Here is a 144179-nt window from a genome sequence, read left to right as displayed (position 1 = left end):
TTTCAGGGTCACTGTTTGGTCTACCATGCTAGATGCATTACATCTTAATAAAGTTGTCGTTTCTCCTTGAAGCAGGAGAGGTATTCAAAATTAGGATGCGAACAGGGTCGGCATTGTGGCATAGCAGGTAAAGCCGCTGCCTGTGACACCGGCATCCCAAAGGGGTGCCAGTTCGAGTCCCAGCTGCTCCACTTCCAAATCAGCTTCCTGATAATGGCCTGGGAAAAGCAGCAGAAGATGGCCCAAGTGTTCAGGCCCCTGCCACCCACATGGGAGACCTGGAAGAAGCTCCTGGCTTTGGCCTGGCCTAGCTCTGGCTGTTGAAGTCATCTAGGGAGTTTATGTAACTCTTTCAAATGATTCTTTTTATAAAAAAAAGAAAACAGATGTGAACAATGAGAAGGCCAAAGAGGGGAGATCAGATCTGTGAAAAGTTCGATGGGAAGTCAATAAAGTGCTCTAAGCAAAAGAGAGATGTACTCTCTGCTCTTTGGTGAACCCCCTGGCACTACAAATCATCACCATCTCCACACGAGGCTGTGTGTTCCTGGGCCTGGGATTGCCTGGTCTCAGCTCAGGCCTGGCCCAGGACAGGTGCCAAGCGACTGGCTGAATGAACAAACCCTCTTGCCCTTCGTGTGTTTTTGGCCCGGGTAACCCAATTCGAGCTTCCCTCTTCCCTGGCTTCTGCCCATCGGCAGCCTGGCACCTTGACCACAAAGAACCAGATGGATCCCAGTGTCGACAGCTGCACTCCCAGGATGTCTAAGCCTTTACATCTGTGTGATTGATGGTTGAGCCACATCTAGATGAGGCTGGACTTCAAGAATCCAGGACTTCAGGGCCAGCACCGTGGCTCACTTGGTTAATCCTCCGCCTGCGGTGCCGGCATCCCATATAGGCGCCGGGTTCTAGTCCCGGTTGCTCCTCTTCCAGGCCAGCTCTCTGCTGTGGCCCGGGAGGGCAGTGGAGGATGGCCCAAGTGCTTGGACCCTGCACCACATGGGAGACCAGGAGAAGCACCTGGCTCCTGGCTTCGGAAAGGTGTAGCTCAGGCCATGGTGGTTATTTTGGGGAGTGAACCAGTGGAAGGAAGACCTTTCTCTCTGTCTCTCTCTCTCACTGTCTATCTTTAAAAAAAAAAAAAAAAAAAAAGAATCCAGGACTCTGGACCCAAGTGCGGGGCATAACTTATGGGCTGGCAGGAACATGGCCTTCAAACTAACATACCAACTATGTGACCCAGTTCCCTGGCCCCCCTGAACCTCGGTTTTCAGCTTAGTCTGTACCCAAGCTACAGTGGTCTGATTTTCTCTCTCATACAACATCTAGCACTAAAAGGGAGCTAGGATGTTCGGTCAATCCAACAAAGACTATTCTACAAAGAAGGCAAATGGGTTTCCTCAGCTCTATACTGAATGAAGAAATTCAGTTGCCATTTTTTTTTTAAGAAATGTTTATTTATTTAAAAGAGTTACAGAAAGAGAGGGAGGGAGGGAGGAAGGGAAGAAAGAAGGGAAGGAGGGAGAGAGAGAGAGAGAGACAGACTCTCCAGATGGCTGCAACAGCCAGGGATAGGACAGGTCAAAGCCAGCAGTCATGAATTTCATCCAGGCCCCACACATGGGTAGCAGGGGTCCAAACACGTGGGCCATCTTCCACTGCCTTTCCTAGGCCATTAGCAGGTAGGGTTGGGAGTGGAGCAGCCGGGACCCAAACCAGTGCCCATATGGATCGCCAGCACAGATGACAGTAGCTTTACTTGCTATGCCACGATACTGGCCCTGGAAGTATTTCATTTGTATTCACTTATTTTCATTTTATTTGAGAGAGAGAGAGAGAGATCCTCCAGTACTGGCTCATTCCCACAATAGCCGGGCCAGGGTCAGTCCCTAACCAGGAGCCTGCAACTCAATCTGGGCCTCGCACGTGGGTAGCAGGGGCCAAAGTACCTGAGCCATTATCTGCTGCCTCCTGGGGTGCCTGTGAGCAAGGAGCTGGATCTGAAGCAGGGTGACCAGGACTCAAACCAGGCACTGCCAAATGCAATGCAGGTGTCCCAACGGTGACTTAACTGCTGCACCAAATGCCTGTCCCAGGGCTGGGAGGGGCTGTTCTGCACACAGATATGATAATGACACCTACAGAACAAGAGTAGCTGCTATCCACTGGACAGTCACCATATGCCAGGAATTTTATATGTGTCAACTCAGCCCTCCTCTAAGGTCATACTGCTGTTATGCACATTTTTAAAATAAGCAAAGCCATGGGAGTGAAGTAATTTGGCCAAATTACCCAGAACAACAACAACAAAAAAGTCTGAACCCAGATGAGGCATCTTTGTCACTCAGCCACACTACCAGCCAATGCCGATCCAAACTGAAATCACCCAGACCCTGGCACCCCGCCCCCCCCCATCCTTTCAACCCCATCTAGTCTCACTGCCACCTGACCAGTGCCTTTACCTCCAGGACACCGCCACCCCCAGGCCTTTCTCCACACTGGAGTGGTTCTTTCTGCCGCCTGTCCCACCTTCACACTCAGCACACCCAAGACCTTCGGTGATCCCACCTTCCCAAAACCCCGTTTCCCACAGCCTGGGCTCACAGGGCCTTGCCCACATCCTCCTCCTCTTTCTGTCACTGCTGTCTGCTTGGTCACACACGCATCCCCATCTGGGGCCCAAGCTGCAAGCAAAAAGCTGACCCTGTCTTTCTCCTCTGACCCCGCCGCACCCAGCGCCTGGCGGGGGAGTCTCTCTGTTTTGGAGAAGGATGAAGGCGGTGAGGAGGCTGGGGCACGGGTGCCAGTCTCTGCAGCCGGCCCCTGAGCACTCCTGAGGGGCTGCCTGCCTCGATCATGCACAGGAGGGTCTTAGCAGCAGCTCCCGCACGCCAGGTGCTGTGCTCCACACATCCTTCCACTGGTTCCGTTCTCCTCACGACCACGGAGAAGAGGATTCATGACCCAGTCTCTGTGGGTTCACATAAATCGCTGGTGGGGGATGGGAGTCCGGTTCTGCCCAAGTAAGCTATTTCCACTGCACCAGGGCCAGGGACCACGGCAACACCTTACCTGCATTCAGGTGTGCCTGAGGTGCAGCACACACTGCATACAGTCTCCCTTCCTGAAGACAGGGCTCACCGTGTAATGCTTTCCATGGCAGACATTTCACAGCTCTCTTTATGATTAAGTCTTAGGGAGTTGTCTTGGTGCGTTGTCTGTTGTAACAACTGAAGACACAGACTGGGCATCTCATAAAGAATCAGGGTGCATGCAGCTCCTGGTTCTGGGCACTGAGCTGTCCAAGGTCAAGAGGCTGCATGTGGCAATGGTTTTCTAGCTAGGGAGGATTCTGCAGAGCCCCCGAGGCAGTCCTGCCTTCAAAAGGAGAATGGAGGGGCCAGCGCTGTAGCATGGCAGGTGACTGCTGTCTGCAGTGCTGGCATCCCATGCAGGCACCAGTCCAGCTCCCTGCTCGTATGCCTGGGAGAGTGACAGAGGATGGCCCTAGTGCTTGGCCCCCTGCACCCACATGGGAGACCCAGAGGAAGCTCCTGGCTCCTGGTTTCAGATTGGCCCAACTCCGGCCATTGTGGCCATTTGGAGAGTGAATCAGCAGATGAAAGATTTTCTCTCGGGGCCGGCGCCATGGCTCATTTCGTTAATCCTTCGCCTGCGGCGCAGGCATCCCATATGGGCGCCTGGTTCTAGTCCCGGTTGCTCCTCTTCCAGTCCAGCTCTCTGCTGTGGCCCAGGAGGGCAGTTGAGGATGGGCCAAGTGCTTGGGCCCTGCACCCGCATGGGAGACCAGGAGGAAGCACCTGGCTCCTGGCTTCGGATCGGCGCAGCACTGGCCGTAGCGGCCATTGGAGGGGTGAACAAATGGAAAAGAAGACCTTTCTCTCTGTCTCTCTCTCACTGTCTATAACTCTACCTATCAAATTTTTAAAAAAAAATTTCTCTCTCTCTCAACACAGAAGAGCTCAAGGGTACATCCACTCCACTCCCGTCACTTTACACTGAACCCACCCACACATCACATCACACCCCGACCAGTTCTTACTGCACGTGCATACACACACGCACACACACACACATTCCCCTGAGACACACACACACCCCCCCCCCCCGGGGCGGGCCCCTCCCTGCTTCCCCTCTGATACTCTTCAGTCCCCTGATTTAGTCTGCTTTGATCTTACCCTCTGGCCAGGACTCCTGCTCCAGCCTCCCAATCCCCCATCACAGGCCCTCTGCCAGGACTCCATCTGCACAGAACCATCCCCCTACAGGTTCCCATGGGGGATCAAGCCAAGGGCACACACCCATCACACAAACTGAGCATCTGGTTTGACAAACAAGTTTGTCTTGCCCTGGATCACAGGCCACAAAGACACTGGGGTATCAGTAAAACACCAGAAGCAACAACAGAGGCACGGGTTCCACCAGACACCCCTATTCCTGGGTGTCACCGTCTCCACTGCTTCTCAGCAGAGCCTTGGGGCACCAGCACGGCCTCAGCTCCACCTGGCTGACCCGTATCTGGAGGAGGAGCTGTGTGATATGCCCGGACGAAACAATAATTGATCAGAAATGAAACCAAAGATATCAGAGAACGGACTGAACGGAGTCTGAGTCACCGCACGTCACTCCCTAGCAGAGCAACTTCAAAACCCATGTTTACTGCTCCCTCGGGCTGAACATTCAGCCATCTGTCTTAAATCCCTTCCCTTCCTGACCCTCTCCACTGATCTCTGATGTATCTTAGCAGTAGCAAGGCCAGCAAATTCCACCACACAACAGAGGATAAGGTAATCTGCTGTCATACCCACAACCCAGAGCCCTCCTACTGCCAGGGAACTTCCAGGGATGCTCGACTCTCTGGAGCCACAAAGGCTTCAGACAGACCGTAAACTCCTACCCAGACTGGTGAGAGACACTGACAAAAGCAGAGGGGTGAAATCGCAGGAGCTCCTAATGCTACAGCAGCCAGTCAGCCTGCTGTAACTTCATGCCACCAATCTCAAAGGCGGGGACATCCTGGCCCTCAGGCTGGGGAAATGGAAAGGCAGAGAAAAACATCCTGCAGCTGGAGCCCATGGTCAGGCAGCCACTAAATACGTGAGATGCTCACCAGCTCCGAGAGAGCAGACTGAGCTACGCCAGCACAGGCCTGTGCCAGGGCCTCCTCCCAGGAGGGCCTCTCAGCGTCACGGTTCTGCTTCCTGGTACACCTGCGTTAGGTCAGCAAAGGCCACGGTGCCCGCAGAGGCCTGCTCTTGGGGTGCCAAATCATGCTACAGGCAGGGACTCACACACTTCTGATGGAGCTTCCTGCCGAACTGCCTGAGAAAGACCCAGGAATCTGGGCTCCTGCTACCCGCTGGGGGACCTGAATGGAGTTCCTGGCTCCTCCTTCAGCCCCGTCCAGTTCTGGCCATTGCAGCCAGCAGGGGAGTCAGTCAGCAGATGGAAGACCTCTCTCTCTCTGTCTCTCTCTCATAAAATAAAAATAAATCTTTAAAAATAATTTGCTGAAATTAAAAGATGCTTTTAGTTCAGTTCATTTTTAAGTAGTTTTTAACAGTATCAATGTGACTTGTAGATAAAATTCTAAGAACATAATGATATTCCCTTTCTCTTTCTCTCCCTCCTCTACCTCTCTCTCTCCCTCCTGCCTTCCTTCCCTCTCTTCCTCTTTCTGTCCCTTAATACTTCACCAAATAAGATGTTTAACAAGTAAAAAAAAAAAAAAAAAGAAAAGAAAAACCAAAAAGAAGGGCCAGCACTCTTGGCGCAGCAGGTTAAGGACCCAGCCTGCGGGGCCAGCATCCCAGATGGGCACCGGTTCAAGTCTCAGCTGTTCCATTTCCAATCCAGCTCCCTACTATGGTCTGGGAAAGCAGTGGAGGATGGCCCAAGTCCTTGGGTCCCCGCACCCACATGGGAGACCTGGAGGAAGCTCCTGGCTCCTGGCTTCGGATCAGCACAGCTCTGGCCGTAGAAGCCATCTGGGGAGTGAACCAGCAGATGGAAGACCTCTTTCTCTCTCTCTGCCTCTGCCTCTCTGTAACTCTGCCTTTCAAATAAATATATAAATCTTTAAAAAAGCAAAAAGACCCTAGTTTAGTGGGAATATGGGCGGTGGCAATAAATAATAATTGAATGGGAAAATGACTGTTTCATCCACATACAGTAAATTTTAAAGTAATCACAGATCATTAAAACTAGGGTAGTGTAACACTTGTAACCACTGGTTAGACATAGGTATGAAACCAAGTTTTACAAAACTGTATTTGCAGCAATACTGATATACATGTATACACATGCATTTTTTCTTCTTCTTCTTCTTTTTCTTTTTTTGTTCCTGTTTCTTAAACTTTAGCTTCCATATATAAGGGAGAATGTGTGGTATTTGTCTTTCTGGGTGCAGCTTATTTCATTCAACATGATCCAGAAAGACAAATATCACACATTCTCCTTTATATGTGGAAACTAAACAATGGAATATTATTCAGCTATTAAAAATGAAATTCTACCATTTGCAACAAAATGGACACAATATTCCATTGTGAACATATATCACATTTGCTTTATCCATTCATCTGATGATGGACACCTTGGTTGATTCCAAATTCTGGCTATTGTAAACCGTGCTGCTCTAAACATGGTGGTGCAGGTATCTCTTTGATAGATTGTGTTCCTATCTTTGGGGTATATACCCAGTAGTGGGATTGCTAGATCAGATGGCAAGCTACTTCCAGTTTTTTAAGAAATCTCCACACTGTTCTCCACAGTGGCTGCACTAACGTACATTCCCACCAGCAGCGTGTGAGTGCTCCCTTTCTCCACATCCTAGCCAGCATTTGTAACTTGCTGCGTTTTGGATTTTAGCCATTCTGACAGGAATGAGGTGATATATCACTGTTCGTTTTGATTTGTTTGATTGTTTCCTTTGCTGTGTGAAGTTCCTGAGTTTAAGGTGGTCCCATATGTTTGGTTTTGCTTTTATTACCTGTGCTTTGGGGGTCTCGTCCAAGAAGTTGTCCCCTAAACCAATGCCTTGGGGTGTTTCCCTGTGTTTACTTCCAGCAACTTTGATGAAATAAATTTGGAAGCCTATGCATAGTTTTTCATAATACATACTTCCATCAGCTTTTTAAAAAATATTTATTTATTTATTTGAAAGGCAGAGTTACAGAGAGGCAGAGGCAGCGGGGGGAGGGGGGTCCTTCCATCCACTGGCTCACTCCTCAGATGGCCACAACAGCCAGGGCTGTGCCAATCTGAAGCCAGGAGCCAGGAGCTTCTTCTGGGTCTCCCACACAGCTGCAGGGGCCCAAGGATTTTGGCCATCTTCTATTGCTTTCTTGGGCCACAGCAGAGAGCTGGATCAGAAGTGGAGCAGCCGGGTCTCAAACTGGCCCCCATATGGGATGCCAGCTCTGCAGGCGGTGGCTTTACCTGCTACGCCACAGTATAGGGCCCCTTCCATGAACTTTTGAAGACCCTTTAAATGCATGAATTTCAAAAAAGTTTGCACCAAAATAAGCTTATCTTTAAATCCATTTTTCATTAACTTTTTTGAAGTACCTCCTATGTTCTCAATTATGATGAAATGAAATTAGAAATCAATAGAGAAGAAAATGTAGGATTAACAAATACGTGAAAACTGAACATCACATTCATTCAAAAATCAATGACTCAAAGAAAGAATTGAATCAAACAACTAATATTAGAAAAGTATTTTATATAAATGAAAATGAAAGCACAACATACCCAAATCAATGAGATGAAGCTAACGCAGTACTGAGAGAAATTTATAGCTATAAATATCTACATTTAAAAAGAAGAAAGATCACAAATCAATAACATAAACTTCCATATTTATATATTAGAAAACAGTAAACTTGGCCGGCGCCATGGCTCACTTAGCTAATCCTCCGCCTGCGGCGCCAGCACCCCAGGTTCTAGTCCCAGTTGGGGTGCCGGGTACTAGTCTCGGTTGCTGCTCTTCCAGTCCAGCTCTCTGCTGTGGCCCAGGAAGGCAGTGGAGGATGGCCCAAGTGCTTGGGTCCCTGCACCCGCATGGGAGACCAGGAAGAAGCACCTGGCTCCTGGCTTCGGATGGGCGCAGCGCTGGCCATGGTGGCCATTAGGGGAGTGAACCAATGGAAGGAAGACCTTTCTCTCTGTCTCTCTCTCACTGTCTATAACTCTACCTGTCAAATAAAAAAAGAAAGAAAGAAATAAAACAGTAAACTAAACTTGAAGCAAACAGAAAAAAAAAAAGAACTAATAACTAGGGCAGAAATAAAGAAAAGAGAACAGAAAAATAATAAAGCAAATTGAGGAGACCACAAGTTTGTAGTTTGAAAAGAACAACAAACCTGACAAGCCTCTACCTAGAATGACCAAGGGAGAAAAAAAAAAAAAAAGAACAATCAAATGAATAAAATTAGGTGTGCAAGAGGATACGTCATCTTACAGAAAAAAAAAATTATAAGGAAATGCCATATATCCAAACAAATTAGTTAACCAAGATGAAATGAATAAATTCCTAGAAAGTTAAAAACTTCCCAAACTGACCCAAGAAGAAGTAGAATATAAACAACCCAAAAATACATTATTGAGGAACAGATAAGCAAAATGTGGTATATCCATATAACAGAATATTATCCAGGCATCAAACGTGTTACACTGGAGCCAGGATAAGGCCGCTGCCTGCAGTGCCAGCATCCCATATGGGCGCCGATTTGAGTCCTGGCTGCTCCACTTCCAATCCAGCTCTCTGCTATGGCCTGGGAAGGCAGTGGAGGATGGCTCAAGTCCTTGGGCTCCTGCACCCATGTGAGAGACCTGAAAGAAGCTCCTGGCTCTTGGCTTTGGCTCGGCACAGCTCCAGCTGTTGTAGCCATCTGGGGAGTGAAGCAGCAGATGGAAGATCTCTCTCTCTCTACCTCTGGCTCTCTGTAGCTCTGCCTTTCAAATAAATAAATAAATCTTAAAAAAAAAAAAAGTATTACACTAAGTAAAAGTGGCCAAACACAAAAGGCTACATATGTTATTCCACTTACACAGAAAGTCCAGAATAGGCAAATCCATAGAAACATCAAGTATTTTAGGGTTGCCAGAAGATGGGGAGAGTCATATATGGGGGGAACGAACACTAAAGGGTACAGAATTTCTTTGGGGGATAATAAAACACTCCAAAATTAGACAGTGGTGATGACTGTACAACTCTGTGAATCTACTGAACAGCATTGAATTATACACATTAAAAAAGATGCATTCTACAGTCTTTCACTTACATTTCAACTTTTTTTAAAAAAAAAAAAGATTTATTTATTTGAAAGGCAGAGTTACAGAGAGAGGAGGGGAGAGACAGAGAGACCACCACCACCACCACCCCCCATTCCTGAATTTTATAAACCTCTGAGATAATAAATGGCCTTTTGAGGTAAAAAAATTGGAAACGGATTTCTCCCACTTACAAATGCAACAATATTGACAAATAGAAATGGAATGCTGCCCTGACATTGTATTTCCATTTTACTTTTATATAACTCTAGAATATTGTTTATACCATTCATATCTTCCCTTAAATAATTTTTTATTTTGAAAAACTTTTAGACTTATTTTAAAAAGTGCATTAACTTTCAAGAATGTAACAAAATTTCTTGGATATCCATTTATTTGAAAGTTAGAGTGACAGAGAGAGAGGGATACACACACATACATATATATATTCCCTGAAAGACTGAGAGAGAGAGATCTTGAACCAGCTGCTGGTTCATTCCCCAAAGGCCCACAACACCCAGCCAGGCCCAAGTCAGGAGCCAGGAATTCTATTCAGGCTTCCCACCTGGTGACAGGAACCCAAGTATTTGGGCCATCATCTGCTGCCTCCCAGGAAGTGACAGGAAGTTGGATCAGAAGTAGAGGAGCAGGGACTTGAACCAGCACTCCAATATGAGATGTGATCATCTCAAGCAGTGATTTAACCTCTGTGCCACAAGGCTTACCCCTTAAAGATCCTTAATCTAGAGTCACCAATTAATATTTTGCAAACTATTAATAGCCCCAATGATTTATTTCACTTTATCTTTGTTGAAGCATGTGAGAACTAGTTATAACCATTATGATCGTTTGCCCCTAAACATTATAGTGTTTTTCTCCTAAAATCAAGAGTATTATCTTATCAGGAAATTTGACACTGATACATTATCTTTTAGTATGCAATTGATATTTAAATTTTTCCAGTTGTCTTAATGACATTTTTAAAATTTGTAATATGGGGCCAGCATATTAGGCATCCCACATGGGCGCTAATTCGAGTCCCGGCAGCTCTACTTCCAATCCAGCTCTCTGCTATGGCCTGGGAAAGCCGTTGAAGATGGCCCAAGTCCTTGGGCCCCTGCGCCTGTGTGGGAGACCTGGAAGAAGCTCCTGGCAGCTGGCTTCAGATCAGCACAGTTCCAGCCGTTGCAGCCAACTGAGGAGTGAACCAGTGGATAGGAGACCTCTCTCTCTCTGTCTTCTCCTCTCTCTGTGTGTAACTCTGATTTTCAAATAAATAAATAAATCTAAAAAAAAAAAAAAAGATGTGAGAGTTTAAATATCTGAGTAACTTTTGAGGAGGCAAGTCCTACTCAACCCATAGCAGCTCCATTCCTTTCCTGTTGCCCACATATCAGTTTTCCCCAAAGACAACAATGCTATCAGTTTTTGGCAACCTTCAAGGAAATTTTTCTAGTATACAGGCACACATACGCAAGCGCACATACAGACAGCAGCACAACACAGATCCTGCTCCACATCTTACTTTTTTCATATAACAATAAATCCTGGAGACTCTAGCACATCATTTCGTGTCGGTCTGCCTTTTTTCCCAATGGATGGACATACAATAAAAACTTCTTTTTCATTTCATTAAACCAGTTCTCGTAACAGACACTTGGAAGTTCACCATCTTATAACTAGCATTTGAATTATTTTTCTCTAATATGATGAAATGGCCCTATTTCCTTCTCTCTGATAATCTTGTAAACTATTCTTACAATCCTTTCGGATTTGGGGTTGCCATGCCCAGAAAAACCTATTCAGTCCTGCAAATGGACTTAACAGTAAATGGATTTCATTATCCATTTGCTTGTCAGAATCATCTCTAATTGTGTTCAAAATACTCTCCTATTTGGCTGAAAATGGAAAGTTGGCCAGTTTCTCTGCTGTTTCTCAATTGATGTGTTCCTGTTCTCACTTCACAGCAGAGACAGGGTGTACCGTCACTTTACATTTGAACTAGCAAGATGCAGGTCTGAAGTCACGTCAGGATTTAAATAGTCATAAAATCTCACAATGTACAGAAAAGAAAACCAATCTAAGTCCTACCTCCCACTTGACAAATCTGTTAATAAACGCACAATTTCAAAACTAGCAGGTCAAGTGAACTGCTTACCCTGTTTATATCACTGCCAAGAAGGGACATTCTTCAGCTGCTCAGAAGCGAATTGCCTTTATGCGCTTTGGAAAATTTCGCCACGTTAACTGTTGGTGGCTGTCGTGTTGCCCGCTTTACATTCACTTGTGGCTGTAATTTAAACTCCTTTGCCGGTCTCATGACAGCTTCCTTTACTTTCTTAGGTATGGTTTAAATCCCAGGGTTGTGAAAGTTGCCCCCAAATGCAAGAGGTGATACAACCTGATGAGGAAGGCATATCACCGTGAGATGCTATGCTGACAGTTGGGCAGGGTGTATTGTGAAGAACAGGGATCACAAAGTGGGTGTTTGGCATGATTAAGACACCACTTGGGACATCCAGACCCATATTTGAGTGCTTGGGTCCCTGCCACCCAGATGGAAGACCCAGATTGTGTTCCAGGCTCCTGGCATCAGCCTGGTCCAGCTCTGGCTGTTACGAGCATTTGGGGAGTAAACCAGCAGATGGGAGACTGATCTCTGCCTGTTTCTCTGTTTTGCAGCCTTTCAAATAATGTTAATAACTCAGTTTCTTAAAAGAATTGTTTAAAAAGAATAACAATCATGCTGACACACTAAAAATTAGAATTCAAACAAAAACGAATATGTGAGTTATTGGCCTGGAAATAGGATAGGATTTGAATTACATGAAATGTGTCCCTCACAAAAAGAAAACTGGCCTTGAAGTCTCTTCAAAGTTCTCATCTCTGCTCTGGGGCTTAAAACATGAGTGATCTCTGCAAGCAATTTAGGCACTCAAAGTCTCAGCTTCCTCACTGGGGAGTGAAAATGATGACAGGGTTTAGCTAACAGGGCCATTGTGAGGATTGAGAGGATACAGGGAAAGGCCCATAGTAACAGTCATGGTAGTTTCTGGTGATGCTCATTTGAGAGCATCAATAGCTTATTGACCCTTATCCAGGTCTGATATAACTGCCTTCCCTGGGGGGCTAAAATTGCCAGGTTTGATAAAAATCAGAATCGTGGTAACCCACTGGGAGAAAAAGGTTGATGACTCAGATTAATGGACCACAAGGGGTCTTCCTAGGCTGACAGAAATCTTATATATCTTTACTGCAGTGCTGGTTTACGTAGGAGTATACATTTGTCAAAACTCGCTGATTGGGGCTGGCATTGTGGCACAGTGGGTTAGACTCCTGCATGGGATGCTGGCATCCTACACAGGCGCCAATCGGAGTCCCGGCTGCTCAGCTTCCAATCCAGCTCCCTGTTAATGTGCCTGGGAAGGCAGCAGAAGACGGCCCAAGAACTTGATCCCCTGCTACCCATATGGGAGACCTGGATGGAGTTTCTGGCTCCTGATTTCAGCCTGGCCCAGACTGGCTGTTGTGGCCATTTGGGAAGTGAATCAGTGGATGGAAGATATTTCTCCCTCTCTCTCCCTCTCTCTCTCTCTCTCTCTCTCTCTCTCTCTCTCGAACACTGACTTACACTGTTAAGATCTATACATTTCATTGCATATAATCTTTAATTCTGTTTGTTTTTTACATAAACCAACACCTTAAGCCACTGGTTGTCTGCTTTAGGAACAAAGACACCAGAAAACAGAAACTGTTTTTCAGAACAAACAAGCAGAGAAAACTGGCTTTTCTTCACGCCCAAGAAGCACCAAGTCTCACTGATGGGAGAAAGGTAGGAGAAGACAAGGAGAAATTATTTGAAGCAGTGCAGTAGCTTCACGCTCCATACCAGATTCTCCGTAGCTAGGCTTACAACAGAGGGCGAAGGCAATAAAAATGTCCCCTTGAAATCTGGGCTCTCCAAGAAAAAGGAGACTTGTGTCCTGCTTGACACTTTGAGCATAGCACTCCCGTCTAAGTCCTTGTACCACAGGCCAGAGGCATGCAGTAATGAAGACAACACATCAAAGAGTCAGGAAGACCACCCAGGTCCCTGGAGGCTCCCCAGTGGAGAGTTGCTGAATGCCCCACATTAGCCAAAAAGGAAACAGGGGCAGTCTTTTGGCCTAGCAGAACCCATATCTCACATCAGAATGCCTGGCTTGGGCTCCTGACTCCAGTTTCCTGCTAGTGGAGATCCTGGGAGCCATGGTCACAGCTCAGGTGGTTGGATCCCTGTCACTCATATCAGACACCTGGTTTGGGTTCCTGGCTTCTGGCCATTATGGGCATTTGGGGAGTAAACCAGTAGATGGGAGTGCACTCTCTAACAAATAAGTGAATTTTTTTTAAAAATAGAGAAATAACAATAACAAAGCATCTGAAGGCCTACTCTGTGCCAAATATGAAAGTACTTCAAAAAACTTGTGGAAAATTAAACTGAACAGTTTATTTTGGTGCAAAAAATTCTGAAATCCATGAATAGTTTTTCTTTTTTTTTTTTTTTTTTAATTTTTTTTTGACAGGCAGAGTGCACAGAGAGAGAGACAGAGAGAAAGGTCTTCCTTTACCATTGGTTCACCCCCCAATGGCCGCTGAGGCCGGCGCGCTGTGGCCAGCACACCGTGCTCAGCGCACCGCGCAGATCCAAAGCCCAGAGCCAGGTGCTTCTCCTGGTCTCCCATGCGGGTGCAGGGCCCAACCACTCGGGCCATCCTCCACTACACTCCCGGGCCACAGCAGAGAGCTGGACTGGAAGAGGGGCAACCGGGACAGAATCCGGCACCCCGACTGGGACTAGAACCCGGTGTGCCAGCACCGCAAGGTGGAGGATTAGCCTAGTGAGCCGCGGCACCGGCCCATGAATAGTTTTTCATAATACACATTTCCATCAACTTTTGAGGATTCCCCATATATAATGATTTTGAAAATTTTTTTGCACCAAAATGGACTTCTCTTTTAATATCCATTTTCTGCAAACTTTTTGAAGTCAGCTAATACATTTCTAAGTGATATAAATGCATTATCTCAGTTAATACTCTCAGAAACCCTGGGTAAATAAATAGTATTTTTATTACCTTTATATAGATCAGGAAACCAAGACCAAGAATGCTAGGACATTCAAACAATAATAAGCTAATAAGCAGTGAAACTAAGCAGTGTGTGTGGAGCTCTTTAACCTCCAGCTCACTCCTGCTCAAAATTATTTTGCTACACTGAGTCATTTTAGGATCAGCTTGTCAGTTTCCACAAAAACAAACATAACCTACTGGGATTAGGATTTTTGCATTGACTCTATAAATCAATTCAAGTTCATGCATGTGGTATATTTATCCATTATATTTAGGTTGCCTTTAATTTCTCTCTCAGAGATGTTTTGCTGTTCTCAGTGTACAGTTCTTCCACATATTTAGTTAGTGCCTGTTAGAATTTCACATCTGTTGATGATATTGTAAGTGTATTTTTAAATTTTCAGTTTCAATTGCTTATAACTAACATATAAATATAATTCATAGGGGCCAGCACTGTGGTGTAGCAGGTAAAGCAGCCGCCTACAATGCTGGCATCCCCATATGGCCACCGGTTTTAGACCTGGCTGCTCCAATTCTTATCCAGCTCTCTGCTATAGGCCTGGAAAGCAGTAGAAGGTGGCCCAAGTCCTTCGGCCCCTGTACCCACAAGATAGACCCAGAAGAAGCTCCTGGCTCCTGGCTTCAGATAGGCTCAGCTCCAGCCATAGTGGACATTTGGGGAATGAACCAGTGGATGGAAAATCTTTCTCTCTGCCTCTGCCTGTCTGTAACTTTGCCTCTCAAATAAAAATAAATATTTTTTTTAAAAAAAGAAGATAACTCATGGCTTCAGATTCATATTAGGTAATTAAAATAATAATAATATAGGGGCCGGTGCCATGGCTCAGTTAATCCTCTGCCTGAGGTGCCGGCATTCCATATGGGCGCGAGGTTCTAGTCCTGGTTGCTCCTCTTCCAGTCCAGCTCTCTGCTGTGGCCCCAGAAGGGCAGTGGAGGATGGCCCAAGTGCTTGGGCCCTGCACCCGCATGGGAGACCGGGAGGAGGCACCTGGCTCCTGGCTCCAGATCAGCACAGCGCTGGCAGTGGCAGCCATTTGGCAAGTGAACCAACAGAGGGAAGACCTTTCTCTCTCTCTCTCTCTCTCTCACTGTCTATAACTCTACCTGTCAAATAAATAAAATAATAATAATAATATAAATATAATTCATGATTATCAAAGATATAAACCATATGTCATAGAATTCACTCCTTTAAATTGTACAACTCAATGATTTTTAGTAACCACCATCCCTCTCTATATCATCTTCATCATCTCAGCTAGAAACCCTGCATAAATTAGCAGCTATTCCCAATCTCCCACTTCCCCTGCCTCTGAAAACCACTAATCTAATTTCTATTTCTATGAATTTGCCTATACAATTAAATTTTTAATGTATTGACCTTATACTGTGATATTCTTCCCAAACTCACCTTTTTTCTAGTGCTTTTTTTTGGTAGATTTTTCTGAATTTTCTACATACATGTCCATGTTGTCTGTGAGACAACATGGACAATGCCCAGAACACATACAACAATAAAAGTCTGACCTACAGGATGAACACTAGATGCCGTGGTTTAAGACACACCTTGGGACACGTGCATCCCGTATCAGTGTATCTGTGTTCAAGTTCTGGCTCCACTCCCTTTCATAAGCTGCTAATACACGTGCTGGAAGACAGCAGGTGATGCTCAAGTAATCAGGTCTCTGACATGCTCATGAGAGACCTCATTAGGTTCCTGGTCCATGGCTTCAGCCTGGCCCAGCCCCAGCTGTTGCAGACATTTTGGGAAACAGCGAGCAGATGAGAAATTTCTCTCTCTCTATCTTTCTGCCTCTATGACTTTGAAATGAATAAAATTACAAAAAAAAAAAAGAAAGAAAAAAGAAACAAAAAAGAACTCTGGTTCACAACCACTATAGTCTAGGATGCCAAACCACAACCTCAGAAGTATTTGATTCTGAGTGGTCAGCTCTTCAGCAGGGACTGCCAGCCTCCTCCCTGATCCCATTTTTTAAATCCCACTTCCAACTCACAACAAACCAGAGAAGCTAAAATAGTCTCCCTAAAACGATTACTGAAGATGCCAGTTCTAGTGAGCCTACCTCCAGCTTCCCTCCACCACTTCTCTCCAACTCATGAAACCGATGTGTTCCCTTTTCTCCTACCACATTCTCATTCCTTCACGCGACTTGGAGTCTGTCAGTCGCAAGTGATAATGGCTGATTCAATGCCAAAGCAAGAGCTGGACAAACAGCCTCTGCTCTCCTTTGGGTGGTCTTCATTTCCACGTGTCCACGACTAAAGACAGTTTCACTTGTTCCTTGCCTGTATGTTTACCTTTTGTTTGCTTTCCTTGTCTTATGACTGTGGCTAGGACCTCAAGTCTGATGCTTGCTAGACATGGCGGAAGCAGACATCCTTCCCTTGCTCCTGCAGGGGTGCAGAGGTCTGACTCTTTTCCTCACAACTCCTAAGAATCATGGCTGACACTCCTAAAACAAACAGTTATCAAAAATAAAAGAATTACAGACTTACAAGGGTATTCAAAAACCTCATGGAAAATGGAACTTTAGAAAGTTTATTTTGGGGCAAAATAATTTTTAAAAATCCAGGCACATGTGAGCTCTTCACAAAGTTCCTGAGAAGTGTCATGAAAACAAATTTCAAACTTTTAAAGAAATGTTTGCATTGAAATTAACTGCTGCTTTGTTTCAGAGTCAGGGACAGAGAAGGACATGAGACAGAGAGAGCTCCCATCTGCTGGTTCACTCCCTAAATGCCCACAATGATTGAAGCCAGAAGCCAGCAACTCAATTCAGGTTTCCCACATGAATAGCAAACGTGCAGTCACTGGAGCCATCACTGCTGCCTCCAGGGTCTGCATTAGCAGGGAGCTGGAGTCAGGAGTGGAGCCTGGCCTTGAACCCAGGCCCTCTGATGTGCAAAGCAGGCATCCTGACTTCTCAACTGGACTAAAGACCCACCTCCAATCTATCTTTTAATTGCCTTTCTCCATGAACCTTTTAAAGTACCTTCAAACTTAAAGTTTGACATGACACTGGAGTTTTCAGAATGATGACAAAAAGGCCATGGGAACTCTGTATTTATACTTCAGTCCAGTGAAGAATGGACAGTTGTGAAGAAATGTGATAAGACACAAAAAAGGTCTGCTCTAGTGCCAAAAGACTGAGGGGAAACCTAGCAAGGGCTGTTCAGATTCTCCCCACCCTCTCTGTTCAGCTTTCCTTCCTCTTGGGTATGCGGCAGGATCCCTTCTGGAAGAAGGGCCTCACCACGCACTGTTAGTCAAAGTAGGTCACAGAACTGCTTCATGACTGACTCTGACCCAGAAGCGGGAGGTGCTTCCTCCTGGTCTCCCATGTGGGTGCAGGGCCCAAGCACTTGGACCATTCTCCACTGCCCTTCTGGGGCCACAGCAGAGAGCTGGACTGGAAGAGGAGCAACCAGGACTAGAACCCGGCACCCATATGGATGCCAGCACTGCAGGTAGAGGATTAACCAAGTGAGCCATGGCGCTGGCCCCAGGAAATTACATTTTGTGCACACCTGAGCTAATCACAAATTTCACCTAACATCAGGACTATAATAATCAGTAATAACTAAAGTATACAAGAGCCTTCTAAGACAGACCCTGTGTTTTTAAAATCTCCTGGACAGGAAAAATTACAAATAAGGAAGAGGCTTTCTTTAGGTGGCACAATTCCTTCTTCCCTGAACATCACCTTACTAGCTGGAACTGAAGAGCCATATTTGCAGTGCTGTAACCAGCCCTGGGAAGGACCAGCAGGTACCCATCTGTCTTGACTTATCTTGAGGTATACAATTGCTACATTCCCAAACAAAAAGTTACCCAAGCGTCAGCAGCAGCTGCCAATGACCAAAACATGGAGGTTCCACAAAGACAGGAGGAGCCCTGACCACAGGCTGAGATCACCCTAGAAGGGAGTCAGAGAGTGAGGAGGGATGATGGGAGGAGTCAAGTCCTGGAAGGCAGCAAAGGCCCACAGGTTGCAGAACAGAGCTCCAAGTGTTAGGTAGAGGATAGAGGTTAGCCTGTGCGTGAGAAAGGGGCCTAAGGAAAACAAACAGCTCCCCTCTCCACACCCCATGGAAAGGAAGGTAGCGGACTCTAGCAGCCTCAGAAGCATGCCTTGGAAGCAGTCCAGTCTTTTACACTACAAGGTCCACCCTCTCCCCCAAATCCCAATAACTTTATAGGCGGCCCCAGCCTTCTCCCTCAATGAAGGCACCCAGAAGAATCCTTTCCACTTGGCACCAAGTGGGCTACTCAGTCTGATAACACAGGGAATAAAACCTTGGAGTTAATTTCACCCATCTGACAGCAAGCAAGCCCTCTGTCCAGGAGAAAAGGGTGGGGACAAGGATAAACAGGTAGGAAGACCTGGACCCCATTCCCTTACAAGCCCTAGTCTGAATACAGACTGCGGGCTCAGCCCTTTCCAAGATGCCCATTTAGCCTGTTGGGTGTATTTCAGCTCTCAGCACGCTCCTCTCTCTCAGCCCTCTCAGTTCTTTGCTGAGAAGCCCACCTGGCCTACCAGGGGTATCCTCTCCATTAAACCATGTAATCTTGCTTACCCCAGTCTGAATGGCTTGGTCACTCCCTCTTAGATTCCACCTGGAGAGGTGTCCATCCATTGTGATGGGTGGCCCTGTCCCATTAAACCTTGCAACCTTGCTTGCCACTGCTCCATCTCACACCTGAATTCTTTATTGCTCAAAGACAAGAACACCTATTCCAGACATCTCTGCTAACATAAGGAAATCCATAGGAAAATACAGAGGGCTTTGTGGATCTAGGGTTTAGGCATCCTTGGATCCAACCAAGCATGGATCGAAAATATTCAGGAAAAAAAAACAATAAATAATGCAATCATAAAAATAATACTAGTTTTTAAAGCAATATAGCGTAATAACTATTTATATAACATTTATAATTATAACATTTATAATATGTTCAGTATTATACTTGATCTAGAGATGATGTAAAGTACACTTGAGGATGTGTGCAAGTTATATGCAAACACCACACCATTTTACATAAGAGACTGGAGCATCCACAGATGTGGATCTCCAAGGGGAGTCCTGAAAGAACCCTGCAGATACTGGGGGTGACTGCAGTTAGGAACAAGGTAAAAGTGTTCATCCTTGATCTTTTCCATCTTACCAAAAGAAGGCATATTCTACAAACTTGAAGTGCTATGCAGAACCCCTAGCCCTCAAGGAGCTGGAGTGGGGTCTGGAACAAGATCCAAGAACGCTGTGTCCAGAGGACCCAGATCCGGAAACTGCTGAAGTACGGGACAGGCGTTGCTGCTCAGTTACAGCCACTGAATCCTGCAGCAGCTCAGGCCTTCCCCAGGTGAGGAGGGTCCTGCACTGTGCATTTCCCACTCTCTGGACAAGCAGCACAAGGGGAACGGGCCACACCTAACTGCCTCTGCACTGGTTTCAGGGAAGGCTAGGAAATTTGACAACACAAATGGTCCTGGAAAATTCTAACAGATGGACTGCAGAGTGAACTAGTAACACCAGCACTAACAACAAAACAACTCAGTAAACAACAATTGGTTATAAATAATGTCAGCAAGACCACAGGATATAAGATCAATATGAAAATCAATAGTTCTATCTACTAGCAGAGAAAATTTTTCCACTCACAACAGTATCAATATAATAGTTAAGAATAACCTTAACAAAAAAAGGAAGAATTGTGTACTAAAAACTACAAAATGTTGCTGAGAGAATTTAAGATTTAAATAAATAAAAAGACATCCATGTTCATGAATTAGAAGACTAAATCTAATGATGGCATTTCTCCCCAGATTGATCTATAAACTCAAAGCAATCCTATCAAAATTCCAGCTGCCTTTTTTTACAGAAATTAACAGGCTGATTCTAAAATTATATAAAAATGCAAAAGGCCTTAGAGTAGGTGAAGCAATCTTGAAAAAGAACAAAGTTGAGGACTTAAGTTCCTGATGCGGAAATATGTTATATATCATAGAAGTCTACTCTTTGCTAGCACAGGGATAGACATAAAAGTCAATGGGACAGAATTGAAAGTTCAAAAATAAACTCCTACATATGGTCAACTGATTTTCAGCAAAGGTGCCAGAACATTTCACTGGAGAACAAATATTTTCAATAAGTGGCTGTGGGACAATAAGATATTCACATGCAAAAAAGGGAAGGGGAGGGGAGGGAATGGAAGGGAAGGGGAGGGGAGAGGAGGGAAGGGGAGGGGAGGGGAGGAAAGCGGAGGGGAGGGGAGGGGAGGGAAGGGAAGAAGAGGGGGGGGGGAAGGAAAGGGGAGGGGAGGGGAGGGAAGGGAAGAAGAGAGGAGGGGGGGAAGGAAAGGGGAGGGGAGGGGAGGGAGGGAAAAGAGCTAAGTAAACTAAACATTTAATGGCATTAGGGGACTGAAGCCAGGAGCCAGGAGTTTCCTCCAGGTCTCCCACATGGGTGCAGGGGCCCAAGCACTTAGGTCTTCTTTCACTGCCTTCCCAGGCACAGTACCAGGGAACTGGATTAGAAGCAGGAGTATCTGAGATTCAAACCAGAGTCCTCATGGGCTGCCAGCATCTCAGGCAGTGGCTTTACCTGCTACATCACAATGCCAGCCTCCAAAATAAACATTTTGAAAAATGAAGATGGGGGTCAGCACTGTGGTAAAAACCTGGTTCGAGTCCCGGCTGCTCCACTTCTGATCCAGCTCTCTGCTATGGCTGGGAAAAGCAGTAGAAGATGGCCCAAGTCCTTGGGCCCTTGCACCCGCATGGAAGACCCAGAAAAAGATCCTGGCTCCTGGCTTCGAATCAGCGCAGCTCTGGCCGTTGCGACCATCTGGGAAGTGAACAAGTGGATGGAAGACCTCTCTCTCTCTCTCTCTCTCTCTCTCTCTCTCTGCTTCAGCCTCTGTAACTCTGCCTTTCAAATAAAATAAAATAAATAAATACGGGCCGGCGCCGCGGCTCAATAGGCTAATCCTCTGCCTTGCGGCGCCGGCACACCAGGTTCTAGTCCCGGTCGGGGCACCGATCCTGTCCCGGTTGCCCCTCTTCCAGGCCAGCTCTCTGCTGTGGCCAGGGAGTGCAGTGGAGGATGGCCCAAGTCCTTGGGCCCTGCACCCCATGGGAGACCAGGAGAAGCCCCTGGCTCCTGCCATCGGATCAGCGCGGTGCGCAGGCCGCAGCGTGCTGGCTGCAGCGGCCATTGGAGGGTGAACCAACGGCAAAAAGGAAGACCTTTCTCTCTGTCTCTCTCACTGTCCACTCTGCCTGTCAAAAAAATTAAAAAATAAATAAATAAATATGGACACCCAACATAAAATGACAAAATATTTGACAAATTACAAAGGAGGTAAGTAACATGTAAGGAAATGGAACTAACAGAGTGAACAGAGGGACACGGTTCTTCTCTTTCCTGTGTGAGGAGAAAGAAACTGGCTGAGAATACCCTACATTTGAGCACAGCTTTGACACACATGAGTCAGGACTTTGCTTCTTTTGAATTCTGGCCCTACTTTGCTAACTTCTCTTGAAAAGAGAAATGATTCAAAGTCTACTCATCTAATGGAGAAAGAGTTACATACTGGATAAAAACATAGAGGCTTAAATATCAAAATATTTGCCCACCACACCAAACAAAGGATTATATTGTATATGTTACAACAGTAATGTAACCAACTGCAGGATGCTTTCAGGATGAAAAGCACTAGATAGGACAAATAGTGACAATTCATATCAGTAAAATAACAATTAACAAAGAAATATTGAATTTTTCTATATCTCACAACAAAGTTTGAAAATATATAAAGCAAGGGCCAGCATCATGGCGTAGCATGTTAAGCTACCACCTGCAGTGCTGGCATCCCAGATGGGCACTGGTTCAGGTCCCAGCTCTTCACTCTCGATCCAGCTCCCTCTTAATGTGTCTGGGAAAGCAGCAAAGGAAGGCCTAAGTGCTTGGGTTACTGCACCCACGTGAGAGACCCAGATGAAGTTCCTGACCCTCAGCTTCACCCTGGCCCAGACCTCAGCCGTTGCAGCCATTGGGAAGTGTAATGGTGGATGGATGACCTCTCTGTCCCTCTGTTTCTCTCTGTAACTCTGCCTTTCAAATAAATATTTTTAAAGAAAATATATAGAACAAAATATCATAGAAATATCAGATTTCTAAGATGATTGGATGAAATTGCATTAGAGAAATTTCTCCCTCAATACTTAATGAAATGAGCAACAAATGATAAACACATACAAACACACACACACACACATTATCAACATCCGCAAACCAGTTTGGCAGCCAAGAAAAGAACCAGAGAGTCTGGAGAAAGTAGAGAGATGCAATGTAGCTCAACAACTACCCCCTCCAAACCTCCCAGGAGCCTTACTGGTGCATTGCTAAAGTTCTGAAAATTCTTGCTAAGGTCATCAGGCCTGATGGGATCCAGCCCGAATGGGAATCTCAACCTTCTGTCTTTCCTAAGAGGTAGCACACATGATTCCTAGAAAACAATGGAAAACATTTTTCAAAATGAAGCTCTCAAAGTGAAACATTGCAGAAGTACCCACTGAAATGGAAAAATGTTCCACCAAAGAGGACAGCCATGGCAACACTGCTGGACAGCCTACTGACCGAGGGCTGCGGGAGCGTACTTTACTGAAGGTGAACGAGGTTTACGTGCTTTGTGCAGCAAGGGCAGAAACTGCCGAGGAGCACAGGTGTCAGCAAGGGGAAGCTAGAAGTGGCTTCTCTTGGAATTCGGCTTGTGCTGACCATTCCAAGAAAGACCTCTTTTCCTTTTCTTTTTTTTTTGTCCATAATTGAGATGTTACTGGTGTTGAGAATCAGCACATAGACATTTTCATTTGTACACAATTCTTAACAAACGTACCAAAAATCTAAAAACTCATGAATTGTCATTATTTTTTTAAGTTATTCCAGTTACTTTCCAGCTTCAAATTTGGAGACCACTCTTCCTTAAGAGGCTATCAAGGGAGCGGCGCTGTGGTGCAGTGGGTTAAAGCCCCAGCCGGCAGTGCCGGCATCCCATATGGGTACCGGTTTGAGTCCCAGCTGCGCCACTTCTGATCCAGCTCTCTGCTATGGCCTGGGAAAGCAGTAGAAGATGGCTCAAGTCCTTGGGCCCCTGCACCCACGAGGGGGACCTAGAAGAAGCTCCTGGCTCCTGGCTTTGGATCGGTGCAGCTCTGGCCATTGCGGTCATCTGGGGAGTGAACCAGTGGATGGAAGATCTCTGTGTCTCTACCTCTCTCTGTAACTCTGTCTTTCAAATAAATAAAATAAAATCTTTTAAAAAAGAGGCTATCAAGTACCAGGATCTTCAAATGTTGCTGTTGCATAAATCCCCTGCATTCACAATTTAATATCACATGTACGACATACTCAAGTTTTCAGTATTTTCACAGCACAGGAACAAAATCGTTAGGAAAATTGGACTCCCACAACCAAAGGTGTTATAGAGTGCACATGTTCCCACACAGCAACAAGGAGAGGTTTTCTGTAGGAAGCAGTTCTACTAAACAGCGCGGGAGAAGTAACTGAAAACATTCAAGACAGATTAAATGCACAACTGAGACTCCAGATTGCCATTTAGCGTGCGTTGTGCTGTAGGACAGAAAAAGCACCCCCACCTATGGAATGTTAAGCTGACACCCAAGACAGTCACAGCCTTCCATAGTTCAATATGCCACTCTTTTCTGGTTGTGCCAAAAAATAAGCAACCAGCAAATGATCTCTCCTCTTAAAATAAATCATTACGGGGCAAGGTGGGCTTCCCTCCTTCCTAAAAATGTTTCTAGAGCTACTAAAAATCTTGCATTTACAAAATAGTTGATGAAAACATTCCTCTGATTGTACAGGAAAGGAGACGGGGCCCTGATAGGACATGGTGTAGGATATCAACCAGACTTGGCTTCTTTCTCTTGCGCTTCAGCAGAGGCTGGCCTCTCCTCCCTTTGAGTTCCTCCGTTTTCTGCAGGCTCATGTTTAGCTTCTTGGGGAGACACCTCGGCCTGTCTTCCCCTTGCTGCTCTCCTCCCCTTGGCGTGCACGTTGTGTCCGATGACTTATCTTTCTTGGGCTTTCGCAGGAGGGCTGCGCCGACCTCCTCCAGGGCTCCTCCTTCACCGCCCCTTCTGCAGAGCTGGAGCCTCCTGGGCACCTTGGCAGTGGGGAGGGCGCGGGCGGCACCAGGAGCCTTCGCAAAGCTGGGCTGAAGGCTATCAATAAATTGGAGGATTCAGCAGATGGACAGTTTAACAATTTTTATCTGGGAGGAGGGCAGATTAAAGCAAGGCTAACGCTATCATCAGTAAAGGAACAGAAATAGCACAGTCAGAGATGGAGGATGTTTTGTCATTTTTATGGTTGCAAAGTGGCTTTATCTCTGTCTTGTTCCAGGAATAGTTTGAGTGGCCTTGTCCACATCTTCTTCATATTAGAAAGTATAGTCTCTGTTCATCCGGGAACATCATGTTCTACCTGCTAGCTGCCTAAAGAAAGCTCTATACTTTCTCAAGATGATCAGGCTCCCTGGCAGAAAGGTAAATGCAAACGATGGCAACAAATACCTTTTGGCACACATCAAACCGACAGAAATTACAAAATGGTAACACCCAGAGTAAAAAGAGCTAGAACACACTAAAGATATAGGGTGAATACAGCTTTTAAAATTATTATTGTGGAGCATTTCAAACACATACAAAAGAAGACAAGTTATATTTGAACTCCCATTCTACCAACGTGGCATCCAACAACTTGTAACCATTTTCATCCATGCTTCTGTCAATTTCTCTTCCTCTAGTACTTTTCTGAAGCAAATTATTTCATCTATAAATATTGCAGTCTGTATCTCTTCCATTCACACACCCAAAAAATAACTTCCTTAATGAAATATCTAGCCAGTTGTTTTACAATGTCACACTTTTTATTCTTTTTTTAAAATATTTATTTATTTGAGACATGGGGTTACTGACAAAGAGAGAAAGAGACAGAGAGAACTTCCATCTGCTGGTTCACTCTCCAAAGGGCTGCAACAGTCAGAGCTGGGCCAATCCGAAGCTGGGAGCCAGGAGCTTCTTCCAGGTCTCCCATGTGGGTGCAGGGGCCCAAGGAATTGGGCCGTCTTCTACTGCTTTCCCAGGCCATAGTAAAGAGCTGGATCAGAAGTGGAGCAGTCGGGACTCAAACCGGCGCCCATGTGGGATGCCGGCACTGCAGACAGAGGATTAACCTGCAGGCGCAGGATTGACCTGCACCACAGTGCTGGCCCCCATTTCGTATTCTTATAATTGGAATCAAATCCAAACAAGGATGTTGATACTGATTGATATGATCTAAAGCTTCTTAAAGTAATTTGACCCACACACTGATAACAAAGAATACTCTTGACCTAGTGACCTCAGCCTCAAGTTGGAGCTGCAGCTATTGATCTGGTGGCTGCCCTGATGAAGTGAGCAAGGAAGGATGCTGTGAGCAACAGTTTATTCTCTCACGTCTGTAAAGGCAAAGGACAAGCTCACAATCTTTTAATTGTTTAAAATTTATGTGTGTGCTTACGTGTGCTTGTATATCTTCGTACATATTTACATGATTTTGGAAAACGTTGTGTGGGTTACATACCTGAGTGACATTTTTTACATGGTGGTTGTCAAGGTAGAACATATAAAGCCAAGAGTATAAAGGGAGATAATAATAAAAACAAATTAGCAGTTTTGCAACAATATTGTGGTCAGTTTTAATTATCTACATTCCAATTTTATTGTATATGATGAATGTTTTTCTATTTGCTAATTTGTTTTTATTATCTCCCTTTATACTCTTGGCTTTGTATGTTCTACCTTGACAACCACCATGTAACAAGTGTGGCCCAGGTATGTAACCCATACAACGTTTTCCAAAATCATATAAATATGTATGAAGATGTACACTGTACCCACGTGGGAAACCCCCAAGAAGCTCCAGGCTCCTGGCTTCAGATCAGCGCAGCTCCGGCCATTGCAGCCATCTGGGGAGCAAACCAGCAGGTGGAAGACCTCTCTCTCTCTGCCTCTACATTTCTGTAACTCTGCCTTTCAAATAAATAAATAAATCTCTAAAAAAAAAGTGAGTAAGTGTGTAGTTATCACAAGAACAAAAGACAATTTGAGAAATAGACTTTTGTCTTGGATATTTTCTTTCACAAAAAAGTAACAATGGAAAAAAGAAAACGATGAAGATTTTATGTATATACGCCTCCATTGTCACCAAATAAATGCATATTAGATTGATAAATGACAACCAGCCAATTTTTTGTCTATTTTGTTTTGTCTGGCAATAAAATAAACAGACAATAGATTATTGTGTTGTAGAAAACTGTGTAAATAATTTTAAATCTATGCTAACTCAAGGCAGACCTCATAATTGATTAAAAATGGCCTCAAGTAATCCTGGATGCAATGTTACCCAATAACTCCTGTAAAACTAAAGTTTGTATTATAGGTATTAATTCACTTTGACTTGAATTGGTGTCCTAATCCAAATACTACTCAAATTAGAAGTTGAAAACTATTTAACCCTCTATTTCCTACTCCACTTACTGCTCATGAACAAGTTGTCAGGTACAAAGACAGGATTTGTGCAATTCATCATCCCCCAAATAATTTCCTCACATTCTTCTGATATAACGGATTGATTTGTGCACAGCTTCCTTTGAACTCTGCTTGACCAGGATTCTGTCCACCCTGTAAGTTAAGTTGACTCAATTCTCCTCCTCCTTCCATCCTCCCACTCCCTCCATTCACTTTAAATTAATGAACTACTAAAGTACCAAATGTTCATTCAAACATTATGTACCAACTCAGACGAATGTAAACAGGAATGGAAAGGTAATGATGAAGCCACATGCCATAAAATGATTCAGAATCTGCTTACAAATATTTTTAAAACTCTTATGGATTTGAAAATTACAAAATTAATTTTTGACCCAAGAATTTGTAGACTCCCAGGAGCACTCAAACAAAGGAGCTTTGGGATTTTAGGAAGCTTGTTAGTGAAAGCAGTTAGGATGATAACATCATCAATTAGCCTTCTAGCTCTAATTTATAGCTGATTGGCCTTGCAATTAGGAACAAGTATGTAGCTCCTTTCTTTGTCTCTCCTACTTCCCCACCTGGACCATTCCTCCATCGCGTAATACTATTTTGAACATTTGGACAAAGAACTCAATTTTCAGTCAATAATTCAACTTCTAGAAATCTAGCTTAAAGAGACATTTGGTCCAGAGTACAAGGATGCTTAAAGCTGCAAGATATTTTAAACACCCAAAGTGCTCATGTTTGGTAACTAGTTGAATCAATTATCCAAGCAATGCAATACTTTACTAAAGAAATGTTAACAACTCATAACAACTCCACCTGTAGCTATTGAAAAAGATGCACAGCCTAGACGGAAAAAAATGCATACACACAGGCCATTTAGAGGGAAAAGTCTGCAAATGGTGAATAAATATTTTTAAAGGATCTCGGTTTCTCACATAGTAAAGTAAATGCAAATCAGAACAAGATATCAATCTTAAATTACTTTATTGGCAACAGATAGTTTGATAAAGGTTACTTGGGGAATTTTGAGAAACATTCTCAAACACTTTTGTTAGAATGTCATTTAGTGCAATCTTTCTGGGTGACAATTTGGTAATTTCTATGAATACAGAAAACACACATACCCCTTAATTCAGTCCCCACTGCATAAGAATTTCCCTGTAGACATGCTGGCAAGACTTGTCAAGATAAGAACAAAGATGTTCTTACAACATTATTGGTAATAGTCATAAAACTACACACACATTAAACAAAGCCCTAGAGACCACCAAAATTATACATCAGAGGGAACTGGTTAAATAAATTGAGGCACGTCCTGACAAAAGACTTTTTCATGCAGTCACTAAAAAGAGAAAGATACAGTTACATTGCAGTGAAGGAATAATCTTGTATTCAGTGGGAAAAAAGCAAATAACTGCACAGTGGCTTTTTTTGTGCTGAAACAAACAGAAATATGTAATAAATAAGTATGTGTAGTGACTTTGTGTTTTGAAAGATTCATAAGAAGCTAACTAGAGAAAGCCCCTAGAGAAAGAACTAAGACGGGGAGGGCAGCCTTCCGCTTTCACTTTTGGTTTTGGAATGTTTTGCAGGTAACATTTTCTAATCTCACAGATGTGTTTCCTTTCCTTTTATAAACTGTTCAATGTGGGCCATCAGCGATGGAAGAATGCGGTCCACTTTGTTGTTTGCTTTGTGTTTCTCTAGGATAAGAAAGCAAATGTTACACTTAAAAATATTGTGAAGTCAATGAAACAGAAGATTTAGACTGTAGATGCATGTTCACCGACACAGAAAGCTGTAAGGACATATTAAGGAAGTCAACTGCAATACAATATGCATAGTATGATTCCGTTTGTGCAAAATGGTGTCTGCACATGTGAGTGTCAACCATCCGGAGACACCCGGGAAGATGTGATCCAAGTGTGATGGGGTCACACAGTCAGCTTTGTAAGCATTTTGAATGGCTTTAACTTTCTCAAATGAAGATGTATCATCTTTGAACAGAGGAAGGAAAACAAAAATTTTATAAAGGCTTGATTGCACATTAGAAGCTGAGCTAGAAGCAGGAGGAAAGGATAAGAAAATGATTGAAATAAAATTATCTAAACTGAGGCGCTGCCTGCTACAGCAATCCAGCAGAAAAGCTAAGTGTCCTGAAACTGGGAGATTAAACGAAGAATCTGGCAGGAGGGACAGAGTGTTCCCCAGGGCAGAAGAGAAACCTGAGCTAGGCAGCTTTAGCATAAACAAAAGCTGCTCTGCAGAGCCATGTAAAGAAAAAAAAGAAAAGAAAAATGAAAGAGAAAGCAGCCTTTTAAAGACGTATGTTCCCCAAACAAATCCCTCTTAATAAGGCAGGAAGCCTATTGCTTAGAACGGTTTTACCACAAATGATGGTTTCAAAGCTCCATACTAAAGCAACTACGCTGTCAAATAAAGCTGAAAGTGTATGTCATTTTAATAAGCTTTTATGAAATCAAGTGAATGCACAGAAAAAAGTTCTAGAGGAATAAACACAGCAGCACTGAAGAAGGGAAACTGAGGATTCAGATGGGCAGGTGGTCAAAGGTGATTTAACTAACCTAGTCTGTAGTGCTTTTAATTTTTTTTAATAAAAGGAAGATATTCATAAATTCTTTTTATTATGGTAAAATACAGAGCAACAGAAAATTTACCATTATAACCACTTCTAAGTGTCCAACCCAATGGAATTAGGACATTCACAATGCTGTAGAGCCATCACCAGACTATCCATCTCCAGAATTTCATCATCCCAAACAGAAGTTCTGAACCCATTAAATAATAACTCCCCTTTCCTCTCTCCTCCAGCCCTGAAAACTTCTTTTTTATGTCGCTATGAATTTGCCTATGCTGGTGGGATCACGCAGTATTTGTTCTTCTGTGTCTGGCATGTTTCACTTAGTATAATATTTTCCAAGTTTAACCGTGTTGTGGCATGTAACAAAATTTTACTCCTTCTTATGGCTGAATCATGCACTGTATGTATATATACAACTTTTTAAAAATCTGTGCATCTGCTGATGGACTTTTGAGTTGTTCTAGCTTAACTATTATAAATAATACTGTAAGGAAGATTAGTGGGTAAGTGGCTATTTGAATCCTTGCTCTCAATTTTTCTGGGCAAACACCAAGGAGTAGAATTGCTGGATCATACGGTAATTCTCTGTCTAACTTTTTGAGGAAGTGCCAAACTATTTTCCACAGCTGCTGCACCATTTTACATTCCCACCAGTAATGCACCAAGGGTTCCAGTTTCTACAGATCCTTGCCAAAACTTGTCTTCTGTCTTAAAAAAAAAAATAATAGCTATCCTAAGGGATGTGAACTAGTATCTCATTGTGGTTTGGATTTGCATTTTCACCTATTTTTTCCACGCATAACTTTTAATAAAAGAATTAACTATTTAGAAAAAGAAATGAAGGGAATAGGATATTTTTTTCTTCATTCACAAACTAGAGATACTTCCTTAAGCTCTGTGAAGCTGTCTTGCACATTGCTTTATCCTCAGCCCCAAACTTGATGCCTGGCACCGAGCAAGCACCCCAAAAATACAGAATTCACCAGGTGCAGAAAAGATTACATGAGTCTGTCAATTAATCATGAGATTAATGTACATTCTGGGATGGTAAGTCTGTGAAGACATGCCATCTTAAGAGATATATACACACAAATTTCTGAAACGAACATCATTATTTTGGAAATCTTGGGGAAGTAGCGTATTTCAGAAGAAATCCAGGATGACATTATTAACAATTTTGAGGAAAGCCATTATTCATCTGATTATTTTCTGGGTTACCAAATAAGGACAGGGTACTTGTCAGGTGTTCTCATATCATACCAGCAGGAACACTGCTTCCTGAGTTTAGGCAGGATGGTTGATGAGAAAGACATATACAATCAGAACACTGTTGGTCTCCTAATGTCATATCACTATTTTTAGGCTTGAATGTCAGTTATTAATGTTAGTCACTTTATTATAAATTTTACCAAAAAATAGGCATTTCAGATTTTTTCCAATGAGTTCATCAATCCATAGGTGTCTGTTATTTATTGTAAATGGCTAGCACCCATTACCTCTCCCCCAGCTAAAGGAGGTGGGGACTATTCAGCTTGTACCCCCATTCCCTTCCTAAAATTTCAAGGTACAATAAACTATTCCTCTCTTTCCTCCTCAAACTGAGAATTTGTTTGAATTCACTGAGGCTTGACCAGGCCTCAGATGCCTTTGGGGGTGAAGAAAGGGAGGAGGCTGTTGGTGCTAGGAAAAGGGGCAAGGATGGAAGCTGCCTGCATTCCCTTCCTCCTTGAATTGACGTGTGTAAGTTCCCCAGATGTGAGTCAAATAGCCCAGGGGCTGGCATCCCCAGGATCCCCCACCAACACAGGGTTGTGTGTTAGATAATAGTCCCCACCCCTGGGACTATTAGGGTGTCTAGAAGAAACAAGTTGAGACTGAAAACTCCTAAGTTAGGGGATGGTCAGGGCGGGCCTCCAGAGAGTGCAGTCCAAGAATGAGAGCTGGCATCCCAACTTCACACAATGGGAGACCTGTTACTGAAGTAGCAACATCCAGCAGAGAGAACACCCAACTCTTCAGATAGTCTTGCAAAAAACGCTTTCTCCCTCCTCCTCAGCCCGGCTCAGGAGAGAGAGCCAAGGGGAGAGAAGAAGAGCTATTAAAGACAGAAGTTCACCTGCACCCGGAGAATGGGAAGACTATGAATTAAATATGAAATTAAAGATTTAGAATAGTCAGGCCCAACTCTTAGCACTTGCAATGAAACTGGATGAATTACAGAAAGTGACTGCAAAGTTGGGTCCAGAGAATCTGGAATCTGCTCTCCAGAAAGGCAGATGGTGGTTACTGGGGGAGAAATAAAAGTGTTTCATGTTCATATCTCGCAAGTTGAAACTTCTGAGACTGGTGATGTGTTTATCATAATTTATAACTGTTTCCTAGTTCACTGTCTTCCCTGTACTCTGTAAGCACTGTGAGATCACAGTCTATCTGGTTCACTTTTGTATCCCTAGAGTATAGTATGGTTGCTCAGCAACAATTTGTGAGTGAAGACTTCTTATTTGAAATGTTTACAGGATAAACGATGTGATGCCTGGGATTTGCTTTGCAATCATTCAGGAAAGCAGGTCTGAGACAGCGAGCGGGGAGGGGGGGACATAAGCAAAACCAGGTTGAAAATTATTGAAGTTGGGTGATGGGCACGTGGGGTTCACACTTCTCTCCCTTTTTCTAACTTTTTAAAAACTGTAGTAAAATATACATAACTGATTTTTAATTGTATATTTTTTTATTACAAAAACATTCAAATATGCCTTAAAAGTTCAAAATGAACATCCATATGAATACCACCCAGATTTGACAATTGTTAAAATGTTGTTCTATTTGTTTTACTCATTGGCTTCTCCATCCATCTTATTTTCGATGCACTTCAAAGTAGCTCGCAGATGTCAGTATACTTTACTTCTTAGTATGTGCATGTCATAAATGACATTTCAAAATTTTGTTCTATTTCTTTTTTTAATATGAAGTTTGCCTTCAGCAAGAGGCACAAACCGCAAGTGCATCATTTGGTGGGCATTGATAAATGTATACACACATATAGCCCAAACCTTATCAAGATATGGAATATTACCATCACTTCAAAAAGTTTCTTCAGGCCACCGCCCCGTCAGTTCCCACCCATCCCTGCGAAGCCCACTGCTGTTCTGACTGCTCTCTCTACTTTTGTACAGGCGTGAGATTTTTCCACTGTAAAAGGACTAAGTTTTTTGCTGAATGGTTGGAAGAGAATTGGGGATGGCAAGAGTATTCAGTGTGAAATGGTGAAAGGAAGTACAGAAATTGGTTTATTTTTCAAAATGAAAGAAAATCGGGTATAGCTAGAGGAAGAAAGGAGTGATTTGTCCCAGCTGAAACTCAGAAACAGGAGAAATAGGAAAATACAGATCATTCAGAGCTTTACTAGATTCATCTTTAAATGTATATATTATATATATACTGTAGATAGTAGATCATACATATATGTTCATTTACACAACCTAGAACAATATATATTAATTCATACTTACCTTTATATTTAAACACTTACACTATGTTATAGGACTGAATGCTTGTGTTCCCCCAAAATTTCTAAGCTGAATTTCTAACCCACAATGCAATTTGGAGATGGGGCCTTGGTGAAGCAACTACGGTGAGACTGGACTAGGTCATGAGGGGGAGGCCTTCATGATAGAATTAGTGAGCTAGTTAAAAAAAAAAAAAAAAGAAGGGGCCAGCACTGTGGTGCAGGTTAATCCTCTGCCTGCGGTGCCGGTATCCCATATGGGCACTGGTTCTAGTCCCAGATGCTCCTCTTCCAATCCAGCTCTCTGCTGTGGCCTGGGAGGGCAGTGGAGGATGGCCCAAGTCCTTGGACCCCTGCACCCACGTGGGAGACCAGAGGAGGCTCCTGGCTCCTGGCTTCGGATCAGTGCAGCTCTGTCCGTGGCAGCCATTTGGGGAATGGACCAGTGGACTGAAGACCTCTCTCTCTGTCTCTCCTTCTGTCTGTAACTCTAACTTTCAAATAAATAAATAAAATCATAATAAAAGAAGAAGAAAGAAAGAAAAAGGGAAATGGAGAAATCTTTCACTCTCTCCCTGCATGCACAAACTGAAGAAAAACACCATAGGACACAGTGATACGTTGGCTATCTACAAACCAAGGAGAGAACAGCTCTGTCCAGGAATTAACTGGCCAGTACCTTCATCTCAGACTTCCTAACCTCCAGAACAATGAGAAAATACATTTCTGTACCTTCAGCCACCCAGTCTGTAGTTCTCATTTTTAACGGCAGCGCAAGCTGAGACATAGAGTTATTAGGAAGCTGCTGAAAGGGATAGGATTACGTACTTTTTTGAGTGTGGAGAAAGGAACAAAAGAGGACAAGAGTAGATTCAGGAAGAATACGCAGGAAGCTACAACAGTAGGCTGTGCTAGTGGTGATTTTAGTCTGGCTAGGCTCCTAACAGCAGAGGCCAAAATAAATGAATGGATGCAAAAAAACATTTAGGAGATAAAATAGATACAGTTTGTTAATGAGAAAAACCAAGCACCATGCTGAAGTTTCTCACTTGAGCCATTGTCAGCTGGTGATACCACTGACTGAGGCAGGGAACATGGTAGGGAAGCAGATTTTTTTTTTTTTTTTTTGAGAGAGAGAAAGAGTTTATATGGTTGTAAGGGGTATAGGCTTGAGTCCGGTTTTAGACATATGCAACTTGGGGCTGGCACTGTGGTATAGTGGGTAAAGCCGCCACCTGCGGTGCCAGCATCCCATATGGGCGCCGGTTTGAGTCTGGGCAGCTCCATGTCCGATCTAGCTCTCTGCTATGGCCTGGGAGGGCAGTAGAAGATGGCCCAAGTCCTTGGGCCCCTGCACCCATGTGGGAGACCCTGAAGAAGCTCCTGGCTCCTGGCTTCGGATCAGCGCAGCTCCAGCTGTTGCGGCCATGTGGGGAGTGAACCAGCGGATGATGGAAGACCTCTCTCTCTGCCTCTGCCTCTCTGTAACACTGCCTTTCAAATAAACAAATCTTAAAAAAAAAAAAAAAAAGACATATGCAACTTGAGAGGCTTCGATAGACACTTGGATAGTCATATACAACTGGAGCTTTAAGGACGGGGCTAGACATAAACTTATGGGTGGCACTGGCATAAATCATTGAAGCTATAGGAGCAGCTGAGATTATGCAGGGAGAAGATACAGGAGACCGCCAAGGAGAGCAAACTCATAGCAACCTAAGAAGAGTGTTTCAAGAAACAGGGAGTTGACTAAATGAAATGTTCAATGGCATTTACTGATGAGAACGTACTGAATTTAAAAATAAATAAATAAATAAATGATGAATTCCTTCAAACCAAGGATGACTTCACCTCCTAGTACTGAACCCACTGGATTAGATTTCACCCATTTTGGACTAGAACATCTGAAATCTGCTGGCCATAAACCCCCTATCAGCCAGAGCAGTGATTCCCAACGTGTGGTCCCCAGACCAGCAACATCAACATCACCCGGACACTTGTTAGAAATGCAAATCTGGGGGTCCCACCCCCCAAAATTCACTTTCTCAATCTGACACTGGTGCATGGCAATCTGCGTTGTTAACAAGCCCCCTGGTGATTCTGATGCTTAGCTAAAGTTCGAGAACCACTGTGGCAGACATTGCAAAGACAGCACTTAGCACTTACGCCAAACACATTTTTGACTCACCGCTAATACATTTTGCAAAGTTGTTGGAGCCTGAGTAAGTTTTGTCCATGCCCCATATTTGTTGTGACAATAGATCTTGATTTTGATATCCCTGCCCTACAACCAGCCAAGTACCTACCATTTCTCCCTCTGTTGGAGACACTGTTTTCATCTTTGTAATTTCTGCTTGTGCACAACATCTACGTGTTCACGGCCTGCACTACGTCGTGGCTTCTCTTTGGGCGCGTTCTCAGCCTCTCCTCCTTGTAGCCACTGGACAACGCTGTAGATGTGAGTGGAAATCCCTGAGACACATACTGCTAGTGAAAAGTGCCAGTCGGGGCAACTTAGGAGGGTAATTTGCCATCGCCCACCCCAGCAACAACAAACACACAGCCTTTGACCCGATGATTCCACTTGTAGGCATTTATCCCAGGGCTACCCTTGCACGTGTGCAGGAAGAAGTGGGGGCTCTGTCCCCTACCCCAGCCTTCTGGAAGACAGGTCATTTCGAGGCCTGCTCACGCTCAGAGGTCGGGTCAACTGGAGGCCCCTCTGCCCCCTCAGGCAAAGGTCGGGGGACCCCTCCCGGTCAGGGGCCCAGCCCGCCCACTTCCCTTCACGCTTCGGTCAGCTGGGAAGCCCCGGCAACACTGGCGTCTGGGATGCCCGCCTCGACACCGGCCCAAACCAGCTGCAACTCGTTTTCCTTCTCTCTCGCCCGCGTCTCTTCTAAGGAAGGGAGGATGGGCGGCCCCGCAGAACACAGGGCCCTCGGCCCTGACCCGGCCGCCGGCTGCGCGCCGCGCGCCACCCGCCGCCGGCCACCGGTGGGCGGGGCGGGGCTGGTGGGCGGGGCTCGGGCGGAAAGGGGCGGGGCCGGCGGGGTGATGGCCCTGGTTGTCGCCGCCGCCGCCGCCGCCGCTGCTGCCGCCGCCCTCTGGGTCGCCGGCCGGCCGCCCGCGTGCTGGCTCGGCTGGGGCCCGCAGCCATGGAGGACTTCATCGTGATCTCGGACGACAGCGGCTCCGAGAGCTACGGGGGAGCCACTTCGGGCCGGACGCGGAGGCTCCGCCGGGCCCTGTCCCGGACCCCCGGCGCGCTGCCGCGCCGGACTGTGGTGAGTGAGCCAGGCGCGGTTCGCCGAGCCCGGCCGCGGGCCCCGAGGGTCGCTTCGGCTCGGACCCTGCCCGGGGCCCGCCGCCTGCCCCCTGGCGCCTCACAGCTGCAGCCGCTTCCCGCCTTGCCGCCTTCCCGGCCTCTCGGGCCTCGAGGAGCGTGGCGGGGCCAGGCCTCCGGAGCTCAGCGCTCAAGCCCCAGCGGCCTGAGGCTGGAGAGTGGCCGGCGGCCGAGCCCCTGGACGGCGTCCTGGTGAGGCGATCGGCCGTCCCCGGCGCGGCGTCGGACGCCCCCGGCGCCTGGACTACGGGGGCTGGGGGCTGGGCCGCTGCCGCTACCCAGACTTCGAGGCGGGGACGGGGTGGGGGGCGCGTAATTGTTTGGCTTGTGGTGGGCACAGATGTGCGCAGCGAGGTAAGAGGAGCCCAGGCCAGGCGGGAGGGAAGCATGGGCCTGGGCCAGATGATGGCTGCGCTCCAGGGCCTGGCTGCTCAGTTAGGGGCCCGGCCTCGGAGTTGTGCAGGAGAGCGATTCATTCCACTTAGCAGGCATGTGCAGGGTGCCAAGCCCGCGGGAATAGAGAAGGCAACATCTTGCTCCATGTCTTTTTCCTTCAAGCCCCTTCGTTTTTGTCAGGTGCATAAAATTGTCTTTGCCTTTCCAGAATCCTTCCCAGACACTTACTGAACCCCTACTAAGAGCCAGATGCTCTAGGGGCTGGGGAACAATGGAGAGAGCACAGCACCCACACACCACAGCACCTATCCAGGAAAGTGATCGATCCTACAAGTGGGTCCTGCGGACAAGCTTCCTCTGAGAAGACCATCAACAGTCTCCCCAGCCACACCCCAGAAATAATTGTCAAGCTGATGCTATGTGTGCAGATCTTCAGTTTAAGGAAAACACGGTGCTTCGTGTACAAATGTCCATCCTATATAAGCGCCCTAGCTTCTGCTCCCTCCCACTCCCTTTCCAGCCAGTTTGCAGCCCCTAAGCCTCCGCTGTGCAGTCAGTCGGTGTCCCAAGTACAGTGCTAAGTGCTAGGTGATCCCCGAGCAGTGAGTGGTAAGCAGAACCTGTTAACGCACGGTGCTGTGTTGCCATGGTCCAAGAGGGATTCTCGCGATATCTCAGTAAAAATTTAATTGAATTGTACCCAATTCATTGTACTTGTCTGATGAGGTGGGCAGTCGAGATTTTCAAGGTGGAAACCACCTGCCTTCATGAATGAATGGATGTATCTAGCGCCACGGCAAGTTATGTGGGCACAGCATCCATAATAAATGTTGGGTGAAAGTACGACTGAAGGAACGGAGGGGGAAGAGAGAGAGAGAGGAGCGCAGCAGATAGATGGTGCCTGGCGCAGGCGATGCTAAACTCCGTTTGGACCTACTGGATTTAAAATGCTAGTGGAAAATATAGGGAGGTGGGTGGGGCCAGCTCAGAGGAGTGGAGCTCTCCAGGAAAGTCAGGACTGGGAGATGTTTGGCAGTCATCCAAACAGGAAAGCGTATTGAAGGCCAAGTACTGACTGAGGTCATCAAGCAACAGTTTACAGAGGGAGAAAGTGGGAGTGACCCAACTGCTCTTTCTCCCGGTTCCTCCTCCCTGTTGCCTCTTGTCTCGGTCCCCCTTTAATTGTCCTTTCTACCTGCTTAAGCAGGTGTTTTTTTTTTCCCCTCATTGATCCAGCTTCCTTCAGTGCACAGAGCTGATCCCTGTCCCGGCTGTTGTGTCCCACACGCGTGCACGCACACACACGGATATGCGTGTATTCTTTCTCTGTCGCCCTCCCAAGGAAGGGCGAATGTTGCCCAAGGAAACATTTTGATCTTGAGCCTTTTGAGTTGAATAGAAATGACGGGCTAGTTCATTTCAGTCTTGCTTCTCTGGATATTGGCGGGTGCTTCAAAAAGCTCATGATAGAAAGAATTAAAAGGCAAATTTATGTTGGTGCAGAAAATTTTGGGAATTTCATTCGTAAAAGTTGTCTTCAAAAAGTTCTTGGAAGAGTGTGCTTGGATTTCAAAGACATTTCATTCCAAATAAACTTATCTTTTAATGCCCTTTTCCCTGAACTTTTTGAAATCCATCTCTATAAAAATGCCAACCTTGTTTCTCCTTTTATTTTTCTTGCAAAATAGATAAAGGTGGTGGCATAACCATGATAAAGATCGAAGACATTGAGAGACTTGCAAGGTTATAAAAGCCTACACAGTCTTTTTTTTTTTTTTTTTTTTTGACAGGCAGAGTGGATAGTGAGAGACAGAAAGAAAGGTCTTCCTTTTTGCCGTTGGTTCACCCTCCAATGGCTGCTGCGGCCGGCGCATCGTGCTGATCCGAAGCCAGGAGCCAGACACTTCTCCAGGTCTCCCATGTGGGTGCAGGGTCCAAGGACTTGGGCCATCCTCCACTGCCTTCCCGGGCCATAGCAGAGAGCTGGCCTGGAAGAGGGGCAACCGGGACAGAATCCGGCGCCCTGACCGGGACTAGAACCCGGTGTGCCGGCGCCGCAAGGCGGAGGATTAGCCTGTTAAGCCATGGCGCCGGCCTATACAGTCTTTTTCTAACTTCTGAAGGCTCTGAGGTCAGCAAGACCTCTGTTAAAATCAAGGTCCCCACAGAGCAGCTGGGTGAGCTTTGGCAGACTCTATCACCTCTCTGTTTTTGAGCTTGAGAATATTAATATCTATCTACCAGGATTTTTAAGAGGCTTTTACATTAATTTTTTAAGATTTTGTATTTATTTGAAATGTAAAATGCTTTACATTTAAAAAAAACTTTTTAATTTATTGGAGAGAGAGAGAAACAGATAGAGCTCCTCTCCTTTGGTTAACACTGCAAGTTTGTCATTAGATTAAAGACTAAGAGGACCTTCCCTTCTTGGAAAGATAATCTTTGAGATTGAAATTGTCACCAGGTGTTGGGGAAACAGGGCCAATCTGGCTGGTGTAGCATGATGCTGGTAATCCCCAGGAATTGTCAATTTACTCAGTAAATATTTATTGAACATTTACTATATTTGTGTACCAGGCCCTTATAGGTGCTGAGAATACATCTGTGAATAAAACCAAGTCCCTACTCTGATGGAAATTTCATTTAACAAGGGGATACACAGTAAACAGCCGCGTAAATGTTCTGTCAGGTGATAACTCAGGGTATTTTTGTTCTTTTCTCTTAAATGACTTGATAGATTCTGTGAGCTGCCGGGGTTTTAATTTTTTTTCTTTGATTATGATGCATTCATTAAATAATACTGATTGAGTACATGCTCTAACTCTGGGGTCCAGAGGTGACAAGATGACAGTGGAACTATTTTCTATTGAGGAAAGATAGGCAGTAAACAGATAAGTGAGCAGTACATTAGCAACTTGGAGAGGGCTGGGATTGTATAGTAAGAGGTGTGGTATTAAGATATTTTGGTTTCCATCCATGGTTCCTTATTTACAGCTTCTTAGCCATTGTAATTTCCAATTACTACAGTGATATTATCTTTTGCTAAAATATTTGGCCTTCCTGCAACAACTTCAGAGTATAAGGGAGAAGATAGTCTTTCATCATTTATAACAAGCCCATTCAAACACAACTAAAGTTAGTGAGGCAATTTCTTCCAACTTTCAATTGATTGATTTTCATTTTCTTTACAGAAGTTTTAAATTTTTGTATAGCCAGTTCTGTCACTCTTTTCCTTTATGATTTCTTTGTTTTGTGCTTATAAAAGCTTTTCTCCTAAATTTATATAAAAATGCTTTACATTTAAAAAAAACTTTTTAATTTATTGGAGAGAGAGAGAAACAGATAGAGCTCCTCTCCTTCGGTTAACACTGCAAGTGCCCACGAGATCTCCAGGCTGGGCTCTGAAGCCAAAAGGCAGGAACTCAGTCCAGACCTCACACATCGGTAGCAAGAACCCAGTTACTTAAGGCATCACTGCTGCCTCCCAGGGCCCATATTAACTGGAAGCTGGAGTCAGAAACAGAAGCCAAGCCTCATACCCAGGCATTCTAATACTGTACGTCTTAACCAGTAGGACAAAACCCACACCCTGTTTATTTTAACATTTATTCTTTAAATGTAATTAGTTTCCAAAAAAGAAATAAAATGATAATGTAATTTTTTTCTCTCTAGATGGTTAGCTAGTTGTCACAACGTAATTTATTGAATAATTATCCATTTTTAATTTTTTAAATTTGTTTTAAAGGCAGAGAGACAGAGATCTTCCATCCATTGGTTCACTCACCCAATGCCTGCAGTAATTGGGACTAGCCCAGGCTGAAGCCAAGAGCCTGGAACCCAATCCGTGTTTCCTGCTTGGTAGGTTCCCAAATAGTAGAGCCATCACCTGCAGCTGCCTCCCAGGTATGCTTTAGCAGAGAGCTAGAACAGGAAGCAGAGGGAGGCCTGAACCCAGGCATTTTGATATGGGATGCAGGTGTCCCAGTCGTGGTCTTCTGAGCCAAACACTGCACTATACCTTTATCAAATGATAAGCTCTTACATGTTTTTATATCTATTTTTGGACTTTCTCCTCTATGTCTGTGCATAATATTTTAATTACAAACAGAAAACTTCATTGCTTTTCCTTCTAAGAATTTTGCCAAGTTAATTTTACATGTTTGTTCTTTCAAATAACTTTAATATAATTCAACCAACTTCCTAATAATTTCTACCTTAAAATTATATTAAATTGGGGCTGGCACTTTGGCATAGTAGGGTAAGCCTCTACGTGTGGCGCTGGCATCCTATATGGGCGCCGGTTCAAGTCCTGGCTGCTCCACTTCCGATATAGCTCCTGCTGATGGCTCCAGAAAGCAGTAGAAGATGGCCCAGGGTGCTTGGGCCTCTGCACCCACGTGGGAGACCCAGAAGACGCTCCAGGCTCCTAGCTTCAGATGGGCCCAGCTTTGGCCATTGCGACCATTTAGGGAATGAGCCAGTGCATGGAAGATATCTCTCTCTCTCTCTCTCTCTCTCTCTCTCTCTCTCTTTCTTTAACTCTGTTTTTAAAATAATAAATCTTTAAAAATATTGTACTAAATTTAGAAACCTGTGGTTTTGTTTAATGACATTTAACATGTTTACATATGTGTGTATTTTTCTTTATGATTTTTACTTTGTTTTTATGTTTAAAAAGATCTTACCCATCCTGAGACCTTCTTGTTATTTCTTTATTATTGTTCTTTTACCATATTATCCTTAGCATTTAGTTCTTTAATTCATCTGAAATGTTTTCTGTGACATGAAGTGTAATTAACAATTTCCGTATACTGTATTGTCTTGTTCTAAAACAGCACGCAATCTCAAGATTTGGTGTCAGTTTTAGTAACATTTTCTGGAAAAAATAAACACTACCACATGTGAAATGTGCATCTTAATTGTAAGATGCATCCTAATTATACTTGTATGGGTGAAACATTCTGGATATTAGAATTTTAATATAATTTCTCCCCGATAGCATATTTTATACTAAATTATTTTATATGCTTGTGTCTCTAGGTTTTTGCATTATGTTTTCACTGATTTCTGTATTCTCAATGCAACAACTATATTGTTTTATTGTTGTGGTTTGATAATACTTTTGGGTATTTAGTAGAGTGGTCACCTCTCCTTCCTTTTTTTATTTTTTTCCCAAAAAAATTCTTGGCTATTTGTGCCCATTTATTCCTCCAAATGATTTTTAGGGTTATTTTGTCAAAAACTACAGTCAATCAAATTTATTTGGGCCAGGTAGTTCTTTATTGTAAAGGATTGTCCTGTGCACTGTAGGATGTTTGACAGCATCACTAGCTCCTGCACACTAGAGGCCAGCCAGGAGCAGTACCCCAAATTATGATAACCAAAAGTTTATAGGTAGACTCAGTATTGTCAGGATGTCAGTTCTTCCCATCTTGATCTATAGATTCAATGCAGTCTGAATGAAAATCCCAAAATTCACGCTGTGGCTATCAATAAACTGATTCTAAAGTTCATGTGGAGAGGCAAAAGACTCAGAGGAGCTAACTCAATATTGCATGAAAAGAAGTCAGAGGGCTAACACTACCCAGCACAAGAAATAGACCCTCATGAATTTATCAGGTGTGATTTAACAGGATACATACTGCAAAATGTGTTGTTAAGTGATTCTTACCTGAACCTCATTCAACATGACCTCTTGTTGCAATCAAGACTCACGATTTATGAGGCTGTTGCCAATGTAGCAGTATATGTTAGATTAATGCATGTCTCATAGTACATTTTGTATAACTAGAATGAGTAGCCTCTAAAATAATGATTAAAAAATAGTAAATCCATAAACCAGCAACATAATCATTTATTATCATCATCAATATTATGTACTAGACATAATTATATGGGCTGTAGTGTTAGCTGGCAGTGCAATAGGTTTAGGTACACCAGTGTCACCACAAACACATGGATAATGCATTGCTAGCACATTACAACAGCTACAGTATCACCAGGCAATAGGAATTTTTCAGGTTCATTGTAGTCATTCTTTTATGGTGGAAAAACATATTTAGAAGTAGCTAACTGGACTCAGTTTAGATGATCCCAATGTTGTTGGCTGCATCCAAAGCATCATAATTAGGAGCCAGCAGAACATGTGCCTTCTCTCCACCAGGCCAGGTCAGGGTATTGACCTTGGCCACATCAGTGTCATAGCATTCCTTCACAGCCTGTTTCACCTGGTGGTTGTCCGGCCTTGACATCCACAACGAACGTGAGTGTGATGTTTTCTATCTTCATTGTCCACTCAGTGGTCAAGCTTTTTCCTACTGGAGGGTGCTTTTTCGCAGATATTTGGGCAGCTGCTGGACCTCTTTGTGGCTGTGAACGCATTTCAGCACTGCCATCTTGGCCTTCAAAGCCTTTTTCTGGTTTTGGCTTTGAGAGAGGTAGGCAATTCCTTCTTCACCTTCAGCGCCATGTTGGTGAAAAGCTCCATTGTATTTTTATGGGACCACCATCATATAGGCAGTCTGTAATTGAACTAAAATGTTCCTATGTGATATATGGCTGTATAGTCAACTGATCTTTCACAAAGCATCAAGACAATAAAATGGAGCAAAGATAGTTTTTTCAACAAGTGGTGCTATATATCCACATGCAAAAAATATGAATCGACACAGAACTTTTATCCTTAACAAAAATTAATTCACATACCTAACTGTAAAATGCAAAACTTCTTATATAAAATTATAAAGTTAAACTTAGAGATGGTAATGACTTTTTAGATATGCCATCAATAAGGCATAATCTGTGAAAGAAATAATAACCTTCCCTAAAATTAAAAAGTTCTCCTCTGAGAATCACAATGTTGAAAGAGTGAAAAGACAAACTATAGACTGGAAAAAAATATTTGCCGGTGGCACATCTGGTAAAGGACTGTATCCAAAGTCTACAAAGTATTCTTCAGGCTCAACAGTGAGAAAACAGATAACTCAAATTTTGAAAAGTAGATGAAAGACCTTAACAGACAGCCCCCCAAAGAAGATATGCAAATGGAAATTTGCATATGAAGAGATGCTTAATATCAAATGTCATTAGAGAATTACAGATTTAGACAGTGAGATATCACTATTCACTTATTAGAATAGTCAAAATCCAAAACACAACACCAAATGGTGAGGATATGGAGCAGGAAGAACTCATGAATTGCTGATGGCAATGCAAAATGACACAGCCATGTTGGAAGACAGTTTGACAGTTTCTTACAAACTAAACATACTCTTACCATACAGTCCAGCAATCATGCTCCTTGGTATTTACCCAAATGAATTGAAAACTTACGTATCCATAACAAGCTGCACATGGATATGTATAGCGACTTTATTTGTAATTGCCAAAACTTGGAAGCAGCCGTAGGTGAATGGAAAGTAAACTGGCACATGTAGACACTGAAATAAACAACTCTAAAAAGAAATGAATTATCGAATCATGAAAAATCGTGGAGTAAACTGAAAAGCCTAAGTCTAGGTGAAAGACACTAGTCTGAAAACACCATAGAATGTACTGTATAGTTGCAACTATATGACCTTCTGGAAAAGATAAAACTATGAACACAGCAAAAAACAATCAGTGGTTGTTGGGTTGGATGGAGGAAAGATTGAATAGGTGGCACACAGAGCATTATTAGGGCAATGAAGCTGTATTATTTGATACTTCATTGATGAATGCATATCATTATACATTGTCAAACCCATAGGTTACATGACATCAGTAGTGAACCCTAGTGTAAACTAATGAGTTTGGGTGATAGCAATATGTCAGTGTAGGCTCATTGATTATGAAGTTTATTAATTTTGAAAAGTTAGAGGCAAGTGTTTGGCACAGCAGTTGAGATGCCACTTGGAATGCCCATGTGCCATATCAGAGTGACTGGATTCAAATCTCAGCTGTGCTTTCAATTCTTGTTTCTGACTAATGCACATCCTAAGAGCAGCAGGTGATGGCTCAATTATCTAGGTCTCTATCACCAACATGGGAGACCTGGGTTGAGTTCTAGGCTCCTGGCTGAGCCAGGCTTGGCAAATGAACCAACAGATGGAAGTCAGTCAATCTGTACTCCCCCAAATAAAGATAATTTTTAAAAAATTTTAGATTAAAAAGTTAATCATGTGCCCATCTAAAAAATTCAAATGCTAGAGAGTAGTAAATGTATAAGGAAAAGTAGACACAGTTGATTTCCAGCTTATTTCCTAGATTTTTTCTGGCTTTTGTCAGGTATTTCTTTTTGTTTATTTTATTTATTTACTTACTTATTTGAGAGGCAAAGACAGAGCTCTCCTCTACTGGTTCACTCCCCAAATGCCTGCAATCACCAGGACAGAGCCAACTTCATACCAGGAACCGGGAACTCAATCTGTGACATCCAACTACTTAAGCCCTTGCCTGCCACCTCTCAGGATCCACACTGGTAAGAGGCTGGAATTGGGAGCCAAGGCTAAGGCTTGAACCCAGGCACTCTTATATGGGATGCAGGTATCTTATTGGCATCTTAACCACTAGACCAAATACTCAACCCAACTTTATTTTTTAAAGCAGTTTCACATGATGTAAATGAAGTTTAGTGTCATTTTGTCACAATTTTCTAAAATTCTTCAGCATTTTAAATTAAGAGATTAAAACATTTAACCATGGAATTTAGCCATTCCTACAATATTGTATCTTTTTTTTTTTTTTTTTTTTTGACAGAGTGGATAGAGAGAGAGACAGAGAGAAAGGTCTTCCTTTTTGCCGTTGGTTCACCCTCCAATGGCCACTGCGGCCGGCGCATCTCACTGATCCGAAGCCAGGAGCCAGGTACTTCTCCTGGTCTCCCATGTGGGTACAGGGCCCAAGGACTTGGGCCATCCTCCACTGCTTCCCGGGCCATAGCAGAGAGCTGGCCTGGAAGAGGGGCAACTGGGATAGAATCCGGTGCCCCGACCGGGACTAGAACCCAGTGTGCTGGTGCCACAAGGTGGAGGATTAGCCTGTTAAGCCACGGTGCCGGCCACAATATTGTATCTTTCTATCCGAGAGTAAATAACAGTATTTCCATGTAAACGATAAGGATTTTTTTTTTAAAGATTTATTTGAAAAGCAGAGCCACAGAAAGAAGGAGGGAGAGAAAAAGAGTCTGCTTCCATCTGCTGGTTTACTCCCCAAATGGCCTCAACAGCCAGGGGCCAGGCCAGAGCCAGGAGCTTTAGCCTGGTTTCCCACGTGGGTACAGGAGCCCAAGCACTGTGGTCATCCTCCACTGCTTTCCCAGATGCATTAGCAGGGAGCTGGATCTGAAGTGGAGCAGCCAGGATTTGAAGAGATACCCACATGGGATGCCAGCATTAAAGGCACAGCTTAACCCACTGCAACACATCGCCTGCCCCAACAATAATTCTTCTTTAAATGGGCTTTTAAAGCCTTCTTCAAGTAGGTATTCTCATTGCCACTACACTAGAAGTCCTAGTTTTATTTCAGTTATATTCTAAGTCCTAGTTTTAATTCAGTTACATTCTACTTCCGTTCCCTGTGATTGTCCCCTCTCCCAACTACTTCCTGATTTTCATATGCTCACTAGCTTTTCTCCATAGTTTTACCACCTGTATGTACATGTCTAAATAACATAGCTTACTTTTGCCTGTTTTTTTTCCTTTTTTTTTTTTCGCTTGCCAGGTCAGTCCTTCTGTGTGTACTCTCCCAGAAGCTTTATTAAGCACAGTCACACAGTCTAAGTGGTAGGAGTTGAGGGAGGTCTTCTTTTTTTCTTTTTTTTCTTTTTCTTTTCTTTTTTTTTTTTTTGACAGGCAGAATTAGAGACAGAGAGAAAGGTCTTTCTTCCATTGGTTCACCCCCCAAATGGCCGCTACAGCCGGTGTGCTGCACTGATCTGAAGCCAGGAGCCAGACGCCTCCTCCTGGTCTCCCATGTGGGTGCAGAGCCCAAGGACTTGGGCCATCCTCCACTGCACTCCCGGGCCACAGCAGAGAGCTGGCCTGGAAGAGGGGCAACCGGGACAGAATCCGGTGTGCCGGCACCACAGGCGGAGGACGAGCCTAGTGAGCCGCAGCGCCAGCCACTATTGCCTGTTTTTAAACTTTAGATGAATGGACTCATACTGTATGTTCTTGGGCCTACTTTAGTGTCTTTCAATATGGTTTTGTAATTTTTTTTCTATACAAGTCTTGCACATTTCTTGTTAAATGTGTCCCTAGTTACTGTACTTTGTCAGGATAGGCTAGGTTATACAGCTATCACAACCCATGTCAGTGGCCTAATAATAAAATAAGCAAGTTTTGTTCTCGTTCATAATACATGCCCTATGCTGGGGGGTGGGGGGTGGGACCACTGCTTATCACAGTCATGTGGAGACATAGGCTGACATAGCAGCCACTCTTGACCGTGGACAAAGCCATACCAGAGAGAAAAGGAATTCCAAAGTAATGTATTACTTCCTCTCACAATTTATTGGGCACAGTTAGTCACATGATCCCACCTACTCCTCGGATTTAGGAAATGCAATTCTACCATAAGCCAGGATGAGAAGATTCAACAAGTCAAGAAATAACTACCACGTGTACATGCATGTTCCTGTATATTCACATGTCACTTAACAATGAGATACATTCTGAGAACTGTGTAGAGATGATTTTTTCATGTGCACACATCATAGAGTGCTTACACAAACCTGGATGGTGTGTGTCAGTCACGTGACATGGCTCTTGATCCAACCAAGAGACAGAGTAAAAAGAGATGTAAAAGGCTGCTGCCAGTTAACGCAGCATACTGTTTTACAATAAACTTTTATAACTAGAAATACAGGTAGATCTCATTTTAATTGCCTTTCATTTTATTGTGCTTCACAAGTAGTGTGTTTTTTACAAATTGGAGATTTGTGACAACCCTGTGTCAAGCAAGTCTTTCGGTCTCACTTTCCCAATAGTATCTGCTCACTTTGTGTCTCTGTGTTGCATTTTACTGATTCTCACAATTTAATTTTAGACTTTTTCATTGTATCTGTTATGTTAGTATGTAACATTATCGTTGTACTTGTTTCGGGGTTGCTACAATGCCCATATAAGATGACAAATAATAGATAAATGTGTGTGTTCTGACTACTGGCTAGCCATCTAACCTCTCTCTCCCTCTCCCTAGGCCTCACTATTTTCTTTTTATTTATTTGAAAGGCAGAGTTACAGAGAGAGGTCTTCCATCCACTGGTTCACTCCTCAAATGGCCTCAACAGCTGGAGCTAAGCAAATCCAAAACCAGGAGCCAAGAGCCCCTTCCAAGTCTCCCACAAGGATGCAGAGTCCCAAGGACCTGGGCCATCCTCTGCTGCTTTACCAGGCATGCCAGCAGGGAGCTGATCAAAAGTGGAGCAGCTGGGATTTGAACTGGCACCCACATGGGATGCCAGCTTTGCAGGGCGGGGCTTTAACCTGCTTCACCGCAATGCTGGCTCCTCCCTATTTTCTGAGACAACAGTTTCGACATTAGGCCAGTTAATAACCTTACTCTGTTTGTGTGAAAGAAAAAGTTACACATCTCTCACTTTAAATCAATAGTTAGAAATTGTTAAGCTAAATGAAGAAGGAATGTTGAAAGAAAGCATGTCAAGATAGGCAGGAAGCTAGATCCATTGCACCAAACAGGTAGCCAAGTTTGAATACAAAGGAAAAGTTCTTGAAGGAAATTAAAATTACTACTGCAACAAACACACAAATGATACAGCAAAATAGAGTTGATGTGGCTTAGCAGACTAAACTGTCACTTGAGGTGCCCACATCCCTCATCTGTGTGCCTGGGATCAAGTCCCACCTCTACTTTTTTTTTTTTTTTTTGACAGGCAGAGTGGACAGTGAGAGAGAGAGACAGAGAGAAAGGTCTTCCTTTGCCATTGGTTCACCCTCCAATGGCCGGCACGCTGTGTCCGGCACACTGCGCTGATCTGAAGGCAGGAGCCAGGTGCTTCTCCTGCTCTCCCATGGGGCACAGGGCCCAAGCACTTGGGCCATCCTCCACTGCACTCCCAGGCCACAGCAGAGAGCTGGCCTGGAAGAGGGGCAACCAGGACAGAATCCGGCGCCCCGACTGGGACTAGAACCCGGTGTGCCGGTGCCGCAAGGCAGAGGATTAGCTTATTGAGCCGCGGCGCCGGCCCCACCTCCACTTTCAATCCAGCTTCCTGCTAATGTACCTGGGAGGCAGCCAATGATGGCCAAAGTACTTTCCTTGCCACCCATGTGTGAGACCCAGATGAAGTCCCTGGCTGTTGGGAGCACTAGGCGAAGTAAACCAGCAGCTGAAAGATCCTTTTTAAATAAATAAATTGACAAAACTTTTTTGAAAAAAAAAAAAATACTGAGACTAATGATTTTTTTTTTTTTCCGACAGGCAGAGTTAGACAGTGAGAGAGAGAGAGACAGAGAGAGAGAGACAGAGAGAAAGGTCTTTCTTCCGTTGGTTCACTCCCCTAATGGCCGCTACGGCTGGCGCTGTGCTGATCTGAAGCCAGGAGCCGGGTGCTTCCTCCCAGTCTCCCATACAGGTGCAGGGCCCAAGCGCTTGGGCCATCCTCCACTGCCCTTCTGGGCCACAGCAGAGAGCTGGACTGCAAGAGGAGCAACCGGAACTAGTACCAGCACCCCAACCGGGACTAGAACCTGGGGTGCCAGCGCCGCAGGCAAAGGATTAGCCAAATGAGCCATGGCGCCAGCCGAGACTAATGATTTTAATGTCTCAGAATTTTTTTTAAAAACAGGCAAAATGGGTAGGCATTTGACACAGCAGTTAAGATGCTGCTCGGGGTGTCTGCATCCTATTTCTGAGTCCTGGTTCAAGTTCCAGCTCTACACTTCTGATTCAGCTTCCTCCTCACATGCACCCTAGGAGGCAGCATATTATGGCTGAAGTCCTTGGGTCCCTACCACCTACAGAGAAGACCCAGATGGAGTTCCTGGTTCCTGGTTTCAGCCTCGTTCAGCAGATGTTTGGGGAATGAACCACCAGATGGAAGATCTTTCTGTATCTATCTTCCAGATAAAATGAAAATAAATTAGTAAAAATTAAAAACAAAGTAAAACAGCCCTATTGCTGATATAGAGTTTTAGTGATCTGTATAGAAGATGAAACCAGCTGCAACATTTCCTTAAGCCAAAGCCTGATCTAGAGCAAGATCTTAACCATCTTTAATTCTACGAAAGCTAAGAGAGGTAAGGAAGCTGCAGAATAAAAATTTGAAGCTAGTGGATGTTGGTTCTGGAACTTTAGGAAGCCATCTCCGTAACATAAAGGAGTAAAGCAGCAAGTTTTCCAGAAGTTCTAGCCAAGTTCATCGATGAAGGTGGCTACACTAAACACAGGTTTTCAGTGTAGATGAAACAGCCTTGTATTGGAAGAAGATGGCGTGTAGAACTTTCATAGCTGGAAAGAAGTCAACACCTGACTTCAATGCTGCGGAAGACAGGCTGGTTCTCTTGTTAGGAGCTATTGAACCTGGTGATTTTTAAATCGAAGCCAATGCTCATTCAACATTTCTAAAATCCTAGAGTTCTTAACATTTCTACTAAACATACACACTTTTTTTTACACATAAATTTGTTTTCTTTCAATCCTATTTTTTTTAAACATACACTTTGCTCTATAAATGAAACACTACGCCACAGATGACAGCACATCTATTTACAACATGGTTTGCTAATTATCTTAAGTCCTCTGTTGAGACCTAATACTCAGAAAAAATTATCTCTTTCAAAGTATTGTTGCTCATTGAAAATATATCTTGTCACCCAAGAGCTGAGGGAATACACAACAACGTTAGTGTTTTCATGCCTGCCAACACAACAACTATTCTGAAGCCCATGGATCAAGCAGTAATTTTGACTTCAAGTCTCTTTTTTATTATTATTTATTTATTTATTTATTTGAGAGGCAGAGTTGGAGAGTGAGAGAGATCTTCCATCTGCTGGTTCACTCCCCAAATGGTTGCAACAGCCATCATTAAGCCAGGCCAAAGCCAGGAGCCAGGAGCTTCTTCCAGGTCTCCCATATGAGTGCAAGGGCCCAAGGATTTGGGCTGTCTTCATCTTCTTGATTCTTCTGATAGATCAGGAAGGGATTCACCATTCTAGATAACTTTAGGAATATTCATGAAGAGATGAAAGGAAGAGATGAAAATGTCAACGTTAACAGTCTGGAAGAAGTTGACCCTCAGAGAGGACTTTCAGGGGGTCAAGAAATCAGTGGAGGAAGTAACTGCAAATGTGGTGGATACAGCAAGAAAACTAGATTTAGAATTAGAGACTGAAGTTAGGAGTGAATCGCTGCAGTCTCATGATAAAACTTTAATGGATGAGGAGCTGCTTCTTATGGATGAGCAGAGAAAGTATTTTCTTGAGATAGAATCTGCTCCTAGTAAAGATATTGTGAACATTTTTGAAATGACAACAAAGAATATATAATACTACATATTGAGCAGGTGTTTTCCTAGCAGTTAAGTTGTCACTGCTTAGAACACCGGCAGCCCATATCAGTATGCCTGATTCAAGTCCTGGCTACTCCACTTTCAACCCAGCTTCTTGCTAATGTATATCTTGGGTCTCTGCCATCCATGGTGGCACATCTATCCACGCTTCTCCCCTTTCACAAACATTCATTCTGTCCCCATCAGGCGCATGGACTTGAACTACCTCTGAGGCTCACATATTGAATATTCTGTGAATGTTATCTCACACCAAGTCTCAAAGCAGTCATTTGTTTTGAGGGTGAGGGGAAGTGGTGTGTTTTTAAATTCAGGCACAACTAAGAGCGGGTGCACTGAGGGTGGGCAGGGAGGGAAGAAGAGCTGGGCCAGTGCTGTGCAGAGCGAAGCAGGAATGTGGGTGCTGGTAGCCAGGTCTTCTCTGGCTTCATGTTCCGTGGCTGACTCTCAGAGGGCGCAAGGAGCTCTTCCATAATCCCAAGGTCGTGTTTTCCCTTCGCTTGTGAGCCGCGAGGGGAGACTACAGTCTCTGCTGTGACTTGTGGCCTCTTCAGCATTGGCTGAGACTCCACTGTCTCCCAAACCTTCACCTTGTACTGCATGTCTTTCCCCGGATGAAACCGTAACACGTACTGGGCGAGAGACAGGAGGCTGCCAGTCATTTTGCGTGAAAAAGCCTGGCAGGGCTAATGAAACTGACATTTCTCTAGCTGTGAGGGTAAGTGAAAATTCAGTGGCCACTGGTTCACCGTTGCCTACTAACCTTGTGCAGTGTGCTGGGCTGTTAGGGGGGCATTAACACCATTCCACAAAGTGGACAGTGCACACTGTACTGTAATCACCAGCTCTCACAGAGTTCCAATACTTAAATATGTGCAGTTAACACTCTGAAGTATTAAAAAATACAAAGAAAAAACAAAGCAAGCATTTACAGCAATACCATGAAATCTTCAGCAATTGTTCTGTTCTTTAGCACAACTTTGCAGCATCGCAATGGTTGTATTGCTTTGTATTTCCTGTTTTTTACACCCTAGAGTTAAGTACTTGTAGACCAAGTGTCACAGTCACTTATGTACATGCAAGGAACAACATACAGTTTTGGTGCTTAATAATATTCTTTTTTTCTTTAATAAAGGATATTTGTTTGAAAAGGGGGGGGCAGACTAGAATCAGATAAAACAATGACCAATCTGACAAAGCTAGGATTGATTTCTAAATATAAAATATGGGAGAAAATAGATCAGGGAAACCTCTAACCAAAGGAAGCTGGAATAGCTAGATCACACAAAATAATTAGGCCTCGCTGGAAATAGCTTTTACTATAGATAAAAGGAACACTGCATAGTAATAATTTCAAGATATAATAATTCTAAAACTATGCCTAGTAATATAAGCTTACATAAAGCAAAAATAGATAAAAGTAAAAGGTAAAAAAGGGAAGTCCAGTCATAGTGAAACATTTTGGCGGGCCTTTCTTGGATGACAGATTGTGCAGATCAAAATCATTAAGGATACAGAAGACTTGAACTCACTAGACAGCTTCAGTTAAGAACTTGTACTACATGTATAAACATTAACTGAAGTACCACATCTCAGCCAATGTTAAATCAATGCAAAAATCTAACTAGGGGAGTGGGCATTTGGCCTGGTTCAGGTTCAGATGCTTGTTAAGACACTTGTGTTCCAGATTGGAGTACCAGGATTCGAGTTCTGTCTCTATTTTTGATCCCAGCTTCCTGCTAATGCACATCTTATAAGGCAGCAGGTGATGGCCCAAGTGGTTGGTCTTTGCCACCCACCTGTGAGACCTGCACTGAGTTCCCAGCTCACAGCTTAGGCCTGGACCCAATCTGGCATCGTGGGCATCTGGGGAGGGAACCAGTGGATGGAAACTCTCTCTCAGTCTTTCACTCCCTGCCTCTCAAGTAAAAAATAAATAAAAATTAAAATAAATTAGGAAAAAACTTTCTATGACTGTAGTTTAAGTATACTACCAAATAAGTTAAAAGAAGAAACCATAATAAAAATTGTAGGAAACTTTTAGAACTGACAAAATAGAGGCATCAAATAATGTGGGACATAGCAAAAGCACTATTTTATGAAAAAACTTAGAGCTTAAGATATCTAATTGGAAAAGAATGGAAGATAATAAATGTGCTAAGCTCACATCTTTGGACAACAGAAAAAGAACATAAGGTGCTCAAAAAAGCAGAATGGGGACTGGCCTGTGGCGCAGTGGGTTAACACCCTGGCCTGAAGCGCTGGCATCCCATATGGGTGCCGGTTCTAGTCCCAGCTGCTCTTCTTCCAATCCAGCTCTCTGCTATGGCCTGGGAAAGCAGTAGAAGATGGCCCAAGTCTTTGGGCTCCTGCATCCACTTGGGAGACCTGGAAGAAGCTCCTGGCTCCTGGCTCCTGGCTTCGGATCGGCATAGCTCCAGCCGTTGCGGCCATCTGGGGAGTGACACAGTGGATGGAAGACCTCTCTCTCTGTCTCTACCTCTCTCTGTAACTCTGTCTTTCAAATAAATAAAATAAATCCTTAAAAAAAAAAAAAAGTGGCTCACTTGGTTAATTCTCCACCTGTGGCGCCGGCATCCCATATGGGTGCCAGGTTCTAGTCCCAGTTGCTCCTCTTCCAGTCCAGCTCTCTGCTGTGGCCCAGGAGTGCAGTGGAGGATGGCCCAAGTGCTTGGGCCTGCACCCCATGGGAGACCAGGAGAAGCACCTGGCTCCTGGCTTCGGATCAGCGCAGCGCTGGCCATAGCGGCTATTTGGGGAGTGAACCAATGGAAGGAAGACCTTTCTGTCTTTCTCTCTCACTGTCTAACTCTGTCAAATAAATAAATAAATAAACAAGCAGAATGGAGGAATTAATGAATCAGAGAAAAGGCACAGAGCAACAATGTCAATGCTTTGTTATTTATTTATTTGAAAGGCAGAGTTACTAAGAGAGAGGAAAGGGGAGAGGCGGAGAAAGAGATCTTCCAGCTGCTGGTTGACTCCCCAAATGGCCACAATGACTAGGGCTGAAAGTGGAGCAGTGGGGCTGGTGCTGTAGCATAGTGGATAAAGCCGCTGCTTGCAGTGCCAGCATCCCATGTGGGCGCCAGTTTGAATCCCAGCTGCTCCACTTCTGATCCAGCTCTCACTACAGCCTGGGAAAGCAGTGGAAGATGGCCCAAGAACTTGGGCCCCTAGACCCGAGTGGAAGACCCGGAAGAAGCTCCTGGCTCCTGGCTTTGGATCAGCTCAGCTCTGGCCATTGAGACCATCTCGGGAGTGAACCGGCAGATGGAAGTCCTCTCTTTCTCTCTCTCTCTCTCTCTCTCTCTCTCTCTCTCTCTCTCTCTGGCTCTACCTCTCTCTGTAACTGTCTTTCAAATTAAAAAAAAAAAAAAAACTACTGAAGATGGTAAGTATCTACAAATAAAATTATAAGAACTAAAAGAAAAGGAACACATAACCATATCAGGGATAAAAAGAAGGGGGGGGGGGGGTTAAAGTAGCAATGCTTTCAAGAAAAAGGAGAGTATAAAATATTATTAATAATACTATATTAAACAATTTAGAAACTTGGAGGAAATAGATAAATCTCCAGAAAAATAAAACTTAGCAAAAGTGAATCAAGAAACTGGGTTATTGGTACATGGGTTTTTTTTAATTTGTATCTTCCTCTATTTTTCCATGCACATTTTTATTTTTAAAAGATTTATTTATTTATTTGAAAGGCATAGTTACAGAGAATGAGAAGGAGAAACAGAGACAGAGATTTTCCATTGCTGGTTCACTTCCCAAATGGCCACAATGACTAGGGCTGGGCCAGACTGAAGCCAGGAGTCTGGAGCTTCATTCTGGTCTCCCACATGGGTGCAGGGGCCCAAGCACTTGGGCCATCTTCTACTGCTTTCCCAGGTACATCAGCAGGGAGCTGGATGGGAAGTGGAGCCGCCAGGACTCGAACCGGCACCCATATGGGATGCAGGTGCTACAGGCCGTGATTTAATCCACTGTGGTAAGCTCCAGCCCCCAATTTTTTTATTTATTTATTTTTTTTTTGAAAGGCAGAGTGGATAGTGAGAGAGAGAGACAGAGAGAAAGGTCTTCCTTTTTGCCATTGGTACCCTCCAATGGCCGCCACGGCCCGCGCGCTGCGGCTGGCGCATAGCGCTGATCCGAAGCCAGGAGCCAGGTGCTTCTCCTGGTCTCCCATGGGGTGCAGGCCCAAGCACTTGGGCCATCCTGCACACACTCCCGGACCATGGCAAAGAGCTGGCCTGGAAGAGGGGCAACCGGGACTAGAACCCAGTGTGCCGGCGCCGCAAGGCGGAGGATTAGCCTATTGAGCCGCAGTGCCGGCCTATTTTTATTTTTTGAAAGAGAGAGAGAGAAATATCTTCTAAACTCATTAGTTCACTCCCCTAATGACCACAATGACCAGAGCTGTGCAAGTTTGAAGCCAGGAGCCCTGAGCTGCTTCTGGGTCTCATGAGGGTATAGTGGCCCAAGCACTTGGGCCATCCTCTGCTGCTTTCCCAGGCCACAGCAGAGAGCTGGATGGAAGTGCAGCAGCCAGGTCTTGAACCTGGCACCAAAATGGGATGCTGATGTTGCAGGTAGCAGCTTTACAGGCTACATGGGTGATTATTATTCTCCCTACTTTTCTTACATTTGAAATTTCCACATGAAAATATATTTCAAAATTTACTTAAGAAGAAATATAAAATCAAATTTGTTCTTCAACAAATATAAATAAAATCAGAGGTTGGTGTTGTAGTGCAGTGGGTTAAGCTGTTGCCTACAACACTGGCATACCATATGAACACCGGTTCAAGTCCCAGCTGCTCCACTTCCAATCAAGCTCCTTGCTCATGAGCCTGGGAAAGCAATGGAAGATGGCCCGAGTGCTTGGGCCCCTGCACCCATGTGGGAGACTTGGATGGAGTTCCAGCTTCTGGCTTCTGCTTGGCTCAGCCCAGCCAAGGCAGCCATTTGGGAAATGAACCAATGGATCGAAGACCTTTCTCTCTGTCTCTCCTTCTTTCTGTCTGTAATTCTGCTTTTCAAATAAATAAATCTTAAAGATATAAAATCAGTAAAATTTTTCCTTTCAAAAAATGCCAGACCCAAGTGATTTAAAAATCAGAGTTCTGACAAAATTTTGTGGAAAAAAAAAATTCCAATTTTATACAAGCTATTCAAAGTATAATGAAAAATAGATAATATCGCTAACTCATGTAAGTTAGCATAAACTTGATCCTAAACTAAAAGTACAAGAAGAAAAATTAGAAGTAAATATTACTTATGAACATACATGTAAAAAATTCTAAACAAAATTCTGTAAGTAAGTCCATCATAACCAAAGGGAATTTATCATAAAAGTCATGTTCAGTTTAACATTAGGAGGAAAAAGAAACAATAAAATTCACCACATAAATGAGAAAATGATAGGCCAGAGAAAGCATCTGAGAGCATTCAGCAGCCATTCTTAAAGAGAAAAGAAAACTCATGTTATCTGCACTGGAACGCTGAAAACACTCCCTTCAAAATCAGGAACACAAGGAAGACGCCTGCTGTCACTAACAGTGTTGTACAGGCATTGCTCTCCAGTACAGAAAGGGAAGAAGATTTAAAAGGACAAAGGTTAGAAAGAATAACATTGTCCCTCATGGATAATTATGTACATTAAAAAAATCTATACAGAGATAGAATAAGAGTGTTCAGCAGGATTGCCAGATTAAAAAAAAAATCAGTAATTGGGGCCGGTGCTGTGGTGTAGCAGGTAAAGCTTGCCACCTGTGGTGCCAGCATCCCATATGGCCATGGGTTCAAGTCCTGGCTGCTCCACTTCTAATCCAGCTCCTTGCTAATGCGCCTGGGAAAGCAGTGGAGGATGGTTCAAGTCCTTGGGCCCCCGCACCCACGTGGGAGACCTGGAAGAAGCTCCTGGCTCCTGGCTTTGACCTGGCCCAGCACTGGCTGTTGCAGGCATTTGGGAAGTGAAACAGTAGATGGAAGATTTCTCTCTCTTTCTCTGTAACTCTGCCTTTCAAATAAATAAATAAAACTTTTAGGAATCAATAATTTAAAAATTCCAACAATACCACCATTTGGTCTAATTCCCATATTGTACAACTCTAGGGAAAAACACACATTAAATTCTATATGATTCATACTCCTAGGGCAAAATTCCAGCTACAACATAAATAGCATTTGGTATGCACAGAGTTGGCCCTCTGTATCGATGGGTTCCACATCTGTGGATTCAATCACCTCAAATCACAAATATTTGGGGGAAAAAATTGTGTTTGCACTGAAACCTATAGACTTTTTTCTTGTCATTATTCCTTACCCAATATAGTATACAGTTTATATTAGGTATTATAAGTAATCTAGAGATGACAAAGTATATGGAAGGATGTGTGTAGGCTACATGCAAACACTACATCATTTTATATGAGACCAAGCACCCATACATTTTGGTATCCATGGGCAAAGAGAGTCTGGAATCAAACCCCACGCACACTGAGGGGTGACTGTATATAAAGGTGTACAGGTGTAGAGTCATGCACTGCATAATGATGTTTCCATCTGCAATGGGCTGTGTATATAACGGCACCATAACAGTGTCATGGAGCTATGATGCCACAGCCTTCTTAATGTCCTAGTGCAATGCATTACTAGTGTGTATGGTAATGCTGGTGTAAAAACACTGTGCTACCTTTTTTTTTTTTTAAGATTTATTTATTTATTTGAAAGTCAGAGTTACGCAGAGAGAGAAGGAGAGGCAGAGAGAGGTCTTCCATCTGCTGGTTCATTCCCTAATTGGTCGCAATGGCCGGAGCTGTGCCGATCTGAAGCCAGGAGCCAGGAACTTCCTCCAGGTCTTCCCATGTGGGTGCAGGGGCCCAAGGATTGCGGCCATCTTCTACTGCTTTTCCAGGCCACAGCAGAGAGCTGGTTTGGAAGTGGAGCAGCTGTGACACGAACTGGAGCCCATATGGGATGATGGCACTGCAGGCGGTGGCTTTACCCGCTACACCACAGCACCGGCCCCGACAAATAACTTGGTTAAGAAACCTCAGCTGCCTGTCAAGGGCCATTAAGGGCCCCACAGCACTTCATAGGTTGGTCTCTGACATTGAGTGCATAACAACGCAATACAAGACCCTAGTATTTGGTCGACGAACAAGCTTGCTTTTAGCTAAAAGCATTGCTCGACACACACACTTAGCGAATGTGGTTTGAGATGGAGCTTCGGAGAACGTATGAAATGGCCCTCACTGTGCACACTAGCCACTGCCAGTCTGGAAGCTGCTGTGCTGCCCCTCGTTTTTGTTCTGGTTAATTCCTTAGTGTCTGCTATGGCTCCAGGGTGCTTCACAGCTTAACACATTGTGTGGCAAAGGGCCACGCCTTTTGTTAACGAATATTGCTTACACAGTTCCACTTCATACAAACAAGGAATTTTCCTCCCCTCGTTATAGAGAGTAAATGAAAGTGCTGGAAACTTTCTATGCTTTCATGTAACAGGAAATGCTCCGCCTTCCCTCTGAAAATACAGCCCTGCCCACGAGCATCCTTAAGCCGCACTCGGTGTCAGGGTTTTAGTTCCTTAAGGATGAACCATAGAATGATTGTTTCTGTGCTGCTCACCCACTTGATGAACCTCTAAAATAAACTTCAGACAAGCGAGACAGTCACTGGACTTAGTCCTCGTGAGCCAGGCGTTCCCGCACACAGCTGCACGACAGGTGACTACGGTGCTGTCACTCGGAATGCTCTGCCTGTGCCAGTGTCTAGTCAGCCCCTCTGATCAGAAGTAGAACTTTTTCTTTCTTCAACGTTGGGGTCGATTTGCTACTGCCTTCATACTCAGCAATGAGCTTGGTCCCTAATTAGAAAAACCTTACTATTTTTCGTCCACGCTGGGATGGTCTTGAGAATGAAAGGGAATGCCCTTCACAATGAGACCAGGACAGCAAACATAAGCCAGGATCACCCCTGACAAGCAAGTGTTGGTAATCACCCCAGCAGTCATTTTTCTTTTATTTGGTCACATTTTGTTATATTATGGTAGCTTTCTAAAATGAAATAGGGAGCTCATGTGCCTTTTTTACAGTTCTATTATCTTTTTCTCTTGGATTTTTTTTAAAGATTTATTTATTGATTTGAGAGGCAGAGTTACAGAGAGAGGGAGAGGCAGAGAGAGAGGTCTTCCATCAGCTGGTTCACTCCCGAAATGGCTGAAACAGACGGGCTGATCCAAAGCCAGGAGTTTCTTCTAGGCTTCCTGTGTGGGTTCAGGGGCCCAAGTACTTGGGCCATCTTCCACTGCTTTCCCAGGCCACAGCAGAGAGCTGGATTGGAAGTGGAGCAGCTGGGACTTGAACTGGCACCCATATGGGATGCCAGCACCACAGTGGAGGCTTAGCCTACTGCACCACAGCACTGCCCCCCGCCATGTATTATTTATTAAAAACAGTAAGCCAATATACATTTAAAATGTTTGGATTCTTAAAATATTTATGTATTTATTTGAGAGGCATAGTTACAGACAGACAGAAGGAGAGACAGAAAGAAAGGTCTTCGATCTGCTGGTTCACTCCCCAAATGACTTCAATGGCCACAGCTGGACTGATCCGAAGCCAGGGGCCAGGAGCTTCTTCAGGGTCTCCCACTTGGGTGCAGGGTCCAAGCACTTGGGCCATCTTCTACTCCTTTCCTAGGTCATTAGCAAAGAGGTAGATCGGATGAGGAGCAGCCAGGACATGAACCGGTGCCCATAGTGGGTACTGGAGCTTCAGGCTGAGGCTTAGCCTGCTACACCACAGCGCTGGTTCCAAGAATATTTATTTTTTTTATTTAGTTAGTTAGTTTAGTTTAGTTATTTGGTAATTTTTTGGAAAAGTAGATCACTGAATTATTTTTCTGTGGTTATTGGTCTATTCACCTTTCTTATCATTTCTTAAATAGGTTTGGTAGTTCATTCTCTAATTATTTCAGCTAAGTTTTTAAATTTAATAGGATAAGATTTTATAAAATAAACTTTATACTAAATTTTAATCTTCACTATAGATGTTATTATATTCCATTTTTTATTCCTAATGTCCATTTAAGTTGATCAGATTTGTATGTTTTATCAGTCTTTTCAAAAAACCACCTTCTGGTGGTTTTTGATCAATTCTACTTGTTTTTCTTTTCCAAATCCATTTATTTCTCCATTTATCTTTTTTAAGATTTATTTATTTGTTTGAAAGGCAGAGTTACAGAGAGGCGGATGTGGAAAAAGGTAGAGACAGAGAGAGAGGTCTTCCATCCGCTGGTTCACTCCCCAGGCGGCTACAACGGCCGGAGCTGCACCAATCCGAAGCTAAGAGCCAGGAGCTTCTTCTGGGTCTCCCACGTAGGTGCAGGGGTCCAAGCACTTGGGCTGTCTTCTATTGGTTTCTCAGGCCACAACAGAGAGCTGGATCAGAAGTGGAGTAGCTGGGACTTGAACCAGTACCCATATGGGATGCCGGCACTGCAGGCAGTGACTTCACCTGCTGTGCCACAGCACTGTCCCTGATTCTCCATTTATCTTTTAAAAATATTTTTCCTCAGAGTGGGCATTTGGCACAGCTGTTAAGATGCCTCTTAGGATACACACATCTCATATGTGAGTGCCCTGTCCCACTCCAATTATATGCACTTGCTAACTTTAGCACACCCTGAGAGGCAGCAGGTGATGGCCCGAGTAGTTGGATCCCTGCCAACCACGTGAGAGACCTTTGAGCACTGAGTTCCAAGTTCCTGGCTTTGGCCTGTTGTGGGCATTTGGGGAGTAAACCAAATGGAAGATCAATAGATTCTCTCTCTCTCTCTCTCTCTCTCAAATGCATAAAATACATTTTAATAAAATAAAATCTGTCAAATTTAGATTTTTTTGCCATAGGTTTCTTTTTTTTTTACAGTCTACTTAATTCATGTGTTATATTTCTTAATTAAAGATACTTAAGGTTATGGATCATTTTCTGTAAATAGCTTTGGGAACAACCCCACTGTTTTTGTTTGGTTGATTTTACAATTTTAACCTAATTTGTTCTTCACAGGTAAGGTATTCCTAGGGTTCAAAACTCAAAAGGTACAAAAACATAAGCAGTGACATTTCTCTGCCCTAGAGCTACTCAGTTTCTCTCAATCTCTATCTCCCTCTCTTCCTCTCTCCCTCTCTCCCTTTCTCCCTTTCTCCCTTTCTCCCTCTCTCCCTCTCTCCCTCTCTCTCTCATAATATTCTCTTTATTTACAAGTTAGAATCATCAGACAACGTACAGGAGACAAAATAGGGAGATGACTGGAGCCCCCAGTGCCCCAAATGGTGAAGAAGGAAAAAAAAAAAAAAAAAAAAAAAAAAAAAAAAAAAAAAACCTCCCCCTGCTCTCCTCCCCATAGAAGCTGAGGAGCTCATGGCCTTAACCCGCCAACCTTACCTAGCTTAAAATAAATTAGAACAACTAACCTCACAACAGGGCCTTAGACGTGAACAGGGCAGCAGTGACTCCGGTGACCCCTAATAGGCCCTGCCCACTCCCACCCTGTATCCCTGCCTACTCAATTTCTCTTTCTGCCTGCCTTCAGTTTCTTGAGTGTCCTCATGAGATATTCTGTGTATAAACAAGCAAATGCAGGCATTTCTGTTTTTTTCCTTGTCCCCTATCATAATGGCATACTGAACACAGTTCTACATCTTGCCATTTCTTTCGTACATCTGTGTTATGGTTTCATGTAAGTCATAAAGAGTTTCCCTATTTGTTGCATTGAATACCAGAAATTGTTTAACCAGTCCTGTGTTGCTCATAAGTTCTGAAAAGTACTGAATTCATCATTAATTTCTTTTTTAAATTTATTTATTTATTTATTTGAAAGGCAGAGTTTCAGAGAGAGATCTTCCATTCCCTGGTTCACTCCCCAAATGGCCACAATGGTGTGGGCCAGGCCAGGCCAAAGCCAGGAGCTTCTTCTGGGTCTTCCGCACGGAGGCAGGGGTCCGAGCAATTGGGCCATCCTCTGCTGCTTTTCCAGGCATATTAGCAGGGACCTGGATAGGAAGTGAAGCAGATGGGACTCAAACCGTTGCCATATGGGATGCCTTCACCACAGACAACAGCCTTACCCGCTATGCCACAGCACCAGCTCTCATTAATTTCTCAATAGTCTATGATTTAGTTTTTTATTTCTTTATTTATTTTTGACAGGCAGAGTGGACAGTGAGAGAGAGAGACAGAGAGAAAGGTCTTCCTTTACCGTTGATTCACCCTCCAAAGGCCGCCGCGGCCGGCACTCTGCGGCCGGCGCACTGCGCTGATCCGAAGGCAGGAGCCAGGTGCTTCTCCTAGTCTCCCAAGCGGGTGCAGGGCCCAAGCACTTGGGCCATCCTCCACTGCACTCCCTGGCCACAGCAGAGAGCTGGCCTGGAAGAGGAGCAACCGGGACAGAATCCGGTGCCCCGACCGGGACTAGAACCCCGTGTGCCGGCGCCACAAGGCGGAGGATTAGCCTATTGAGCCACGGTGCCGGCTGATTTAGTTTTGAGCTCATTTCTGAACCTGGATTATATAGAAAAATTTTTTTAATTTCGAAGTAATTTCTTTTGTTCAGTTTGTTTTGCTATTTTTCATTTTACACAGCATTGTTTTATGAAAAGCGACCTATATGATTTTTCTTTTTTACACTACATTAAAATGTTATTTGTTATAATACACGATCAAGTCTTACAAGTCTTCTGTGTGTTCAGCTGTATGTCTGTTAAGTTTATGGGGCTGGCATTGTGGCATAGTGAGTAAAGCCATCACTTGCGACACCAGCATCCCTTACGGGTGCCAGTTTGAGCCCTGGCTGTTCCACTTCCAATCCAGCTCTTTGCTAATGGCCTAAGAAAGCAGCAGAAGATGGCCCAAGTGCTTGGGCACACTGAACCCACAAGGGAGACCCAGAAGAATCTCCAGGCTCTTGGCTTCAGACCAGCCCAGCTCCGGCCTTTGTGGCCATTTGGGGAGTGAACCAGCAATTGAAGATCTCTCTATATAGAGATAGAGATGGGGATAGGGATAAGGATAGGGATAGGGATAGGGATAGGGATAGGGATAGGGATAGGGATAGGGAGAGAGATGGCACTTGGGCCATCTTCTGCTGCTTTCTTTTATTTTATTTATTTGAAAGAGTTACACACAGAGAGAGGAGAGGTAGAGAGAGAGAGAGGTCTTCCATCCGCTGGTTCACTCCCCAGATGGCCGCAACAACCAGAGCTGTGCCAATCCGAAGCCAGGAGCCAAGAGCTTCTTCCGGGTCTCCCACGTGGGTGCAGGGGCCCAAGGATTTGGACCATCTTCTACTGCTTTCCCAAGCCATAGCAGAGAGCTGGATCTGAGGAGGAGCAGCCGGGACTAGAACCGGCGCCCCTATGGGATGCCCGCGCTTCAGGCCAGGGCTTTAACCCACTGCGCCACAGTGCTGGCCCCTTCTGTTGGTTTCTTAGGCCATTAGCAAAGAGCTGGATTAGAAGTGGAACAGCCAGGGCTCAAACTGGCACCCATAAGGGATGCTGGTGTCGCAAGTGATGGCTTTACTCACTATGCCACAATGCCAGCCCCATAAACTTAACAGACATACAGCTGAACACACAGAAGACTTGTAAGACTTGATCGTGTATTGTAACAAATAACATTTTAATGTAGTATAAAAAAGAAAAATCATATAGGTCGCTTTTCATAAAACAATGCTTTTCATAAAACAATGCTGTGTAAAATGAAAAATAGCAAAACAAACTGAACATATATTATTATATATTATATATATTATATATAAAACACTGCCTTTCATATAAACAAATCTTTTTAAAAAATTAAGTTTATAATGATAATTCAGATTCTCTATATTAGTTATATGGCTGCTAATGCTGAGGGAACAGTAAAGTCTCCAATTCTAGTTGTGGTTTATTTCAGACTCTTGAATTTTTAACTATCTTTGATCTTTTGCTGCTATACTGTTGTTATGATGGTAATATCTTTGAAAATCATATGCTTTTTCATATAAAGCAACTATTGTACTAATTCTTAAATTATTCATGTTTCTTGTTTTATTTTTATTTATATTTGTTCTTTCATTTATTTGTCATCTCTTTTTGTTTAAATTGTGTATCTTTGTGGGGGTTATTAATGTTTAATGCTAGACAAAAAATTAATATTAAATAGGTCCACAGACATACATGACTTTTTAAATTAATTTTAAAAGTAATTTTAAAAATTAATAGTAGCCAGAACTGTGGTGTTGCAGGTTAAGAGTGCCCATATGGGCGCCTGTTCAAATCCCAGCTACTCCTCTTCAGATCCAGCTCCCTGCTAATGCACCTGGAAAAGCAGCAGAAGATGGCCCAAGTGCTTGGGCCCCTGCACCCATATGGGAGACCTGGAAGAAGCTCCTGGCTCCTGACTTCAAATTGGCCCAGCTCCGGCCATTGTGGCCATTGGGGAGTGAACCAGCAGATGAAAGACTTCTCTCTCTGTTTCTCCCTTTCTCTTTCTAACTCTGCCTTTCAAATAAATAAATCTTTTTTTAAAAAAAAAAAAGTAATTAATAGACTTTTTAATCTTACCATTTGACTACTGAAGTTGGTAAAGCACTCTAAGTAACAGATCTTGGCCACCTGATTAGACCATTGACTCCTATGTCCTAGCAGCAATAGACATTTAAAACACAAGAGGGATAGGCATTTGATACAGTGGCTAAGTCACTGCTTGGGATGACCACATCACATATCAGAGTGCCTGGTATGAGTCCCACTCCTCTACTTCCAATTCAGCTTCCTGCTACTGGAAACCCTGGGAGGCAGCATATGATGGGTCATGTACTTGGAGCCCTGCCACCCACATGGGAGACCCAGATTGAATTCCAGGCTTCTGGCTTTGGCTTGGCCCAGCCATGGCTCTTGTAGACATCTGGGGAGTGAATCAGTAGACAGAAGAACTCTCTCTACCTTTCAAACAAATGAAAATTAATTAATTTTTAATGCCCACAAGAAGAAAACATTGAGGCATTGAACCAATCATGAGATGCAGTGAAATATTAAGATAGTCATTTAAACTGAGATAACTTAAAACTTATAGGATGTTGCTAGAATAATACAAAACTCTCATGTCTCGTACCTCAGATTCACAAATTAATATTTTACCATATTCATCATATTCCCCTGGTTCTCTGTGTGTGGGTGTGTGTGGGTGTGTTTTTTCTTAACCATCTAAGAATAACTTGTAGGGGCCGGCACTGTGGCATAGCAGGTAATGTCACTGCCTGCAGTGCCGGAATCCCATATGAGCACTGGTTTGGTCGAGCCCTGGCCACTCTACTTCCTATCCAGCTCCCTGCTGGTGTGCCTGTGAAGGCAGCAGAGTTTGGACCCAGTTCAAGGGCCCTTGCACCCACGTGGGAGACCCGGAAGAAGCTCCTGGCTTCTGGCTTCTGGCTTCAGATCAGCCCAGTTCTGGCCATTGTAGCCATTTGGGGAGTGTCTCTCTCTCTCTCTGCCCCTTGCCCCCCCATAACTGTCTTTCAAATAAAATAAATAAATCTTTAAAAAATAAAAAGAATAACTTGTAAACATCATGTATTGACATTTAAATACTTTGTAAGGAGGACATTTACAGCCGGCACTGTGGCTCACTAGGCTAATCCTCCGCCTGCAGCACCGACACACCGGGTTTTAGTCCCAGTTGGGGCGCCGGGTACTAGTCCCGGTTGCTCCTCTTCCAGTCCAGCTCTCTGCTGTGGCCTGGGAGTGCAGTGGAGGATGGCCCAGGTCCTTGGGCCCTGCACCTGCATGGGAGACCAGGAGGAAGCACCTGGCTCCTGGATTTGGATCAGCGCAGCACACCGGCCGCAACGCACTGGCCATAGCCGCTACTTGAGGGGTGAACCAACGGAAAAAGGAAGACCTTTCTCTCTCTCTCTCTCTATCTCTCTCTCTCTCTAACTCTGCCTGTCAGCAGAGTTACAGACAAAGAGAAAGGTCTTCTATCCACTGGTCTTGCATCCAAATGGCTGCAATGGCCAGAGTTGGGCCAGTCCAAAGCTAGGAGCCAGGATCTTCTTCCAGGTCTCCCACGCGGATGCAGGGGCCCAAGGTCTTGGGCCATCTTCTACTGCTTTCCCAGGCCATAGCGGAGAGCTGGATCAGAAGAGGAGCAGCAGGGACTAGATCCGGCCAGCATCCATATGGGATGCCAGCGCCGCAGGCAGAGAATTAACCTACTGCACCACAGTGCCAGCCCCATACTTCTTATTCTTATAGTTGAAATCAAATCCAAATAAGGATGTTGTTACTGACTGATATGATCTAAAGCTTCTACTGCTTTTCCAGGCCATTAGCAGGGAGCTGGATCAGAATTGGAGTAGCTGGGACTCAAACTGGCATCCATATGGGATGCTGGCCCCACAGGCAGAAACTTAACCTACTATGCCACAGTGCTGTGCCCCCACCCCCTTTTTTAAAGATTTATTTATCTGAGAGGCAGAGTTACAGACAGAAAGAGGGACAGAGAGTTATAGTTTTGTATCTTATACTTACATACATATATATATATATATATATTACATATATATGTTAATTTTGATACAGGTATGAGAAACAACCTCATGTGTCCACTTAAAGGAAGGACTAGACTCAGGAAGTGCAGCAAAAGTGAGACTTTATTAAATATCTTGCAAGATCAGGTGCCTGGTGGGCCAGCACACCCCATGCAGTCTCATCAAGCAGTTTATTCCCTAGTGCACGGCTCCTTCCCCCACTTTCTCACTGGCTGAATACTATGGAGTTACAGTCTTCCCAGCATTTGCTTCAGCTGCTTTGGCTACTCCTAGCATACTGTTTGCCTAAGAACTTTCCCCGGTACATGTAACCTAGCTGTTACGCTAGCTAGCTACTTGTACCTTTCATACTAACTAGTTGTCTATTCACAGCTAAACACCTTACTTTGAAAATAAACAAAATGTTTACTTCTCACACAAGGCATGAGACTTAGATCAAGGTTCATATTTTTGCCTATGGGTGTCTGGTTTCTTCAGCACCATTTGTTGAATTACTATTTTGATTCACAAATTGACCCAGCTTAGGCCAGTAGGAAACTCTTTTCAGTGATGATTTTTAAATAGGCATTGTGGAGAAGGAGAAATATTGAGCCAGTAGCTGGGGACTGGTGGGTAGCATACCAAGTTAAGCCACCACTCATGACCCCAGTCCTGGCTACTCTATTTCCAATCCAACTCCCTGCTAATGCACCTAGGAAAGCAGTGGAGGATGTCCCAAATGCTCGGGCCCCTGCCATGCATTTGGGAGACCAGAAGAAATTACTGACTCCTGTCTTCTGCCCAGCCCGGCCCCAGCTGTTGTAGCCATTTGGGAAATGAATCAACAGATGGAAGAGTCTCTGTCTCTCTCTGTCTCTCTCTTTCTCTCTGTCTCTCTCTCTCCCTTCCTCTCTCTTTGTAACTCTGCCTTTCAAGATAAATCTTTAAAAAAAACAAAAACAAGAAACAATTAGCTGAAATTGGAATGGTGAGCAACAAGTCTTACCCTCAACACCATCAGTGGAAGCTAAGCTTGGGCTAGCAGCTTACTGATAGAGATGAGCCTGAGACTTCCAGTTTAAGCCAGTCTAAAACTTCAGAACTAAAGTGCTCTGCTTTTTGAGCTTTAGGGCTTTTTTAACTATCAAATATGAATAAAGTTCACCCACAAGGCTTTTGTGAGATATCTGGGTCTGAAAATAAAGTTCACTGCAACCCTGATGGACTTATTACCTAGTTTAACTCTGCAGATATCAAATGCTGGGGAACCTTACTCATTCATATTTCTCTTCCCTCAACACAACTACAAAAACTGGAAAGATAATGTATCTGTGAGCAGTTAATTAGAATAAAATGTCATAGAAATGCAAATTACCTAATTATGAGTTAGGACAATGAGATGAGATGAAAAGATAAATATTATTAGATTACATTTATTTATTACATGTGGAGTCCACAATACCATACAGTTACTAAGGATACAAGATACCAAAAAAGATGTTTGACTAATAGGGGGAAGATAATCAAATACTCTTCAAAATTCTCTGTGATATACACCATATGTTATTGGTAAGTACAGTGTGCTATGGAATCATCAGAGAGGGAAGCAACCAACTCTTTCCAAGATTTAAAAAGCAATACACTTGGATTCTCCTTCCAATCTTTGAAACTGCTTTCCACGCCAGTTAAAATACTTCATGTGGGCTAAATGAAAAATCTGGCAAATGTGAGGGAGGAATCTAGTCTTAGAAGATAGCTACACTGGCCGGCGCCGTGGCTTAACAGGCTAATCCTCCGCCTTGCGGCGCTGGCACACCGGGTTCTAGTCCCAGTCGGGGCGCCGGATTCTGTCCCGGTTGCCCCTCTTCCAGCCCAGCTCTCTGCTATGGCCCTGGAAGGCAGTGGAGGATGGCCCAAGTGCTTGGGCCCTGCACCCGCATGGGAGACCAGGAGAAGCACCTGGCTCCTGCCTTTGGATCAGCGAGATGTGCCAGCCACAGCGGCCATTGGAGGGTGAACCAACGGCAAAAAGGAAGACCTTTCTCTCTGTCTCTCTCTCTCACTGTCTAACTCTGTCAAATAAAAAAAAAAAATTGAAAAAAAAGAAAGAATGCCTGAAAAACAATGCCCAGAATATTCTGTTTTGATGGGAAAAAGTTTACGTACAGAGCCAAGAAGTAAAGCAAACTCAAAGTCAGATAAACACAAAGAAAATTATACCTTAACTATCGAGAGGAAAAGGATATAGGGAACAACAGTGCAATGAATATCTGACATCAGACACTGTACAGGCCAAAGACAGGACTGACATATTCAATGATGAAAGTCTTTCAGCCAAGAATTCTGCTTCTGGCACAATTATTCTTCAAAAATAAGAAAAAAAAGATATTTTCAGATCAACAGACTGAAAGAATTTTTCACTGGTAGACTTACACTACAAGAAAGTTAAGCTTTGGGGATCTTCTATCTGCTGGTGTATGCCCCCAATAGCAGCAATGGCCAGGGCTGGGCCAGGCCAAAGCCAGGAGCCTAGAACTCCATTCAGGTCTCCTACATGAATGGCATGAGCCCAAGTACTTGGACCATCTTGCTCTGCCTTCCCAGGTGCGTTATCAAGGAACAGGATCAGAAATGGTGCAACCAGGACTCGAAGCAGCACTCATGGGATGCCGGCATCACAGGCAGCTTAACCTGCTGTGCCTCAATGCCAGATACTGGTTTCTGTATTTTCACTTTAAGTAGTCTAGTATGTTTCTAAACACACTGGAATACATTGAATGTATATACTGTAGTCTCAAGAACAACCACTAAAAATATACTAAAAAGTTATATAGTTAGAAAGCCAATAAAGGAATTAAAAAGAGATATAGCTAGAAACTCAATAGAGGAATTAAAATAGAATGTCCAGATAAATACGATTAGCATAAAGGGAGATGGGAAAGGAGGATCAGAGAAGCAATGAACAGGTAGGACAAGTGGGAAACAGTGTGATTGTAGATACGAAAGCAAACATGTTGGGACAGGTGTTGAGGCACCTCTGGTTGGACCACCACTTGAGATTCCCACATTCCAGGCTGAATTTCCAGTTTGTGTCCTAGCTCCTCTTCTTTCTTTTTTTTTTTTTTTTTTTAAGAATACATTTAGCAATCTGGTATAATGCAAAAGGGGATGGAAAACATAGCGTGATTCAACACTGGTTCATTTCTGTCATTTTACACAGACATTATGTTAATATTAGACCAAGGCACAAAACGTTTAGTGCATAAACCAGTTTCTTCTTTAAGAATTCTAGCTCCTCTTCTTTCAATACAACTTTCTGATAGTGCACCTTGGGAAGCAGAAGATGGTGACTCAAGTACTTGGTGGGATATCCAGGTGGAGTTCCGGGCTCCTGGTTTTCGGCTTGGCCCAGCCATGGCTGTTGCAGGTATTTGGAGAGTGAACCAGTGGATAGAAGATCTGGCTGGCTGGCTCTCTCTGCCTGTCAATTAGATGAAAATAAATAAGCCTTTATTTAAAAAAGCAAACATGTCAATAGTTAAGTATAAGTGAACCAAAATTCTAATTAAAAGGCAGATCATCAGACTTGACCAAAAAAACAGTGTGTACTCTCTGCATGAGATGTATCATCCATATACAAGATAACTTGAAATACCAAGACAGAAAAACATTGAAAGTTAACAGATAGAAGGAAAATATACCATGCAAATATTTATGTGTAAAATTTTGGAGAATCTTTATTATTGCCAGAAAAAACAGACATCAGTACAAGGAGGCATAGCTGGAAACTTAAGAGAGATGCTTCCTAATGATAAAAGAGCTAATACATTAGGAATATGTAACAATTATAAGTGTAAGTACATCTAATAAGCAGTTTCTGAATGAGGCCAAAACCAAGCTGAATTACAAGGGAAAATAATCTAAGCCACACTCACAGTAATGCTCTCTCAGTAGTTGATAGCACATTGAATCCCTCCAAAATTAGAGATCTAAAAAATACTATCAGCCACCATGACCTAATTGCTATTTATAGAACTATAACCAACAGCTGCAGAAGGAAGTGCTCACCATGTATAAGGATGTAAAACAAGTCTCACTGTATTTCAAAAGATTAAAATCTTAACAGCATTTTCTGATTTGATGAAAGAATTTGAACTTCATGTTCATAAAGCAACTTCATGTTAAAAATTGTGGGATGGGCCAGTGTTATGGGTAAAGCTGACGTATGTGATGTTGACGTCCCATATGGGCACTGGTTCATGCCCCGGCTGCTCCACTTCAGATCCAGCTCCCTGCTAATAGCTTGAGAAAAGCAGAAGCAGATGACCCAAGTTTGGGCCTAGCCACCTACGTGGGAGACCAGGATGAAACTCCTGCCTTCAGCCTGGATGAGCACTGGCTATTGCAGCCATATGGGGAGTGAACCAGCAGATGGAAGATTCTCTCTCTCTCTCTCTCTCTCTCTCTAACTCTGGCTTTCAAGATAAATGAACAAATCTTTTAAAAAATTGTGGGATGAAGACAAAGCAGTACTTACAGTGAAATTTTTAGCTTAAAATGCTAGTGTTAGAAAAAAAATCTAGAGGCCGGCGCTGTGGCGCAGTGGGTTAACGCCTTGGCCTGAGGCGCCAGCACCCCATATGGGCTCCGGTTCTAGTCCTGGCTGCCCCTCTTCAGATCCAGCTCTCTGCTGATGCCTGGGAAAGCCATAGAAGATGGCCCAAGTCCCATGTGGGAAACCTGGAGGAAGCTCCTGGCTCCTGGCTTCCAATCGGCGCAGCTCTGACCGTTGCGGCCTATTGAGGAGTGAACCATCCGTTGGAAGATCTCTTGCTATCTGCCTCTCCTTCTCTCTCTGTGTAACTCTGACTTTCAAATAAATAAATAAATAAATACATCTCTAAAAAAAAAGAAAAGAAATCTAAAATCAGTGGTCTAAGCTTTCAGATTAGGAAGCTAGAAAAAGAAGGGAAAATTAGGGGCCAGCACTGTGGCACAGCAGGTAAAGCTTCTGCCTGCAGTGCTGCCATCCCATATGGGCACCCATTTGAGTCCCAGCTGCTCTACTTCTGATCCAGCCTTCTGTTATGGCCTGGGAAAGCAGTGGAAGATGGCCCAAGACCTTGGGCCCCTGCACCCGTGTGGGAGACCCAGAAGAAGCTCCTGGTTCCTGGCTTCGGATCGGCGCAGCACTGGCCGATTGCGGCCATTTGAGGAGTGAACCAGCAGATGGAAAATCTTTCTCTCTCTCTCTCTCTCTCTCTGCCTCTGCCTCTGCCTCTCTGTAGCTCGGCCTTTCAAATAAATAAATAAATCTTTAAAAAGGAGGGGGATTAGATCCAAAGTAGAAGGAAGGGGATAATAAAGAATAGATGAAAATGAAAAATTGGTTCCTTGAAAAGTTGAATAAAATAAATAAACTAACTGATCGGGGCAAAAAAAAATGCAGAAGATACAAGTTACTAATACTTGGAATTAAAAAATAAGAATTGGGAGTAAATAATTCTATATACACAGTATAGCATTAAAAAGATGGTAAAGGAGTATTACAAATAATTTTATGCCGATAAACTTGATGATTTAAGTGAAATGGACAAATTCCTGGAAAAAGTCACAAAAATAAAAGAAAAATGTTTAAGCCCTATGTCTACTAAGGAAATTGAATTTATAATTTTTATTTGTAACTTTACTATAGGGCAAATTTCTGGTATAAACAGCTTCACTGGTAAACTCTGCCAAACATTCAATAAAGCACATTCCAACACAACCTAAACAGAAGGATGGGAATAGTTCTCATCATTTTATGAGGTCAGTTTTATTCTGATGGCAAATCAGAGAAGGAAATTATAAGAATAGAAAACTACATGCAAAAATTCATTAAACATAGTGATACTTTAAAGCTCAACAATATAGGGAATAGATATATTATAGCCAAGTGGAATTTTCCCGGGAATGCAAGGTTAATTTAACGTTAGAAAATCAATCAATATAAATTTAGACAATAATAGAACAGAGGAAGAAATCATAGTTGATTCAACAGGTACATAAAAAGCATTTGACAAAATCGAACAACCATTCCCAATTAAAACTCTCAGTAAACTGGAAACGAGAGAACTTCCCCAACCTCATAAAGGGCGTCTATGAAAACCCATAGCTAACATTCTTGATGGAAGTCTGAAATACTTTTTTTTTTTAATTCAAAAATAAGGCAAGAATGTCTGCGCTCAACAGTTCTATTCAGGATTACACTGGATGCCTTAGCCACTGTGAGAAGGTAGAGAGAGAGAGAGGAAGAAAGAAAGAGAGAGAGGAAGGGAGGGAGGGAGGGAAGGAAGGAAGACAAACTGGAAGGGAAGAAGGAAAACTTACTGTGAAGAAGCGGCAAGAATGACCGCCAGACCAACCAAAACCCACATGCTGATGCATCCCTGAAGCATTAAGGGCAAACCACAGGTTGTTGGCTAACCTGCTCCTCCAAAACCAGAACACGCCTAAAAACACCCCTATAGAGAAGAAAGAGGGTACCCAAAGGGAAAGGGGGAGAAAGGCTGATCCTGGCAAGGATGGAGATAACCCTGCAGGAGATGGAAATGCCAAAACAGAAAAGGCCCAGAAAGCTGACTTACTGGAGATGCTAAATGAAATGCATGCATTTTTGAGAGCTGTATACTTTGACATACCATTTTTATCAACTTTTATGAAAATGCAGAGCCTTGCTTTACCTGCTATTCAAGCTCTGTTGTTAACACACAGAACACTTCATGATTGTCTCCTGGGGAAGGAGCATATGTCACGGATAGAATGTATCTGAAACGGAATCAATGAGGAGGAGAACACCTTTCACTTCTAGTTTTGCAAGACTTTCTCGGCTCCCAGGAGGAGTTCCCTGATGCTGACATACATAGCTACCTTGTGGTGCAAAAAAACCCTAAAGTTTGTTTTTGTGCCTGCCTCTCTCTATCTGCCTTCAACGTAGACTTACCTCCTTTAAGGCCAGAGACTTGTTGGGACCTGACCCCCCAAAAAATCATATACTAGAATTTCAGGCAGTCTGGGCTTGCCCATGACACTATTGAGGTGGCAACCCTCCAAAGAAGCGTTTTTGTTTCTTTTTTTTCCTAGATTGTGTGTCTTCACAGTGATAATTCTGCCATTTTCACTTCATTTCCTGGAAATCAGGTCAGCACATGAAAAGTTGTTAAACAAGAAAGCTAAATGTGAATTGTCAACCCTCACTTGAAAAGTTTCCTGTTCTGGGGGCCGGCGCCATGGCACAGTAGGTTAATCCTCTGCCTGCGGCGCCTGCATCCCATATGCATCCCATATGCCCATCCCATATGGGCACCAGTTCTAGTCTCAGCAGCTCCTCTTCCAATCCAGCTCTCTGCTGTGACCTGGGAAAGCAGTGGAAGATGGCCCAAGTCCTTGGGCCCCTGCACCCGCTTGGGAGACCCGGAAGAAACTCCTGGCTCCAGGCTTCAGATCAGCCATTGCAGCCATTTGGGGAGTGAGCCAGCAGATGGAAGACCTTTCTCTCTGTCTCTCCCTCTCACTGTCTGTAACTCTACCTCTCAAATAAATAAATAAAATCTTTTAAAAAAAAATAAAAGTTTCCTGTTCTGAACATCAAAGATTTTATTAGGTGTATGGTAACTTATCTGATTTTGGTAGTCTATTGAAGGAGAGATTGGAAAGTTATTTTGTACTGTTAATGATTGTCTGCCCATGTCCTGTTTGATAAACAATACCATGATTGTTAATGAAAAGTATCTTTAATAAAAGTAGGTAGTTTGGCTTAGAAAGAAAAAAAACAGAAGTAAGACTTTTATTTACACAATATGACTGTTTATATAGAAAACCTTAGGAATCTACCAAAAAAAAAAAAAGTTTGCTCAAATGAGTATGTGAACTTAACAAGGTCTCAAGGTACAGGGTTAATATACATAAATCAATAGTATTTATCTGTATTAACAATAACCAATGAGAAAATGAGATAAGGGGCCGGTGCCGTGGCTCAACAGGCTAATCCTCTGCCTTGCAGCGCCGGCACACCAGGTCGGGGCGCTGGATTCTGTCCCGGTTGCCCCTCTTCCAGGCCAGCTCTCTGCTATGGCCCGGGAAGGCAGTGGAGGATGGCCCAGGTCCTTGGGCCCTGCACCCCATGGGAGACCAGGAGAAGCACCTGGCTCCTGGCTTCGGATCAGCGCGGTGCACCGGCCACAGCGGCCATTGGAGGGTGAACCAACGGCAAAAAGGAAGACCTTACTCTCTGTCTCTCTCTCTCACTGTCCACTCTGCCTGTCAAAAATAAAAAATAAAAATAAAAAAGAGAAAATGAGATAAGTGCATTTCTGTTTTCAGTATCATTAAATTCTTGGGGAGAGGAGCAAATGGGGACATGAGGGAGGAAAGGGTTAATTAAACCTGGGACAAGAACTGATCTGTAATTTTTTAAAGATTTATTTATGTGAAGGGCAGAGTTACATAGAGAGGGAGAGAGAGATATTTTCCACCATGCACTGGTTCACTCCCCAACAGCCAGGACAGAGCCAAACCATAGCCAGGAACCTGGAACTCCACCCAGGTGTCCCACCTGGGTACAGGGGCCCAAGGACTTGTGCTGTCTTCTTCTGCTTTTCCAGGTACATTAGCTGGCAGCTGAATCAGAAGCAGAGCAGCTAGAACTTGAACCAGTGCCCAAATGGGATTCCAACATCCCAGGCAGAGACTCAACCCGCTGCACCCCAATGCCAGCCCCAATCTGGAAGAATTCTATACACAGTGATATCTATGCTGAGTCTTGAAAACCAAGACATTTCTAAATAATCAAAGGGATAATAGTCAGGATAATAGTCACTTCAGGTAAAAGAAAAGACATAGCAAACATTGTAAAGATAGATACTCGAGAAAGCAGGGCACATGTAGAGATCTCTACTAGTTCCGTGTGATTTGATCGTGTGAGGAAGAAGAGCAACCAGAGAGGTGAAAAGAAAATGCAAGCCTTATATTGAAGGGCCTTTTTTAAAAAAAAAATTATTTATTTATTTGAAAGTCAGAGTTACACAGAGAGAGAAGGAGAGGCAGAGAGAGAGAGGGAGATCTTCCATCTACTGATTCACTCCCCAATTGGCCACAACGGCTGGAGCTGCGCTGATTGAAGCCAGCCACAGCGCTGGCCCATGAAGGGCCTTTTAAGCCATACTATGGCACATTGCTTTTATCTTGTAACTCATGTGGAACTGTTGATGGCTTTTAAATGGGAGAGACAAGGTAATGTCACATCGTGGCAGTGGCAGTGAGGGAGGAGCTGAGTTCAGACCTTCAGTTGCCTTTTAGCTGTCTGTGTGTTCAGTTCCGCTGGTTCTCAGGGGTCACCAGCAGCACTGGTGCTGTATGATTTGCTTCCTGAGCGTGAGGTCTTACAGTTCTCCACGCAGCTCCTATTCCAGCATGAGGTCCATGCCAATTTCTCACTTGACCCCCTAGAATCCTGTGCTGGTTTTTTATAAAGATTTATTTATTTTATTTGAAAGTCAGAGTTAAAGAGATTGAGAGAGAGAGAGAGAGAGAGAGAGAGGTCTTCCATCCACTGGTTCACTACCCAAATGGCTACAACAGCCAAAGCAGAACCAGGCCAAAGCCATGATCCAGGAGCTCCATCTGGGTCTCCCACGTGGGTGGCAGAGGCCCAAACACTTGGACCATCTTCTGCTTCTTTTCCTAGGCCACTATCAGGGGGCTGGATTGGAAATGATACAGCCAGCACATAAACCAATACCCACATAGGATGCCAGTGTTGCAGGCGTTGGCTTTACCTGCTATACCACAATGCTGGTCCCTTCTGTGCTATTGATAGTGGTGACTATCACATCTACATGAATACTTCAAAATATTCTTGGTGGCCAGCGCCGCAGCTCAATAGGCTAATCCTCTGCCTTGTGGCGCCAGCACACCGGGTTCTAGTCCCAGTCGGGGCGCCGGATTCTGTCCCAGTTGCTCCTCTTCCAGGCCAGCTCTCTGCTATGGCCTGGGAGTGCAGTGGAGGATGGCCCAAGTGCTTGGGCCCTGCACCCACATGGGAGACCAGGAGAAGCACCTGGCTCCTGCCTTCAGATCAGTGCGATGCGCCGGCCGCAGTGCGCTGGCTGCAGCGGCCATTGGAGGGTGAACCAACAGCAAAAAAGGAAGACCTTTCTCTCTGTCTCTCTCTCTCTCTCTCATTATCCACTCTGCCTGTCAAAAAAAAAAATTCTTGGCATATGGAATTAAAATATAAATTTATGGCCGGCGCCACGGCTCACTAGGCTAATCCTCCGCCTTGCGGCGCCGGCACACCGGGTTCTAGTCCCGGTCGGGGCACCGATCCTGTCCCGGTTGCCCCTCTTCCAGGCCAGCTCTCTGCTGTGGCCAGGGAGTGCAGTGGAGGATGGCCCAAGTGCTTGGGCCCTGCACCCCATGGGAGACCAGGAGAAGCACCTGGCTCCTGCCATCGGATCAGCGCGGTGCGCCGGCCGCAGCGCGCTACCGCGGCGGCCATTGGAGGGTGAACCAACGGCAAAAGGAAGACCTTTCTCTCTCTGTCTCTCTCTCACTATCCACTCTGCCTGTCAAAAAAATAAAAAAATAAAAAATAAAATAAAATAAAATATAAATTTATAATGTTATAAAAATTTTTCAAATCCATGCAATTTTTTCTGTAATGTGCATTTTCCATGAACTTTTTGAAGGCTCTGTTCATATTAAGAGAAATAACATGGGGGGTAAAAAAGAGAGAGAAATAACATGGGAGCTTTGATGGCAGCAGTAGTTTTTGCCAGCCTCAGGACCCTGATGTACCAATAGCAGTGATACCCAGCCCGGCGAGAAGACACTCAGAAGAGAGCGCAGTGTTTGGTGGCATGCGGATTGATTAATGTGGGTGGTGACTGTGTGAGCTGCCTTCTCAGTTCACCAGGAAGAGAAGTGAAGCTAGGGCGTTCTCCATGATTTAGTCTAGCTCAGACTAGCACTGTTGGTTTTATGACCCTTATTGTATTCCATATCTGTTTTTAGGGTGATTACATACTGAATGAAGCTATACATTCCCAGGCCTTACAGGGAAATGAGACAGAACTGGGTTTGGATCCCTGTCTCAGCTACTTAGCTGTACAGGCCTTATAACTTCACCCCTCTAAACTCTAGTTTCCCATCTTCGTAAAGGAGATGATAATACCTTCCCTAAAGGGTTCTTGTGAACATTAAAGATATCAGGTGAAAGCACTCGACATGTTCTTAGCACATAGGTCCTCTTGTATTACTTTTCCTTATTTAGTTCCTGTTTTTGTTTATCCTTTGCTTTTGCAAACAAAGATTACTTTTTATGTTATAACTTAAGATTGGAGGATCTTCTACTCCTTGGACCAGAAAAGTCTTGCCATGACACTCACACTAGTGAGTGCATGTAACATCTGGATAACTTCAGAAGGTATAGAAACGGACAACTTTGACAGTAGCAAGATGTAGAACAAGAAAATAAACTAATGCTTATGTTGTACAAGACTTATAAATTAGTAGTGAAGTGGAAAAGTAAGGCAATACTCATCATTAAAAGCTAAGACTTTAATCTTCTCAGATGAAGCTGACATTCCTTACTTGTTCTCTTCTCAAAATCCTTCAACAGGACTTCATTGACTTAACCAGAGAGAGCAGACCAAGGGCAAAGGATCGCAATGGGCTCTGTGTGATCGACCTAACAAGAAGTGAGGAAGAGAATAGACCTATTGCTACTTTTGACTTGACTTTAGAACCTGTTGCTCCTTCCCAGAAGGAACCAGCAAGTCTTCAGACATGTCCCAGCCTCTCCAGCAAAGAGGTGACAGGAGGACCTGTGGACAGAAGTTCTCAGCCTGCAGCCCAGAGAATTATTAACAGTGATCCTGTGGATTTGGAGCTGTTGGAAGAAACCACATTTGAAAGTCCTCTTCCCCTACTACCATCCATCAGTCAGGACCCTGTTTATCCAGCAGAGCCAAACTGTAGCTCATCCACACTCAAAGGGGACCTCAGTTTGATGGGAAACCTACAGCTGTCTTCAGATGGGAGTTCCCTCTCCCCAAGAAGCAATAATGGTAATAGTTGCAGCAACAACCAAAGGGCACCCTTGCCATGCCCACAGCAAGATGTGCCTTGCCCACCACAAGCCTTGCCTTGCCCGCTGAGAGCCTTGCCCTGCCCACTGAGGGCTTCACCATGTCCACCAAGAGCCGCCTCATGCCCACCACGAGCCTTGTCATGCCCATCACAGACTGTGGAGCGCCAACACCAAGCTTTGCCTCACCCTCCTCAAGAAATGCCATGCCCTCCTCATGATGTGCCATGCCCACAGCAGACTATGCCAGACCCACCTCAAGACATACTGTGGCATCCTCAGCACTCAGTGAGCCAACCTCAAGATTCGGTGGGCCTACCTCAAGATATCCCGGCCCCACCCCAAAACATAATATATCCACAAGATGTAGCACGCCTTCAAGACATGCCGCAGTCACCAAGAGAGGTACCACAGTCGCCAGGAGATGTGCTGTCGTCACTGAGAGACCTTCCAGCATCACCAGGAGCTGTGCCAGCATCAGCAGGAGATGCACTGGAGTCACTAACAGACATGCCACCATCCCCGGGAGGCATGCCGCCATCACCGAGAGAAGCGTCACCGTCACCAGGAGGCATGCCTCTAGCAGATGTGCTGCCTTCCCCTGGAAACATGATGTACACATCAGGAGACCTCCCACACCTACCGGGAGACTTGCATCGCTTCCCACCTGCCAGGCCTGACTCTCCCCAGAATGACGTCCAGAACCAGGACACTCCTATGGATATCTCAACTCCATCCTCTTTGAGCTGCTCTTCCAGCCCACCATCTCCACAGTCGGAAATTCCCTTAGAGAAAGTTCCTTGGCTCTCAGTCCCAGAAACCCCAGCCAGAAAAGAGATAGCACAGTCAGAGCCTGCCAACCCCAGGACTGCCCAGGTATATGCACGGACACCACAAGGTGGGTTGTTCAACAAACCATGCCTGCACAGACTGAAGTACTTCTTACGACCTCCAGTACATCACCTCTTCTTCCAGACACTGATACCGGACAAAGACACAAGAGAGGTGAGCTCATGCATCCTCCCCTAGGGCCCAGGCATCCCTGCTGTGCGCCCAAGATAAGGGCGGCATGGCTGGAGGCCACGCATGAGAGGACAGCCAGGTATTGATGATCGTGCAGATCATCCAGCAGAGAGTAACCTCAGAGTTCAGATTTCAGCCCCACACTTAAACTGGCACTGCGCAAGTCCTGCTTGGAGAGGGAGGGAGGGCCAAAGGACAGGAAGCAACTTAAAATCTGCTGCTGTCTATGAAAACAAATAGGTTTATTCTCCTAACAACGAAGTGTATTTAAAACCCCAGTTCAGTATATGATGTAAAATCACTACTGCTCCTAGATTGCTTGTCATCCTCACCCCAGCAATAAAATCAAGCTAGCTCCTGACCTTTGCATTTTCTTTATGCTCTATTTTAACAGATAAAATCATGTTATATGTAGAATTTTGAATTCTTATTTTTTAACTTTAATAAGCTTTTTCCCATATCATCAGGTTTTTTTAAATAAAGCTTTTGGTTTTTTGTTTTTTGTTTTTTGTTTTTTTTTTTTTTTTGAAAAAAAAAATTTTAAACATTTGAAATGCATGAAAAACTTTGCTGCCTTAAACCTGCTCCAGAAACCTCCTGTTATGTTCTGTGGAAATCCATTCTAATTTCTTTCTCTTTACCTCTACAGAACAAGGGTCAAAAATTAGAACCCATCCCTCATCGAAGACTAAGAATGGTGACAAACACCATTGAAGAAAATTTTCCCCTGGGGACTGTGCAATTTTTGATGGACTTTGTGTCACCCCAGCATTATCCACCCAGAGAAATTGTGGCTCACATCATCCAGAAAATCCTGCTCAGTGGCTCTGAGACTGGCGATGTCCTGAAGGAGGCCTACATGCTCCTCATGAAGATTCAACAGTATGAACCCTCACGGCTGGCTCTTGGCAAAAACCTCCGGGGAACTTGGACTTAGGCCTCTGCTTCTTTGGCCTAAGCTTTATTCAGCTAACTGTTAGGGAGGGCGATTTAATATATTAGTGTTAGTGGCCGGCGCCGTGGCTTAACAGGCTAATCCTCCGCCTTGCAGCGCCAGCACACGGGGTTCTAGTCCCAGTCGGGGCGCCGGATTCCATCCCGGTTGCCCCTCTTCCAGGCCAGCTCTCTGCTATGGCCCGGGAGTGCAGTGGAGGATGGCCCAAGTGCTTGGGCCCTGCACCCGCATGGGAGACCAGGAGAAGCACCTGGCTCCTGCCTTCGGATCAGCGCGATGCGCCGGCCGCAGCGCGCTGGCTGCAGCGGCCATTGGAGGGTGAACCAACGGCAAAAAGGAAGACCTTTCTCTCTGTCTCTCTCCCTCTCACCTTCCACTCTGCCTGTCAAAAAAAAAAAAAAAAAAAAAAAAAAAAAAACTGGAAATAACCAAAAATGGTGACCAGGATCCAATTTTCCACTCTGCTTTGATTCTCTTTTTGGGTTCCACGAGGTAGCCTTTAGCCTCAGGCATTTGGGACACTCTCAGTGGGAAAGTATACTTCTTTTATAGTCACATGAGAGTTCTGAAGTGGAGCCTGATGGTATTTAATTGATCTAACCTGAGACATGAACCCATCTTTGAGCCAGTCATTGTGAACTGAAGGGTAGATTAGCTCAACAAGCCACATGTTTCAACTAGGGGCTCTAGTAGGTAAAGTTGTCGAGCTAGCAATAGAAAAGAGTTGACTTCAGGACAAAATTGGAATACTAATGGTTCCCAAAAAGGGGAATGGATAATGGGTAGTAAAATATAACAAAGTTTCACTTCACCCAGATCGACATGGTATGGTCCCCAAGGGTGGGCCAGAGCCCAGTTAGGGGAGGCTTCATCCTTCTCTCGTCTCCCAGATCCCACCCCTTCTTCCACTAAATTCTTCAAATTTGTAATTGATGTCATTTGACTTTCAGGCTACACCCAGCCAATGCCAAGACAGTGGAGTGGGACTGGAAACTGCTCACCTATGTCATGGAGGAAGAGGTAACCTATCAATTATGAAGGTGTATCTTTTGCAGAGGAAATTTTAGCTTTAAAGAAAAGTAACAGCAAATGTGGGAGTAAGGTCTATGCCATTATTCCCTCCTGATCATTTCATCCTCACAAAAAAATTCCTATTGAAATGATATGTGCTACCTTCCAATTCAAGAGCCAATATATTCACTTATCCTTTACCTTGAGATCTCACTAAAAATACTAGCAAAGGAATAGAGAAAGTTATAAATCCACAGCCATAAAAATAAGGGAAAGGACCATAGATTTGAATGAAGATTTGGAAGACCTAAAGAAAACATAAGAGTGAAATTGTGCAGGAACCCACAGGCTAGAAATACGTGTGGGAGAAGCTGCAGGAAAGGAGGAAGGAAATCTAGAGCACCAAAGAAGTTTTATTTTTTTTAAAGATTTATTTACTTATTTGAAAGACAGAGTCACAGAGAAAGAGAGAGAGAGAGAGAGAGAGGTCTTCCATCTGCTGGTTCACTCCCCTAATGGCCTCAATGGCCAGGTCTGGCCCAGGCCAAAGCCAGGAGCTTCTTCCAGGTCTCCCACGTGGGTGCAGGGGCCCAAACACTTAGGCCATCTTGTGCTGCTTTTCCAGGTGCATTAGCAGGGAGCTGGATCAGACAGGGAGCAGCCGGAACTCAAACCAGCACCCATGTGGGATACCAGCATTGCAGGAAGTGGCTTAACTCGTTGTACCACAATGCCAGCCCCAGAAGTTTTAAATTCAGCAACATAACATATAGTAGGTATTAGGAATCAGATATGGGCTGTAGGTGGGACTCCCTGGAAGATCTGCAGATGAAGCAGTCAACCTTGCCATTTGTGAGCATAGTTATTTCAATAGCTAAGTTGCCTACCCTTCAAGCAAAAAGTCAGAGGATTCATTGTGTAAAGAAATCAAAAGAATCATCACTAGTAGCAAGAGCTAATACAGAAATGGTACTCTGAGAAAAAGTCTTCTGCATTTTGACCTTTAGGGATTCCTAAGCTCCATTACCAGCTTTCTGTCTGCTCACCCTAAAGCAATTGGATAAAACGAAGATCACAGCAAGGGCCAGTGTGGTGGCATATTAGGTAAAACTGCAGCCTACAACAATGACATCCCATATAAGTGCTGGTTCCTATCCCAGCTGCTCCTCTTCAGATCCAGCTCCCTGCTAATGGTCTGGGAAAAGCAGCAGAAGGTGGCTCAAGTGTTTGGGCCCCTGCTACCCACGTGGGAGACCCACATGAAGCTCCTGGCTCCTGGCTTCCGCCTGGTTCAGCCCTGGCTATTGAAAAGTGAATCAGTGAATGGAAACCTCTTTCTCTCTCTCTCTCTCTCTCTCTCTCTCTCTCTCTCTCTTTCTCTCTCTCTCTCTCTCTCTCATTTCTCCATGTCTCTCTGTAACTCAAATACATAAATCTTTTTTTTTTAATTTAAAATAAGTAAAAAATAAAACAAAGATCACAATAAATAGCAGGCCTAGGCAGCAGGTAGTCCAGATTGGGGTGAAATAACAGAGGACTTTAAGTAAGACTAATCTGGGAAACATCAGCAGTGTGGCTGACTAGCATGGCCCAGCCCCTTGTTCCCCAGTGAAGACACAAAGTTAACAACAACCTGTGGGTCAGAATCCCTTTGTGAGACCAGTTCAGAAGCTGCAGTGCCCAGGCCATTACATAACAAAGAAAGTTTGCCATTGAAAAAGGAATTTTACATGTTCACACCCTTACCCATAATCTGCATGATCAGGCACAACCAAGAGGAAACCTCATGTAACCCAAGTCCTCCCTTGGGACAGAAACAAACGAGTAAACCATGCATCCAGTATGCCAACTTGCCTGGTGGCTGCCCAAGGGACTGATGCCTGTCTTCACAGACTTAGAGCACTAACAGGAACAGCCCCAAAGATGCTGAAAACAGAGGTGAGCACTGTGACATGTTAGAACTACAGAAAGGTTTCAGTTCCACAGGTGAGGATGCCAGGGAGAGCAAGAGATTGCCGGCTCCTGAAAAATAAATAAGGACAAGACATTGGGGAAGTTAAGACCATTAAAATCACATGCACAGGGGCCAGTGTTCTGGCACAGCAAGGTGCGATGCCAGCATCCCATATGAGCACCAGTTCAAGTCCCTTTGGGAAGTGACCCAGCAGGTGGAAGATCAATATCTCTGTGTCTCCCATCTAACTCTTTCAAATAAATAAATACATCTTTTTTTAAAAAAATGATAGCCAAAAGAGCAGGGGCGGCTATATTAATGTCATACAAAAAGACTAAGGTCATAAATATTATGAGACAAAGAAGGGCACTATTTAATAATAAAATGTTTGTTTCACCAAGAAGGTATACCAGTCATAAATACATATTTATGCACCAAACATCCAATCTCCTAGAGAAATAGCAACACAGTAATAGGAGACATCAGTGCCCCACTTTGAATAATAGATAAAACAACCAGAAGAGGGTAGGGAAATAGAGAACTTTAACAACACTGTGGGCCACTTGGACATAGACATATGCAGAACAGACCAACCAGCAACAGCAGAACATACGTTGTTCTCATGTGCACCTAGAACTTTCTCCCCATAGACCTCATACTGGACCACAAAACAAGATTTACAAGGTATAAAAAGGCTGATATTATAGTAAATATCTTTTCCAATGACAATGGAATGAAAATAGAAATCAACAGCAGAAGGAAAACTAGAAAACTGGCAAATTTGGAGGAACTAAGCCCACTCCTATGGGTCAGAGAAGAATTGACATTAGAAGTTAGAAAATACCTTGAGACAAAAGAAAAATGAAAACAACATATAAAATCCTATGGAATGCAAAAAAGCAGTGCTGAGTGGGAAGTTATGACTCTAAATGCTTACATTAATAAAGAGGAAAGATAGCAAATCAATAACCTAACTTTATACCTTAAGAAACTAAAATAAAAAACTGGACCCAGACCTTTCAGAGGCAAGGAACATACAGCATAGATAGATGAAATAGAAAATAAGAATTAATAGGAAAATGAAACTAAAGAGTTGGATTTTTTAAAAGATCAACAAAATTAGCAAGCCCTTAGCTAGGTTAGCTAAGAAAAAAAGACTTGAATTATGAAAATCAGAAAGGGCCTGCACTGTGGCATAATAGGCTAAGCCTTCACTTGCAGTGCCGGCATCCCGGCTGCTCCTCTTCTGATCCAGCTCTCTGCTTGTGGCCTGGGAAAGCAGTAGAGGATGACCCAAGTGCTTGGGCCCCTGCACCCATGTGGGAGACCTGGAAGAAGCTCCTGGCTTCGGATAGATACGGTTCCAGCTGTTGCGGCCAATTGGGAAGTGAACCATTATATGGAAAACCTTTCTCTCTGTCTCTCCCTCTCACTGTCTGTAACTCTACCTCTCAAATAAATAAATAAAATCTTAAAAGAAAAAAAAAGAAAATCAGAAATGAAAGAGGGGACATTGCAATCTATGCCATAAAAATAAAATGGGTTATAAAAAGAACACTATGGGCCGGCGCCGCGGCTCACTAGGCTAATCCTCCGCCTTGCGGCGCCGGCACACCGGGTTCTAGTCCCAGTCGGGGTGCCGGTCCTGTCCCGGATGCCCCTCTTCCAGGCCAACTCTCTGCTGTGGCCAGGGAGTGCAGTGGAGGATGGCCCAAGTGCTTGGGCCCTTCACCCCATGGGAGACCAGGAGAAGCACCTGGCTCCTGGCTTCGGATCAGCGCGGTGCGCCGGCCGCAGCACGCTACCGCGGCGGCCATTGGAGGGTGAACCAACGGCAAAAGGAAGACCTTTCTCTCTGTCCCTCTCTCTCACTGTCCACTCTGCCTGTCAAAAAAAGAAAAGAAAAAAAAAAAAAGAACACTATGAATAGTTCAACACCAACAGATTGGATAACCTAGAAGAAAGGATTAATTCCTAGGAACACATAATTATCAAGACTGAATCATGAAGAAATAGAAAATATAAATAAACCAATAACTGGTAAAAAGATGTAACCAGTATTCAAAAACCCCAGGACTAAATGGCTTCACTGGATAATTCTAATACACACTTAAGGAAGAATTCATATCCATCCTCCTTAAGCCCTTCCTAAAGTTGAAAAAGAGGAAATACACCATAACTCATTCTGAGAAGCCAGCATTACCCTGATACAAAAGATACAAACCATATAGCTGATAAAATATTCATGCAGAAATCTTCAACAAAATACTAACAAACTGAATTCAATAGCACATTAAAAGAATATATATTATGAACAAGTGGGATTAATTCTTGGAATGCAAGGGTGGTTTAATATATGACAATCAAAGGGTAGGCTTTTAGTGCAGGGGTTAAGATGCCATTTGGGACACCCACACCCCATATCAGAGTGCCTGGGTACAAGTCCCAGTTTCACTTGTGATTTCCTAGTAATGTGCACCCTGGGTGGCAGGTGATGGCTCAAGTACTTGTGTTCCTGCCACCCACATGGGAGACGCAGATTGTGCACCTGGCTTTGGCCCAGCCCAGCTGTTGTGGGTATGTGGAGAGTGAACTAATAGAAGATTCTCTTTCTCTCTCTCTGTTTCAAATGAAATTTAAATAGTTTTATACATATATGAAAGTTAACCAATGGGATCAACCACCACACCAACAGAATGAAGGACAAAAACCACATGATCATCTCACTAGATGCAGAAAATACATTTGGCAAAACCCAGCTCCCTTTTATGATTTAAAAATAAGCTCAAATTAGACAGGAAACCGCCTGAACATAACAAAGGCCATGTATGAAAAGCCCATAGCTAGTGTCATACTCAGTGGTGAAAGACTGAAACATTTGCCTCATAGATCAGGAACAAAAAGGATGCCTGCTGTTGCCACTTCTACCCAGCATAGTATTGGAAGTCCTAGAAAGAGCAATCAGGCAAGACAAAGAAATAAAAGACATCCAACTGAAAAGTAGAAGCAAAACTATCTCTGTTCACAAATGACTTACAGAAATTCTAGGAGCCGATGTGGCGAAGCTGATGAAGTCTCAGCCTGCGTTGTAGGCACCAGTTCGAGTCCTGGCTGCTCCACTTCCAAACCAGTATAAACTCATAGAAGAAAGCATAAGGAAAAACATCACGGCATGGATTTGGCATCGATTTTCTGGATATAACACAAAAGCATAGGCAGCAGAACTAAAATAGACAAACGGCACTATATCGAAGTTCAAAACTTCTGTGCATCAATAGAATAAAACAATAAAAATAAGAGGTAGAGAGGCCAGCGCTGTGGCATAGTTGGCCTTTAGCTGGAGATCTGAACGGGAATTCACTGTAAGTTGGCACAAGGGACCTACTTCGGGTAGTGAAAATAATTACGATATTTGCACAACCTAGCACATTTTCTACAAATCACTGAATTATACATTTTAAATGGTTGGCTTTTATAGTGTGTCAATAAAGTTGCTTTTAAAAACAGAACAACTTGAGAAAGAATTGTATCCTCAGGAATCAACATCATTCTTGAGTTGGAAGCAGTATATTATAGTGGTAGACAATGATGAGAGGGGAGAAAACTCTAGGAAAAAGAAAAAAACTTCCCAAGAAAGGAATTATTTTCTTAGCATATTATGTATATTTCTAATATAGTAAATCATGTCAACATAGGTCTGACACTCAGAACACTAATTAGTCATAACACTTAGAATCCATTTATATGCAAATCCTAGGAGACAATTTTATTAGCCTTGACAAAACAAAATGAAAAAGTATAGAAAATAAAGGTTGGGAAATAAAAAGAAATAACAGGACTATTATATCCATGTCTTCCAAAGTAAGGAGGCATGAGATAGTGTCCATAAATTATGGCATATAAATGATGTCTGTAGGTCACTGATATAGTTATTTTAGGAAGAAAAGAGCCAGGGGATTGGCATTAACTGAGGTAAATTATTTTCTAGCATAGACGAAACCAGTAGATAATTTCTAAAATTGGCAACTCAAGAAATAGCCTATTTTTCAGAGATGTTTAGGGTTTTTGAAAGAAAATTAGAAATTCCCTCCAGGGTGATGGATGGCAGGGACAGGTGGCAGTGAAGAGTGGTGGCAGTGGACTCCCTTTTACTGTAATTCTACAAGTACCTGGTTTTTAAAAAACCATTTGAGTCAGTTTTGAGGATTAGCAAAAATTATACATATTTGGAAAAAAAAATAATCTCATCATCACCTCCACTCGAAAAAGAGAGGAAAAAAAGAAGACAAGTGTTCTTAGGTCATTCTGCTCCCTGCTGCCTGAACAATACCCATGATCCATGAGCTTTGTGTACTCAGAGACTGTAACTGTCCCTGGGGTCTGATGGTTCCCACACAATACACAAACAGTTTGCTGCCTTCTTATCTTTGGAAGTTTTGAAGCCTGAGTTCCTGAGCTTCTACCACTCGTCTCCCCATAAAGGGAAACCAACAAATTGTACATACTTACCTGCTCTGGGACAAGTACTGTCTTACCTTCAGTTAAAATGAGCTGTGGACACGGAGACCAGAGGGGGCAAGTTAAATAAGGGGTGGTTGGATTTAAAACAAAGCATAAGAGTTTTCTGCTGCAAAGCCCATTGCTCTTCAGTTGTGTCACTTAGGATCATTTCAGTAACAGAAGACCCAGCTCGGACTTACTTAAATAACACACATCAGCTCACGTTGCGGGAGGTTCAGGACTGGGGTGGACCGCATGTCGTTTGACCTGGCCACTGAACAGAGTCAGTAAGGAACCAGTTACTCTGTGTGTTCTGCTATCCCCAGCGTGGATTCATCCTGAGCTCGTTGTCGGGTTAAGTGAAGAAGGGACTGCTCATCTCTGGTAGACCTCCGATTGCAGCTTAGCTGTTAGGAAATTCCAACTAAAGCCCTAGAATCCAAAAGACGCGATTCTTTTCCCAGTTGCCCTGTTTGTCCTCTTTTGTAAGTAGCCAGGCCACCTGCTTTTCCCCAGGAGCCTTTCAGGTGTCATCACTCTTGGACTGAGCATCCATAAGAACCCAATGCTTACTGTCATCCAGGAGACTGAGAGGAAAAACGACTTCTCATTATTTCTCCCACAGGGACAGACTCTGCCTGGGCGAGTCCTTTTTCTGCGTTACGTAGTACAGACCCTGGAAGATGACTTCCAGCAGATCCTGAGGAGGCAGCGACAGCACCTGCAGCAATCCATTGCAAACACAGTGCTGTCCTGTGACAAGCAGCCCCACAATGTCAGGTAACAGCCACGTGAACCTGAACCCTGGGGCGCCACAAGGTAGGGGCTACAGGTGGGCACCTGCTGAAGGCTACAATTATCAGGGAAATGAGATTTCCTAGTCTCTGGATAGCATCAGAGGCGCAATTATTAAAACAATAGATAAACATGAGGCCGGCGCCGCGGCTCACTAGGCTAATCCTCCGCCTTGTGGCGCCGGCACACCGGGTTCTAGTCCCGGTCGGGGCACCGATCCTGTCCCGGTTGCCCCTCTTCCAGGCCAGCTCTCTGCTGTGGCCAGGGAGTGCAGTGGAGGATGGCCCAAGTCCTTGGGCTCTGCACCCCATGGGAGACCAGGAGAAGCACCTGGCTCCTGCCATCGGATCAGCGCGGTGCGCCGGCCGCAGCGCGCCTACCGCGGCGGCCATTGGAGGGTGAACCAACGGCAAAAGGAAGACCTTTCTCTCTGTCTCTCTCTCACTGTCCACTCTGCCTGTCAAAAAAAAAAAAAAAAAAAAAAACAATAGATAAACATGAAACAAACCCTCTACCTACAATGTGGCAGACACCATAGCTTGGGTAGATTTTTTCTGAAGGCCATCAAGCATTCTTTGGTCTGTTTCACTATTATCCAAAGTACCTTGGAAGATGCAGAGGAAAACCTTAACTTCTGTAAAATATTTCATAGCTTGGGCCGGCGCCGCGGCTCACTAGGCTAATCCTCTGCCTTGCGGCCACCGATCCTGTCCCAGTTGCCCCTCTTCCAGGCCAGCTCTCTGCTGTGGCCAGGGAGTGCAGTGGAGGATGGCCCAAGTGCTTGGGCCCTGCACCCCATGGGAGACCAGGAGAAGCACCTGGCTCCTGCCATCGGATCAGCGCGGTGCGCCGGCTACAGCGCGCCTACCGCGGCGGCCATTGGAGGGTGAACCAACGGCAAAAGGAAGACCTTTCTCTCTGTCTCTCTCTCACTGTCCACTTTGCCTGTCAAAAAAATAAATAAATAAATAAATAATAAATAATAAATAAAAAATATTTCATAGCTTGTATAAACAAATTTATTTCCATCCCTCTGATGAACTCCGTGTAAACCTCATTTGTCACTACTAGTCTCTGGAAGTAATATGACAATACTAGCGTGACTGGCAATCAGGTACAATAAGTAGCAAGCACCTGTTCCTTGTTTGTTTTTTTCTTTTTCTTTCTCTTTTTTGTTTAAAGATTTATTTATTTATTTGAAAGTCAGAGTTACACAGAGAGAGGAGAGGCAGAGAGAGAGAGAGGTCTTCCATTCGATGGTTCACTCTCCATATGGCCGCAACGGCCAGAGCTGTGCCCATCCGAAGCCAGGAGCCAGGAGCTTCTTCCCAGTCTCCCACGTGGGTGCAGGGGCCCAAGGTCTTGGGCCATCTTCTACTGCTTTCCCGGGCCACAGCAGAGAGCTGGACAGGAAGTGGAGCAGCCAGGTCTCGAACCAGCGCTCATATGGGATGCCGGTACTTCAGGCCAAGGCGATAACCCACTGTGCCACAGCACCGGCCTCTTTTTTTTTTTTTTTTTTTTCTTTTGTAGAATCAAGGTCAGAACTTCTGGAAGCTTCAAAGTATAGAACTATTACATATTTGTGAAATATGTAAAATGTGAAAAAAATGTGATTTCTGGGGTAGGGATCTCAGGCTGGAATTTTTCTCCTGGAACTATACCCCTTGAATTTTTTGGAAATGGTTCTCACTGAGGAGTATACTAACATCAATTTTCCAGTAAAACTCTTTCACTCATTCTTACATTTCCGTATGTTCTGACATATTTGTTAAGAATAATTTTCACCAGCCAATATGGGATATGATTGTTATAGCTTCTTTAATTAAAAAAAAAAAAGTTTCATTATATTTTGGCCAGCTTTTCCCCCTTAGGTTACATGCCCAAATCTATTTGCCTGAGAGAAATTCTCCCATTATGTTTGGTGGACACACATTAGAGTAAGCTGGATATGGGAGACGTGAACCCACTGTTCTCAGAGATGCTTTCATTCCCACCTGTCATGGAACGAGCTTCTCGCTACAGGAAGTATAAATTCTTGGGTTTAAAGTTAGGCATTGCGGGGTAGGGAGTTGTGGCCTCTAAATGCGAACTAGTTTTTCTGTTTTGTGCTTAGTCAGTGAAAACTCTCCTTTGTTCCTGCTGGAGGGAAAACAGCTGCCTTGATTTATTAAGATCTAGATTCCAGATTGAGGTGATGATCACTGGTGTACGCATGTTCTTATCTGAACTCATCAGACAAACCTGTGCAATGTATTATATGTAAAGTGCACCCTAGAGGAGTCTTTTAAGTTTCTCTTTAAAAAATTATTTCTAAAGAATTGAAAGAGAGGGATCTTCCATCCACTGGTTCACTCCCCAGATGACCACAACAGCCAGCGCTGGACCAGGCCAAAGCCAGGAGCCAGGAGCTCTATCCAAGTCTCCCACGAGGGTGACAGGGGCCCCAAACATCTTCCACTGCTTTTCCCAGGTCATTAGCGAGGAGCTGCATGGGAAGTGGAGCATCCAGGACATGAACCCGCACCCATATGGGATGCGAGGGTCGCAGATGGCAGCTTAACCTACACACTGGCACCACCATCAGAGGCGTCTTTAAAGGGAGAGAAATGACAAGTCAGTTTCCATATTGCCCCCTTAAGGAATTTTCTTTTCTTTCTTCCATTTTTAATTATGCATACAAGAAATCAACTAGTCCTACAAGATTTTAAAAATACACTAATCTCCAGGTCACTTCACATGCATTTCCCTCTCCCAACCCTTTGATTAAGTTGATTATTTGGTAGTTACCTCCATGTGACTAAATAACATGGACAAGTTGTAGCTTTTCGTTCCTTGTTAGCCATTACCTATTACTGACTCCCCACTTGGAAGATGAGCAGTTAGCTGTTTTCTTTATCCCCCCTCCAACTCCCTTCCATCACACATAGATTTCCCAGCCTCTGTATCCATAACATATCATAATTTTGTTTTGTTTCTTTTACCAGGACTGTGTATGCTAGTCAGAGTTTAGCCAAGTACTAAACTATGATTACTTTACTTTCATTCGTACCTCTTTCTTTTCCCTGGAGTTAATAATTGTTAATTCCCGTATTTGCATGGTGCCATTTGTTCACACTGAGTAGTCTTCTCTGAGCCCTACTGTGGGATGTTCTGACCTTCAGTCTGCTTCAGATGTAGGCATTGCCTTCTCATCTTTCCAAAGGCGGCTCTCTTGTTTATCTGTTTGTCTCTTTGTCCTTTTGTTATTTTGTTTTACTTTGTCCTTTGTCTTTTTTTGTTTACTCCCTCATTTTGTTAAATCACTCTCTCATGGTCTCCTAAGAAAGTTTTGTGGGAAGTGAAGTTTTGGAAATTTTCTTATGTCTGGAAGTACTGATTTCTCCTCCTACATGGATTGATAACTAGGCCGAGTATTTAGTGTAGAAATAAGTCTTCTACAGAAGTTTGCACTTTTCCTTTGTCTCCTAGCTTCCTAAACTGTTAAGAAACCGAGCAGTCTTGATGCTGGTCCTTGCTGTGTGACCTGGTTCTTCCCCCTGCAAGTTCGTGAGGGCCCCTTTTTGCCCAGTGTGCTGATTGTCAATCTGTATTCATCCATTCTGTTTGACATCAGTGGACCATTTCAATCTGGAAACATAATCCTTCATTTCTGGAAAACAGTGTATTTAATTTTTGTTATGTTTCTTGTAAAAAATAGTAAATAGTATACTTTTCTGGGTTCTTACCATCTCATATCTTTGATGATACGGATGATGGACTTTTTGTTTTGTTTATTCTCTGCATAATATCTGTTTTCCCCAAGTTGCTCCCTTTTTGGTGGGGAAAGGAGGCTCTTTTGCTCTCTACCTCTATGTTAGAAGCTTTCCATAGGTGTCTGGTAGACCTGGGTGGTCTGTCCCTGTTTAAAGGTGAGAGGCATGGAAGATGACAGAAGCTCTGAGGACGTGAAGGACTCAACGTTTCTGTGCTTCCCTCTAGGTGGACCTGGTCGCTCATTTCTTAGAAAATCTCTTGTGTCAGTGTCTTTGGATCTTTCCTGTTTAGGTGGTTGGGTTTTCCAGAGAAGATCAACAATCTCCTACATTAAAGATACAGGGGCCGGCACTGTGGCGCAGCGGGTTAACACCCTGGCCTGAAGTGTGGCGCCGGTTCGAACCTGGCTGCTCAACTTCCTATCCAGCTCTCTGCTATGGCCTGGGAAAGCAGTAGAAGATGGCCCAAGTCCTTGGGCCCCTGCACATGTGTGGGAGACCCTGAAGAAGCTCCTGGCTCCTGGCTTCAGATCGGTGCAGCTCCGGCCATTGCGGTCATCTGGGGAGTGACACAGTGGATGGAAGACCTCTCCTTCTGTCTCTGCCTCTCTCTGTAACTCTGTCTTTCAAAAAATAAAATAAATCTTTTTTTAAAAAAGATAAAGATACAGATGCCAGGTTTTTGGAAGACAGGTGTATGAAAATATCCACTGGTTCATTCCCCAAATGACCTCCATGTCCAGAGCTGGGCCAGGCCAAAACCAGAGCCAGAAGCTTCATCTGGGTCTCCCACATGGGTGGCAGGGGTCCAAATACTTGGGCCATCTTCCACTGCTTTCCCAGGCACTTTGGCAGAGGTCAGAAGTAGAGCAGCTGGGATGCGAACCAGCACTCATATGGGATGCCAACATCACAGGTAGCAGCTTAACCTGTTATGCCACAACACTGGCCTCTGTAATCATCTTCTCTTTATTTTTTAAGATTTATTTATTTATTTATTTGGAAGGCAGAGTTACAGAAAGACAGAGAGTGAGAGAGAGAGAAATCTTCCATCTGCTGGTTTACTCCCCAAATGGTCGCAACTGGAGCTGGGCTGTTCTGAAGCCAAGAGTCAGGAGCTTCTTGTGAGTCTTCCATGTGGGTGCAGGGACCCAAGTACTTGGGCCATCTTCTGCTGCTTTCCCAGGACATACCAGAGAGCTGGATCGGAAGTGGAGTAGCCAGGGTTCGAACCAGTGCCCATTTTGGATGCCTGCACTACAGGTGGAGGCTTTACCTGCTACACCACGGTGCCAGCCCCCAATCACCATCTCCTAATATGTTCCCACCAAAGACTAGTACCTTGACAATGACATTCATCTAAACATACATCCATCCCCCATAACCCACCCCATACCTTCCTGTGTTCAAGATGATCATCATCCTGAATCTAAATTATTTCAGTTCTTGTCTTTCTGTGTAGTTTTATCTCATATCAATGTATTCATCTAAAGTATATATTTTTATTTTAGTTCCTTTTAGCTATATAAATATTTAATATATTGAAACTTTTATATTTCACTTGATATTTTATAGTACTAAGGTTTGTATTGTTGCCTATGCCACAGTAGCTTATTCATTTTGACTAATAGGTCGTATTCTATTTTGTGAATGTTCTTCATTTGCCTTCTACTTTCCAAAATTTAACTGCTATCGTCTCCTTTCCTCTTCTCTTCCTTATGGATTAAAAACAAAATTAACTTCCTTGTTAGAGAGACACATGGAGAGAAAGAGCTGCCATCTGCTGGTTCACTCCCCAAATGCAGTCAGTGTCACCCTACTGGGGTGAAAGCTGGGAGCCAGGAACGCAATCCCGATTTCCCACATGGTTTGTAGGAGCCCCACTGCTTTACAGGGTCTGTATCAATAGGAAGCTGTCGTCAGGAGCAGAGCTCAGTATCACACCCAGTTGTCTCCAGGGGTGCCTTAACCAGTAGGCCAACAGCCCACCCTCCTTGTGGATATTTTCAAAATATGATTTCCTATTGTACTAGTGGAGTTGTAGGAGAGATCAAAATAAAGTGTGTATTCAATCCACCAGTTCCACCCAGAGCTCTGAAGTGATCATCAAAAGTGGTCTTGACTATTGACATGCTTTTTACCTCACAAACTTGTGGAGCTTAAGCCCTTTTACAAAGTATGACCGCTGCACAGACTCCCAAAGGTAGTTATCAGCATTCACAGAAAACACCTAACAGAGAGAACCAGCAAGCACTTCAGTGGTCACTCAGTCCAACCTCCCACCTGCTGAAGGAACGTCCCTGCTCTTTGACCCTGGACGTCCCTTTCTATTATCATTCAGAAGGAACATGTGGATATTTTAGTTAGCTTTTATGGGCCCTCTTTGTTGCCTTTGGGAAAATCTAGAAACCTGGGACCCCAGGTTAAGGCTTCAGCCCTGAGTACCATAACTAGGACAGAAGCTTAAACCTTTTCTTTCTTTTTTTTCCCACTGCAGGGATGTTATCAAGTGGCTGGTCAAAGCAGTAACTGAAGATGGATTAACTCAGCCCCCAAATGGGAATCCAACCTCTTCACGAACAGGAATTCTCAAGGCCGGCAATAGCCCTGCTTCTCCCCAGCCTAGCCTGGCAAAGAGCACCAACCAGCTGTAAGGGCCTGCAGAAGCCGGCTTCCCAGGGTGACTGGGGCTTACTTAGTGTTTTAGAGAGCAGCACCAGTCCCTAAAGCTAGCAAGCTCCTGTGGTATAGACTGATTCTTACTGAAGACAGTCTAAGTAAAGGCTAAATTTCTATTTTCAAAGGTGGAACAAAGGCAGATGCTCTCACCCCTAGGGGAATAGGAGTTCACAGAGTGAATGCAAAGTCGCAAGAGGACAGGGGATCCAAGAGACCGTGAAGGGTTGCAGCTCCTTTCCATAGCCTAGAGAAGGAGTAATGGATAGTGCGTGTTCCCTCAGCCTCCAGCCTGAAGGACCTGTGTTCTCCCCCTCAGTCCTGGGAGAAAAATCGCCATGTACCCTGCAGGTTCCAGCAGGTGTAGTAGCAGTGGCTCCTACAGGGCACTGAAAAGAGACTTACGGAGTTTCTTTCATGCAGTTGAGAATGGTCTTGGCATTTTCTTGAGAAAGGCCAGATTTGAAAGGCTTGGGCTGCACTTGTACAAGTAAGCCAGTGTTCCAGGTCAATCATATTCTTAAAAGCCACTTGACATTTCATACATAGCATTTGTGCCTAAATTCACAATGCTTCAATGTAGCCTAGTTGCACCAACCTGATTTTCATATAGGGCCTACAGGTTTCAACTAATGTAGGGGACAGTCTCACATCTGAAAGGGAAAGTTTTGGAACAAGGAAACACTTGCTTAGGTAGATTGGGGAAGACCTCAAGGTGCAGTTATCCCAGAAGCATCCTACATACCTACCCAAGAGAGAACCAGTCAGACACTATTCCTTCTCATTAATAATCATTATAAATCTGCTTAAGTAAATATTAGTAGAAATAAGGGCTCTCTGAAAATTGTATCATGATCTCACCAGCAACTTTAATAGGCAATACCATTTACTATTAAAGAAAGTGTATTTCCCAGGTCACACACATCGCTCACAATTTTATGAAATAGATAGTATTATTGACCTTTTTTATAGAGGAGAAGACTTGGGCTCAGAGCAGTTTAGTAACTTGGCAAAGGCTGGATAGCACATGACAGAGCCAGTATCTGATGCCAAAGCCCCTGGCCCCTCTATTGCATCACTGGCTGCAGACTTTCTGGAAACAAATGCCTGTCTTCCATCAAAAATAATTAATGTTAGAAAAGGCTGGTGTCACGGCAGCAACACCTTTCTGAGGGGTTGCCCAGGTTCCCAATGCCACATCAGGCTGGCTCTCTCCCCCCAGCTAGGTCTGATGGGAGACAAGGTCAGGTTCACCAATGTAAATACTCAGACTGAATTTAGTAAAAACCTACTATATTATAAAGAAACAGCAACAAGAGAAACACATATAGCAAATATATATTTTCCCCCATTTCAAAGAAATGCAATTAATTTTTAATGACTTAGAACCTGTTTCTTCATGTATAAAGTATGGAAGTTGTAGACAAGCCCTCTAGACCCTTGACATTGTGTGGTTCTGTGTCTGAATTTAAAAGCAGCTTGCTTTTGCAGCCCAGCCCCAGGTTCTGAGAGGTTCAGATAGTGTGGTCTGGCAAAAGGGATTCAGGTAGGTGAAACTACTACATGCAAGCATGCTCATGGCTTGAGTAGTCCTCCCTGACCTAGTGTGTGCTTACAAGCTCCTTCAGTAGTCTCTGTTCCCAGCATACATTGGTGGGGACCCCACGCAGCACACATCCTCTTGCTCACTTGTTTCCTGTGTTCTCGGCTCAGGGTTGTGTGCCAGCTTCAGAGAATGTTGTCCATCGCCGTAGAGGTGGACAGGACCCCCACCTGCAGCTCCAACAAAATTGCAGAGATGATGTTTGGGTTTGTGCTGGACATTCCTGAGAGGAGTCAGAGGTGAGTCTACTTTGTTTTTGTTTCTTTGTTAAAAAAAAAAAATCAAAGAAGTCACTTACTGGGAGCAGAATTTCAAGAGACAAAACTTCAAACTATGGTTAAAATAGGAAGAAAGCTGTAGAGGGATTGGTCTTCTCCCTGACCTTTTCCCAGAAGAAGGTCTTCGCTCCCTGGGAAGGGGCAGGAGGCCCTGTATGAAGCCTGGATTTCTCCTCCATTGTTCATTTGAGCTACTCACTTTACTCATCTTTCAAGATTCAACCACTAAGCATTACTGTTTGTTTCTGACCCTTATCCATAGGGCCTGGTGTTAAGTGTTCACTAAAAGCTTGGTGGATAATGAAATAGCCATGGCCAACATTAGTGGAAGTAGAGGTCACTCAAGAATGAAAAGAGTTGGGGCTGACATCATGGGTTAAGTCACCATCTGCGATGGCGTCCCATATGGGCATTGGTTCAAATCCTGCCTGCTCCACCTCTGATCCAGCTCCCTGCTAATGTGCCTGGGAAAGCACTTTGGGCCCCTGCACCCACATAGGAGGCCTAGATGAAGCCCCAGGTTCCTGGCCTTGGTCTGGCCCTATTGAAGCTATTTGGGGAGTAAATCAGCAAATGGAAGATCTCTATTTCTCCCTCTCTGTGTAACCCTGCCTTTCAAAGAAATAATAAATCTTGTATTTAAAAAAAAAAAAAGAATGAAAAAAGTTGTATCTGTGGAATGAGCCCAGACAATGAGAATAAGGAATTCGGTTTATATAAACACGAATGAGTAAAGCATTTCTCAAGGAAGAGCTAAAGAAACACAATTTTTGACTACGACCAATGATTGCTTCCTTGAAGCAGCCATTTTTAAATCCAGAGGAAGAAAGGTGAATAAATGAATATGAATTCACAAACAGTGGCTGGTGCAGGATGAGAGAGCCATTGTACAGAGGTAGCACTTGAGGAGTGCTAGTGTGTGTTTGTCAGCACTTCATCTCCATCAGCTCCAGGCCTGCTTCCATCCCTACGCTCCCACCTGATGACCAAAACTATTCTTGTGTATCTCTGGCTTCTTCTTATATTGTCATACCAAATAGTAGTATAGTAGAACTCAATTAAAATACCCTGCTAAGATTAAGACCAATATTTATTGAGTAGCTCCATTCTGTTAGTCATTGTCATATAATTATCTCATTATTTTCAGGAAATCTTACAATGCTATCCCTTTATAGTAATAACTACTCAAGAAGGTGAGGTAACTAGCCCAAGGTTATACAGCTAATGATATTCCAAACAAATCCAAATGTAAGCCCGGGATGAATTAATCCCAAAGTCAGTACTCAAAGAAGACAGTATGTTGTAGTGGTCAGCCAGCAGAAAGTGCACACAGCGGGGAAGACATCAGTTGGGATGTCCACACTCCATGTCACAGTGCCTGGGTTTGAAAGTCCCAGCTCTGCTTCCATTTCCAGCTGCCTGCAAGTGCACACTCTGTGAGGAGGAGGTGATCGCTCAAATACCTGGGCCCCTGGGACCCATGTGGGATACCTGGATTGGAATGCTAGCTCCTGGCTTCAGCCTGGCCAAGCCCTGGCCATTGTAGACATTTAGGAGGAATGAACCAGCAAGTGAGAAGTTTCTCTCCCTCTCCCTCCCTCGCCACCATCTTTCACATAAATAAAGTAAATAAGAATTTTTTAAAATGAAGTATACAGAAATACCATGCTTGTTTTAACTTTTTTTTTTTTTTTTTTTTTTTTTTTTTTTTTTTTTTTTTTTTTTTTTTTACTTTTTGACAGGCAGAGTGGACAGTGAGAGAGAGAGGCAGAGAGAAAGGTCTTCCTTTTGCCATTGGTTCACCCTCCAATGGCCGCCGCAGCTGGTGCGCTGCAGCCGGCGCACCGCGCTGTTCCGAAGGCAGGAGCCAGGTGCTTATCCTAGTCTCCCATGGGGTGCAGGACCCAACCACTTGGGCCATCCTCCACTGCACTCCTGGGCCACAGCAGAGAGCTGGCCTGGAAGAGTGGCAACCGGGACAGAATCCGGCGCCCCAACCGGGACTAGAACCTGGTGTGCCAGCGCCACTAGGCGGAGGATTAGCCTGTTGGGCCACGGCACCGGCCTGTTTTAACATTTTTAATACTTTGTCAGGAGTATCTCACTTGAGTCCAGCTCCCATATCATTCATTTAAGCCCAAATTCTTGTGAGAGATAAGAAATCTAAAGAATGAATTGCTAGGGACAACGTTGTGGCATAGAAGGGAAAGCCACCATCTGCAGTGCTGACATCTCATATGGGCACCGGTTTGAGTCCCAGCTGCTCCACTTCTGATCCAGCTCCCTGCTGGTGGCCTGGGAAAGCAGTGGGGTCAGATTTTAATTTACAAAAAACTTGTGATGCAGCAGGTTAAGCTACTGCTTGGGACCTCTGCACCCCATACTGGAGTGCCTTGTAAAATACATGTGTCCATGACTACAAGTATTATTCATAGCCACTTTTGTAGCTACTCCCACTCCTGGCAGTCAGTAATCTGTTCTTCATTTTTATAATTTTGCTATTTCAAGAGTATTAGGTAAATGAAATCATACATTATTACATAAATCTTGGGGAATGGCTATTTTACTCACCATAATTCTCTGGAAATTCATCCAGGATGTATTAATGGTTCATTCCTTATTAGTCAGTATTATTCCATGATATGGACAGACCACTATTTGTTTTTTTTTTGTTTTGTTTTGTTTTGTTTGACAAATAGAGTTAAACAGTGAGAGAAAGAGACTGAGATAAAGGTTTTCCTTCCATTGGTTCATCCCCCAAATGGCCGCTACGGCTGGAACTACGCCAATCCAAAGCCAGGAGCCAGGTGCTTCCTCCTGGTCTCCCACGTGGGTGCAGGCACCCAAGCACTTGGGCCATCCTCCACTGCCCTCCCAGGCCACAGCAGAGAGCTGGACTGAAAGAGGAGCAACCGGGACTAGAACCCGGCACCCATATGGAATGCCAGCACTGCAGGCAGAGGACTAACCAAGTGAGCCATGGCGCGGGGCCACTATTTGTTTTTTAACCATTTATCCATTTCAAAATATCTGTGTTGTTTACATTTGATAGCTATTATGAGTAAATCTGCTATAACCATTACACATACAAATTTTTGTTTGGCTATATGTCTTCATTTTTCTGGAGTAAATGCCCAGAGTACCCTGTCTGCACCATGATAGTTTCATGCTTAGTTTTTTAAGAAGCTACTGAGCTGTTTCCCTGGGTGGCTATACCATTTCACCTTCCTGCCAGCAAGGTATTGTTGCTGTGGATTCGCTCTGTGAGGAAGAGCATGGTGAGGGCAAGAGGCACGGAATCACCACACAGACCCAGGGAGTCAGGTGAAAGCAGGCCAGAGGCGAGCAGCCTGCAGACTCATTTATTTCAGTTGGTACAGCAGCTTATATAGCCAAGGCAGCCAATCCAGTCAAGGGACAGTTTATGCCCTAACCAATCACAGCCTGTTGCCAGGCAGTTTCCAAAGCCATCCAATCACAGCCTGTTGCCAGGCAGGCTCCGTTGCCAGTGGCCATCTTGGCATGGCCTTCTCATTCCACCACATTTCCCCTTTTTGTTTATTTTTGAGCAACAGGAGGCATGATTCTTGGCCATACCATTGTTGACCCCATTTCCATATGGTCTCCTCGTGCAGCTGAATCTGTCTTAGGTTGTCCACCAGGGGATCTTACCCGTCATTGACTAACCAGTCCTCAAAATGGGAGACCACAGAAGTGCTTGCTCAGGTAGGGTAGGAATGAGGAACTATGGTAATCAAGAATGGCGTGCCCACACACAGGCTGTGGGCTGTTCGAATGGCTGACCAGAGCTAAGTGGGGTATAAAGCAGTAGCAGATGTGGCTGTGGGCAGTTCCTCAGGGCAGGATAATAGGGCAGCAGCTTGACAATCGGTAGGAGGTGTGTCCACTAACAAGGCGGACTCTCAGTCTTGTTCAGCTGGTTCTGGTTGACAGTTGCAGGCTTGATGTTTCTGGCTGGTACCCAAATGGGCTGTCCCGCATTCTCTGGAAAGACACAAGCATATCCTCAGCCTTTGGTTAGCAGAAGTCTTTTTATGGGTGTTGGAATCCAGGGCCTGAATTCTGTGTCTGCTCCAAGATTAACGGCAAACATGCTGGTAGGATGGGGTCTAGTGGCTGCCCTGAGAGCCTGGGGTGCCCGGGGACTGCCACAAATGTGAGGATCCTCACTGGGTGCAGATGGGATGACCTTGCATGGGTTATTGCCTCGAGGTCATCTAAGTTCATCCCACAGGTATTTGGGGGGTGGCTGACTAGGCATTACTGCATTGTCTGCTGTCATGTCATTTTCACTCTCGGAGCTCTCTCTCCCCAAGTCATCAACAGTTGCCTGTGAGGCAGCGGCCTGGAGTGACAGGCTCTTATCACTCATAGATTCATTATGTTTGGTAATCTGTGTGGGCTTCTGAGAGGGAGGTATCTTTCCCATGTTTGAGCACTGAAGAGCAGTGCACCACATCAATTCTAGCCAAGGGAAAGACATCCATAGCATCGCTGCCATAAAAAACAAATTCCTAGCACCTCAGCGGCTGATGGCAATATGAAGAGTGTTCCCTATGTTAGACGAACAGACAGTGGTGTATCAGATTGTAAGTATGTCCTGTGCTTAGTGGGGGACTTCCTTGATTCGTTAGGTCAAGGATGTATGCCCACATGGTGTCTCTGGAGCGTCACCTTTCTCGAGTGAGGAAAGATGACTTGGTTCCAAATTCTGGGATGATCAGTCCCTTAAGTGAATTCACCAGGCGAACCGAAAGTAAAAAGAGGAGCCAAGAAGTGGCATTATGCTTCTGGGCAGTGTGTGCCTAACCTGGGGTCATTTTGACAGAGGACAAGGACAAGGAAAGGGGAGTAAAAGGGGGTTCTGTGCTCACCCTCACAGAACCAAACAGCATACAAAACACCGAGGGGCCTACTTGCCAAAATCAAGGAGGGGACCTTGCCAAGTCCGACACGCAGTCTCTCTCTCAGTCACGTTGGGCACCAGATGTTACTGTGGATTCGTTCTGAGAGGAGGAGCACGGTGGGGGCAAGAGGCATGGAGTCACCACACAGACACCGGGAGTCAGGTGAAAGCAGGCCAGAGGAGAGCAGTCCGCAGACTCGTTTATTTCAGTTGGTACAGCAGCTTATATAGCCGAGGCAGCAAATCCGATCAAGGGGCGGTTTATGCGCTAACCAATCACAGCCTGTTGCCAGGCAGGCTCCGTTGCCAGTGGCCATCATGGCATGGCCTTCTCATTCCACCACAAGGTATGAGTGGTCCGGCTTCTCTGCATCCTGCCTAGCAATTCATTATTTTAACCATTCTGATAGGTGTGTAGTGTTATCTTGTGATTATTTTCATTTCTCTGATGACTCACGATATTTCATTGCTTAATTGCTGTCTAGAGGGGCCAACATTGTGGGACAGTGAGTTAAGCTGCTGCTTGTGATGTCAAATCCCGTATCAGCGCCAGTTCAAGTCCTGGCTGCTCCACTGCTGAATCAGCTTCCAGCTAATGTGCCTACAAAGGCAGTAGAAGATGGCCCAAATCCTTGGAACTCGGCACCCATATGGGAGACCTGGATGGAGTTCTGGACTCCTGGCTTTGGATTGGCCCTTACTTGGCTGTTGCAGCCATTTGGATAGTAAACCTACAGCAAATGGAAAATCTCACTCTCTCTCTGGTTTTCCCTCTCTCTGTCACTATGCCTTTCAAATAAATAAATAAAGCCACAGGCAGCGGCTTTACCCACAATGCCACAGTGCTGGCCCCATAAATAAATCTTTAAGAGAGAGAGAGGAAGAAGGAGAGATATGTTAATCTCTGTGACAAAGTGTTTAAAAAAACTTTCATGAGATACTCCTTTTTCTATGTTCTAAATGGATTGTTTGCTTTTTTACTGTTGAATTTTTAAGAAACTGTTTATTTTAGGTATTAGTCATTTGTCAGATCTGTAGTTTGCAAACATTTTCTCCCTCTCTGTGGTTTGGTTTTATATCCTCTTATCAAAGTCTTTCATGGTGCAGAAGTTTTAGTGATGTTTACTTTACCAGTTTCTCCATTTATGACTCTTGCCTTTTTGCCAAAGAGCCCTTGAGATTGTCTATGTAGACCATCATGCCGTCTGCATAAAGGGATGATTTTATTTCTTATATTCCAGTCTGTATGTCTTTTTCCTTTTCTTGCCTTGCATTTCTGGTTAGAACTTCCAGTACTTTGTCAACTACCGGTGCGAGAGTGAATATCTCTGCTTTGTTCACAATCTATGGAGAAAGTACTCACTTTACTATTTAATTACTTATTAATTAATATGATCCTCACTATAGGCTTCTTTGTACATGTTCATTAAAAAGTTGTAGGCATTCTTTCCCTGTTTTTCTGAAAGTTTTTATTATGAATGGGTATAGAATTTTACCAAACTATTTTTCTGGGGGAAAAAAACTGTATTGGTTACTCTTGGAATTATAGCATACTTTCTTAAGTTACTAGAATCTGCCCAAATTACCCCATTCACACTCATGCATTTTACTTCTACTTATGTCGTAAACTATAAGGAGATAAAATTTCACCTAGCAGTTAAGACACCCACATCCATGTTGGAGTTCCTGGGTTCAGTTTCTGGCCCTGTGTCCCACAGATGCCCCTGGGAAGCAGCAGTGATGACTCAAGTGGCAGGCTGCTGCCACCCACAGGGGAGACCGGGATTGCATCCCCAGCTCCTAGCCTTGGTCCAGCCTTGCCTATTGCAGGCATCTGGGAAATGAACCAGTGGATGGTATACTCTCGCTCCCCCCACCCCCACCACTGTACCTCTTAATAAAAAAAAAAAAATGTTAAACCAAGACAGGGTGGTTTTTTTTCTTTTGTAGTAAAAAAGATGAGGGGAGCATTTTTTATGTTCTTCCTACCTTCTTGAAAAGCCAAACTCCAGCTGATATCATTTCTCTTCTACCCAAGAACTTCTTTTAATATTTTTTACAGGGCAGGTAATGAATTCTCAGTTTTTGTCTATATGGAATTTTAAAAATTTAGCTTCTTTTATGAAGGATGTTTCCGCTTGGTGTAATTCTAGAATGATAGATATTTTTCACTTATTTTTAAGTTTTTCAGTTTCTTCTGGCTTGCATTGTCTCTGATGAGAAGTCATTAAAATTTCTTTCTATTCTTCTAGATGGAATTTCTTTGGTGTCTTGCTACTTTATTTTTTATTTTTCAGCAATGTGACTGTAATTTTATTATGCTTATTCGCGTAGAGTTTATGGGACTTCTTGAATTTGTGGGTTGATATTTTCCATCAAATCTTTTTTTTATTTTTTATTTTATTTTAATTTTTTATTTTTTGACAGGCAGAGTGGACAGTGAGAGAAAGAAAGACAGAGAGAAAGGTCTTCCTTTTGCCGTTGGTTCACCCTCCAATGGCCGCCGCGGCCGGCGCACTGCAGCCAGTGTATCACGCTGATCCGAAGCCAGGAGCCAGGTGCTTCTCCTGGTCTCCCTTGCGGGTGCAGGGCCCAAGCACTTGGGCCATCCTCCACTGCACTCCCTGGCCACAGCAGAGAGCTGGCCTGGAAGAGGGACAACCGGGACAGAATCTGGTGCCCCGACCGGGACTAGAACCCGGTGTGCCGGCGCCGCAAGGTGGAGGATTAATCTATTGAGCCTCGGCGCCGGCTCCATCAAATCTTGAAACAGTTTGGCCACCCCAAGCCCTATTGGATTCTAGGAATCCAAATGTACACGTGTTAGAATGTTGTCACGTTCCACAAACGTTGAGACTCTGGCATTTCCTGTTATTATTGTGGTTCTCTTTGTGTTTTGGTTTTCTCTGTTTTAGTCTGAATAGTTTTCAAGATCTCTGATCTTGTGTATTGCAGTGTACAACCTGTTATCAAGCCTTTTTAGTGATTCTTCTTTTCATTTCACATGCTATATTTTTCAGATCAAGAGTTCCCATTTGCTTCATTTTTATAATTTCCATTTCTCTCCACTGAGTCCTCATATAGTCCCTTGTTATATATATCTTAGTTTACTTGCTTTTTAAAATCTTGAACATATTTATAATACTCATAGCTATTATAAAGCCCTTGTCTACTAATTCTGACATGTGTAGCACCTGTGTTTGTATAAATATTGTGCTCAATAGAATACATTTTTTTGGTCTTTTCCCTTACCTAGGAATTTTTATTGTGTGTTGGACATTGTGGGTACTACATTGTTGACAATCACAATTTCACCATCTTCCTTTCAACAGTATTGACTTTGATTTAAGCAAGCAGTTAATTTGCTGGCAGATTAGCTTCCTCCTGTGGAATCTTGCTTCTAGGATTTGTAATGATAATTCTAAATCAGTTCTTATTAAAAGGCCAGAATCTTGAGACTTCTACTTTTGGGGGTCTCAGCTGGACGCTCAAGCTGTTCAGTGAGTTCCCTCACTCTGGCTTGTTGAAACCCCAGTGTCTCTCAGCACTGTGAGATCCCCTGAATCCCCCAATAGCTGTTTTCTTGCAAACTTTTGGAGCTTCCCCCTACAGATGTGCCAGCAGTGCCCTTACACACATTTCTTGACCCTGGCAAATATTTTCTCCACTTCAGCTGTCTTGAACTCCAGTCTCTGCTTGCTCCGCCCTGCAAGCCCACTGTTTTCTGTTTAGGGCCTACACTTACCTCTACCTTAGAAATTGCCCCAGCAAGAAATCTGGGGTAAATGTGGAGTTTATCACCTTTGTTTCTCTTCTCTCAAGAATTATAGTATTTTTGTAGTGCATTTCCCAGTATCTGAAAATAGTTGTTATCATATCTTTAATCTGATTTTATAATTTTTTTTAATGATAGGAGGTTAAGTCCAAAACCTGCAACTCTCTTAGGGTGAATCTGGATGTTGCTCTTCCTTTGTGTGTTTTTAAAATTTCAATTTGGGCGCCAGCACTGTGGAATAGTAGGTAAAGCTCCCTTTTGGCGCCAGCTTCCCATTTGGGTGCCAGTTCAAGTCGCAGCTGCTATACTTCCAATCCAGCTCCCTGCTAATGCACCTGGGAAAACAGTGGAAGATGGCCCAAGTACTTGGCTCCTGCACCCATGTGAGGCGTCTAACTTCAGCCTGGCCTAGCTCCGGCCATTACAGCCATTTGGGGAGTGAACCAGCAGATGAAAGGCCTCTTTCGTGTGCTCTGTCTCTTTGTTTCTCTCTCTCTCTCTCTCTTTCTCTCTCTGTAATAAATAAATAAATCTTTAAAATAAAATAAAGTTTGAAGTTTCTGCAAATACCGCCGAAGAAACATCATCAAATTATCTCTTCCCACCACCACCTGTCTAAATCAGAGTCTCCTACAGAGCCTGAACAGCTGCAGAAGCTCTTCATTGAAGGGCTGGGCTTTGCAACAACCGACGAGAGTATGAGGAGGTGTTTTGAGCAATGGGGAATGCTCACAGACTGTGTGGTAATGAGATCCGAACACCAAGCTTTCCAGGGGCTTTGGGTTTGTCACCTATGCCAAGTGGAGGAGGTGGGTGCAGCCACGAGTGCAAGGCCACACAAAGTGGGTGAAAGAGTTGTGGAACCAGAGGGCTGTCAGGAGGAGATTCTCAAAGACCGGGTACCCATCTAACTGTGAGAAGGTCTTTGTCGGAAGGGCCGGCACTGTGGTGTAGTGGGCTACGCCTCCGCCTGTGGCACTGGCATCCCACGTGAGCGCCAGTTCTAGTCCCAGCTATTCCTCTTCCTATCCAGCTCTCTGATAATGTTCTGGGAAAGCAGTAGAAGAGGCCCAAGTCCTTGGGTCCCTGCACCCATGTGGGAGACCTGGAAGAAGCTCCTGGCTCCTGGCTTTGGATCAGCCCAGCTCTGGCCATTGCGGCCATTTGGGGAGTGAACCAAAGAATGGAAGACCTTTCTCTGTCTCTGTCTGTACCTTTATTCTCAAATAAATAAATAATCTTTTAAAATAAAAAAAGAAGATACTGAGGTCAGCACCTCCGAGATGATTTTGAACAGGAGGAGAAAACCGCCGAGATTGAGATCATGACTGACCGAGGCAGTGGCAACAAGAGAGGCTCTGCCTTTGAGACATTTGATGACCATGACTCTGTAGATCAGATTGGCGTCCAGAAATACCATGTTGTGATGGTCACAGCTGCGAAGTAAGGAAGGCGCTGTCTAAGCAGGAGATGGTCAGCGCTCATCCACCTCAAGAGGTCAGAGTGGTTCTGGAAACTTTGCCGGTGGCCATGGAGGTAGCTTCAGGGGCAATGACAACTTTGGTCCTGGAGGAAACTTCGGTGGTCGTGGTGGCTTCGGTGGCAGTGGGGATGGCTGCAGCGGCTCTGGCAATGTTGGAAGCAAGTTTTGAGGCAGTGGAAGCTACAGCGGTTCTGGCAGTTACAAGTCAATCTTCAAATTCTGGACCCGTGAAGGGAGGAGACTTCGGAGGCAGAAGCTCTGGCCCGTGTGGTGCTGGTGGCCCCTGTTTTGCCAAACCATGAAATCAGGGCGGCTCTGGCAGTTCTAGCAGCAGCAATGGCCGTGGCAGTGGCAGAAGGTTTGGATAACTGCCAGAGAGGAGAGCGAAGAAGGTTGTAGGTTGTAGGTCACAGCAGATTTGTGAACACAGCCAAGCACGGTGGTGGCAGGGCCTCGCTCCTGCAGACACGTTTGCACAATGCTCACATGGATGGGCAAAAAACTCAAGGACTGTGTTTGTGACTAATTGTATAACATATTATTTTAGTTTCTATTCTGTAGAAAGTGTAAAACATTCCAACAAGGGATTTTAATATAGTTTTTTTCTTTCTTTTTTTTTTTTTTTTTGCAACCATGCTGTTGATTGCTAAATTTTATAGTCTGAGAACGATGCTGAATAAATGTGTTTTAAAATTTTATTTATTTATTTATTTGAAAGGCAGAGTTACAGACAGAGGAGGAGAAACAGAAAAAGAGAGTGCTTCCACCTGCTGCCTCACTACCCAAATGGCCATAATGGCCAGGCTTGTGCCAGGCCAAAGCCAAGAGACAAGAGCTTCATCCAGGTTTCCCACGTGGATGAAGAGGTCCAAGCACTTGGGCCATCCTCCACTGCTTTCCCAGGCTCATTAGCAGGGAGCTGGATCAGAAGTGGAACAGCTGGGACTCAAACCAGCAGCCTTATGGGATGCCGGCACTGCAGACCAGGGCTTTAATCCATTGAGCCACAGTGGTGGACCCATAAATGTGTCTTTAAAAAAATAAAATAGGGGCCAGTGCTGTGGCATAGTGGGTAAGGCCACCACCTGTAGTGCCAGCATCCCATATTGGTGCTGGTTTGAGTCCTGGCTGCTCCACTTCTTCTCCCAAGCCTTTGGGCCCCTGCACCCATATGGGAGACCAGGAAGAAGCTCCTGGCTCCTGGCTTCAGATTGGCATAGCTCCAGCCATTGTGGCCAATTTGGGAGTGAACCAGCAAATGGAAGACCTCTCTCTCTCTCTTCCTCTCCTCTCTGTGTAACTCTGACTTTGAAATAAATAAATCTTATAAATAAATAAATAAATGAATAAAAATTGAGTTACTCTAGGTGATTCTGTGTCCAGATACTACTACCCAATGTGTTGAAATGACCTTCTTGTCCTCTGTAGATCCCAAAGTTTACCGTCTGTGTTGTGTGCCCTGGCATAAAAATTTGAAAGCAAAATACGATTTGAAATAAAAAGTTATTAAACAGGAAAATTGTCTTGTGAGAGTAAATGCAGACTAGAAATTACACTTTCTTTAAAAGACTTATTTATTTATTTATTTGAAGGCAGAGATACAGAGAGAAGGAAAGAGAGAGAGAGCTTCCATCCACTGGTTCACTCCCCAAATGGCCACAATGGCCAGGCTGAAGCCAGGAGCCAGGAGCTACTTTCAGGTCTCCTATGTGGGTGCAGGGGCCAAGGATTTGGACCATCCTCTGCTACTTCCCCAGGTGCATTAGCAGGGAGCTGGATTGGAAGTAGAGCAGCCAGGACCTGAACCAGCACCCATGTGGGTTGGTGACACTGCAGGCAGAGGCTTAACCTTCTATGCCACAACATCATCCCCAGAAATTATGCTTTAAAAGACCTGAAGCAGGCGCGCTGGGGGTGGGGGGGGGAGGGCGGGGTTAAGCCACCACTTGAGATGCCTGCAGCCCATTTTGGAGTGCCAGTTCTGAGCCTCAGCTACTCCACGTCCATTCCAGCTTCCTGCTAATGTACCTGGGAGTCAGCAGATGATGGCTCAAGTGTCTGAGTCCCTCTTACCCACATGGGAGGCCTGGATTAAGTTCCTGGCTCCTGACTGACCTGGCCCAGCCCCAGCTATTGTGGCCATTTAGGGAGTGAATCAGCGGATGGAAGACTCTCTTTCTTTCCTTCCCTGCCTCCCTCCCTCCCTCCAAATTTAAAAATAAAATCTCATAAATAAACACATTAAAGAGATTAAATAGATTTTTAAAATATTTTGGGTTTTTTAAATAACTTTTTTAAAGATTTATTTATTTACTTGAAAGAGTTACATAGAGAGAAGCGAAGAGAGAGAGAAGTCTTCCATCCGATGGTTCACTCCCCAGTTGGCCACAATGGCTGGAGCTGCGCCAATCCAAAGCCAGGAACCAGGAGCTTCCTCCAGGTCTCCCATGTGCGTGCAGGGGCCCAAGGACTTAGGCCATCCTCTACTGCTTTCCCAGGCCACAGCAGAGAGCTGGATCAGAAATGGAGCAGCCAGGTCTTGAACCAGCGCCCATATGGGATGCCGGCACTGCAGGCCAGGGCATTAACCTGAGGGGATGACTCCCTAAAATCTATCCAAAAATGTGGCCCCTTAAAGTTCCCCAGAAGCACCATCTGGGGTGCCACATATGCTACTGGAATTTGGGGTGCCACATGATATCACCACATGCTTATTAATAATCCCCAATATTAATAAGCCTGCGAGTGTTCTTGCCTAATATTTAGAGAAGAATTCTAAATACCGACATTAATAAACGAGGCAGCATGGTACATTTTAAGCTTTTATTCAGTGAGAAAAATCGTAGGAGAGAGAGCTTTATCCAAGAGAGAGGTAAATCTGGGTTCATACCGAGCACCAGGAACCAGCCATGTGGAGGAGCATCTAGGCCAGGAAGCCTAGGGTGGGTGACCTGAAGGCCACACGCCCTTGAGGCACAGGGCAAAAGCCAGCCTCCTCCTGGCAAGAGGCCAGGAAACAGAAGAGAAGCCGGACACACCATGTCCCAGGCTTTTAACCCACTTCCAAAGGGGAGTGGTTAATTACCCTGATTGGCTGGTGAGCGCCCAGGTGTGGCCTGGTAGGGGCATGAGGTCACATGGGACATGGCAAAAGCGTGGTCTTCCAGCTCACAAACCTAATCAATTTTAGCCTGTATGCCTGCCTACTTCAAACCCACTGCACCACAGCACTGGCCCCTAAATATTTTAGATTTGTAAAACTTCAATAGTAAGAAACAAAGGTTACAGATACTCATGCTGCTTTTCAACTTTGTTCCATACAAATAATATTTGTATCTGGGGGAAAAACAAAGGTCAGGGAGAAAAAAGAAAAATGAACAGCTGCTTCTTTATTCGTCATTTTTTTAAATGGCAGTGGCATACAACTCTGCTGTTTTCACAGATGTTGCCAAATGGCAGGAGGACGGGGATGTTGAAGGAGACAGGAGCCCTGGCCTGGGCTGGCTGTGCTCCTTGGCGACACGGCCAGCCGGGCTCTTCCTCCTGGCTCCCATGCCCTCTGCTCCAAGTTCTCTGCCTGCCAGAACTGCTCTGCCTCGCACACCTGGCGAGGACCAGCAAAGAAACCGAACGCCTTCAGACGGTCCAGAGACGCACCTTGTGTGTCTGAGGCCCATAGCTTTCTCTTGGAAGCTGACATTGCTTTTAGAACAATGGGTTTCATTCGCATGCCTGTATCCAGCTGTGGTTTTGTCATTGCCCTGCTCAGAAGCTTCTGAAGGTGCCCAGCCCACCTGCAGGAGGCTCAGAGTCAGGACAGGAGTCCCCCTGGGACACTGGAGTCCCAGACTGCAACTGAAGATGCCCTGATGGTACAACTGTGTGTGCTGACTTTGTTTGGGCCCTGCCTTCCCATTCTGTTGAAATGCCTCCCGCCTTGAGCCTTCCTTGTCCTCTGGAGTCCTCAGTGCCACTGCCCCCTCCCCGAGCAGGCCGGGGCAGTCCCGTCAGCCAGTGTGCTGGCTTCCGTGTCTGCGGCACCAGCACGCTTTCCCTGCACTCCATCTAAGCTCCTGCCCCTGTGCAGCTGCCAGCTTTTTGAGAGCGGTGCCCTCTTTCGTTTATCTGAAGATTCCTTGTTGTGCCAAACGGTGCCTGGCCTATTACCGGCACTTTACCATATTCTCACAGCTACTTCTCATGCATACAAGGTAAGGTCCTTGATCTTCATGTGACCTCAATTGTCCCTCTCAAAGGTCAAAGACGTTGGCCTCCTCCTGGCAGTTGTTAATTCATCCGTAAATCCATTTCCGCCCTGTTCTCAGGCGTCCACTAGACTCCTTCTTGGCCTTCCTAGGGCAAATGTTAGAACCCTCGGGGCGACGTGTGCTGTATGCTCTGTGATGGTTAACTCCCCGGTCCTCTCCTCCTTGCAGGGAGATGTTCTTTACCACCATGGAGAGCCACCTGCTGCGCTGCAAAGTGTTAGAAATCATTTTCCTCCACAGCTGCGAGACGCCCACCCGCCTGCCTTTGTCTCTGGCCCAGGCGCTCTATTTTCTCAACAACTCCACATCGCTGCTCAAGTGCCAGGTACGTTTCTTCCTGCTTGGATGCCAGGCCAGGGACCCCTTTCCCCTAATCCGGTCCACGGAATTTTAGTGTGAACCACAACTCTTGGAGCATTATAAATGTGACTTGAGAGGCCCACAATTCGGCACAGTGGGTTAAGCTGCCAGGGCACCGACATCCCATATCAGAGCACAGGTGTTCAAGTCCCAGCTGCTCTGCTTCCAATCCAGCTCCCTGCTAACATGCCTGGGAAAGCCGTGGAAGATGTCCAGGCCTTTGGGCCCCTGCACCCATGTAGGAGACCAGGATGCGGTTCCTGGCTTTGGCCTGGCTTAGGCCTGGCTGTTGTGGCCATCTGGGGAATGAACCAGTGGATGTCAGATCTCTTTCTGTATGTCTCCCTTTCTTTTTGTAACTCCACCTTTCAAATAGAATAAATCTTTTTTTAAAAAGTGACTTGAAAACTGGCCGGCGCCACGGCTCACTAGGCTAATCCTCCGCCTTGCGGCGCCGGCACACCGGGTTCTAGTCCCGGTCGGGGCACCGGATTCTGTCCTGGTTGCCCCTCTTCCAGGCCAGCTCTCTGCTGTGGCCCGGGAGTGCAGTGGAGGATGGCCCAAGTGCTTGGGTCCTGCACCCCATGGGAGACCAGGAGAAGCCCCTGGCTCCTGCCATCGGATCAGCGCGGTGCACCGGCCGCAGCGCGCCAACCGCGGCGGCCATTGGAGGGTGAACCAACGGCAAAAGGAAGACCTTTCTCTCTGTCTCTCTCTCTCTCACTGTCCACTCTGCCTGTAAAAAAAAAAAAAAAAAAAAGTGACTTGAAAACTGTACTAAAGTTAGCAACTGGAGAAGGCATTTGGTATCAATTGCTTCTGCTGTCTTTGCAGTCTGATAAAACCCAGTGGCAGACTTGGGATGAGCTGGTGGAGCACCTGCAGTTCCTGTTGTCCAGTTACCAGCATGTTTTAAGAGGTAAGGAGCATTTGTCCACAAACAATACTTTATTGAATATTATGCAGGGGACTTAATTTGTTGGCTTAACAGAAAGCATGTTCCTTGGTTATAACTGTAAGGAACAGAGTTATATAGCTAGAACCACTGCTGTGAGAAAGAATAATTCACGTCTTTTTGTGATGGCTGATAAGACAGTGGTCCTCATAGTTACAGGTTGTGTGGAGAAGCCGAAGTCTTCATAACATGAGAAGTATTCAGTAATGACCTGACCCCTCTGTCGTCTCACCCTGGCCTGTCATTGCCACAGCTTTGTTGGATTGATTGCTAACTCTCGACGTTGTAAACATCTGTCAACACAGCACACACATAAAGCAAATCGTTGTCAAAGTGAACATGCACAGCTTGCAAACAAAAATGTAACATTCAAGGGTACTTTTTAAACTTTGTAGAAACTTAGTAGAAACTTTGTAGAAAATAGAACTAAAAGATAAGTTTATTCCAAAAAAATCTTGGCAATCATGCATGGTTACTTTTCTTTTTTTAAAGATTTATTTATTTATTTGAAAGAGTTACACAGAGAGAGAAGGAGAGGCAGAGAGAGAGAGAGAGAGAGAGAGGTCTTCCATCTACTGGTTCACTCCCCAGATGGCAGCAACAGCTGGAGCTGTGTGGATCAGAAGCCAGGAGCTTCTCCCGGGTCTCCCACATGGGTGCAGGGGCCCAAGGACTTGGGCCATCTTCTACTGCTTTCCCAGGCCATAGCAGAGAGCTGGATTGGAAGTGGAGCAGCCAGAACTTGAACTGGAGCCCATATGGGATGCCGGCACAGCAGGTGGCGTCTTTACCCCCTTATCCACAGTGCCAGCCCCACATAGTTATTTTTGTAATGCACATGTCCATGAACTCTCTCAAGTACCCTCGTCCCCAAGAATCTATGAAGTGGTTCTTCAGGGATGTTCAAATCCCAGGCAAAGCCAGTGACCAAGGAGGGTCTGGGTGAGTTAGCCCAGGTACTGCTCGGGAGGCTAGCATGGACCAGGATTATGATGGAGTGGCTGCTTCCTAGGAGGATGACTTGATTAGCTAAGAATTAGGGAGGCCCTGGGGGAAACTGAAGAACTGGTGGCATATTAATTACAAAAGGAAACATGGTCATTTGAGAGCAGAGAAGCGTGACAGCCCTCCTAGATGCAAAGACTGAAAAGGACACACTGTGGTGTATGAAGTGTGCAGGCCAAAAATTCCTGATGAAACCCAGCTGCCAGGAAGCCTCAGGCGAAATACAAAATAACCGACCCATGCTTTTCAAAAGCACCAGTGCCTCAGAGACAAAGAAAGGCGGAAATCAGTTCCAGAGGTAAAAGAAACGAACTCAGGGGAATACTAACGGCAATGTGTGATCCTAGACTGGGTCCTGCACTGGGAAAAAGAAAGTTATAAAATACGTTATCAGGACAATTGGTTTAAAGAAAAATTGAGAGGCTTAGAGAGAGGGAGATCGTCTATCTGCTGATTCACTCCCCAGATCCCTGACACCTGAGAGGCAGGAATTTAGTCCAGGTCTCCCCTGGGGAGGAGAGGGACCACTCAGCTGTCACCCACTGCGCCCCAGGGCACACATGAGCAGGAAGCCAGAATCTCAAGAGCAGCTGAGACTCAAACCTCACCCAGTCAGTCCCTTCCATGAGGAATGTAGGCCCCCCAAGCTGCCTTAGCTGCTGCACCACACACCTGTCTCCTGGGGGACTCCACTGGAGCAGTTGATGGGACTGTGTAAGTACACCTGTCTCCTGGAGACTCCACTAGAGGAGTTGATGGTACTGTGTTAGTACACCTGTCTCCCGGGGGACTCCACTAGAGGAGTTGATGGTACTGTGTTAGTACACCTGTCTCCTGGGGGACTCCACTAGAGGAGTTGATGGTGCTATGTTAGTACACCTGTCTCCCGGGGGACTCCACTAGAGGAGTTGATGGTACTGTGTTGGTACACCTGTCTCCCGGGGGACTCCACTGGAGCAGTTGATGGTACTGTGTTAGTACACCTGTCTCCTGGGGAATCCACTAGAGGAGCTGATGGTACTGTGTAAGTACACCTGTCTCCTGGGGACTCCACTAGAGGAGTTGATGGTACTGTGTAAGTACACCTGTCTACCGGGGGACTCCACTAGAGGAGTTGATGGTACTGTGTTGGTACACCTGTCTCCCGGGGGACTCCACTAGAGGAGTTGATGGTACTGTGTTAGTACACCTGTCTCCCGGGGGACTCCACTAGAGGAGTTGATGGTACTGTGTAAGTACACCTGTCTCCTGGGGACTCCACTAGAGGAGTTGATGGTACTGTGTAAGTACACCTGTCTCCCGGGGGACTCCACTAGAGGAGTTGATGGTACTGTGTTAGTACACCTGTCTCCCGGGGGACTCCACTAGAGGAGTTGATGGTACTGTGTTAGTACACCTGTCTCCTGGGGACTCCACTAGAGGAGTTGATGGTACTGTGTTAGTACACCTGTCTCCTGGGGGACTCCACTAGAGGAGTTGATGGTACTGTGTTGGTACACCTGTCTCCCGGGGGACTCCACTAGAGGAGTTGATGGTACTGTGTAAGTACACCTGTCTCCTGGGGGACTCCACTAGAGGAGTTGATGGTACTGTGTAAGTACACCTGTCTCCTGGGGACTCCACTAGAGGAGTTGATGGTACTGTGTTAGTACACCTGTCTCCTGGGGACTCCACTAGAGGAGTTGATGGTACTGTGTTAGTACACCTGTCTCCTGGGGACTCCACTAGAGGAGTTGATGGTACTGTGTTAGTACACCTGTCTCCTGGGGGACTCCACTGGAGGAGTTGATGGTACTGTGTTGGTACACCTGTCTCCTGGGGACTCCACTAGAGGAGTTGATGGTACTGTGTTAGTACACCTGTCTCCTGGGGGACTCCACTAGAGGAGTTGATGGTACTGTGTTGGTACACCTCTCTCCTGGGGACTCCACTAGAGGAGTTGATGGTACTGTGTTAGTACACCTGTCTCCTGGGGGACTCCACTAGAGGAGTTGATGGTACTGTGTTGGTACACCTGTCTCCTGGGGACTCCACTAGAGGAGTTGATGGTACTGTGTTAGTACACCTGTCTCCTGGGGGACTCCACTGGAGCAGTTGATGGTACTGTGTTGGTACACCTGTCTCCCGGGGGACTCCACTAGAGGAGTTGATGGTACTGTGTTACTACACCTGTCTCCTGGGGACTCCACTAGAGGAGTTGATGGTACTGTGTAAGTACACCTGTCTCCCGGGGGACACCACTAGAGGAGTTGATGGTACTGTGTTAGTACACCTGTCTCCTGGGGGACTCCACTAGAGGAGTTGATGGTACTGTGTTAGTACACCTGTCTCCTGGGGACTCCACTGGAGCAGTTGATGGTACTGTATTAGTATTAGATCTCTGTTGCTTATAGTCACACTAGATTGTGATGGTGTCCTTAGCCTTAGGGAGGGTAGAGGGAGCCGTGCCTGCTGCTTGGTGTGTGTGACATGCACCTGCCGGTGATCATGTTATGGTGGATTTTAACTCAGTACTGGCAATTGGAAAGGTGAGCGAACCCTTACACCCTGTCTTTCCTGAAACTAAGAAAGCTGTTGTGGAGACATTCGCAGAGAGAAAGCACCGAGTGGAAGGTGGAAGGTGTTAGGTGTGGGTCTGAATCCCAACCGTGCCGCTACTGCACTGGGCAGGCAACTCCATGTCTCTAGGCCTAGGTCCGCCCTTCTGCCGAGTGGGGATGATAATCCTTGACTTGCCAGGGTTAATCATTCCGGGAGCAAGAGCACAGCAGGTGGCTGTGGACTCTGTGCCTTTGCCAGCACCTTCAGAGAAAGCGCTTGTTCTTCAGAGAACAAAGTCCCAACGGCAGAGCCCACGTGTACTTTGCCTCCTTGAGGTTATGTAACTTGTTTTTCTGAGACTTAACAGACAGTTTAATATTAAGGCTCACCGCTAACACTTGTTGGTTTCTGTTTTGATTCCCAGGGAGTATGCCTATCATGAGCGACAGTGAGTTATGATGGACATGAGAGCCACTTTTTTTTTTTTTAAGATTTATTTATTTATTTATTTCAAAGGCAGAGTTACAGAAACAGATCTTCCATCCACTGGTTCACTCCCCATATGGCCGCAGTGGCCAGAGTTGGTCCAGGCCAAAGCCAGGAGCTCCATCCAGGCCTCCCACATGGGTGGTAAGGGCTCAAGCACTTGGGCCATCCTCCAATGCCCTCCCAGGTGCATTAGCAGGGAGCTGGGTCAGAAGTGGAGCATCCAGGACATGAACCAGTGCCCAGATAGGATGCCAGCATCAGAGGCAGTGACTTTACCCACCACACCACAAAAGTAGCTCTGAGATCCGCTTTTACTAAAGAACACTTTTTTTGATAGGGAGGAGAGGACCTCAGACCAATGTATATTGACCAAGAATAAATGGGTGTGTTTCAATGTTGTTACATCCATAACACCGTCTCCAGTCCTGCTGGAGACTAAGAATTAAAGAGAAAAAGTATTCAGAACCAGGAGTATGGAAACGTTGCTCTACAAAGGAGGTAGCTGAACAGCGCCCCGCAGCGGCCAGCACCCCGCATCAGTGTTCCTTGCACTGGGACCCTGTGAACGACATCTTCAGCTCAGCTCAGCTCAGCACAGAGGGCGGGGGGAGTGTCAAAAGGAAAGCTTTCGACATTTTTAATTCAACACTTTGGACAAGGAACGAACGATTAGTGCTGAAACAGGGAGCCCCCAGAACCAGAACAGGTTCAGAGTGACGCTGGGGGCCGCCAGGTGGCTGAATAACAGTTACAGACAGAAAAGGGAAGTGGGGGACAAAGGCGGCTGGATCGCTCATTTGCCTCCGATGAGCCTGGTGTGGTGGTTGGCTGCCTGTGCTGGCTGAGACGCCGCTACTGGTTACGAGTAGGCTACGGTCCATGTAGGTGCCGAGGTGGGTTACAGTGACTTCGTAATGGAGAAGCCTCCAGGATGAACTCAATCAAATCTAATGAGGCATTAAGAGCCCAAATTTGCACTTAGTTCAGGCAAACCTCTTAGTATAAAGGAGGAAAGGAAAGGCTAGGTGAGTCCCGTCATCTGGCTCACAGACAGATGCTGGTGACCTCGTTAGTATCATCTACCCATTTTACAGGTGGGGAAACAAAGGCTGAAAGAGAAGTTAAATGCACAGCCAGCATTCAGACTTAGGTCTGCTGCCAGAATCAGTGGGCAATAAAAACACACTGGGAAGAATCATTTGTCTGTGAAATCATAGGATGAGATTAGAAGGTGAGCTTCCAGGGCATTTCCCTATCTCTCCTCTCTCTCTCTCTCTCTCTCTCTCTCTCTCTCTCTCTCTCTCTCTCTCTCTCTCTCTGTCACACACACACACACACACACACACACACCCCCTTTAACAGGAATCCTGGGAAATGCATTGGATGGCAATTTCCTTTTGCTTTCATTCTTCCTCTGGGATTCTCTCCTGCAATCTTAAAGCAGAGCGAGCCCATTAACCTTCAGAAGTTAAAACTAAATTTAATATTAAATTTGTGGCATGGGGCCAGCACTGTGGCATAGCCAGTTAAGCCATCATCTGTAATGCGGCATCCCTTACGGGCACCAGTTTGAGGCCAGGCTGTTGCACTTCTGATCCAGCTCTCTGCTATGGCCTGAGAAAGCAGTAGAAGATGGCCCAAGTGCTTGGGCCCCTGAACTCATGTGGGAGACCCGGAAGAAACTCCTGGCTCCTGGCTTTGGATCAGCACAGCCCTAGCCATTGCGGCCAACTGGGGAGTGAACCATTGGATGGAAGACCTCTCTCTCTCTGCCTCTCCTTCTCTCTCAGTGTAACTCTGACTTTCAAATAAATAAATCTTTTTTTAAAAATGTGGCATTGTATTGAAGTCTCACTAGAAGCGACTTTCCACGCTGTCTGTGTTCAGTCGCTTCTGTGCAGACCCCGGGGAGAAGGATGCCCGGAAGCTCCACTTTGCATGTTTCTCTGGAGGGCAGAGCCGCCCAGATAGACACAGGTGCAGGGCTGGCCGTGGAGCTCACATTCTCTGGCTGAGAGTCCGCCTCCTACTCCCCAGTCACAGGGGCCTGGGACTCAGTTTGAACCTCAGAAAAATGACAAACATCTGCCATGGAGTTTTCCCGAAGCTTGTGTAGAGTCCGAATCCCATACTTCGAAAGTGTGAATTCTAAGACTGTCGATGTAATTTTGAAATGAACAAAATGCATGTTTTCCCTGAATACCATTGGCTGGCCAGCTTGGGCGGGGCTGCCCACAGGCCTCAGGAGTCACACACGGCCTTGCCACATGGAGCCCTGTCCATGAGGCTGGGGGAGGCAGAGCAGGGCGGGGTCCGCTCACCACACAACAGCCCCGAGTGCCTTCTCTGTGCGGGCAGGGCTGCAGGGGCCGCGTGAAGGAAATTCAGCTCCATGCGAACACTTTGACAGGGGAGCCCAGAAAGTGGTTTCATAATCAGATCTGCAAACTGAACTCACTCTGCTGCTCCTAACAAGTAGCGGCAAGTCGCTGGGCAGAGGGCCAGAGGGGCCCGGAAGTGGATAGAAGCTCTTAGCAAATCAGGAACAAGTCTGAAGGATGAGTCGGGGCAGGGAAGATAGAGCGCTCAGGTTACGTGTTAGGTTGGCGGTTCCTAGGGTGACAGCACGGTGATGATGATGGTGATGAAGATGAGGAAACGGTAACAGGGAGTAACAGAAATACCGTCAGCCAGAATACCTTGAGCCAGGTGTTAGCTAAGCCCTTTACATAAATGGCCTCAAGACTGTACTTTCGGGGCTAGCGCCATGGCTCACTTGGTTAATCCTCCGCCTGCGGCGCCGGCATTCCATATAGGCACTAGGTTCTAGTCCCAGTTGCTCCTCTTCCAGTCCAGCTCTCTACTGTGGCCCGGGAGGGCAGTGGAGGATGGCCCAAGTCCTTGGGCCCTGCACCCGCATGGGAGACCAGGAGGAAGCACCTGGCTCCTGGCTTCGGATCAGCGCAGCGCCGGCCATGACAGCCATTTGGGGAGTGAACCAACAGAGGGAACACCTTTCTCTCTGTCTCTCTCTCTCTCTCAGTCTATAACTCTACCTGTCAAAAAAAAAAAAAAAAAAAAAAAGACTGTACTTTCAGGCACTGTTTCTATAAAAATGGCCTGGGGCTGTGCTCAGCATCCTCTGACGTAAGGCTCTCCTCCCTGCTGAAGCAGGAACCAGAGTGGCTCCGGTCCACTCGCCAAGACTTCCTCCCAGCGTTTAGGGCACTGCTAACCTTCGCATCTTTAAATTCCCTGCATTGTTTTAATAAAATTTCACTCTTTTTGATCAACTTTTCATTCCATTTTGTTCAAAATCAAAATATTATTTTATATTTTGAGGATCACATGCCTCACTTAAAAAAAAAAAAATCCACTAAAAGACTTTTGTCCCAAGATTATTCTCCCCCGGGAGCTGAAGACATAGATCACATTTCCCTACTGAAGACCCTCAAAGTCTAAATGCCTGTGTGGCCCAGCCTACCCTCCAGTCTCCCCTGAACTGCTCTCCCTCCCACTCCCCTCACTGGATCTCTAGTCCTCAAAACAAGCTTCTTCTGCCCTGGGGCATTTGCACTTGCTGGTCTCACTACCCAGACCAGATTTTCCCTGTGTGCTTGCATGGCTGCCTCCTCACACTTAAGTAGTCAGCGGAGAGGCCCTCCCTGGCCAGAGAGGGCTGCTTCCCGCATTGTCCCGGACATTGCTGTTTATCACAGCATCCAACTATTTCATTAGTTGCACTCACCCCAAAATATATTTCCTATTATGTATTTGTTTTCTGCCAGACTCCTGCACCTAGAATATGCCTACAGAGGCCACTCCCCGGCCTGATTGCACTGTGTCCCCTGAGCCTTGCCTCGCTGCAGATGCTCAGCCTGCGGTTTTTCTTCATTCAGGCTTTGAAGGGCCCTGCAATTACATCTCAAGGCAACTTTGTTTCTTGTGCTGCCGATCTCTCCAGACACATTGTAATGCTTTTGCTGCACTTGGTTTTCTAATGACAACAAGGCCCACTTGTTAATTAAGTCTGGGACTTCTCAGTACTTTCATCTGAAGGTTGAGGAAAAACATGATGAGCATATTATTTGGGAATGTAACCTAACACACTCCTCAAAATAAGCACATTCTATGTTTCCTAAATTTCTGGAAGTGCTATAGTTCAAGCCTTTTATTAACCCTACTAGTGAAAGTTACCATTGTCCCAATTTTATAAATGAGAAGTCTGAGAAAATGATGCAGAAGTGGACTTTCTGCATCTGGGACTCATGACGTCCTCAGAACTCTGAGTACTTTTGCCTCTTGTGGGCCCTCGGGCCACTCTACCGCAGTTCCACCCACTTCTAGAATCCAGCGCAGCTGCCTGTGGATTTGGGTTGCGGTCCCTTTGGAGTTCTTGTTTCCCCCTTGTATTTTTTTTTTTTTTTTTTTGACAGGCAGAGTGGACAGTGAGAGAGAGACAGAGAGAGAAAGGTCTTCCTTTTGCCATTGGTTCACCCTCCAATGGCCGCCGCGGTAAGCGCGCTGCGGCCAGAGCACCACGCTGATCCGATGGCAGGAGCCAGGTGCTTCTCCTGGTCTCCCATGGGGTGCAGGGCCCAAGCACTTGGGCCATCCTCCACTGCACTCCCTGGCCACAGCAGAGAGCTGGCCTGGAAGAGGGGCAACCGGGACAGGATTGGTGCCCCGACTGGGACTAGAACCCGGTGTGCCAGTGCCGCAGGCGGAGGATTAGCCTAGTGAGCCGCGGCGCCGGCTCCCCCTTGTATTTTAACTTGGGGACCTACAGAAAATGTGAAAGAACCGTGCAGTGAGCTCCCATATACCTGTTACATTCAACAGCTGTTAAGATATTTTTATTTAAGGTATACAAATTTAATGCATTTCATATATACAGATTTCAGAACATAGTGACACTTCCCACCCTACCCTCCCTCCCGCCCAAGCTTCCACCTTCCTTCCTCTCTCCACTCCTAATTTTTACAAAGGTCTGTTTTTAATTTACTTTATACTCATAGGATCAACCCTACACTAAGCAAAGAGTTCAACAAATAGTCTGAAGAAGAAAAAAATACTGTTTATCTACAATAGAGACAAGGGCTGTAACAATCATCCAGTCTCAAAATGTCAGTTTCACTCCAATATGTTACATTTGAGATACTCTGTTAGTTACCACAGATCAGGGAAAACATGACATCTGTCTTGTTAGGACTGGAATATTTCATTAAGTATAATGGTTTCCAGTTGCGTATATTTTGTTGGAAAAGAGAGGATTTCATTTTTTTTGTGTGAGTAGCATTCCATAGTGTATACATACCATAATTTCTTTATCCAGTCATCTGTTGATAGACATCTGAGTTGATTCCATATCTTAGCTACTGTGAATTGAGCTGCAATGAATATGGGGGTACAGATAACTCTTTCATATGCTGAGTTCATTTTGTTTGTGTAACTTCCCAGGAGTGGGATTGCTGGGTCCTATGGTAGATCTATTTTCAGATTCCTGAAGTATCTCCATACTGTCATCCACACAGTGGCTGCACCAATTTACATTCCCACCAACAGTGGATTAGGGTACCCTTTTCCCCACATCCTTACCAGCATTTATTGTTGGTTGATTTCATCATGGTTTTGATTTACGTTTCCCTGATGGCTAGTGATCCTGAGCATTTTTTTCATGTGTCTGTTGGCCATTTGAATTTCCTCTTTTGAAAAATGCCTGCTCAAGTCCTTTGCCCATTTCTTCACTGAACTGTTTGTTTTGTTGTTGACTTCCTTGAGCTCTTTATAGATTCTGGATATTAATCCTTTATCAGTTTCATAGTTTGCAAATATTTTCTCCCATTCTGTCAGTTACCTCTTCACTTTGCTGAGTGTTTCTTTTGCATGGCGGAAGCGTCTCAGCTAGATGTAATCCTGTTTGTCAATTTTGGCTTTGATTGCCTGTGCTTCTTGGGGTCTTTTCCAAAAAGTCTTTGCCTATGCCAATGTGTTGGAGGGTTTCCCCAATGCTCTCTAGTAATTTGATGGTAATGGGCCATAGATTTATGTCCTTGATCCATTTTGAGTGGATTTTTGTGTAACATGTAAGGTAGGGGTCTTGCTTCATACTTCTGCATGTGGAAATCCAATTTTCCCAGCACCATTTGCTGAAGAGACTGTGCTTTCTCTAGGATTGATTTTAGCTCCTTTGTCAAAGATAAATTGGTTGTGGGTGTATGGATTGATTTCTAATCTGTTCAATTGGTCTGCATATCTATTTTTTGGCCAGTACCAGGCTGCTTTGATTATAACTGCCCTATAGTATGACTTGAAATCTGACATTGTGATGCCTCCAGCTTTGTTTTTGTCATATAAGATTGCTTTAGCTATTCCAGATCTCTTGTGTTTCCATATGAATTTTAGCATTGTTTTTTCTAGATCTGAGAAGAATGCCATTGGTATTTTGATTGGGATCACATTGAATCTGTAAATCGCTTTTGAGTATGGACATTTTGATGAAATAAATTCTTCCAATCCATGAACATGGAAGATTTTTCCATTTTTTGTGTCTTCTTATCTCTTTCTTTAATGTTTTGTAGTTCTCATCATAGAGATCTTTGACTTCCTTGGTTAAATTTACCCCAAGGTATTCAATTTTTTCTGTAGCTATTATGAAGATCTTAGAAGTTCTTTCTCAGCCATGGCATTGTCTGTTTATACAAAGGCTATTGATTTTTGTGTGTTAATTTTACATTCTGCCACTTTACCAAACTCTGTTATGAGTTCCAATAGTCTCTCCATGGAGTCTTATGATTCCCCTATATATAAATATAAATAGGAGGCCGGCGCCGTGGCTCACTAGGCTAATCCTCCGCCTGTGGCACTGGCACCCTGGGTTCTAGTCCCAGCGGATTCTGTCCCATTTGCTCCTCTTTCAGTCCAGCTCTCTGCTGTGGCCCGGGAGTGCAGTGGAGGATGGCCCAAGTCCTTGGGACCTGCACCTGCATGGGAGACCAGGAGGAAGCACCTGGCTCCTGGCTTCAGATCAGCACAGTGCGCCGGCCGCAGCGGCCATTGGGGGGTGAACCAATGGTAAAAGAAGACCTTTCTCTCTGTCTCTCTCTCTCTCACTGTCCACTCTGCCTGTCAAAAAAAAAAATATATATATATATGTATGTATACATATATACATATATATATATAGGACTATTTGACTTCTTCCTTTCCAGTTTGTATCCCTTTGATTTCTTTTTCTTGCCTAATGGCTCTGGCTTAAAGTTCCATGTTAGCCCATGGTGGCTGCAATGCTCATCTTCACTGCTGTAGGAACCACACAAAGGAGCTGTGCAGTCCTCGGTGTGAGCAGCTCTCGCTGCAGTGACCTCCCAGGCAGTCGGGGAGCTCTGAGCGTGTGGAGCCACGCACAGTGCTTGCCCAGAGACCCGGCCACACCCTCTCCTGCAGTCACAGAGTCCCACAGTCTCAGCACACAAGGCTCCCACAGTCACGGGGTGCAGAGGATCCGCTCCACCCCGCTAGCTTGGCCTGTCCACAGAGAGGCTGAGACGTTCCCAGACCCAGCTGCCTGTGGGTGCTCCACTTAGGCAGTTTGAGCCCTGGAGCCTGGGGTGTGTTGAGAGGCTGGGGGCACCTCACAGTCCTGTGTCAATCCTCCCAGACTCAAAGTCAGTGGGGAATGCCGATTTTTCCCTCTGCTAGAACACATGTATTCACAAGAGCTGCTGGTCAAATGTTGCCTCTCCCTGCCAGTTGCTAGGTGTGCGCACCCGAGCTGCTGCCCAGTACTACTGACAAGATGGCGGCTTGTTGGAGATGGCGCCATGGCGCAGTAGGTTAATCCTCCACCTGCGGCACCAGCATCCTATGTAGGTGCCAGTTCTAGTCCCGGAAGGAAGATCTGTCTCTCTGTCTCTTCCTCTCGCTGTCTGTAACTCTACCTCTCAAATAAATAAAGTCTTTAAAAAAATAAATAAATAAAACCATGGCGGCTTGTACCAGCCAGTTGCTGGGCACACGCTAGAGCTTCTGCAGCTGCTGCTTTTGCCCAAAATGGTGCCTGCCCTCTCAGCCTGTTGCCAGGCACCATTGTTGGGAGAGAGAAATGTGCTCCCCCTCCCCTTTTTTTAAAGATTTATTTAAGTATTTCAAAGTCAGAGTTACACAGAGAGAGAAAGGAGAGGCAGAGAGAGAGGTCTTCCATCCACTGGTTCACTCCCCCAGTTGTCTGCACTGGGCGGAGCTGCGCCGATCTGAAGCCAGGAACCAGGAGCTTCCTCTGGGTCTCCCACGTGGGTGCAGGGGCCCAAGGACTTGGGCCATCTTCTACTGCTTTCCCAGGCCACAGCAGAGAGCTGGATCAGAAGTGGAGCAGCCAGGACTCCAACTGGCACCCATATGGGATGCCGGCACTGTAGGCAGCGGCTTTACCTGCTAAACCACAGCGCCAGCCCTTGCCCCCTTTTTTTCACTGGGTCAGCAAGTATCCTATCCCCCTCGGGGCTGCAGGCCAGACTCACGCCATGCCTTCCCTCCAGCTGTATCACCAGCGGCCTGGGCTGCGGCAGTCTGATCTCACCTTACTCTCCAAAGCCGGCGTTTTCTCCAGCTCTCGGCTGCTGGGGTCGTGCGTTGTGTCCACGCTCTTGCTGTGCGTCTGCACCCTCCACACCAGTGCACTGCGTTCCGCTTCTTCTGTAGAATTTCCACTGGGTTTTCCCTGTAGCTCTCCCCTGAGAATGTGCTTCCTACTCTTTTTTACTCTTTACCCTTAGCCTAAAGCAGTACGTCGTTCCCTATTCCTCCATCTCGGAATCTCCAGGCTGTTAAGATTTTGCCACATTTGGTTTATCCTTTCATCCAGCTAGGTTGTTTTTTTCTCTGAACAGTTAAGAGTAAGTTGGACCATCACAGTCTGGCTTAAATACATCAGTGTGTATCTCCAAAAATAAGGATATCCCTTATCACACCCAGAAAATATATTCTTTATAGTACATTGTCTACTATCATCCCAGTAATATCTCTTATACATTTGAGTCAGGATCCAATCACATATCAAGCATTGTACTCAGTAGCCATGTTTTTCATAACACAGACTTTTTTTAAAAGTTTATTTATTTATTTGAAAAGCAGAAATACAGAGAGAGAAAGAGAGCAAGCGAGCACTCTATCCACTGGTGCACTCTTCAAATGGCCCCAATAGCCAGGGCTGGGCCAGACCGAAGCCAGGAGCCAGAAGCTTCTTCTAGATCTCCCACATGGGTGCAGAGACCTAAACTCTTGGGCCATCTTCTGCTGCTTTCCCATGTGCATTAGCAAGGAGCTGGATCATAAGTGGAGCAGCCAGGACTTGAACCCATGCCCATGCCCATCTGGGATGCTAGTGCTGCACCCACTGTGCCAGCCCCAACACAGACATCTTGGACAAGTCCTATCAAGCTCTTTTGTAGAATGTCCCACTAGGTGTATTGTCTACTTGCTTCCCCATGCTCAGATTCGTGTTCAATACTATTGGCAAGGACCCTGAGTAGTCAAAAATGGCACGGCATCAAAAGGCAATGTTAGGGGCCGGCACTGTGGCTTAGTGGGTAAAGCTGCCACCTGCAGTGCTGGCATCCCATAAGGGTGCCGATTCAAGTTCCAGCTGCTCCACTTCCGATCCAGCTCTCTGCTAGGGCCTTAGAAAGCAGTAAAAGATGGCCTAAGTCCTTGGGCCCCTGAACCCGTATGGGAGACCTGGAAGAAGCTCCTGGCTCCTGGCTTCGGATCGGTGCAGCACCAGCCGTGTGGCCATCTGGGGAGTGAACCAGTGGATGATGGAAGACCTCTGTCTGTCTCTCTGCTTCTGCCTCTCTGTAACTCTGCCTTTCAAATAAACAAATCTTTAAAAAAAAAAAAATTTAAAAGGCAACGTTATTCTGGCCCGTTATCGGTGATAAATGTCATTTGGTTCAGATAGCGCTCTCAGATTTCTCCCATTTTCCTTCTGTTACACGTAAGTGATCCCGAGGGCAACTTTGAGCCGATGGGTATCCTGCCCAAACTTCCAATGGTTCTAAACACCCATCCATTGTCCTTATTTGAATCAGATATATAGGAGGCTGAAATGTAGCTAATTGTACCTTCCTTCTACATTTCTTAACTGGTCTTCTCAAAAATCTACTCTTTCCACCCCCTTTTATCTATGTACTCAGCCCTTTCATTTATTTAAGGTTTATTTATTTGAAAGGCAGAGAGAACAAGTGCAGGGAGAGAGATCATTCCACCGGTTCACTCCCCACATAGCTGCAACATGCAGGGCTGGGCCAGGCTGAAGCCAGGAGCCAGGAAAACAGAACTCGTCCAGGTCTCCCAAGTGGGTGCAGGGGCCCAAGCACTTCAGCAGGGAGCAGCTGGGACTCAGACACTCTGATATGGGATGCAGAAATCACAAGTGGCAGCTTAACCCACAATGCTGGCCCACACACAGACCTTTTAAAAAATTCAATGTGTTGGGGTGGGCATTGTGGTGCAGTGGGTTAGGTCCCCACCTGGGACATCTGTATCCTGTATGGGAGCGCCAGTCCAAGCTACTCCGCTTCTGGTGCAGCTCCCTGCTACTGTGCCTGGGAAGACAGCAGAGGACGGCCCAGACATTGGGGTTCTTGCCAACCACTTGGGAGACTCAGATGGAGCTCCAGGCTCCTCGCTTCAGCCTGGCTCAGCCCCAGCTGTTGCAGGTATCTGGGAAGTGAACCAGCAGATGGAAGCTCTCTCTCCCCCCTGCCCTCTCTGCCTTTCAAATAAATAAAACTTCTTTAAAGTCAGTTAAAATAATCCATTTTGTCATCTTTTCTGGTGACACTGTCCAAATGTGGCTGACAGCGCCCCCTTCAGGCTGGCCTCGTGTCCTCTCGGCAGGGCTCCATCTCTAAGCATTCATGTGCTTTGGAAACCAGGTTCACCTGTAGAATCACCTTTTCTTCCAAAAAATGCTTCTGTCAGTGGGGAGTGGAGAATCGTAAGCAGAAGGCAAAGTCTGGGCGCTGCGTGCTGACTGCCACTCAGTCGCCTCGGCTTGCAGGCCCTTTCTGCTGAGAGAACGGAGGAATTACGCATTTTCTAAAAAACACAAATTCATACTGATACTTCAGTTTCCACCCCGATTCTTCCTCTCTTCCCATTCCATATCTCAGCAGTCTCCGCCCACAGAAAGAACCTTTGTCCCCAGTATGAACACACGGATGCATGTTTACTTGGTCTATCCTACAACAACAGAAATAGGTTCAGGAGCACTGCAATAAACCAGTCCACCACCACCAGCTTAGTGCAGGTCAGACTTCCCTGTTCTCACCCCTGCAAAGCTCCCAAAAGATAGTCAAAATTCAGTTGAGTTTTTGTCGAAGTGGTTAAGTTCATTTGAAATATACTTTATACATTACTTAATATAGGCCCATTGTTTAAGTCAACAAAGAAAAAAACTAAAACAGGACCCAGGACTCTGAGAAACAGAAGCAAGAAATAGTGTTAGCGCAGGAACTCAAGTGACTGCGACCTGTATCCCAGTGGCCAGTCAACAATTCAGTAAAGCATTTTTTATTTGAAAGGCAGAGTGACAGAGAGGGAGCGGGAGGAGGAGAGAGCGAGAGAGATATCTTCTATCTGCTGGCTCACTACCAGTGAGGCTGCCGCAGTCAAGGCTGGGCCAGCCAAAGCCAGGAGCCAGGAACTCCATCCAGGTCTCCCACATGGGTGGCAGGGGCCCACGTACTAGGGCCATCCTCCACCTCTTTCCCAGGTGCATTAGCGGGGGCTGGATTGGAAGGGCACCAGCCAGGACTCCAACCAGCATGCACATATGAACCCCAACACCAGCCCCAGTCAACAAGTCTTAATACTGAGATCTTGCCCGCTAATATTGGACTTCTTAAATCATAAAGGAGTAAGAAGCGGTTCACGGTTCCACTGATGGCTTCCCTCTTGCAGAGCACCTGCGGAGTTCAGTGATCGACCGGAAGGACTTGATCATCAAGAGGATTAAGCCGAAGCCCCAGCAAGGTGACGACATCACGGTGGTGGACGTGGAGAAGCAGATCGAGGCCTTCCGCAGCCGCCTGGTCCAGATGCTGGGGGAGCCTCTGGTCCCCCAGCTCCAGGACAAAGTTCACCTGCTGAAGCTCCTGCTCTTCTACGCTGCGGACCTGAACCCCGACGCGGAGCCCCCTCACAAGAACCGGGGCAACCCCATAGGGCCTGCCAAGCACTGACCGCCAAGTGCCTCCTGGACTCCAGCCAGCTCCTTAGAAGCTCCAGCGGTACGGAAAGCAGTCAGAAATCTTACCAGACCAAACGTAGTTCACTTATCTGTAGGTTGTAAGAACTTTCTACTCTTTGGTATAGCTCTCTTTTTTATATATAATCCTGTCCTAGCCGATTCTCAAATATGGCTTCAATATACAAGGTGTATATATTTTTAATAAATTATTTATCTATACTTTTTTTGGAAACAGGTAATAGTATATGCACTGTCTGTTTAACATTTCCACTCAAGATGTGAGAAAAGAGCCCTTTTGCCGAACAAACTTGATACACCAATGTTGTGTCATTCAAGGTCCTGCCACCTGTTTCTGGAACAAAAGCTGTTGTTTCTCCCCAGTGGAATGGACACTGTGTTAGACCTGTTGAACTGTGGCCAGTCTGTTAAGATCTAATGTAATGAAAGGGGTGGGGGGGAATAAAAGGCTCGAGTGTGAAACAAACCACCTGATGTTAAAAGGACACAATAAAAAGACAACAGTTTTTCAAAATACCAAGTTCCCCATGTTCAGGCTCCATGGGCTGGGGCGGGGGAGGGGGGAGCAGGAGGTAACTAAGCTGAACAGGACAAAAAGGCGGATACCCACGTCTGAGAAAGTAGGAAGGATTTATTGTCAAAACAAGAGCTCTTAACAGAAGAAACAAATAAGTTAATTGTCCTGGTGACTGCGGACTCCAGGCCTCTCCCGGGAAGGGCAGCTCCTTCCGGGAACAGGGTGCTACCCAGACAAGGAAGAGTGGGGATCTGAGAGCGTGTGCGACAGTGACCAAGCACGTACCCCACGAATTCCTTTCCTCCATGATATGCATTGCCCAAACATATGAGGCTCGTGTTGGTGAAAATGCTTTTGTATGGAAAAAACTGGAATTCAACACACACCCACACCAGTGCCCACACAAGTTTTGGACCCTGACCAGGGTAAGAAATCAAGATAAGGCGACACTCCTTTCACGGGGACTCAAGTTGAGGGTCTCACTGTACTTGTCTTCCCTACTGAAGCCCGACATCCACTGCTCTGCACCCAGCTGGCACACCCGATTCGCTCCCTTTGGTGGTTAAATCCATCTCTCTGCGAAGTACAAGGGGAGAGCTGCAGGCCTAGCACTGGATGTAGAAAGCAGCAGCACACCGACTGCACCAGCTCGCCGGGCACAAGCAGACAGGCGGCAGGGCACGGGGCTCCGTCAGCTCTACCTGCGAGCAAGGAGACTCCAACCGCAAAGACATCACAGAGGGCCGCCCGCCAAGTCTGGCTTTCAACTGTACGCGGCTCCCCATGCTGGCCAGGCTGGAGCACAGTGAGCACTGCCAGGCCAGGATCTGCCAGGCCCTGCTGACAGCACTCCGAGAGCCCAGGAGCCTGGGGTCTGGACGGCACAATAACAAGGACAAATGACACAAACACAGGTTAGCGGGGTCCCTCATGTGTCACTCACTGCTCGATGGGTCCGCCTAAAGCAGTACAGAATAGTCTCTTCCACACAGTGAGAACAGACTTCGTACTAACATTTCTCATAAACCGATTCTGTCTCCAGCTCTCTCAATGGGTTTTGTAAAACATGCCTTTCCTATGTCAGAGCTGAGGTAAAGGGGGCTGGGTGCTAGAAGCCCTCGATCCACAGTCCCTGGGACAGAAAGCTCTAGAAGCCAGAGGGTGTGAGCACGTTCAAGTCCCGGGGTTTGAGGTGATGGCTCCGCGCCGGTGGCTTCTTCCCCTCCATCACCGGAATGTCCATCTTGGGCGGCTTGAAGGTCGCTGGGTCCTCAGCCATCCGGGTGGCCTGGGCACGCATCAGTTCCATCGGCGAGGGCTTCTGGGCTCCTCTGTAGGCCTGGACAGCGAAACCTCCTACACGAGAAAAGCAGAGAGCAAATGACTGCAGAGCACCAGGCATGCCCCAGCCTGGAGCACGACGCCTAAGATGCCGGGGCTGGGCTGCTTCGGTGCTTGTTTCGAAGGAGCTGCCTTACCAGAATCAGACTTCTGGAGGGGTCTAGGCCCAAAGAGGCTCCACTTCTCGGCAGAGCTTCTGTCCTTATCCCCACCGCCAGGGTCCAGCGTGCTAGGATTGGGGCCGGGTAAGGCTGCGGAGGAGCCCGAAGTGAACCAGCCTCTGGAAGAGAGAGTAAAACCATCCTAACACGTCCTCTCCCTACACCTGCAGCAGGGGCTCAGGCCAGAGGAACAGCCCGCCACTAGTCCCGACCGCACTGTGGGAGCACCGGGGGCGCCCCGAAGCCCAGGGGGCACGGGAAGGCTCACCTGGGCCCCTGCTTAGGGGAAGAGTGGGGGCTGCTGCTTGGGCTGGACTGGGCTGACGCAGGCCTCTCTTCTCTCGTGAGCTCTCCACTCTGCAGCTTCAGTTTCTGTCCATGCGGGTGAGAGGAGGGACACTGTTGAAACGAGAGCGATGGCACAGCGGCCACAGAAACAGCTCCGTGCACACAGAGCGCCTGGGTTCCCGCGCTAACTTCCAGCACGGGGGAAAGCATGCACGGGGAATCATTTGGGATCCCATGAAAAACAGTCTTTCAGTTTTGCCACACACACACTCATCTCCCCGCCATTCCGCCCCCATCCTGCAACACCCCGAACACCCAGCCAGAGCAGCACGGTGCTTTCCCACAGCCACCCTGCCAGCAAGTGGACAAGCCGGAACTCAGGCTGGAGGCCCTCCTGGCCTTTAAGCAGGGTCTCGAGCTCTTTTCGCCCTGCCTCTGCTCCGTCCAGCCCCCACCATCCCGTCTCTGAGCCTGCCCATTCGCCGCCTCCTCCCCTGGGACCGCAAGCCACTGCGGCTCTTCGCACCGTACACACCCATCACTCCATGGACCGCAGTCCGGGAAGGAAAGACAAATCCCCTCCGCTACCGTCCGCACACTGCCGCCCCTACCCGCCCTGCCTGCTAGGCCTCTGCTTTGCCCAGGCTGCAGCCCCAACAAACGCTCACTCGCGAATGTTCTCACTCCACAGCAATCCGTGTACACGGACATGGCGTTACACACCAAAGCGACTCCCGTCCAGCCTTGCCGTCCCCGGGTTCCACTCCTGTGGCCAAGGTGCAGTCAATTCCACCATCAAACACGGCAAACTGCTCGGCTGCAGTTCTGACAGTTCTAGTCACGTGTCAGAGACACAGTGCCCCTCTCTCTCTCGTCTGAGAGCTTAAACGGGCCGCCAGCCCGGCCTTGAGCCCCCACGGCGGCGGTTTTTAAAGACGACCTGCCAGAGTCCCTGGGACGCTCACTACAAAACACAAACGGCCACAGTTCTCTGTACGCTCAGCCGTGGGTTGCCAGGCCTGCACTGGTCCCCTCAACCGGAACACATGCTGCCTGCTCTCCTGGCCAGGCCATCATGAACAAGGCGGGGCGGAGCCGCCCCTCGCCCACAGTCCCACTGTCCCTGCCCCCTTCGTGCCCTTCCTCTGCCCCCCTCAGGAGTCCCCTCAGGAGCCAGACTCTCAGAATACTTGAGAAGGAAGAGCAAAAACCCAACCGAAGGCTGCGGTACTAAGACGCTAACGTCGGCCTGGGGCCTCACTCTCCCCTGCGTAAGGCAGAGTGGGTGCAAGTGCTCCCTTAGCGAAGCGGCCACGCGCCTTCCGGCAGGCGGCGCTCCTCCCCCAGAGGAACTCCTCGGGGACTTTTCTTCATTCCAAAACCTTGGCTAGCAATTACACTCTCACCGAAGTCAGTCTCCAAATTCTAGAAATGACGGCAACCTCGTTCAAGTTCCACATCCACATTTTTTAATGGAACATAGAATAAGATGTTCGTTTCCAGCTACACCACCCACCCCGCTGAGACTGCCTGATTGTCCGTGCAAAGCCCGTGGCCCTGGCGCGGCCAGTGATCCACAGTGAGAACTCACTCACATCACACCTGCGAGCTGAGAGCCAGAGGCAGGCAAAGGACGGACGGCGCTGCACGGGCAGCCGGAGACGCAGACTTCCCGGGGAAGGACGTGGCAGCACAGGAGGGACTCCCCCAGCGCCGAGTCCTCTGTCCAGTTCTCCTCCCACCCTGCTCCACGGCCACCAAGCCGCAGAGCTGCCAGCTTCTACCCCGCGGCGCATGCCCAGCCGGGAGGGGTGCAGGTCTGTGCTGTGAGGGTTCCTGAGAAAGCAGCTTACGTGGAGCGCTTCTGCCACTCGCAGGTACTTGTTCTCCTCGGTGGTGAGGCCCTTGTGGGGTGTGTAGCCAGCGTCTCTCAGCCCTGCCTGCTGCTCAAAACGCTGAATGCTTTCCTGGGTCTGCTCTGGGAACAGAGGAGAGGACGGTCATGCCCGTCCCCCTAGCCCATCCCAGGCCGGGGAAGACACGCACCGGAGGCCACACGGATCACCCACGGAGCGGGGCCCCCAGAACGGCCGCTGTGGCTCCCTGGCTACTGGGACGTGGCCCTCGCGGCAAGCTCCAGGCGCACGCTCCTCAGCTCCCACCCACGTGTGCCCTGTGACACCTTCCCTGGATGTACAAACGCAACGTGGAGAAGGCAGCTGACACGAAGACGCCGTCACACTTTTCCAAATACCAAGTTTTCTAAGATTCACCACCCTCACAAAAGCCTTCGCCAAAGAGAAATGGGCCACGTTCTGGCCACGTGGCACCACGGTACTGACCACATTCAAACCACAGCCACTCTGCCTCAAATGAGCCGCATCTGCCGACTGCGTGGCTGGCATGCGAAGGCCTGGCCCGCTGCACACACGCCTGCTTGGTCTCACCGGCTCCCCTCACCATCAGGCGGTCAGGGAGACCGGGCGATGAATGACAAAGAATTTTTGCTGACTCCCTACGCTAACGGCACGAAACGCCCCGACAGCCAGGACCCTGGCAGCTGGGAACCCCGGCTCCAGACACGGGAGGCCCTTTGGGACCGAGGCTGTCCTCTCCCGAGGAGGTACCGCCCCCCGAACTAGGCACACAGAAGACGAAAGCAGACACTGAGTGAACTGCGGGCGCCAGGCCAGGATCTGACACGCAGCCGGCTTTTAAAATATAAGGTGATGGCAACACGCACAGTGCACGACAGGATTAGCTGAGAACAGAGTGGCATGTCTGCCTCTCTGCGATAGGAAAACACGCGTGTGCGTGGAAGAGGACGAGGCCCCCCGGGATCTGAGAGCATCCTGTCCTCGGTGCCAGAGCGAGCTGGACCCCCGTCACGTGTTCTCAGTACGGAAAGGCTACCGCGCTCTAAGAACACGTCCCTGCAAAACACAAGCAGGAGCTGCTGACTCGCGGGTGCGCTCGTGGGTGAAGACGAGGAAACCAGAGCCCGGGTCTGGACTTTGGTTCTTGGGGGAATTCTTCAGAAATTGCCCCAGAAAAAGCCTGGGGAAGATAAACACGGGCTTGGACTCCAAGACCAGGCCCACCTGGGGAAGGTCCGTGGCCCTGACCCCAGGCCCACACACCTGCTGACTAGCAGAGCCCCGCCTTCCCACAGCGGCCGGAACGCCGTCCAGAGGGCGGGAGGCCAATTCTCTCATTACGAGGTAAAAAAACCAAGCCAGCTCTCCTATGGCAGGCACACTCGGACCACAACTGAGGCACAAGCCTGGCCCTCTTCCTGATGGACCAACGCCGAGCTGTTTCATTAAAAAACAAGGACAGAAACACAGGGCAAGCGCTGAGCCTGTGGGTTGCCCTGTGCAGCAGAGCCTGGGGCAGTAACAGTGGCAGCTCCCAGCCTCTCAGCCCTGACGCCTGCCAGCATGGTGGGGGGCATTTTATAAAGGGGGCCACAGTCTCCAGTGTCCAGTCACTCGCCCACAACTGCAGCAACAGATACAGGAGAGAGAGATCGTGGCACCGAACCAGCAGCATGCACCCAGCCCCGACACGCTTCGTGTTCCACATATCTTCCATCCCAACGGAGCGCCAACACGGGGCAGGGGGCACCCGGCCGCCACCGCGACCCCTGTGAGCACAGCCAGGGCCCACTCTGCTCGGAAGGCGGGGCTTACTTGTGATCAGAGAATTCATGATGACGCGGGTAGCTTTAGCCTTCACCACGGGCACTTTGTCCATACTCTCAGTGGATGCTGACAGAGTCCCGGCAGGGGCCGGCGCGCTGGCCTCTCCTTCCTCCGCCTGTTCAACAGAGGACAGGGAGCACTGGAGCAGGGAAGGGGAACCACACCTGAACGGAGGCCTCTGGGGCGGAAGCTGCTGAAATCTGGTCGCCTGTGATGGAAGGCAGCACTGGCCGTGTCCACAGAGTGAAGACAGCCTCACCCAGGGGGCCACACGTTAGCACGTCCCGTGCGGAGCTGGAGCTCACCAAGATGGCAAGCAGGAACCGGAAGCTCTGAGGTCTGCTTCCTGCCCAGCCCAGCCCCAGGCCCTCGGCCACACTGTACTCCATCCATCAGAGCACTGGCTAAGTGGTTCTGGAACTTCCTGAGTGGAAGACCACCTGGAGGGCTTGGGAAAGACATTCTGGGGCAGGACCCAAGAATGTGTGTTTCTAACAAGTGCTCCGCTGACCTGAGCCTGCTGGCCCTGACAGCACACTGCAAGAACCACTGCTCCAAAGGCTTAGGCCGTGGCCTTTTAAGCCAAACCAACAAACAAATGGATTTAACCTCTAGTCTTTAACATGCAGAGCTGGGAGAAACCCCGGGTTTATTCCATGGTCTGTGCCATCCCAAAGGGACTGAGAAGACAAAGGGTCAGGAAGAAGGGTCAGAAGTCCTGCAGCACTGTGCCCTGACGACACTGCCCAGCCGTGGCCTCACGCGGGTACAACCTGAACCCCTGTCTCCGGCCGGGCAGGTGGCTGGGGCGGCCTCACACGTCAAAGGATGCGAGGGATGCCCCTGTGGAGCCTGCCCTCCGTCTCTGAGGGAACAGCTACTTGACCCTCCGCGGCCGCCGCAGGGGGCACACAGGAAACTGTCAGCCCACTCTGCCTAGGGCGGCCTTTAGGAACACAAAGCGGGCGCCGCCCTCAGGAGCACCATCGTGGGAAGTCCTGCGCATTTCCTGGTCCCCTGACTTGGCTGCTTTGCCATCACAGGCCCGGGGCTTTACTTTCACTAACTGTACACGCAATGCTTCCTCCTGACAACTGACTGGGTCAGGTTTCAATAGAAAATTGATATAGGAAACTCCACCCCCAGAGCTGTCAGCGACATCTGCTTAGGAAGGAGCTCCATGTCAGAAAAAATGAGGGGGACAAAACCTCATTAGAAAGAATCAGCGTGGGGCTGGTGCTGTGGCGTTGCGTGTAAAGCCGCCGCCTGCAGTGCCGGCATCCCATATGGGCGCCAGTTCAAGTCCCGGCTGCTTCACTTCCGATGCAACTCTCTGCTATGGCCTGGGAAAGCAACAGAAGATGGCCCAAGTCCTAGGGCCCCAGCATGTGCATGGGAGACCTGGAAGAAGCTCCTGGCTCCTGGCTTTGGATTGGCTCAGCTCCGGCCTTTGCAGCCATTTGGGGAGTGAACCAACGGATGGAGGACCTCTCTCTCTCCCTCTTCCTCTGTAACTCTGCCTTTCAACTAAATAAATAAGTCTTTCAAAAAACAAACAGAGTTGTACATAGGACATGGCTGTCCTCAGTGAAGTTGGGCTGGGGGCCAGAAGTCATTACAGCAGCTACAGGATACCTGCTTGGACCAGCCTGCGATCTTCGGTTTCTGACTCTCCACGAACACCCCTCCGATGTCAAACAGCGTTCCTGCCCCCGCCCCCACTGTCCAGGAGCATTCCCACGGCTGAGATGGAAACTCCGTGGCTCGGGGTAACGCTGTGTCTCCAGGGCCACAGCTGGTCCGCCCACCTTTTGGGGTTCACACCCCGGTCTGTTAAAGCAGACCCTCATAGTTTCCACTTCCTCTGAGGCCCCGAGCTAACACAGTTCAGAGCTGGGCGAAACTGCAGGTGCAGGAGAAGCGGCTTTGCCCGAGAAGGGGGCAGCAATATAACCTTTCTCGTAAGCGTGGAGGTGGGAAGGCTGGGGATGACAGTCCTTGCTGTCAGGAACCGTGACAGCTGCCTGCACAACGGGGCTGTGCACAGGGTGTGCGTCGGCCAGCACCTGCAGGGGACGGCGACAGGGAGTGGCCTCTGGGCAGGGGATGGAGAAGGAGCCCACTCTTCCCTGAGTCACAACGCAAACACCGGGCCGGAGCACACACAGACACGGTCCCTGCCCTCGAGAGGCTGCCAGAGGGGCACGAGGCAAGGCCACGATCCTGACAAGGTGCGCGGCTCAGAACTCAACCAGGAAGGCGACAGCAGTTTCATCAGGATGGCGAGTCAGGCAAATCTCCCTCTGCAGGAGACATGTCTGAGCTCAGGCCTGCAGGCCAACGCAGCGGGAGCAGGGGCGGGGGCTGAGAGCGCAGGATTGGGGGGGGGGGGGACAATATTCCAAGCAGCTGGGACACCTGCCATGGCTGAGGCACGAGACACCCAGAGGGAGCGGCTGCTGCCCAGGGCTGGGGGGCTCCAGAGCACAGGGGAGGAGAACGGTGGGCATGTCCGATACCCCAATACCGTCAGTGGGGTCAGGTACCTGGGCGAGGTGCTGGTACTTGCGCTCTGGAATCACTGGCTTCCAGGGGATGCTGCCCATGTCCGATGGGGGAGGAGTCATGGGCGCGGGGTCCTCGAGGGCATCGTCATAGCTGAATGCCCGGCGGCACATCCCGATGGGCAGGGACATCTTGCCGAGAGGCCCACTGGGCTCAAGAGCTAAGGACAGAGACAGCAGTGAGGAGGGGTCAGCCCATGACACGCATGACAGTGGCTGTCAATCACCATGCAGGATGGGAGCTCTCACGTCCCCCAGTGTAGATCTGTGACAAGAGCAGCCTGGACACCCAAGGAGGGCACCCTGCCGACCCGTTCTCCGCACAGCACACTCAGCAGCCCTGACCCATCATGGACTAGGAAACCGGAAGTTCTACTTCAATCTATCTGGCAAGGTCACACAACTTGGAAGGGGAGTTTGCAATCAAAACCTAAACTCATCCGACTGCGGGGCCTCTTCTACTACATCCCCTCACTGCAGGACTAAGGCCCCCCATGCATGCTAGGAGGATGTCAAGTTCTTGACCCCACTGAACAAGGAAAACCAAGAGGTCGAGTGATCTGCCCAGGGTTAAACAGAAATTGTCTCACTGGGGTCCAGGTCCACCTGAGGCCTCACTGCCAACCCTCTGCCTCCCTTACCCCACCACAGAAAACAGCAGCCCCCCCAAGAACGACTCAAACACCAGTCTGTCCAGCGTCCCCTCTAGCTTCGGGTGTTCTGCATGATTTAAGTAGCAGAGCCGACCCCGAGCGCAGACACTGAGGACAGCCACTCTCACGGAACGCTGCCGTCACCAGAAGCACCTGCTGGAAGGGCCCGTGGTGACCAGGCTGCCAACTCAGCTGGGCCGGTCGAGGAACAAGGTTCCCATTGTTTGCTTTGCTAATCCTTTCCCGTCTGAACTCCCGTCCAGAGTCAAGGTGACATTTTCCCCGCTGTGACGATTATATAACCACTCTCCAAGACAGCAGCCTGCTGGCAGTCAATCTACAACCCCAAAGACTTCACTTCAAAGTGAGCGGACCACTTCAAAAGCAGCCACCATTACTACTATTACCATGAATAATAATTACTCATACATCCATAGAAACACAGAGAAGATGACTGGTCCCCAGGCGCTGAAGTAGGGAAGTGAAATGAGCCCGCTAATGGGTTTCCTTTCTGGAATGATGAAAAGATTCCAATTAGATTAGTGGTGATGGCTGCACCACCATACCACCATGTGAAGGTACCACAAACTCCTAAACTGTTCACTTTAAATAGGAACACTTTGGGGCCAGCCCCGTGGCACACTAGGTTAATCCTCTGCCTGCGACGCTGGCATCCCATATGGGGACCGGTTTGAGTCCTGGCTACTCCACTTCCAATCCAGCTCTCTGCTGTGGCCTGAGAAAGCAGAAGATGGCCCAAGTCCTTGGGCCCCTGCACCCACTTGGGGAGACCCGCAAGAAGCTCCTGGCTCCTGACCAGCGCAGCTCCAGCCATTGCAGCCATCTGGGGAGTGAACCATCGGATGGAAGACCTCTCTCTATTTCTCTCTCTCTGCCTTTCTTCTCTCTGTGTAACTCTGACTTTCAAATAAAAATAAATCTTAAAGAAAACAATATACACACATAAGACTAAGTATTTTCCTTGCTATGCACCCCTCATCTAACCCTCATCACACAGAAATTCTTCCCACTGTCCAGCTCAAGAAACAAAGGCGTAGATCTTCAGTGACGCCACTGGTACCAGCCAGCAGGTGTGGGTGGGAACAGGAGAGCAGACCTCACTCTCCTGCGACACATACGCTGCTCACACGGTAGAAGAGTAACCTATGGGGCACAAGCCTCTGGCTCAGGAGCACAACAGGGAGTTCGTGGCAATCACAGCGACAGTGAAACACTAACACACAAGCTGGTGACGTGAGAGACCAGACACAGATCTACACTGGGGCACGGGAGAGACTTCTATAATTCACCTAATCTAGGACCAAATTCAAAACATCTTAATGACTCCCCAACAGCCATCAACAGCCTTCCTAAAAATGATGAGTCATCCAGGGGCTGACACTGTGGCACAGTGGGTTAAGCCACCGCCTGCATCCCACGTGACAGCCAGTTCAAGTCTTGGCTGCTCTGCTTCTGATCCAGCTCCCTGCTAATGCACCTGGAACAGCAGCAGCAGGTGGCCCAAGGTCCCTGGGCCCCTGCCACCCATATTGGAGACCCAGATAGAGTCCTAGGCCCCTGGCTTCCACCTAGCCCCATCCTGGCCATTGTGACCATTTGGGGAGTGAACCAGTGAATGTTCTTTGTCTCTCTGTCTCTCCTTCTCTCTTTTTTTAACTCCCCTTTTCAAATAAATAAACCTTTAAAAAAATACATTTTACTAGAAAACATTCCTACAAAGAGAGACCAAATAATCTTTGGGGCAGGGAGCGCGGGGGTGGGGAGATTAGCCTGGTGGGTAACACAATACCTGGGATGCCCGCACCCCAGGATCCTGCTAATGCGCACCCTGGGAGGTGGCAAGTGACGGGGTTCGAGTAGCTGGGTCCCTGCCACCCATGTCGGAGACCCAGGTCACGTTCCCAGCCCCTGGCTTCAGGCTGACCCAGCCCTGGCTGTTCGGGGCATCTGGAGAGTGAAGCAGCTGATAGGCGATCTCTCTGTCTCTCTACCTTTCAAATAAGTAGACAAAAAGGGTTCTGGGCAATAAATGCATACTCATCACTAACTTTTTTTTTTTTTTTGGACAGGCAGAGTCGATAGTGAGAGAGAGAGACAGAGAGAAAGGTCTTCCTTTTTGCCATTGGTTCACCCTCCAATGGCCGCTACAGCCGGCGCATCTCACTGATCCGAAGCCAGGAGCCAGGTGCTTCTCCTGGTCTCCCATGGGGGTGCAGGGCCCAAGCACTTGGGCCATCCTCCACTGCCTTCCTGGGCCATAGCAGAGAGCTGGCCTGGAAGAGGGGCAACCGGGATAGAATCTGGCGCCCCAACCGGGACTAGAACCCGGTGTGCTGGTTCCGCAAGGTGGAGGATTAGCCTGTTAAGCCACGGCGCTGGCCTTTTAAGTCACATTTTAAGAAAGTTTGTTTAACCTTCACAACAACTCTAAGAAAAAGGAACCATCATTTATCTACACTAAGAATCAGCAATGAAGTGATTCAGATCTAATGAAAAACTCCATCCCCTTCCCATGGAACAGGACAAGGCGGAATGAATGACTTCAGTAACCCAGAAGTCACTGCCCTACACAGACCCTACACGGACCTTGTGCCTCTGTCCAGACCTCGTCCTGCCCTTTTCCCCAAAAGACAGGCAAAGTTTCCTCACTTTGGGAAGAAATCTGTCCCACCCTTGAATGAAATGGCTGCTCCTTTTAAGTTACAGTTCGGGTTCACACCACGGCTGGGTGGAGAATACGACAGCATTTAAATGATGCCTGGCAGCTGAGTCTAAGTACTGGCGAAAGAGTAATCATTAAAAACATATGGTCCGGATGGAAGACCTCTGTCTAAGCCCACAACACTCAGACTGGACAAAAAAGCAGTAAGTTTACCAGGCATTTCTGGGTGTCTTGAAGCCATTGAGACTGGGATCCGGGTGCTTTCTCTATATAGAATTCCAAGTCCCTGCCACCTAGTAAAAAACAATAAAGGGCATTTCTCTCAGTCAACACCACAGAACAGCTCCAGTGATGACAGGCACACAGAGTATTACGGCTTGTTGACAGGCTCAGACATACACACAACAGCCAATGAGTGACACGCATGCCAGCAGGGGTGGGGGGGGGGAGGGGGGGGAGAAAGGCCAAGGTTTCTCACACCCCTGGTTGAGCTTATCACCTGTTTGATGACAACAGGACGCCACACCTGGTGAAGTCGCCTTACCCCAGTGAAGTGACGTGACGACTATGCGGACAGACAGATGTTAACGCGGAGCATTTTCCGGCGGCTGCCAGGGAGCCAGGCTTCCCAGGAGCCCATCCAGAGGTTCTGGTAAGGACACAAGGCAGCGTGGGTACAGCTGTCTGCAAACCTCCCGCCCCCAACAACCTTTGCAAGAGGCGCTCTCCGCACCGCCTCTTACACTTGACCAGGGACCAGGCAGCCACAGCATTCGAATCCACTCTTAATATTTATGGCGTTTTTATTCAAAGCGTTATGTTTTAGCCTTGCGGCGACACTGCAGAGCAGGCATTATTTCATCCGAAGTTTAAACAGAAAAGAACTCAAAATCAAGGGATTTGCCCAAGGTCACGGGCAAGCGGCCCGTTTACAAGGCTCTTTCGCCCCGATTGCACAGGGGAGGCAGAAGAAGGCCCTGAGAAACCCGGGGTTTGCTCACCGCCCGGCTGCACTGCCCTCCAGCCTGACCGAGCTCCGGGAGAGCCCAGTCGGGCAGAAAGCACCCTCGAGCCGGCCTCGCGTCCCGGGAGCATTGCCGCCGCAGACGCGGCTCCCGCTCCTTGCCCCGCACCCCGCCCTCCCGCACAGCCCACCGGCCCGCCAGCATCAGAAAGGCCAGCCCCCACCCCTCAGCCAAGGCTGAGGAGATCTGCGCCGGGGCTGGCAGAAGCCGGAGGCGCCCTCAGGGGAGGGCAGGGCGGGGCTTGAGGGACGAGGGGTGTGAGGACAAGACAGTGGGGGGTCCCGGACCAAGCCGGCCCTGAGCCGGGGACCCAGGGGCATCAGGAGAGAGAAGCCGCTTTCGTGACACTCCAGCCATGGGGGCGGCAGAGACAGGGGCGGTGCGGCCGAAATCTGAGAGGCCCGGGGACCCCCAGCACCGGCTTGGCCGAGGGGCCGGCGGCGCGCCCCTCCCGATGCCCCGCGGACGCCGCCCAGGTGGGCCCAGGGCCGCCGTCGGCTCACCGGTTCTCCCGCTGCCGCGAAGCCTCCTGCGGCCCGAACTCCGCCACTAAAGATGCTCCAAGGACCCAGCTATCCTGAGCGGCCGTGGCGCAGTCCAGACCCAAGCCATGGTAAGCGCAGAAGCAACAACAGACGTCCCAGCGCGCACCAGGGATCAAACACCAGCGCCGGCAGCCTGGGGGGATAAAGCCTCTCGGGATCACGGCTCATCACGCGAGACTTGGCCCGGGAGGTGTTCGGGGCATGCCGGGAGTTGTAGTCTCAGGGTCTGCCGGGCTGCACGCCATTAGCTGCCCTGGGGGTTGCGTGGGATTCAGCTCGGTAGGCGGGATCCGCTGGGTCCTGAAGGAAACGCCATCCTTGCTGTCATCACAGCATCATAGTTGCTATCAAAGCTCATCTGCGGAGGGCTGTGGGGTGCAGGAAATGGGGGTCACAGGTCAGCATTTGGCCTCTGAGGCTTTGCTCATCCCACTAGAGTGCCATTACTGGCCTAGGGCTCTGGGGTGCACCACGGATCAAGGTCTTTTATAAATTCCGCAACTTGGCCTGCGCCGTGGCTTAACAGGCTAATCCTCCGCCTTGCGGTGCCGGCACACCGGGTTCTAGTCCCGGTCGGCCGCCGGATTCTATCCCGGTTGCCCCTCTTCCAGGCCAGCTCTCTGCTATGGCCTGGGAAGGCAGTGGAGGATGGCCCAAGTGCTTGGGCCCTGCACCCGCATGGGAGACCAGGAGAAGCACCTGGCTCCTGGCTTCGGATCAGCGCAATGCGCCGGCCTCAGCGGCCATTGGAGGGTGAACCAATGGCAAAAAGGAAGACCTTTCTCTCTGTCTCTCTCTCTCTCACTATCCACTCTGCCTGTCAAAAAAAAAAAAAAAAAAATCCGCAACTGGTTTATAAATAGCTAATGTGATTTTCCAGCGTGTGTTAAAAGCGTTACTTTAATTTGGGACTTTTACAATATGCCACCTC

General features: G+C 46.2%; 2 protein-coding genes and 1 pseudogene across 4 annotated transcripts; 2 read left to right on the top strand and 1 right to left on the bottom strand.

Annotated features, from left to right (window-relative positions):
• Positions 1–36276: 36276 nt before the first annotated feature.
• Positions 36277–130206, top strand: SIMC1 (SUMO interacting motifs containing 1). The gene is made up of 10 exons (XM_062188663.1): positions 36277–36455; positions 78676–80148; positions 80816–81048; positions 82072–82141; positions 89212–89366; positions 95634–95786; positions 97526–97654; positions 112315–112471; positions 113341–113425; positions 129461–130206. Exons 1-10 carry the CDS (start codon positions 36327–36329, stop codon positions 129739–129741), a joined length of 2865 nt encoding a protein of 954 aa, XP_062044647.1. The 5' UTR covers positions 36277–36326; the 3' UTR covers positions 129742–130206.
• LOC133758184 (heterogeneous nuclear ribonucleoprotein A1-like) lies at positions 102944–108246 on the top strand (annotated as a pseudogene).
• A 172-nt stretch (positions 130207–130378) lies between the features above and the next one.
• Positions 130379–143411, bottom strand: KIAA1191 (KIAA1191 ortholog). Of its 3 annotated transcripts, none has more exons than XM_062188665.1 (9): positions 143207–143411; positions 142178–142327; positions 141892–141971; positions 138325–138503; positions 135767–135893; positions 133928–134052; positions 132055–132158; positions 131763–131905; positions 130379–131640 (listed from the first exon to the last, which is right to left on the bottom strand). In XM_062188665.1, the coding sequence occupies exons 3-9, from the start codon at positions 141917–141919 to the stop codon at positions 131432–131434; spliced, it is 915 nt and encodes a 304-aa protein (XP_062044649.1). In that variant the 5' UTR covers positions 141920–141971; positions 142178–142327; positions 143207–143411; the 3' UTR covers positions 130379–131431. The 3 variants fall into 3 exon arrangements, with proteins under 3 accessions (XP_062044649.1, XP_062044648.1, XP_062044650.1); XM_062188664.1 differs by having other exon boundaries at positions 142223–142327; XM_062188666.1 differs by lacking the exons at positions 142178–142327; positions 143207–143411 and adding an exon at positions 139425–139506 and having other exon boundaries at positions 141892–141967.
• Positions 143412–144179: the final 768 nt, after the last annotated feature.

Source organism: Lepus europaeus, chromosome 4 (genome assembly GCF_033115175.1).
Source record: "Lepus europaeus isolate LE1 chromosome 4, mLepTim1.pri, whole genome shotgun sequence".
Classification (NCBI taxonomy): domain Eukaryota; kingdom Metazoa; phylum Chordata; class Mammalia; order Lagomorpha; family Leporidae; genus Lepus; species Lepus europaeus.
This window is presented reverse-complemented; position numbering and strand designations above follow the sequence as displayed.

Coding starts and splice junctions, on each gene's coding strand:
- SIMC1 (XM_062188663.1), top strand. CDS start 36,327: ATGGAGGACTTCATCGTGATCTCGGACGACAGCGGCTCCGAGAGCTAC. Junction 97,655..112,314: donor ATTCCTGAGAGGAGTCAGAG/GTGAGTCTACTT, acceptor TCCTCCTTGCAG/GGAGATGTTCTTTACCACCA. Junction 113,426..129,460: donor TTACCAGCATGTTTTAAGAG/GTAAGGAGCATT, acceptor TCCCTCTTGCAG/AGCACCTGCGGAGTTCAGTG.
- KIAA1191 (XM_062188665.1), bottom strand. CDS start 141,919: ATGGCTTCAAGACACCCAGAAATGCCTG. Junction 135,894..138,324: donor AGTACCAGCACCTCGCCCAG/GTACCTGACCCC, acceptor TCTGTTGAACAG/GCGGAGGAAGGAGAGGCCAG. Junction 132,159..133,927: donor GAGTGGCAGAAGCGCTCCAC/GTAAGCTGCTTT, acceptor CCGCATGGACAG/AAACTGAAGCTGCAGAGTGG.